Genomic DNA, 114,835 nt, shown 5'->3' with positions numbered 1-114,835 from the left:
CCCTGATAGTCGTTGGGTTTTTCGACTACCTCATATGTGTAAGTTTTGGGGTCTTAATAAGGGTATCCCTGATGGTCTATTCTTGCGACCACCTTATGCGTTCTGTTTTTGGGATTACATAGTTATATCTAGGTATTTTTTGGCTGTCACCTATGTATAGAGAAAAGAGTTATTGTAGCTGTTGGTTAGGATGTTAGGAGAAGGATAGGTAAGGAGGAGTGGAGTAGGATTTTAATTTCACCACCTACCCCCCTGTACTTTTCATACTGGTTTTTGTAACATATTAAGGTTGGTGTTTTTTATTTTATTCTTGTTATTTGTTAAGTTTTATCAGCCAGTGGATTTGTTTTGATTATAATTGTTTGGATTTGTCCTTAGTTTGTTTTAGTTTATCAGGTCCCTGAACGGTCGTGTTAGTCTGTGAACCCACCAGATCTATCGACCGTCCCAGTTCCTAATTAATTGTATTTAAATTTTTGTATAAAGTTCGGTTTTTTAATGAAAGTAATTCCTTAGTTTGTTCTAGTTTATCAGGTCCCTGAACGGTCGTGTTAGTCTGTGAACCCACCAGATCTATCCGACCGTCCCAGTTCCTAATTAATTGTATTTAAATTTCTGTATAAAGCCCGGGTTCCCCCTGTTTTTAAATATTTTTTTTTTTTTTTTTTTTTTGTTGTTGTTTGTTTTTTTGTTTTTTTATTTTTTTTTTTTTTTTATTTTTTTTTTTTTTTTTCTCTTCTTTTTTTTTTTTTTTTTTAAAAAGAAAACCCGAGCCTTATACAAAAATTCTTTTCTTAGTTTGTTTTAGTTTATCAGGTCCCTGAACGGTCGTGTTAGGCTGTGAACCCACCAGACCTATCCGGCCGTCCCAGTTCCTAATTAATTATATTTAAATTTTTGTATAAATTTCAGTTTTTTTAAGGAAAGTAATGATATTGTTGTATGTGGTGTTTAAGTTGGGGTTTGTGCTATTGAGGAATTCTGGATATGTACTCGTCGATCCTATTTTATTCTGTTCAGTTTTGAAAATTTCCCTTTCTTTCCGTAATTTATAACATATGTTAAAGATATGGTGCAGGTCTTCAGGCTCCCGACAGTAGTAACAATTTGGGTTGTGAGGTTTTGGTCCTATGTGTTTTCCGTAGCTGTTGGCCAACTTGGTTTTTCCTGTATAAATTCTATTTATTACTTTTTGATCTTTCCCTTTAAGTAAAGGCGGTTTTCTATTTCTAGTGGTTTCTTTGAGTGTGATATGTAGTTTTTTGCCTGTCTTGCTATTGTCCCAATATTCCTGCCATTTCTGATTTATCATGACTGTGATTAGGCTGTAGATTTCACTAACACTGTAAGCCAGTGGTACGTGGTTTAGCTCGCTCAGTTTTAGTTTAGCTAAGTCATCTGCTAGATTGTTTCCTAGTATGTTTATGTGGGATGGGACCCATAGGAATTCTACTTGTTGTTTATTGCTTTTTAGTTTCTTTAGTATTAAGTTGGTTTTATTTAGGAAATTTTCTCTGCTGTTGGTGCTGTTATTTAGAATGGTTGTAAGGACGCTTAGTGAGTCGCTTATTATTACTGTTTGGGGTGGGTTGTTTTTCTCCACCCATTCTAGTGCTTGTAGTATTGCCCAGAATTCTGCTGTGTAGATTGAACAGTGGTCCGGTAGTCGGTGACCAACTTGTATTTTAAGTTTGGGGATTACGTATGCAGCTGCTGTTTTTGCGGGTTTAGTGGTTTTTGAACCATCTGTGTATATTTGTAGATGGTTTGCATATTTAGTTGCTAAAATTTCTGATGTTATAGTGTGCAGCTGCAGTTCTTGATTTAATTTATTACCATGTTTGGTGATAGAGGTATTGATGTTTGGATCTTCGTTATACCAAGGTTCAGGGTCGAAGTTATTGTATATTTCTTTTTGGTTTATGTCTATGGGAAGTAGTTTTGCTAATTCGTGCACTATTTTTCCTGTTGGTACGTGGTGCTTTTGGGTGTTGCTAAAGGAGATGTTGCATTTCTCTATTGCTAATAAGGTGGGGTGAGTGTTTGATTGTGTTCGTAATCGGGCTGCATATCTCAGTATTAATTTGAACAACTAATACTGTGGGTTCTTATACGAAAAGCGCGAACGTGAAGGAAAACATCCCCCTAAAACATAAAATGGATCTTACCTAGATGATGACCAAACATCGCGCGGACGTGAAGGAAAACATCCCCCTACTTTCTCATTTCATATAATATAACCCTAACTATACTCTCCACATTTGCTAAAAAACCCATAATCTACTATTCACACAAACATACCTGAGCTCTTACAAACACACAAACACACAAACACATACACTTCCACTATTAATAAAGAGTTAGTGTTTATTTTCACACAACCTACACAAATTGGCAAATTAATAGTTATTTCTTTTCTAGAGTATTGGGTAGCCCTGAAAAGGACTGTTTTTTTTAAACTCCAGATGCACCTATCTAATGGTTGCACCTTCCTGGCCTGGCGCCGCACACGCATCTTCTTCCCCAGTCTTCTTTCACCTTTCTTCTGGGGAGCGCAGAGGGAGGATGATTCGCTTCAGCACCCCAATCCTCTGTTTCAGGAATATTAAACGACATCATCTCTTCTCTTTTCTTTTCCTCCTCTTCCCTCTGTCTTCTCTCCTCTTCTTCCTTCTTTATTCTTGCTTCTTCTACGATAGCCTCCGCTGATAGTTCGTTTACTATGCGCCTGGCATATTCCAGGTGCATCTGGAGTTCTAACAGTTTCACTATTCTGCTAGTCATTCTTCTGGCTGTGTTGATCAATCAACAAGGGTAGCTGGACTGCCGAACGAGTTTCAATTTATACTGAAAGCGCGGACGTGAAGGAAAACATCCCCCTAAAAACATAAAATTCATCTTACCTAGATCATGACCAAAAAAACAACAACAACGCGCGGACCTAAAAGAAACACTCGCTCACTTTTTTATGCTACCCATCACTTCAATAGACTATCCACATACTCAAAGCAATCCAATCTAACCCCAAATATACACCTCAAGCAGCCCAAAAAAAACAAACATCATTTTAATCTACTATCCACACCAACCTACTTTATCACTTACAAACACAATCACACAAACACATACCCTCACATTTTTTAAGAAAGAGTTAGTGTTTATTTTCACACTACTCTACCTACACAAATTGGCAAATTAATAGTTATTTCTTTTCTAGAGTATTGGGTAGCCCTGAAAAGGGCTGTTTTTTGTTTTGCTATGGCATTCTTTTTTTAGTTTCTAAGAATGCGATGTCCTCTGAGGATAGACTTTCTGGCAATAGGTCTGCTTCTTCGGAAAGAGAAGAAGAATTCTTTGGTGTCGATACGACAATCGACAAAGCCTCTGTCAGCTTCAGGTTGTTGCTGCTGCTGCTGTTGTTGTTGTTGCTGCTGTTGCTGCTGTCTCTGAAGTCTGTATTTCTCTGTCCATTCTTCTTTCTCCTTGTTCATTTCTTCTCTGAAGAGCTCTTCTATCAGGTCTTCAGTGATTTTTAACATTCTCACATTCTCTATTTCTTCTGGCTTCGGTATCAGACTGTGTCTGACCCTATGCAAATTCACGTAGGCTTCGTTGAGCTTAGCTAGTTTGGAGCACATCTTCTTAGGAGGATGAGTCGACAATGGATGGCTAGACTGGGAACAACCCGGTTCTTAAAGTTAAAGCGCGGACGTGAAGGAAAACATCCCCCACACGGTTTTCTAACCGCAACGTTCATGAGAGGGATAGTAAGAAATGAAAGAGCATCAATCCAACATTCTTATAGCTAAACAAACCACAAAGGCATTTTTTTTTCAAAACACAACATTTTTTATTCAAAAATCACTTAACACTAAACAACAACATTTTTAACAATAATCCAACATGATAACATCAAACAATTTTTTTCAAATCACAAACATTCTTTTCTTCAATGGACAATCTACTTTGAACAGGGCTGACAACGTTGTGAATGAAATTGTGATTTCCACTGTTGGAAATCATTAGGCCATTGATGGACACTACGTTTCCTAGCTTGAGACAAAAGATAAGCATAATGGTCACAAAACCATCGATCTACTTTCACATCGTTTCTAGCAGAAGAACGAGGATCGAAATGAGTCACTAAATGTTCTAAGGAATAGCCCAGGCTGCGATGATGCAGAAAATACACACAATATTGTCCACACACTAAGGAATCTGTGCCTTGTAATTTCACATTATTGAATCGGGTGGTCTGAGCATTTCTTCTCATAAAGTCGATGATATCGTCTTCCAAAGGGGGCAATCCATACGAATCGAAATATTCCACACATCCTTCTTGAGGAAAGTAGACGGCTACCCAGTGGGTTCCTGGGAGATGACTGTCGTCCGTGTTGATCACGTAAGCTTGATGGTCTTTAGGTTTGCGATGAGGGAGTTCATCTTTAGCACAGACGACGGGATTCCAAGAAGACGTATACGAACTGTGGTTCAAAAGGTAATAAAGTTCCCAGGTATCCATTGTTTTGTGTTTTTTCTTCACAGGTAATAATAAGTTGTCAATTCGATCCTGACTTTTTGCTTGAAAATGTCTGACGAATAAACGGTTATTCGTTCTGTTTCCTCACTCTGATTCAGGAGAGCTTCGATACGATGGATCTCTTGAGTGGTTAATGGTGGACAAGAATGTTCACGCAAGTCTTTATACCACTGGTGCAACACGTCTTTGTTCGAGATGAGACTCCAAGCTTCGTCCAGATACTCGTCCAATTTTTCTTCTTGACTTAACATTAGGCATTTATCGTGTTGAATTTGACTGGGATGATCGTTTTGACATCCATAGCAATTTTTCTTGATCAATTCCGTCATTTTGTCGACCAAGTGTTTGGCAAAACAGGAGACTAAATGGGCTTCTTGTTCTGGCCATCTTGACTTCATCATGACAACTTCTTCGTCTTTGTCTTGGGATTCTTCTTTTTCCATGGTCTCCTCACATTCCATCTTTAAAGTTTCTCCACTAGGCAAAGAGGGATAACAGTCTTCCATAGCTTCTAATAATCTAGAATGACTTCTCTCAAACTGTTGATTTCTATGGTATTATCGAATTCTGCATACAGGATGACGTTCACTGTCGCTGGTAGTTTATCTGCAAACTGAAGTTCCACACGAATCTGGCCTGATTTTATAGGGTGGAAATGTCCCTCGTCGCTGCCTTGGTCTGGAGTGAAATCGAAAGCCCACAAAGCATAGCCTCCTGCCTAATCCTCGTACGTAATGCCGTGACTGGTGTTGGTTCCTAACTGGCCGGTGGCTTCGTACAGGGACAAGTACGATCTCAAGTAATTCATCTTCTTGTTACTAAAGTCAGTTTCGAAAGGTCGGGTACACAAGGTCTTGCCATCACGACTGACTTCGACTTTCTTCACGTTGAAGTGTTGCAAGTTGAAAGGATTTTCTTTGAAGGCTCCGTTGAAGGCTGAATTCGTGACCATACCAAGGATCAAACGTTTGGGTAACTGTCCTTGGAACAGATGATCTTCGGTTATGGATTGCAGTCCAGCAGAAATGGTGAACGTTTTCACTTCCACACGTCGGATGGGATACTTGGCAGTCGTTCTGCTCAACGTTTGACTGATGTCGTTACCCACTTTGGGTAACACTTCCACGCGTCGTACGTAGAGTTTGGCCTCTAAAATTTTGCTTTTAGGAATGCCAGTCTTATCAGGATCAGCCAACAAATGGAAAGCGGTACTGTTGCGATTCAGTCTCAAGCGAACATTCACCCCGTTCAGCAAATATTTCTCTTGCAACCACATGTCCAAATGCAAACGATCCATCAGTTCTAAACTCTTGTTCTCTAAGATTTTGCTTTCTCTTTGCTCAAAGCCGGAATTGCTTCCATCTGTTGCGTCGAACTTGCCCGCTTCGTCAGGTTCCCACAGCACACAGGCATTGAGATGAGTATCCTTGGCATCTATTCCGTACGTCAAGAGATTTTCCAGGTAGGCGCGGTAAGGGTATGTATCCATGCTGCTGCTGACTAGTTTGTTATTCAAGTACAAATCCACTGAGCTGAACAAGGAATGCATGAAATTGTTGACGGGAGCTATATTCTCAGTGTCTTCTACTCCAGCACCATCCTTATCTAGAACTTGGACTTTCAAGTACAAGTAACTGCTATTCAGATCGATGTAATCTTCGGGCTGTCCTTTGATTTCAAACTCGATGGGAGCGGAATCGATCAGTGAGGAGATGGGATTAAATTCCACCCACTGAAATTCTTGCATGGTCATCATGGTGGGGGGCATGGCAAACAGATCCAGTTCCGTCTTGGAACAAGCGCAAGACTCTCGGTGCATCATTTTTTGTTGTTGCTGTGTTTCAATAATCGAAAACGTCTAAGTCTCGAACGGTTCTTCTTTTCTTGGCCTTTCTCGCTTGAAGTCTGGTGAAAGGGTGTTTTCTTCTTCGTCGTCTCTTTCTGCCTTGTCCTTGCTGAATGCCTGACTCGGTAGCGTGCAGGGCATTTATAGGTGTGTCTCGTTGGCCTAAAATGTCTTTGCCCGTTTGCAGCAAGACATTTTTGCCTGCCCTCATGAAGGCTTCTTTAGGGTTTTGTTTGTCGATGATGACATTTTGGAGAAATTCTTTGCCTTGTGTCAGTGCCGCATCTTTCAAGACGTGCAATCCTCGTGTCACCATCGGTTTCAACACCGGGGCCACCGAACGAAAGGCCGATTTTAACATGTCTCCTAAACCGTGTCCTCGCTGTCGAGCCACCCCTTGGTACACTGGATACATGACTTACTTACGAGTCGTGAGAGAACCGTTTTCGAAAATGGAGTTTCACCGTGACTTTTCCTTTGGTGAATGGAATATTTTGTCCCAAATCTCCTTTTATAGTAATGTTGACCGTGTCCAAATACGACTTACTGACCGGCAAATAGTGAGGATGGACAAATTCGCGGTGGACGTGATAAGTGTTTCCACCTTCCTCGTCAGCGTTTGTGGCAGAATCCACTTTGAAAGGAATGACACGCAGTAACGGTACGGAGGTGTGTCCCACCACGTTGTACACCACCACATCGGAGTACACAAAGATCAAATTCAGTCCTTGGTTCAGTTCTACCGGGGTACGAAAATACCTGGCAAAAGAATCGTTGTCGTAAATGCCTGATGATTCGCCTTTTTGTTCTACTTCCTTCCTCATCTCCATGTCACCGCCCAACATGTCAAACAATTCAGGACAAAATACAATGGTTACGATTTTAGGCCGTTCAAATTTCATCAAGAAGCGACGAGCTACTTTGTGGTACTCCATGGTGACACTTTTGTTCTTGACATTCTTAAAAGCTTCCCCAAACACGCCATTAAACCTGGAGGCTATGGCGCTGACCAAATGATGACCACTGAAATAATAGCCTGGGAGAATGGACAAGTTGTAGGTCCACGTTTTAAGTTTGTCATCATAGGTTCTATTGGTAGATGTGCCAATTTTATCCAACTCCACTTGCAATTGTTGGTCATGAACTTCCACCTTAAACGAATTTTGCTGGGCAATGATATTTTGGACTTGGGTTGGGTGAATCATTTCCACTAAAGCCACTTCCCAATGGGCTTCGTGATCTAAGGGGATGGCTTGAGGTAATTTGGCCGTGTAACAGCACAACGTGTTGTGGGGAAACACCTCCATGGAACTGTCACTGGGTAAAGTTAAGTAAAATTGGTTTTGGTGACTCATAATTCTAGAGTTCTGTGGCTGTCCGAGGGGATATTACTGGACGTCAGAGGCGTGTCTCCGCCCAAAATGGGGTTCTGGTCGTGGTTGTTGTTGGAGTGGTGACTGGCACTGGCACTGGACACAAGGTTCCCGTTCGAGGAGAATTTCAGGGAGGGATTGGGAAGTAGGTAACCGATGCAACTGCTCAATAAAATGGTCCACAATTGTTTGTCTCCTTGTTGCAAACTCAAATTGGCAATGGCTGCCCCGATGACACAATACACCACGAAGATTTGGCAGAAAAAGACGATTTGCGTTTTAGGCACACGTTCTCCACACCACACCCACAAGGGTTGTTTTTGTAAATCTTGCACAGAAGAACTAGGAGAAGAAGGACTGGTCGACGTAGCTGCGTCTGATGTGTGAAAGGGCATGATGGTCACTTCTTCTTTTTATAGTCGATGACTTGCGAAGCGTCGATCCAAGAATCGAAACTGGGTGGATATCCTTTCCAACGTACTTTGACTTCTTTGACACGTCGTTTGCCCACTTTACGGGTTCTGCGTTCGAGAATGCTTTCGATGTCGTACACGTCGTCTTCTTTTTTGGTGACACGTTGTAACTCGGGCAAATAAAACGTTCCTTTGAGTACTTCTCCGTTCATGTCTTCCAATTTATAGACGGCAGGATGACGGCCATGTACTCGTCCAGTGACGCGAAACAGTTCGGTCGTCCAGTTAGGTAAGTAACCTTTGTCGAAAGTGCGTTTGGTTTTGCCAATGCGCACCCAATCTCCTACGGTCAACTCTCCACTTTTCTTGGGGACAACCCTCGTCGGGGACGTACCGAACAGGCGCTCGAACACCAGCACTTCGTTGTCGGGAGTCACGTCTTGCGGGGCACGTCCGATGCTTCGATGGTAAGATTGGTTGTACGCTTGCACCAGGTGCGGTAAGATGTCGATGTACTTCAGAGTGTGGTGATGCGTAAAATATTTCCACATGCGTTCTTTCAAAGTGCGTTGAAAACGTTCCACGATGCTGGCTTTGGTTTCGGGATTCTCGGTGGTAAAAAAATGAATGTCACGTTTCTTTAATTCTTTTTGGAAAGCTTGGTTCAGAAATTCGGTGCCTTTGTCCGTTTGCCATCGAAGAGGGCGACGACCGCTTTGTTTCAACACCCGTTGCAGAGCTCGCACTAACTCGCTGCTGGATTTGGAAGTCAAGGGTACGACCCAGGCAAATTTGGAAAAGACGTCGATGACACAAAACAAATATTTGTAACCACGATTGTAGCTGGCCAAATGAGAGACATCGGCTAAATCGGCTTGCCATTGATGATCGATGCCTTCCACTCGGGTGCGACTTCTGGCAAACTTGCGTCGAATGGGTTTGTGTAAAGTGTAGGTAGCTTGTTCTTGTAACCATCGTTGCACTTGAGGTAAACGGAGACTTTTCAGTCGCGTTTTGGCAGCACGATACACGTTTTGAACTCCTGCGTAACCTGCAGGATGGGAGGGATCGTAGTAAATGCTAGCTAAGACTTTTTCCATTTTTTGTGTTGATTGGTGTCTTAATAAGGCACCCACTCTTGGAAGAGGCTACTCTTTTTCTCTTGGGGTATTTTCTTGGATTGCAAGGCTTTGCGTGTGCGGCCAGCAATAGGTGTCGAAGAGGAGGAGGATGTCTGAGCAGGGGATATCGGCTCTTGTTTCACTTCTGTCTTCGCTTCTGTCTTCACTTTCTTTTTCTCTTGTGAGGAAGAAGGGGTGGCCATCATCTTTTTAATCCATCCAATTCTGGAGGTAGGTGGTGTTGTTAACTTGCGTACTTTTTCTGGTGGAGTTTGAAACCCTTCTTCTTCTTCTTCTTCTTTTCCTTTTTCTGTCTTGGTCACGGGTACTGGTGGTACTGGTACTGGTGATGGTGTTGGACTTTTCATCAAGGTCTTAAAATCTTTCAGAGTGGGTAAAGCTGTTTCGTCTAAAGCTTTCTGGTGAAAGAGTTGCAGTCGTTGCAAGAGTTGACCGTACTTTTGCGATTTTTCTGTTTCGGACAAATCTTGGCGATCCAGCAAGGATTGCAATTCGTGTTGTAACTGGGACATCTCGCTCAAATTGGGATTGGGAGGTAAATGCGGGGTGCGTTGTTCTTGCCACCGATGGTATTCCATCCATCGTTTGTAAGGCACTAAAGCTAGTTTTCGTCCTTCCATGGGGTTGTCAGGGGTGAATTCTGAGATCTTGGGACTTCCGAAGGCCTTTTTATCTTGCTCCCATCAGTCCTCCCAACATGGTTCCCAAGACTCCTTTCAGTATGGGGCCTAACAAGAGAGGTAAAATGCCTCCACGTTGGACCAACATCTTCTTTTTTTGACGAATGGGAATTTTCTTTTGAACCATTTTCCGAAGAACGTGACGATGTTTGCCTAAGCATTGTTTCTGGTGTTTGGACAAAGGGATCGTGCCTTTCAAAACGTTCAAACAACATTCGCACACGGTATCGATGACCTCTTTGGAGGCCGTTTGAATGAGTTTTTTTCGTAGGGGTGGAGAAGCTTTGGACAGGACAGATAACAGGTCCCCATGTTTGGCTAAACGTGGTGGTAGTCCTTTTCTTTTCTTTCCTTGGGGTTTTCTGGAGGGTGACATCTTTGAGTCTTTAGGAGCACCTAAAAACACTGATACCCTACTCGGTCACAGGCCTTTTTTATACTGGAACGCGTCGCCACTGATTGTCTTTACGTCGTATCAGTTTGAGGACAGGCATGACACGTCGTGCAGGGGTACGTAACGGACTAAATCGAGCCAGTTCTTGCTTGGACAAATCCAGTAAACTTTGTAACATGCCCGATCTTTCATGGACTTTGATTTTGGGAGAAGGTACTTTGTGAGCAGCAGCCACTGCCGCTAAATTGGAAGGTCCTGCCACTGGGGAAGTTCTTTTGGGGGTCATCAACGGAGAAGTTCTTGGTGTAATCAACGTCTCCAAGTACTCTTCAGTTCCTGGTGACATCAACGGAGAAGTGGACAAACGTGAGGCTGCCGGAGACGCTGTGGCAGGTCGTGGCTTGCGAGTGTAAGGTTGCGTCCTGGCCGAAGTGCCTCTCTTGCGACTAGTTTTCTTCTGTGGACTTTTCTTTTTTTTGAGGACTTTTTCTCTGTTTCTTTTTCTGGGGGCTTCTTTTCTTTTTCCGGGGTGATGGTGGTGGTGTCTGGTAAGAGGAGGGTCCCGCCACTGGAGAAGTTCTTCTTGGGGACTTGGTCTTTTTCTTTTTCTTCTTCTTGGGACTTCGTTGGACTTTTGTCTTAGGGATAACTTTGGGGGCATTAGGATCCCATCTTAAGAGTGAGCGAATGATGACCCCTCCTAGAGTACCGCTCCCTCCAGGTTTCAAAATGATTTGTTTTTTGGTTTGAGTGTCGATGCGGGGATCGGCCAGTTGGACCAAAGCGACTTTGTTTCGATCGAAAAAGCGTTGGGTTTGATGAGGAATCTGAATGATTCCTTGGAGTAATTGACGTGCCGTCACCGTGAACCATCGTAAGACTTCTTTGAGACTAGCTTCTAAGACACGAGCTCGTGTTTGTGGATCTTTTTCTCGACTGATGCCATACAAGGCACGAATCAATTTGACGGGAAGATGCGACTGAAGGGACGTCATGTTCACACTGTGTGAGACAGACGAAAAAGGGTCTGAGGTTTTTATAGATTTTTTCATGGGGAGTGAAATGAAGTCGAGGACGGAGACGTGTACAGGACAGGCCCTCCGTCTTGGCACCAGTGGTGAAACAAGTGGGTACGAAATCGCAAATCCTCGGGGGTCGTAGGTTTCAAATCGACGAGTAAATAGGCGTGTGGCGTTTGAGTGGCATCGTCGTACGCCTGAGTCAGCCAAGGCGTTCCTAACTGTTTGGCTAAGACTTGCACTTGCGATTTATCTCGAGGGCTTTTAAACAAGACCACGTAATGCGCATTGAGACTGATGGTGCGATGGGCTTTACTTTGTTGAAACAAATTTTGGGTGATGTAAACGACACTGGCATTACGGTGATGCCCTTTGCGCGTAAACCACAATTTAATTTCTTCTTCGTCTTCTCCTAACATGTCGTCGAAAATGACCAAATGGGTTAGACGGGAGTCAGAGACGATGCCGTCGTCTTCTTTAGGAATGCCTTCCACGAACACGATGGAATCGCCTTGACTTTCACGCAAGAGGTTGTACGCCGATTGCCACTCTTTGTAACACCACACGATCCGTTGAGGGGGCCGATCGATCAAATGATGTTTATGTTCGATCAAACGTTTGACGAATTCGGTTTTGCCTGAACCGCTAGGTCCAGCAATGAGCATGTTAAAGGGATGGCGAAGATACAAAGCCTCCCAACTGGCACGATCTAAGTGTTCGTCGATGACTTTGACAGTAGAGGAAGAGGGAGCAGAGACAGCAGAGGTACCCATGGTATGAGAAATGTCACTTGTGACACGAAAAACAAACAAGACAAGAGTTTATATACTTTTTCAGAACACGTTTATTGAATGTTTCAAATATGAACACGAAAGACAAAAATACATACAACCCAAATAGTGATGTACAGGAATATAAAACACAGCAAAGCGATCAAAGTGGAATATAAACAAGTGTCTGTACAACATGTTTTGGGTAACCAAGATGTCCTAGGGACAGTGTGTAATGTTCTTACAGTCTCTACATGAGGTATTGTCACACAAGTGTCCTCCCGGAATGACCTTTCAGGAATGTCCATGACAGTCCTGTCCTGAAGCGAGTGGTTGTTCTCGGTGACGGGTTCTTCTGGCACCGTCACTAACACAGGTTGAAAAGTAACTTTTTTCCTTGAACAACTCTTGTGCATACTGGGCCACTTCTTGGGTCCAAGCCTCAAAACCCCCCTTTTTCCAGTCACGAACATCTGTCCAATGGGGATGTAAGTCACAAGCTACACGCACATCGTCATACACGTCTTGGGTAGCTAAAAGTTGACGAATCTTTTTTTCCCGTAGAGGTCGAGAAGTATCCAGATGAAACCGCAAGGCTTTGAGCAAAAGGAGTTTTTCGTGACCATTTAAGGCCATGGAAGTGGTAAGTACTGATCGTAAAGAGTCCACAAAGAATCGGCTGGTAAACGAAATCCCAGAAAACAAGTCACTAAGACACACACCACTTGTCGTCCCAAATTGAATGGATACAGTTCTTGTAATAATCGATGGTAATGATCCACGGTTTGAATATGGTCATTGAGTTCCTTCCACGGAATCTGTTGGATGACATACGACATAAGTCGTGGCATAGCTGCCTGTTTTTATAGTCTCTTTGTTTCGAAAAGAATACACGTACTTTCTAGCCAGTGATGTTCGTTTTCCAGTTGGGAATGTAAATCTTGCATACTGTAACCGAAACGTCAGAGTTCGATTAGAAGTTTCCTCTTCCGCTAAGTAGATTCCACGTAACAAATGTTGGTAATCCTTTACCTCGTCTTCCTCAATGGGTTGCTCTAGGTGAATCTCGAAGTAACCAAAATGATCAACACGTGAATCATCGGGGGCCTGGAAGTATTGAACAAGGTCTGACCACTGAAACAATTTCTGACGAATCAGTTCTCTTATACCCTTCAGGTACCAGTGGTTAAAGATCTGGTGACGTAACGGATGCAATTGTTCTTTACGTTTCACTTGTATTTTCACCAGCTCTCGGTAAATGCGTTCTCTCAACTCCACAGGCAAGCCCAAAATGTACTCTTGTAAAGTATCCATAAGTATATACACTGTTTTTGGAATCGTTGGGTGGTAGCCAATAGCCTCGTTTAACTTTGTGCCTAATGTAATATCCACTCATAATCAGTCTTCTTGTACTTTGGAACAGAGCATAATTTAAAAACGGATGAATCACTTTGAGTTTACGTTTCACTTGTATTTTGACCAGCTCTCGGTAAATGCGTTCTCTCAACTCCACAGGCAAAGCACGAATGTTCTCTTGTAAAGTATCCATGAATAGGTCATACTAAATCCTCTTTGGTCTGACACAAGAAATGTACTCTTTGCACAAACATGGTTTCACTTCAGTGTCGAATTTAAATCGTTGAGTCACTAATCTACACATTACAATTCGTTCAGAAGTTTCCTCTTTCACCAAGTTGACATTGTGTTTAAGATGTTGGTAATTCGTTAACTCTTCCTCTGGAATTCGATGCAGTACGTTTACAATGATGTAACTACAATCGTCCATACCAAACCAATCCTTTTTAAAACTAGAGGATCGTTGATCAATGTCTGTCCAATGGAACACTTTCAATTGAATCAGTCCTTGTATAGCCTTCAGGTACCAGTGGTTCAAACACCGGTGACGTAACGGATGCAATTGTTCTTTACGTTTCACTTGTATTTTGACCAGCTCTCGGTAAATGCGTTCTCTCAACTCCACAGGCAAAGCACGAATGTTCTCTTGTAAAGTATCCATGAACAAATTATTATGGTAAGAAGTTACTTCAATGTCTCGGTCCCACTAAAGGTAAGTAATGACAATTCGGTGACCATCGAGCATGTTCTACGTAGGCCGAATCTTGCGGTTCCCAGTGGTGAAGTGACACACCGCAACTGAAGCACTTGACTTTATCTCCTTCGCCCAAGTAGAAAAATCCGGCTCTGGCTAATTCTTCGGGGGTCGGTCCTCCCAGATACTTTGGCCATTTTCCTTTGAACGATTGAAGACGATTTTCAAAGTCGCAGTATTCCGACAAACGCACAGGAAACGAATATTCGTTTTTCACAGGTTCGTTTCGATGAGGGTTGAGTGAAATGGGCAGGAGTTTGCTCAGGGCTGGATGACATCCGTAGGGAGGTAAACGTGAAGGTCGACATTCCCCTTTAAAACGAAACCCAGTAAAATGTCCAAGAGGACGAGCAGCATCGCTTTCGCATCCCACAGGTTTGACACGCACAGCATCACTTTCCATGACAGGGGTAGGGGTACTAAAGTTCCCATGATGCTTTACGGCATCGCTCAGGTCACAAGGTACAGCATCGGTCCCATCGCAAGGCTCACAATCGCACTCGTCTGCAAACTCCGTTACGCAATTACAATGGTAACCACATGGACAATCGCAGTTTCCTTCCGGACATTTTCCGTCGCAATGTCTGGGTCTTATCCATCCAGTATTAGTCACACTAGAGAAAGATACAGCTTTTTTACAATCCCCAAACTGGAACGATGTCTCTTTCAAAGTATTCATCTTGTTCGCTCGGTCTTGGTAGTCACAATGAACTATCGATCTTGCCTAGGGTTCCTTTTTTATATACAGACCAATACCGACGTGACCGTACGGTAAGGTGAAATGATTGGGAAGTCGAACTCGCTTCTGGTACACGATTTGATAGACTTTTTCCAGGGGTCGACTGACGATGTGGTGAGTGGGTAAACGTACAATCTTGTTCGGTTGGTGAGTGGTCACTTTAAAGTTTCCATCCTCTCCCGATTGCAAGGCTTCTTTCAATACCCCAAAGTTGACCACTCGACTGGTACGATAATTCAGAGTCAGTCCTTTCACTTTGCACGTCGTGTGCACTTCTCCTTGTTTGTCCCGGTATTCGTAGCCGTAATTTTTGGGACCGCCACTGACGAAACTTAGAATCTTGTCGTCGGGATGCTCGTCTGTCCAGGCTCCTAAACGGTCTCCTTCGATGTTAGGGTGATGTTGAATCGGGTGATGGATGTAAATGCAACTGTCCGTGTCAAAGTACAGGACGCGTTCCCCTAACAGTTCTAAAGCTTCGTACAATTTTAAGCGAGCATGGGCTGTCACGTAAGCCGCAATGATGACATTTCCAAAAGGGTCGTCTTGTACAAAGTCCAGATCTTCTTCGTAATTGACCAAGATCAAATTCTCTCGAACGACGTCCACGTGTTTCATGTATTTGGTTTTGTCGTGAATCATCTGGAAGTAGCGGGAAGGTTCTGTCAAATATTCCGTCTTCGGTAAACACGGTCGTTGTGCCATTTTACCCCACAAGCAATTTAACATCACTTTGGCAAACGATCGCCTGCCTTCGTTTTTCTCGATGTGGTCTAAAGTGATGCCTTCTTGTTCGTAGTATTTCTCTTTGAATTGTATTTGGTCTTCGGGAGTGTGACACCAGGAAGGATAGCCGCTGGCTTCTTGCTTCAGTTTCAAAAAGGCATCCACGTAGTCTGCGAAAATGCCTTTCTGACTGGAATCACCCTTGCGGTACTGTTGTGTCTTGGGAAAGTGGCAAATTTCGTACACTTCTAACAGTTGGTATCCCATGTCCAGAGCTTTGAACAATTCTACGCTGACCCAGGTTCCCGTCAAGGCCCGTTCTTCCTGGGTGTGCTGACAAGGTTGGTCTTGGTTGCACGTTTCGGCACAAGTACGGCACAAGGGAAACATCAGTTTGCCTTGACAATGGTGAGGTAAGACGGGATGGTGTAGGTTCGTGGGAGGCAAAACTTTGCACTTGATCAAGCCTTCGTATTGTCGAATGTTGACCAGGTCGATGTGTTCCGTCAGCAATTGCGGGTGCCCTACAGGAAAGCGACAATATTTGCACACGTAGGGATACAGCGAACACACATCCAAGTATTTGATTTCTTCTCCTTTCTCTTCGTCGGCTTGGTACAGCAAACAGGTGGCATTGGTCCTTCCTCCGTACAAACTATCCCTCGGGTTCAGCGGGTCCATGAACTGGTAACTTTCCACGAGGCGTTTAAACTCGGGATCGGTTCTCATACGGTGATCGTACTCGTGTTCCCACATTTCCACCACTTGGTATCCTTCCTGTTCTAACTTTAGGCGTCGCTGACAAGTGTCCTGGTACAAGTCTTCCATGGTTCGTTGCAAAAACTGATTTTTAGTGCCACGGTCAGGGTAACAGACGGGACATCCGTGAAATAAGCAACCGTTAAACTCGTACACGATCTTGGGGTTTTCTAAGTCCCAGCCATCGACCGAATACGTTCCGATGGTCTTTTCGCCCCCTCCGTTGCGGGCATGCTGAATCCACTTGTCTTCCTTGTCGCACAAGTAATGTAACCAACGTAGGGCTTTGACCGAGTATTGACGTTTGACAACGTGGGTCGTTTGAGGACTGATGACAGCCACGGTCTTTTCAGGCATGAATCGTTGTCGATACACTAAGGAACACGCTTTGGCAATGGTGCAAGCTTCTTTCAAAGGATCGACCCCTCCGTGTTCCATGAACAGTTCTCGAAATTTTCCACAGCAACGTCGTAAAATGTCCACGTCGGAACGACAATACTTCAGCATTTCTTCCTGAAAGTCGAAAGGGTCCGAGGCGTGAATCTGGTACCAAGCGTAGAAAGCTTCTCGTTGTTCGGTACGCATGTTGTCGGGGTCGTAATAGTGATCCTCAGGTAAATGGGGTAGAACGGCGTGTTGATTGGCTTCCGTATTGAAAAAGTGTGGAAAGTACCCTTTAGCCATTTCTGTCATTCCAAACGTTTTAGGCATTCGACTCAAAGGCATGGCCAAATAGCTCATCGAATCTTTAAACTGTACTTGTCCCACTTGCATGAAAATGATTTTGGCTCCGTTCAACGTCACTTTAGGACGCTCGGTGCCTTGTTCCGTATAGTATCTGAGAAGAAACTGTCCATCGTATCCGGAGAAATTGTGAGCCATCACTGTGGCATGGCGATGACAATCTCCGTAACGTTCGATGTCCTCTTGGCTCCACGTCTTGTCGACGGGGTCTAAGACCCATTGGGCAAAATCGGCTAACGTGTTTGGTCCCCGAAAGATTTTTTCACGTCCTCCGGGAATCTTGCTACAGTGAGGGCAATGACTGAAGATAGGTTCTTGAATGCACTTCTCGCACGCTCGATGAGCCACGCAGAAATTAGGAATGTGAATGCCGGTCTCTTGCATGCATTCGAAATCGAAAAAGATGAAATTGCCTTTCTTCTTGTGACCGTCCTCTTTCTCTGGTGGGGGTTGGTATTTTTGCACGTAACATTCGTGTTCCAAGTCCACGATGTGGTGACAAATGTGACATTTTTTCTTTCCTGAACATACGTGTGCCTTGGTATTATTGGTACGTATGCCTTGTCCACACGTAGGGCACAATCTCAGGAGTTGACAACGGCATTTCTTCTGTGAACCTTGCGTCTTCAAATGTTGTTGGTAACAGGTAGGGCTGACAAACGTGCGCAGACAAGTGGAACAAGGCACTGGTTCTTCGCTCAGACAGGGTGGAGAGGCCAAACATCCTGAGCATTTCCATCCACAATGTTTGTGTTGCTCTCGATTATTATAACCATAGTCACATTTCTCACAATAATAAGCATATCCCAGGAATCCAGTGATACTGGTAATGGTATCGAAATGGTCATCGTGATGATAAAGGTGAATGTATTTTCCGTCCTTAAAATCTTGGCCTCGAAACAACAGAGGTCCGCGCACTTCTTGAGGGTGCACTTTCAAGGTGTAGCGTGGAGCTAGGGCATCTTGCAATTTTTGCATCTCAGGAATGCCACAGGGTGTGTCTTTGGGCAGTCCGGCTTGTTGCAACAGGAGTTCTGCTTCGTTTCGTTGTTTGGCTCGGTCGGAACGTTGAATAGTGTCCCAGGTTCTTTTCCATTCTACCGTGTCGTTCTTGTTGGCATAGGTTCGTCCCACCACGATGGCACGGGCTAAACACATCTGGTCATGAGGGTTGTTAATTCGGACGAGACTCTTTTTGGTGTTGCGAAGGTCGTCCACCAATAACATCTTTTTGCGTCCTGTCCCTTGAGGAGGAGAGACGTGGGTCATGTCCAGTGTGGCTTTACCATCGGTGATGTCAAACTGATCATTAGATTGTTGTACGTGTTGAATCTTGTCCATGACTTTGGAAGCAGTTAATTCTGCAGGGGTGCTAAACTCGATCCAAACAGGGGATTTCAAACCGTCGTGTTGTATGGAAAGTCTCAAGCGATCGTCTTCTTTGGGTTGACATTGTCGCTTGAGTGCAGTGAGCAAAGAATCCCACACCTCAGTGATGAACACTTCTGCTTTCTCTAACGGCACTTCAGCCTTGAAATCTTTAAACTTCACCGTGTATTTGTAAGCCGTGGTTCTAAATTTTCTAGAGGAGCGCTTTTCCGTCTCTCGAATGGAATAGTACTTTTCAGGGTTGACTAAGGGAGGTGAACTTGGTTTAGAGGGTTCGGATTCTGGTTCACTCATGTCCTCTTCAAAATCACTGGCATGAATTTGTGCCAAGATTTCAGCCCTGGTACGAGGCGATAGATCACGTTTCTGCCTCTTACTTCTTTCTTCTTCTTTCTTCTCGAATGAATGGGATCGTTTCATCTTGAAAGCAAAAAGTCAAATGACTCAAGTTCAAACACCATAAACTACTTTATAGTCATAGCAGACCAGCGTATATAAAAGGGTGTGTGTCTTGTCCTTTCACTACTCATTTCACTCTCAAGCCGAGCACAACGATGGAAGAGACTAACCAAATGGAACGTTTCGTCAGAGCTTTGCGAGGGGTCATTAGAAAATTCTCTTCAGACCAGCCTACGGACTACTCTCCTTCCTTTAGAGATAAAAGTCAAGATACTTGCTATATCTGTCAGAAGAAAGGGCATTGGTCTTCAGAGTGTCCAGACCGTCAAAAAAGAAAAAAAACAGGGGATAAAAAAGACAAAAGTCAAGATACCTGTTATTATTGTAAAGAAAAAGGACATTGGTCTCCAGATTGCCCAAAAAAGAAACAAGAGGAGTCAGAAGAAAAGAGGAATTCTTCAGAAGAAGAGAGGGATTCTTCAGAGGAAGAGAGGGATTCTTCTGAGGAAGAAAGAAGACAGGTGAAGAAAAAGAAACAGGAGAAAAAAAGAAGAAGGGAAGAAAGCGAGGAGGAAGAAGAAGAGGAAAAGAGTGTGACGGTGAAGAAATTCAAAAAACAGAGAGACTAAACAAGGAGAAAAGAAGAAATCAATGAACTTTTTATTAAAGTGTTGTGTTGTGAATTGTGAATTGGATTGTAAAAAATGGAGAAAAGAATAAATGAATGATATAAGGTAAGAGTCTTTGAGTTTTGATTTTAAAATAAGAAGCTACACTCACGCACTCATACATAGACACGTAATATAAGGGTAAAATGGGTGAGTTTTTTTGAGTTATTGGCAAATTGAAATTGTATTTCTTTTCGAGAAATGTGGGTGGCCCTGAAAAGGGCCTTTTTTTCTTTATGGTGCAGGGGTAAGTTTAAGCAATCAATTTTAACTGCCTTAAGCCTTTGCCACGGCCAAGGCCTACTTCTGGACTGCGTAATGATGATAATGATTGGGTTGAAATCACTAAGGGTGGTACGGTAGGCTTAGTCACAGGGTTGACATGTTTGGCTCGGGAAGGTCGTATTCTCTTCGGTCGTGATAAAGAAGTCTGATACATTTGTTTCAGACTTCTTAACTCCGCTAAAATGTCCAACAGTACCGTGACCGTTTGATTTTCACCCTCTTGTTTCTTTGCTGCTACTTCTTCTTGCTGTTGTTTTTTTCTTACCTCTTCTTCTTGTTGCTGTTGCTGTAGGAGAAAAGCCTGTTCCGCTTCCTTTTGTCGTTGTATAAATTTCTCCAATTCTTCTTTCTGTCTCTGTCTAAAATTCTCCACTTGCGGTAATGAAGAAGGTAACGAAGGTTCCGGAACAAATTCTTGCGAGGAGAGAAAATCCACAAAATCCCAATTCACCTCTTCTGAAAGTAAGTCCGGGTTCCCTTGGGCGGTCTCCCCTGCTGGTGCACCCCACTGGATCGTTTTCTGAGTTTCCGTCATGTTGAATCACTATCGCATAGATTGACTGCACACAAGCGCTAGCGAATCTATATTGACTACGTGACGTCACAGACTGCTCTCTTCGGATTGGATGCGGGCTGACTGAATTCTGTAACGCGTGTTCGGATTGGTGAATGAACTCAATCCGTTTCAATCCTTTCTGTCCCTATAAATAAGCGCAGTTCACTGCATTGATTCACCTATTCTCGGAGCCTCAACATGTGGACCGACGTTGAATCTTCAACCCTTGTGTCAACAATGATGTTCAGGACGGACATGCTCATGTATGTCCGATCCAAGTGGACCGTTGTCTACAGGACCAACAGCAGTCTGTGGATAAGAAGAGTCTATATAGAGAGACAAGGTTGCCTCAAGAGGACTCTGATGTATGGCCCTGCTGTAAGACGAAGTTTGAGGAAAAGAAGATGTCGCAAATGCCCTTTATGTTAAGGGCATATTAACATAAACCAAAGGCCCTTTTCAGGGCCAGCCATATTTCTCGAAAAGAGATAGCCTTTGAATTGCCTACCCCTTTTTTTAAAAATTTTTTTTAAAATTTAAAAATCCCATGTTAAATTCCCCTTGTCCCTAAACAAGCCCAAACTCTATTCCCCATGTTAAATTCCCCTTGTCCGTAAAGTAACCCACGATTTTTTGCCATGTTAATTCCCCTTGTCCGTAATCTGACCCACGATTTTTCGCCATGTTAAATTTCCATTGTCCGTAATCTGACCCAGGGGTCCCTGTAATGCTAATTCCCATTGTCCGTAAAGTGCCCCCTTTCACTACTGTTATTCTATCACTGACCATATGTTTGCAATACATGATCACATAGAATATTTAAAATTGTAAAAAAAAATACACACACAAACAAATTATATTGTATATTTGTTGACTTTCATAAAGCTTCGATAATATATGGAGAATGGGAATTTGGAGAAGATGAAGTCTTAGTAACGACGTTTCGAGGAAACACTTAACTGTTATAAACAATATGTTAAACGACATTAAATCAAGTGCAAATGTCAAGGGCAATGATTCTATTTTTTTATTCTTGCATGTTCGCCAGGGTGTACATCTAGTACCATTAATGTTTACTATCTATTTAAATGTGGGGCATCCAACCTTTTTTGCCAGGGGCCAAAAGAGAAAAAAAGCTGAATGTCGCGGACCGTATGAGCAAGAACAATTCCTTTTCACTAATTATGCATATTTATTAAATATGAATAGTTTCAAAGGACTGAATACAAGGATGTGGGCCGCACAATGTGATGGACTGGGTCGCATGCAAGGTTTCGAGCTGCGGGTTTGATACGTCTTATCTAACTGAGCATGAAAAATATCTTGAATAGAAACATTGCAAGGGCATAAAATAAATGGTTTTAGATGATGAAATCTTTCGATCGTTCAGAGTAGTGTTACTTCTTTGTGCTGGTACTGAAGTTCTCATCGAAAAGAACCCCAGTGATCCCCAGTCTTTGATCCATGATTCTAGTACTATTCGATAGTACCATTGTGCCTATTCTACTATAGGGGTCGTGAATTGTAGCTCTGAAACGTGCAAAATAGTTGTTAAAATGAATAAAGAATTTCTAAGATGGGCTTCAAAATGTGAAAAGAGCACTCCGTTATATATTCTTTACGGAGAAACTTGAAAACAATTGAACAGCATAAATATTGGTCCAGGTTAATTGAGGGAAAACAGGAAAAAATATGCGAAAGCCATATATATGATTATGTCAAACAATATAAAATCATATAATAATAGTTAATGATGGATCGATTGCGTCAAATCTATTTTCGTAGAATTTGGATTCGGTTATATTTTGTATTCGCAATCTTCCCCTGATAAACAATGGCACATCAACAGCACATAAAACATACTAACAGACAGATATTCAGACATGGAACACGAATAAAATAGACTTAGTAAGGGAGACAACTATGGACTTGTTAAAACAAGCGTTCAGATTGCAGATTATTTGATAAAAATAATTTAACCTCATTTCCGTGTAATTATTTACTTTAGATTTAGAATCACGGTTTGCAAACTAGCAGATGGTCAAATATTCCAAGGAACGAAGGACTGTGTTGCAACAAAAATGATTTAGGTGATGATTTTCATTTACATATTTAGTTGTCCTTTTTGACAGAAAACTCTACCTTAAATATGAATATCACGGATTATTACTTTTTAAAGATTTGTTTAAATCAAAAGAGATTGAGCTTTTAAAATTGTGCAAATATTTAAGTGTTATCGTTTGGAAATGAATTGATAGTGGCAAGTACATGTATATTTTTGACTGAGTTGAATTCCACCTGTATGTCAAGCGAATAATTATAATCAACATGTATTAATATTGTTTAATATGTTATTATTGTTTTGTCTTGTGGTTTTAGCCATTTGTCATGTTATGATATGTTATACATGACATAACAAACCCCTGCATGGGTAAATTAGCTATACTGAAAAAGACGAGACCATTTTGCCCAAATTTGCTTTCGCGAGTCGATTCGAAACATGGCGGCCCAAAATGTCCGTTGAATACAAAAATTCAGAAGGCGGGGGTTTAAAACAATTCCCACGATTGCAGCCAAGCAGTAAAAGAGAATACTGCACAATAATTTCATGGTCTTATTTGAACCAATCAGAATCACATAAAGTGATATGTATGTTCACATGCTATAATGTTAAAAATATGAACCTGCACACACTTTAAGCAAAATAAAAAGTAAATCACTGCCCATTGAAGAATCAGGTTTTTTTTTTCTTTTTTTTTCTGAAGTGAAAAGAGAACTAGGCGTTGAAGCAATAATACATAATTCAATAACCGATAATATTTAAAAGTACATTTTATTTGTTATAAATTACAATTCCAAGAACAACTGTCCTTCCAGTCAACAGAATAATCGACACGGACAAAATCATTTATCAACGCTGGATATCAAGCATTTTTCGGTATTCTGTTTGTAAGAGATGTGAGTTAATTTACTCCTGTATGCTGACATTTAGACCATGTTTATCCTGACATTTAGACCATGTTTATCCTGAGGTGAGGTGCAATATCAATATCGCGTGGTAGCAGAGATGTGAAGGAGACTGTCTGTCTTTCAAATGGTTGAATGGTGTTTCCCTGCATACATTTGGTATGTTCATGTTGGACAGCGTGTTAGACTTTCTCGGTTTTTCCACATTTTTTATAGTCGACAGCTTTTTCTCACTATCTGTTCAACTACCCATCGTTCATAATAATAGTTTTTTTAAAAAAAAAACAAAATTATAAAAAAAAATGCTGTTGCAGAAGGCGGAGCAAGACGAATCCCCTGTTGCAGCCAATATGTAACACGATGACTACGCTTATTCGGATCAGTCAGATTAAAAGAAAGTGATTTTTCACGTGCTGACATATGAAAAATATAAATCCGCAAATTCTTTATGCAAAGTGGCCAACTATATGATAAAGAATAATATATAATACCCGATCATACCTATTGAAAATATCCATGTATGTCGCCATTATTGTATATATTTTTTTAATGGAATCCACCCCCACCCCCCACCCCCCGATTGTTGCAGTTGATCTACCCTGGTGCATTCCAAAATAATTTTAAAAATGCAATATAATACGATATTTCTTTCTTTCTTGTTTTTTGTTGTTGTTTGTTTGGTTTTTTGGGTTGTTTTTTTTTTTTAGTTTTGAGTTGTGAGTTTTGAGTTTTCAGTTCTAGTCTTTGACTAGTTGTAGGTTATTTAGTTAAATACCAACCAACATGCAACCTATGGGAAATAATTCCTTAAAGACTTGCAGTTTTATTTATGAGGCAGTTATTTCCCTTGGAGCATGCCGTTTTGTAGATCTAGTTTTTGAACCAGGAAAAAGAATGCATGGCAGACATTCAATTTTTAGTTCATTTATAAGACTCAAGATTTTTAATTTTTTTATAACAACATATACGTATCGTTTAGAGTGCAAATTTTAAAAAATACAAAATTTCTCGACTGAGTTTTCCGATCCCAGCGTTCTGTGCTATCTTTACCGATTTTGTGTACGTAATATGCCGAAGAACGAAGGTATCGACCAATCAATAAGCGTCAACTAGCAAGACAAGATGGCGACGAATTCTTTGCTATAGAAGTTCTTCCTAGTTTTCCTTTTCTGGCGTTGATATGAAGGTTATAAGACGATTAACAGCTTTATTAATGTATTAGAGATAATCTAGATACAAAATGGAACTTTTATGAACGGAATGTATCTCAAAAATGGAGAATTTATTCTTTCATTGCTCGTGCATGAAATGGCAGGTTGGTGCATGCAGGCACCAATGCGTCGAACGTTAGACAAATTATTGTCCGCTGATGCAGGTGCATTTTTTATTTAAGAAATTTGTGATTAGCTTCTAAAGACTTTCTCTTGTTTTATAGCATTAATTGTTTTACAGCCAAATGCTAAGAATAAAATGTATGGCACAACAACCTTGTAGACCTGTCATGTAACTTGGCACTCTTGTTTATACTGACAGCTGCCCCGTTGGCGTCGGTACGCATGTATGTGTTACGGCTTCCTTATAGTACTAGTATGAACCCCAGCACCAGATCTACACCACCACCCAAGAATCTTCCAGAACAGGATTAATTCATTTGCTAAAATTTGGGCAGTATACAACTTCCGACTGATCTTTACAGCTGTTTCCCAAGGTCAGATCCTCTTTGGAAATCTTTATCAGCTGTAGTAGCAGAGGTATTTGGCATTGTACCTCTAAAGTGGAAGTTCTCAATCTAAAGATCGAAGAACATCTTGGAGATAAATGGCATGTAAACTGAATTTACCAGTGCCCAGGAAGCGTAAAGAACTGACGATTTTATTTTCAAATATGGTGGGATGGTTGGGATTTTTTTAAATGAGGATATTTATTTTAAAAAATGCAATCAGTTTGATTTCTGAAATTTATTTTCCCCATAAAATAGTTCATAAACCATCCATGAAACAGTGGTTTCTTTAGGTACCGGGGTCCAGGTTTTTTCCCTGGCAACTTTGCTTTTAGCACCTGCCTGTATTCAATAAATTAATAAATGTTTTTGAAGTAAAAAGATATGTAAAAATGTCTCCAGTTTTTGTGGAAAAGCAGTGTTCATGTAAACTTAATGGTCATGCAGATGAAAGCAGATTGATGGTTGTGTTCCTTGACTTGGCATCAAGATGTGGTATAGTGTTGGACCAAGAAATTTTAAGTCAGAGGATAAACCAGCATTGCCAAGATCTGATGATAAATCAGATGGAGAAAATTAATATGAACTTTGAATCCTCCAAGTCTTGATTTGTGAAATTCACAGAGTCTTGTTGTTTGAAATGTGGTTGTCAATGTTTAGAGCTGATGTTAATGAATAAAAAATGTTGAATTAGAAACGGGACTAACTTGTATTGAATTTTCACACAGGCAGTGAATTTTAGGCAGGATCAGTAAAACAAAATTTATTAATGTGATTCTTTTTGAGTTAGTGAAAAAAATATAATTTCAAGCCCTGTTACTAGGTAAAGCAAGCAGACAACATTTGAAATTTACAATTTTCAGTGCCATTGCAGTTGCCTTAGCTTTTATATTTGATATTTGAATTTAGTTCAGTTTAATTTTTTGTGTAACATAACTAATTTATTTTTCTGCAGCTTTTAATATACAGTTGCTAATTTTTGATCAAGAATGGTCAAATGATAATTGATTTAAATTTCTTTTTAATATGTAGCCACTCTTCTGATTTTAAACGTTGTGTGGCCCTGATTTATGTAATTATTGCTTTCTTTAATCCATTAGAAAATAATGTTCTGTAGTAAATTTCTGGATAGTTTAAAATGCTACCTTAGAACTCATCTTTTCATATTGAATATTTTAGTACAGCAGAGAGGAGGGCAGCTAATGCAAGTTTTATTTGTAGTAATTTTAGTTACCCAAACTTCACTATTTTAATTGCCTGAACCTGTAACTTTTTATCACATAACAGAGATTAAATTTTTTTAAAAATCAGTACTAAGCATGCCCCATTTTTCACATCTGAACCAGAAACTTTACATTGGAAACTGTGACATCAACTAACTAGAGCAGTGTGAAAAATATTACAAAACGTATTTTTCCCACCACTGTTGAAAACATTTTCTTGTTTTGAACTTAGTTACACCAATAGTGTTTACAAAGTAAAACTGGAAGATATATTTTATGGTATTAAAAAAAGAGAAGGAAAATCTATAGATTTTAGAATTAAAATTTACTTTATTTATTTACAGGAAATCACTAATGAAGATTGACAAAATCCACTGTGACAAAGTTGTACAAAAAACAAGTTTATTACACATATAGGTAAGTGTTACAAGCATGAATGTAAGCTTGAAATTAAAAGTTCACATCATTGCTGATAGGTGCTCCTATCCATCATATAAAAGCTGAACATGGGTATGGGGATCCACAAACTTAGTGGATTCTTTTTTTAGTCTTTTGTGTAGTATGTAAATTAAGTCCATTGATTTTTGACACGGTAAACATTCTCCTGCCACTTCATGGAAAATATTATGTTCTATTTATTTATTTTTGATTGCTGGAAATTATGTTGGGTTTTGGGAGTAAAAATTGCGTTTTTAGCATCACCTGCCATGTTATGGCAGGTCAACATCTTGAAAATAAATTTCCACATTTCCTTCGCACGATCGAAGCTTTTTCAGGTAAAATAGATTTTTTTGAAAAGCTTGATGGGTTCATCATTCAGAATACAGGAGGGGCCTGATCTGAAATTAGAGAGTCCCTGGATGTTGGGTTGTTGGATTTCTTGTGCACTGGATAAAATATTCAGATAATAATTGATGCTAGAGTAATTTTATGTAATTTGTTCCCCATCCCCCTCCAAAAGTTGCACAAATTATACCATTTGGCTTTCAGCTTCATAAGCTGTGGACCTTAACTGTTTTGAAATTGGTGTAATAATATATGTGCCCTGAATTAATGCATTTCAGCCTGACACAGGGTGGGAAAAAGATCACCAATGTAACTAATAAATAGTTGGAGCTAATGTATTGATGTGGTAGAATGTTTACAGATTGTTGTTATTGTTGTTGTAGGGTTTAACGCCATTTTTCAGCACACGATAGGCTATACATGGCGGCCAGTATTAATCATGGAGGAAGAACCCAGGAAAACTCCAGAAAGAACCACTGACCCACGAGAAGCTACTGGCAAGCTTTCTCACATACCCACTTTAGCTGAATCCGAGACTTGAACCCACGCAGCGGTGAGATGGCAGTGATTGATAACGGAGAGCGCTTTAGACCGCTCGTTTACAGATTGTGATGTGAAAGTGTACGAATATGTACTGATACGTTGATAAATAGTTAACCACTGTTTATGATTATCAGTTTAAGCATTATTGTATTAAATTGTTGGAAATCACCAGTAATTATGTGTTTTGCCTTGAAAATGTAATTATCTGAAATTAAAATGTGGTACCAGAATGACAGCAGTCAAATTAATGTTTGGTTGAATGCTTGCTTTGAGTAAGCTCGTTTACATTGTGGCTTCACTGAGTGTACATAAAAGATTTTAACTTGCTTCGAATGGAGTATCAGTGCTCAAAGAAATTTTTTCTAAACACAGGCCCAAGACTGGTGACTCAAATAAACTCACAAGCCCTGACTGAAATTCCACAAGCTTGGACTAGTTTCCAGATGCACAAAATTTCCCCATTTTTTAAATATTGTCATGTTGCAATAGCTACAATTTGAATATAAATTCAAAGGGGTTTGAAGGTAATGCAAGTGTCATTAGTGTTCATCACTACGCTGGCTTGCTTCACAGAGTAAAACTCTGTCAACCAGAAGTCCTAAAATTTATTTTTATGAGCTTTGCTGATAGCCAACCTCAATCGGCATAAAAATGAATTATACTTGGACACTATTCTGGTAACTGAAATGGTCATGCTTTGCATTCTGTATATGCATCAGAAATGCACTTCAATGAAACGTTGCTGCCATTCACAAATTTGTCAAAAATATAATACATATGGCTTACTCATTTTAATTCAAGGCAATAATATGTAATAACTTGTCTTCTTGGTCAAGCATCTAGGATCTCTCTGATTTAGCTATAATGGGTTGTTCCACTTCCTGATCCTACCTATGCAAATTAGCACAATGGGCTCACCCACTGCATCCTTCAATATCTCATCAGCTATTGTCGGCCAGTTTAGTGATATGTTAAATGGTTATTGATACCTGACCTCTTTGCCTTAAACTGCTGCTATTTAAACTGCCAAGGGATGGTTTTACATCAGTTCCAGTCATGACTGTTCACAATTTATACATGCTACATGTAACAGGCATATATTAAAAGTGGTGGGGTTTCTTTGTTTGGTTTTTGTTGTTGAAGATTACTGAAAATTGTGTTTTCTTGAAGCACGACCATGTCAGGGGGTTTGGGAGTACAAAATTGTAATCTTAGCATGATATGCCATGCTTCAATCTGATCAAAATCAGATCTCAATTTCATGTAGGACAGTGGTGATCTGATTTAGATTACGCAATGTTATGGTAGGTATGTCAACATCTTGAAAATAAATTTACACATTTCATCAGCACAATCAAAGTTTCCTCAGGCAAATTAAATATTTTTTCGACAAGCTTGATGGGTACCTCACTTAGGCTACGGGATGAGCCCAATTTAAAATTAGAGGGGCCCTGAGCATTGGGCTATCAGATTTTTTTAGCACTGAAGAAAATTAATTAACACATTTTTTACCTTTACAAGAACTGCGTTCATAATGGACAGAGGGGCCCAGAGCAGCCAAGTGATCTAAATCACTCACCATTACGGATCCCTTGCCATCTCACCTCTGTCTGAGTAGGTTTAGGTTAGAGTCTCGGGCTTGGCCAATGTGGACATGTGAGAAAACTTGCCGGTAGCTTCGCGTGGGTCAGTGGTCCTTTTCGGGTTCTTCCTCCAACATTTATTCTGGCTGCCATGTATAGCCTATCTTGTGCTGAAAAATGGCATTGAACCCTATGACAACAAAATACACCTCTCCCTCAATAACTTGCGCACATCGGGGTCCAAAAAACATCGACTACACTATAAGTGAGGCATGAGTTATCGAGGGACCTATAAAAAAAAAGAAGCAAAAACCAATAAAGGGATCGAAGTAAAGGCAAAAGGGAGTGTGTGCATTGGCAAGTTATAGTGTTGAATACTCAATTTATAATCGTGCTGAGAGTAACTGTGAATAAATATCTCCTCATAACGGTGTACTTTGTTTATTTTTCCTCATAGAGCAACATAAATTTCAGGATAAATTACAGTATATTGAGGAGATCATCAAAAACATTATTCCACATGGTTTCTGTTCGTATTACACGTGTACCACTTCACACATTGTGTACTACATCACTAATTTGTGTGTTGAATTGGATACATTCAAGTTTTATTGTTTGATCCAAATTAGACGCGTTTTTTAAATACAAAAGATCGACACTTTTTGAGAAACATTGTCGATCGAATGAATGAATGATAGATCGATAGATTTGATTGTGGTAGAAGTAAAATGAAAAAAAATCTCAAGGGTTTATCATTACCAACATGAATTTAATGGGTCTGCAAATTTAAAACAACGTAAATTTGAACACGATAATACCACCATGTCTGCCAATTCTGTGCATCGGGTAATTCTGCACAACGATATGTCATTTCTTTAAACATTGGATCACGTGTTATTTTGGGTCAAAAATACATTTTGAATGAAGAAAGAACGATCGCAATTTAATTAAGAAAAGTTATATTCATGAAGTGTACAAAAATATCTGGCATTTCGACTCGAAATGCATATGAAAATGTGATTCTAAATGTCAACATGAAAACCCACTCCATGACCTTCTTGAACTGGTAACCCAGAAAATCCGATTTACTATGTAACTTTTAGAATCATCCAAATAAATACATTATATAAAAGATGTAAATATGTACCTTAAAACAAAACTGCATTTTAATCCAAGTTTCCATTTTTGCAAGAAGTTCTCCCACACGTACAAAATCGTATGCTACCCAACGTGTCATCTTGCTGCTAGAATATAAATTCTCAAGAAATTCACTGGCGTATAGTCTGTTTCTAAATTCTTTAGTAATTTTTCCCCATCAGCAAGACGTTGTAAACACATTACATCCTATTCATTGACACTTGCACATAAATTTTTTTTTATAAAATGTTGAACTTTACCTTTTTACAAGATCGGTTTTGTTTGCTTAATATATCTTGCCATTTATTGGCATTATTATGTTGAATTTTGTAAAACTAGCTATAAACCTGACCTAATTACTCGACTGAAATGTTGACAGAAACAGTTCAAAGTAATGCATTTAATTTCTATTGCCCGATAGATTAATACAATTGCTGTCTGGCATTTCTGCACATTTAAGGTTTGCGTCTCCAATATTGAAGCAAAACGCATACCGAATTCGACTGATTGATGAAAATAAAATAAGCCTCACTTACACTTACCATTTGAAAAGAAGCAGTTGTCACCAGAATATTCTGTTCAAAATAATATTAATTTTGGACAGAGGGGATACCACCCCCGTGATTTTCTGACTCGCGATATGTCAGCCTATTCTGCGCACAGCATTGAAAAGATGTAATATTTATTAGTCGTTTGCTGTTTGTGACATGCTTGACAAATATAATTTCACATTTTGAAAAAAATCAGTTAATTTTTTTGTGTTACTCATTGATTTCTCTTCCGCCGAGCAAAATCCCGCAGATTTCTCAACTGTATGATCAACATTTTGGGTCTCCAGCCACTGTATGGCATTTCTAAAAGAGTTGATTGCTTCCTGTGCAGATGGGGGAGGTGGTGCAACATCTGCGTCTGCATCACTATCAGTACTGTGACCACAAGAACTTATGCTCAGATTTGCGTGCCTTTGAACTTTTTCTTTGTACCTCCCTTGCTTGATTTGATACAAAAGACATATTCAAAGTGATAAAACAACACAGGTCTCTTTTACGTTATTTTTTAATGCAACAAACACTTCCCCAAGTTGTTGATCAAAACAAAGCTGGCATCTAATTAGGTTCTCACAGAAGTACTCATGGGTTTTGATGTGACAGTTGATCGACTCTTTCATGCTTTCATAGAACAGAATATGTTGTGATTATAATGTTTACACTGAAACAGAATTTAAGGATTAGAATGTGACTTTCACAAAGCAAGATGTTTAATTGGTGTTTATTTCATTCTTTGTTGCCACCTGTTGGCATTTACCAGAAGTTTTCATTGATCGCTATATCACCATACTGTTCATTTACAGTGTATTGACAACTATTTATCATAACAAAAACTTACATAATATATGATATCTTATTTAGAACTTGCAAATTTCACAATATGGATTCTATCTTTACGGGCATTAATCACCATTTTCGATGATAAAACGAGCGATGGTTCAAGGTTTAATTTACCAATTTTTGTAATTTTTTCATGTTGAGCATATTTTAAAGATATTTAAAATATATTTTCTTTGCCAAAATAACGGGAGCCACGCCGGACACTGCATTATAAGCAGGATCGCGAGTTATTGAGGGAGTGGTGTAATAGCATTGCAAATCAACACCCTGACAGTATAGTTTGTTCCATACAGCATCATGAATTTTATCTTATATGTAACTCAGTAAGTTGTCATAATTCATTCCACAATGAGTATTTAAAATGATTTAGTTCCAGCTACATTTATTGATGCTAATCTGAAAATTTACAGATAGATAAAAGTCATGATGTAGAACAAACTCTAGTGTAATCCCATTCCAATATTGTCACTCTCTGTCACCAACTTAATTCATACACAAATTAACAACTTTGGTTCAGAGCTCACTTACAAAGTAAATATTTACGTGTTTCCATGCACCCCATAAAATGCTTTGTTTTAGTTGTGTGATGTGAGTGAAAGCCATCAACTCCAGCTTGGCTAGATCACATAACTTAGAGTCTGCTAAAAATAGAATTCCACTCATATGGTATAACGGTACCAATTGCGCAAGTCCAGGTGGGCGGAGCTTAAGGTGTATGGAACATTGTATTCAGAATTAAAGAACAAAACTAGCTGTGATTGGTGCATTATGTAAGACTTGTACTTTCTGTTTGGCTTTAAAAAAAGTTGAGCCTCTTGGCAACATGTGAGTTTGTGTTAATTTCTATCTAGATCATATTTTGTATTTTTTATGATTTTTTTAAAATATGGTACACATGACTGAAAATGTGCTTGTTGTGACTAGATAACTCTTACCCCTGTCTAGTTCCAGTAGAGTTATCTCTCTTAAATGCAATGGAGTACCTGGTTATGTCATTGTCAAATTGACAATCTAGCATTGTTCTATATGACAGCGTGTGACATGCATGCCAAAGTAGGACAGAAAGTATATTTATTTCACAGAACATTAGCATTGAGGTATATGGAAAAACAATTGGTACCGTGATACCATATAAATTTGAGAATATTCTTGAATGGATGACTGTTGTGTAAGAATAGCATATGAGTTGATGTTTATAGTGACTGTATATTACCCATTTTGTAGAAAACAGGTTTCTTCTGTTTGTACTTTGCCTCACAGATTAATTATATTGATAGTTGGTTAGATAGTGGACCAGTCTATACTTTTAAAGTAAATGGTGCCAGATGTTATGCAAAAGGCTTTACCTTGTGAGTTGTGGATGTTATCTGATGGAAAATGTTAGAGCAGATGGATTTTTTTCAAACTTAAAAACATGTCAGATCAAAAAAAAAAAGGATATATTAATACCACTTGACAAACTTCAAAAGAATTTGAGAGGAATGTACTACAGCAGAAATAAATCCATATGTATGTATACTCCCAAACTACACTTTTTACCACTTATAGCATTAATATGCTTGTACCTCGCAGGGTGGGTGGGTGGCATGTATGAAATGGAGATACTTTGTTAGTAACAGGAAACCCACACAGCATTCTAAGTGATCATTTTTGGGATTGTAAGTAATTACTGACACTTTTTTGGTTTATTTTTCATTTTTATTGTTGTATGGGTAATAAAAAAGCATTAAAATTTACATGTTTAAAACATAATCAATTTACTGCAAAAAATGTTTTCCTTTTGGTACATTTTTATAAATGGCTAAGAATTCAGTCCATGTTATTAAAATTATGAGCATGCACTTTTTCATTTCCCTTTCTATCCTTTTGAAAGTTAGAGAGATCCGAATTTATGCCAGGGAATATGCTGGTGACTCCCAAGTTGTGTGAGTGAAGAGTCAAGGACTCCTCATCCTGAAATTTTGTTGAGAACCCCATTTTACATTTGGGATGTGTCCCACCCGTAGCAGATACTGTATTATTATATGCTGGCTTTTAAGTAGGACCTAACACCATACTACAAAGACCCAGATCAGTCATTGCCCAGTGTGTGGGTAGATCTGGGTCTGCATGTCTTGTTTGGAATTATAAATAAAACAAACATCTTAGAACCAGATTTGCTGGCGTATTATGTGGTGGCCAATCAAGGTCTGTGTTGTTTGTAGTTAACCCAACTTGTAAGTGAATATATATATATATATACATATATATATATATATATATATATATATATATATATATATATATATATATATATATATGTATATATATATATATATATATATATATATATATATATATATATATATATATATATATATTGGTATCTTACTTTCTTTTAATAGAACACGTGTGTATATAGCAGGAGTAGTCATCATTATTATGATAATATCACATAATTTGATACATACCTCTGTAAATGTACATTTGATTTTCATTATGCTTCTGTTAATGATGTTTTTAATTGAAATCTCCAAGTCATTTATCCACCACCGTATCAGTATTCAATATAATAAATCATTGGTGCAATTTTCTGGCAAGGGCTACTACATTGTACATGTATGTTCTGTATTGGATAATTTGCTTCCTATGATAATATCGCTATTGATTAGTCTAATCTTTTCTGTTTTTATCAGCTTTCTATTTAGTTTGCATCAGCTACATGTATATTTACCATGAATTTCCTGGGTGACCTCAGATAACTACATGTCTCTTTAAAGCCCACTGCAACAGCAGAAGGGGACTGTTTTGCTGCTGTCTGTCTTTCCCAAATCTAAGTTCAGTAATAAAACAAAGAAAAGTTGACCGTTGAACTTCGAACAATGACATTTTGTGTGATCATCAGTAGATGACCGGTTTAGATTTGTTTTTTAAGCATTTTTTATTTTATTTTTGGGGACTTTACCATCTTGTGCAAAACTCTTAAGAGTATTAAACAAGAACCACGTGAAATAGACAGTGATATTTGATAGTCACATTTGTATTCATATATAGATTGCCTGATTAGATTTTCATGCTGTTGTATAAATTTGTAAACAAAATGTGAATATTTTCTACATCCAGCACCAGCTTCAATTATGTATGTCCATCCATCTGTTCCCCAATTTAATACTGCATAATAACCTCATGACTCCATCTAGTATTGTTTCCGGACAATGTAAAAAGCTTGCATTTCTGGTAATGGAAGAAGCCATCGGTTTTGTGGTCACAGATAAGGTTACTCCAACAGAAAGTAAAAAAAATGGTTTTCATGAAGGAAGATTATTACTTGGACAAAACGTTATGCATGGCTTGCATTTGGGATAAGGAAGAAGCCTATTGATTTGAGGGTCAAAAGGTCAGTGTTAAAGCTGTCAGTGTGTAACCAGGTAATCGGGTACCTGCCTGTTGATAATAACCTGTGTAATAATATTGGCAACCGGGTACCAGTTGAAAATGAAAACAAAAAAATACAAAAACATCTTTCAAGAAAACAGTTTTTTTAATGATAAACCATGTGTCACTGTCATTTTATTTTGATGCATACATATGTCATCTACATTGTCTAAATTGAGAAAAAGATGGCACCCAATATAAAGATAAATGGGCTTTATTGATGGATTTATCTGATTTGTAGCAAGACTTTTAACTGCAGATCCAGGTAATAGTAAAAATAAACATGTTTTTGGTATAGTTTTCTCTGTGTGTGATTTGGATTTTTAATGTAGCTTTAACAATTTTTCAGTCATATCGTTACGATGTCTGTAGTGTGGCAGTTTATAGTGGTCTAGCAATGTGGCATCATGCCGCAGACACATTATCCTGAAACAGGGCCGACCAGTCCTAACACTAACTTCTTAATGCTGAGCGCCAAGCGAGGCAGCTGTTAGTACCATTTTTAGAAGTCTTTGGTATGACTCTGCCGTGGATCGAACCCACGACCTCCTGCATCCAAGGTGTATAGTTTTCTGTAATTATTGCTTATATGCTCTTATTCTCAGATTATGACAATCTCCTGCATAAACCATGACTTGTAAGTACCTGCATAGAAGGTTATTGAATGCATGATGGATATATATGTACTCCGGTGGCCTAAGTAGTCAGGACATCTGCCTCGGATGTTTGATGTGGCAGGTCTAAACCACAGCCAAGTCATACCAAAGACTTAAAGAAATGGTACAAGCAGCTGCCTACCTTGGCGCTCAGCATTAAGAGGTTAGTGTTAGAACTGGTTTGCCTTGTGTCAGGATAATGTGACTGGATGGGACATGATGTTACAGGTCTGCAGCATGATGACCCAATTTTAGACATCACTATAAACTGCCACAGTGCAGACATCATAACGATATGACTGAATTTTTGAAAAAAAGCTACATTAAAAATCCAAATCACAGACACACACACACTGCGCTGGCCTAGTGGTTAGAGCATCTGCCTCGGATGGGGAAGTAGTGGGTTCGATTCCCAGCTGAGTCATACCAAAGACTTAAAAATGGCACTTACAGCTGCCTCGCTTGGTGCTCAGCATTAAGAGGTTAGTGTTAGGACTGGTCGACCTGGTGTCAGGATAATGTGACTGGGTGTGACACCATGCTACATGTCTGCAGCATGATGCCCCAGTGCTAGGCATCACTATAAACTGTCACACTGCAGACATTGTAGCGATATGACTGAAAAATTGTTAAAGCTACAATAAAAATTTCACATACACATGTATGCATGTATACCATTCCTGATACTCTTTGTTTCATTCTGCAATGGGCTGGGCATACATTTTTTACAAACATAAAATTATTTCATATCTGATTCCTAGTGTTTATTTGCAACAAATATGAACTTGAAGAATGACTGCATAGTAGGCTGAAAAGGTTTAGGTTAATTCACCTTCATGTATTTTACCTGTTTACAACTACATTTTGGGCATATTTTATATGAAAAAAGCAAAATATACGCATTGTGTATCAGTACTATAATTCTTTGTCAAAAAATAAAAGAAATATCTAGTGTTTATGCATTAATAGTTGAGGCCCAGATTGGCCCTGTAAATCACTGGTCATTGATTGCTGCATTACTGGTCACTGATTACTGATCATGCTTTCTCACCATAAGTTCTAGTTTTGGGTTGAGCCAGTGTGCATAAATTTGTCAACAGCTTCCTATGGATCCATGGGTCTTGTGGGGGTTTCCTGATTTTTTTCCTCCACCAGTTATATTGGCTGCCTTGAAAACTGATCATGTGCTGTAACCCACAACTACAACAGTACTGATTGATCCCGTTTCGTGTTCTGGCATACACTGGAAACATCTATTATACTTTTGAATTTGTTCCTCTTGTGTGGAACCATGACACCACAATGATGCTGTATGAGAGCTAAACAGAAGTATTGTCTGCAGTCAGAAAAGCGTTACGATATAGATTCAGAAAATCAAAATGTATCTGGACCCGTTTGATCCGTAGAGCCAGAGAAAATTAAGGATGTATGTTTATGAGATATTGAAGCATTTCAATTTTCTGAAACATGTTGGTACTTAGCTAAGTATCCAAGCAATCGAAATGCACTTAAAAATGTATAGGTGTGCATTTTTCTTATTTGATATATATCACCAAGTAAAGATCATGGGAAAAATATGTCTTAACATATCTCTATCTGGCCTGCCATGACTTGGCAGTTGAGGAAACTACTAGATTCTTCATCAGTTAAAACTAACATAATTAGATCATTGTCTTTTTTCAGTGATCCTTAAAATGGTTATTTAAAAACTATTAAGCAGCAGCACAAAGCAGGAACTTATAATAATACACATTTACTTTGTCAGCAAACACTGTGCATAACCGATAATGTAGAAATGTGTGGACCATGACAACTTGCGATAATTTGTGTAGTGGCCCCCCTTGGGAAAATTACTGTCCACCCCCTGATGCAGAAGAAAAGTATGGGAAATGTATCTTCTTCTTGGGGCCCCGAGTGGCCTAAAGCGCTCTCCGTTATGGATCACTGCCATCTCATCTCTGTCTGCATGGGTTCGAGTCTCGGATTCAGCTGATGTGGATATATAAGAAAGCTTGCCAGTAGCTTCTCCAGTGTCGGTGGTTCTTTCCTGAGTTTTCCTGGGTTCTTCCTCCACCATTAATACAGGCCGCCATGTATAGCCTATCGTGTGCTGAAAAATGGCATTAAAACCTACAACAACAACCTTCTTTTTATTGTCCATTAAAAAAACAAATGTTTACAACTTCATCATATTTGCATAATTCCAAAAGTGCTAAGTTATTTACACCTGACCTACATCTCCCAGAATGCACAGCACTATGATACACTTTGGTAACAAGTACTATCATATTGATGAAATCATAAACACAAGGATCGCAACATTTCAAGCTACACTGTAAGTATTAATTTTTACAAAAGAAGACATAGTTAACTTTTATGATATTTACAAATACAAGCTTGAATGTACTGTTCATATTGGTACATTGGTATTCTTTGTATAGAAATAAGATGAGGCCCGATTTAGATTTTTTTCTTTGTTTTTTTAATTAGTTTTTTATTATTAAGCAGCACAGAAATGTCCCACTTTGTATCACTTGCATAATTGTGGCTATGCTTATGGTAGTCATGGTACTTCTTTCTTACCAAGTTATAAATAATCAATACAGGAAATTGTCAGTAATGATCTGGTATTGATACATGTTTCTCCAGTACAGTCACTTCTGCCAGTAGCATACAGTGCTAAACTTCGTTGATCAGTCTGATCTGGCCACTTTTCATTTACTTTCTCAGTTGATTGCTCCAGAGCTGCAGGAATCTTTTCAATCTTTGATCATGAACCTTTAATACGCCTTCTGTTCTTGCAGGATGAAGTTGATCAGGACTTGATTTTAGTATTGACTTGAAATCGACTACTCCGGCTAAGTTATAACAATTGGTAATGTTATTACATGTTAAAACAGGGAAGTGTAAGATACAAAAACGGGATGATTATTGTGATAAATCTTGGAAATCCAGACCATGCAGAACTGATTAATTTGAAAGGAGGATTCTGTCGATCATGTTGATGGACAAAAATGACTCTTTTTTTGCAGAGAATTACATTTTTTTATTTCCTTTTACTTAACTGATTAATTTCAGTGTAACATAATAACTGTTTGTACAATCTTATCAGTAACTCATAAGGAAATGAATGTTGGAGAGTCACTGACAGGAAATTTGCTGGTACAGTGTGGGCCATGTATGGTATTTACATTGATTTATTTTTCAAGAAGAATTGTATTGTAGTTTTCTCAGATACACATATAGCTCCAATCCTGCACACTATTTGCTTGGAAATATCTGAAGTGAGTCAGTTTTAACAAGACTGATGTGGTTTTAGACACTGTTGTTAGGCATACAAAACAATGGAAGGAAGTTGATGTTAAAATTTGTTACTTTTCTAGCAGAATTAAAAGGCAGGCTCAACAAAAAGGGTTTTTCTTCTCTTATCAGTGTTTATTGTTGAACAGTGTAAGTCACATGTATGAAGCCACTGAGTATTCAAGTAATTGATGTTTGCATTAACAAAATGTCCACTCTCACAAGGAATTTAAACAAAAGGTACTTATATTTTCGAATGTCAATTTGTTTTGCATTGGTGACTGTTGCAGTATTTGGTTCTATGTGTTGTATGATTGTAATTTTATCTTTTTGATGCTAACAGGTCATGGATCCTAAAGGAGACAGGTTGCGGAAGATAGCAGCAGGATTGATAAATATCCAGTTGCCAACAGGACCCAATCAGGTCAGTTTAAATATGTCACTTTTAGGAAACTCTTTCCCTCCTAGTGCTTGTGAATGCTTAATGTTTAGTAGGAGTGCCATCACCATTAAAGATGGAGCCTTCAGATCATGGTATATGTTTACGAGCAGTTACCAGACTTGCCAACCCTACTGGAAAGATCGGGAGAATCACGATTTATGGACCTATCTCACGATACCCTGAGTTATAAAAAAATATCCCAATTTTTCAACTCCCAGAGGAGGAAAAAAGATATTTTTTTAAAATACAAAAACATCATTTTCCATTTCCTTGTTTCTGGTTTTTCTGAGATTGTCTTACAGTGTGAATCTCTTTATCCAACCCCATCAACAAATCTCAGCATCATACCAGATAAGTTTTTCAGCAAGCAGCAAAAAAGAAGAAAAGGAAGTAACTGATGACTTTCCACAGCCAAGAAAAAGAAATAGGATCAGAAATATAGGAGTGTTTGGGAGAAGCAGTTTGCTTTCATTCATCCATCGACTCACAGGGCCTATAATGCATTCTGCCACTGATGATTGGTTCTTTCCAAATTCAGTTCTGCATCAAAATTGTAGATTTGGTAAAGCTTAAACTCTCTATGCAGATCATCAGTGTCGATTCATTCCATTTAGTTGGAGAAAAAGCCAGGTCCTTAAACAATACTGCAGACTGTTTCGACACATCTGCAACACTTGCATGAATAAGTAAGTCATCCTTTAGTGGGATGCTTTCAGGGGGAAAAAAAGGATGGATCTGGCCAACAGTCGTTTCCAGCCCTTGGGAGAGTAATGCTATGAATACTTTCAATACTGCACAGCAACAGCAATGCTGAGAGAGTATTCTCAATGGTGAGAAAAAAAAACAGAACTGGCCAAAGAGCCAGCAAATCTGCAACATACAATGGACTGAAATAACAAAAGTAAACATCTTTATCATGATATATACACCTTACTCTTGGGTTAGTGTTAGGACTGGTCAGCCTGGTGTCAGTATAATGTGACTGGGTTGGGCATCATGCTACATGTCTGCAGCATGATGCCCCAGTGCTAGACATCACTATAAACTGCCACACTGCAGACATCGTAGCGATATGACTGAAAAATTGTTAAAGATACATTAAAAATCCAAATCACCCACCCACCCACACCTTACTCTTGTACCTCCTGATTTTTTTCCCTGCCTCCTGATTTTTAATGGTGATCTGGGGGCAAACTCTTGATTTGATTTTTTCTATGTTGGCCAGTCTGAGTTACAAATTACTTGAGGTCATAAATCGGAATTATAACCGCCCAGTTGATATTGGCAATGAAAATCATAGCCTTGTGCTTTATTTAATAATATTTTAATAATGTAACAAGGAATTAGAACATTTTGTATTTGGATCAAACTATAATATTATTGAAATCAAAATTACTTGAAATGATATTGTCTCTCCATCCGTACATCCATCAGTCCATTACTTTATCCCCTAAATCACTTGGTGGAAAATTCAGCAAACTTGATACATAGGAAGGAGATCTTAGGCCAGCTAAACTTAAATTGTGATTATGGACGCTTTAGGAAAAGATGCTGTGACATCGTGTTGCATCCAGGGATCACCCAGAGATATGTCAACACTCAATAGAACAGAGAGTACACATGACCATGACATTACTAAACTATTGAAGGATAAGTTGACAGTAATCACAATATAATTACAATTTAATTTTGCTATCATCATCATTATCATTGTCATAACCATCATTATTATAATGATGTTGCTGAAGCATAATAAAAGTAATGTCAGGGACAGACCATTTTCTTTTCTGAGGGCTTTATGTTTTGTGGAAAAAATTTAACCCTCAAATAGCTAGAGGAAAAGTACTCTTACACTGATTTATAACAAATCTAACTCAGTCATATTATATTTTAATTTTTTATTCTTCTTCAAATAGCGGAAAAACACTTTCTTTGTCTGATCCTTAAATAGTCGTTCCGTAACTCTTGTTAATTAGAATTGAAATTTAATGTACACATATTCCTCTATGGAGGTTAATATATGGAAATTAAATAGAAACTGTATAAATATAATGTCATTCTTTTCAACTTAGCATTTGGGCTGGTGATTTAGAAAGGGTTGTATTAAGACTTTTAAGTTTTGTATGTAAGCTTTCTGGCTTCACGGGTTAAGGGTTCAGACAGGAGTTCAAGGAGATACATTTTCAATCCTAAAATAAAGCTGGCATCAGGCAATAAATCTCCAAGTTGAACTGGCATGTGGCTACATGATTTTTTTAATCCCCATTTTCATAACGTCTGCTGCAGATGACACCATTGTGCAAAACGATGTGAAAAAGCACATCTTGCAAAAAGTACATAAATATTGGAATAATGAAGAGCACCCAGCAGATTTCGGGTCTTGAGTACTTTAAGCCACCTACTCAAGTCCTGTAAGCTACCAATTCTGAAGTATTGTTTGTGAGTTTTCTTGTTGAATATAAACTTGCCTTTCACATTTGGAAATCAGCAACAGTGACAACGAAAGAGTATTTCCCATAGCTTAAGTGCCTCCTTAGGTGCTGAATTTGGAACAATTTTAGTCACAAAGATTAAACAGCAGACGAGAAACCTTAACTGTTTTGAAAACAAAAGCCTGATTGAGGAAGTTCAAGTCTGCCATAGCATCATATCATGACAAATTGCATGAAGTTTGTGTGTATCAGTAAATTTGTACTTGTAATCAGTGTAAATAATATGTTTTTATTTTGGGATTTTCATATAATGCAGTACTTACTAACAAAGTGGAAGGAGCTAGTGTCATGGTATAATTTTTTCACTAATTGTGACTGTGGAGGATTGGTAGCTCTGAATACCATTTCAGCAACAAGTGATCATTACTTCGATTTTATATTTGACAATCAAAATTAATTTTAAGAGTCATGTACAGCATATTTTGTACATTTAGAAAACTTGTGTGCAGACTTTACAAGAGGTGCACCTTGTTGAGCTTCTCTTGAACATTGTAAATGTATCATATTGTTTAAACAGGAAAAGTAATCCTAAGTTATGGACATTAAACTTCCAGATAACAGCAGCTTCTGTTTTAAAACACAAACAACAAAAAAGAAAATGCTTGAATATGAACCATGTGTTTAGTCCTTAAGCAGTAATGGCCCAGTTAAGAGGCTGAATGAACATGTTCACAACTATGAATTAGTTGTACATTTAGAAAACTTGTGTGCAGACTTTACAAGAGGTGCACCTTGTTGAGCTTCTCTTGAACATTGTAAATGTATCATATTGTTTAAACAGGAAAAGTAATCCTAAGTTATGGACATTAAACTTCCAGATAACAGCAGCTTCTGTTTTAAAACACAAACAACAAAAAAGAAAATACTTGAATATGAACCATGTGTTTAGTCCTTAAGCAGTAATGGCCCAGTTAAGAGGCTGAATGAACATGTTCACAACTATGAATTAGTTCAATTCTGAATGTATGTGTACTGGAAGGGTCTAGCCATTTAATTTTATGGGGCTCAATTATTATTACTGACTAGTACTTTTTATTCTTTCATTCATTACAACATAAGTTGTTGTTTTTTTCAAGCAAAGCAAGAAATGGCATAGTATCCTTTTTCACTACAAATCAGAATAAGACAAGTTTTCAAATATATCCCACCACCCCTTTTTTGGAAGTTTAAATGGTCTCTATAATAAAGAATTGACTTAACGCCACTTTGTCAAACATGCTGATCAATTAACCAACCAGTGAGCATAAATAAGACTCATGTCCAGACATTGCTTTCGTCCGCCATTTTCCTTCAGAAAGCTGCTTGTGGCAATAATGAATTGATTATGACAAGTATTTACAATTTTTGCAATGATTTGTTGATTTCTCGATCAATATGGATGAAAAGAAATCATTGGGAGACCTTGTAATTCTGACGGTCAATATCCAGATCGTCTGGATGGAGCAATTTGATTTATTCCTTTCCCCGAAACAAAGACAGTCCCATGTACGATCAGCTGAATATGGAAACAATTGGTGGCAATTACAACATGTTTGCATAAAAGTATGTAGAGAAGCATGTCTTGTTGATGGCTGGAAGCAAGAAAAATGTATTTGTAAAATATATGTAAAAATGTTTTGAGAATATGGGTGGAAAAGCTCATAACTTTTGGGCTTTGATGTATATTATTTTTCTTGTATAGGGATCGCTGAACCCCTGACTGGATCATTCTCAAATTTGAAAATGTACACTTTAATGATGGCTTGTCCCAAAAATAACGATTTATCATCTCGATCTTTCAGACACTTAAGTGACACATTCTTTGTCATTGGGTTGAAGGAGGGGTGGGGATATAAAATGTAATAGTAAAGAAATACAAAAACGTTGGTTTCAGATAATTATTTTCCGATATATTAAGCATGCATTTACTTGTTTATAACAACAGACATCATTGATCAAAATTCCATCTAACAAACACAGTAGAACTTTAAAATTATTTTGTACAACAGAATACTTCTAAACAGTAATTATTTACGATTTTTTATTATTAAATTTTTTATTCATTACTTCCAAGGCAGCATAAACATAAGCCAGATAAAGTTAACAAGGATAAGATTATATACTAAATACATTATCATCTTTTGGAGCAAATTTCCTTTTACATCAATAAGTTCTTAAGCAGCTTCAAAATTTATTTTTATTATTTACTGAAATAAAACACTTAGGTTATTACTTTACAACTTGTACTACAAATATAAATATTGTCTACTGCAGTATAATTTATGCAACATTGTAGGCTTAAGAATAATACAAATCATTTTTAATAAACATATCACATAAAACTGAAACATATTTCTCTGCCAATTACTGCATGTTTGTTGGAGGTTGACAGGTGGTCACGTCACATGATTTAGTAGGCGGAGCAATCTATCATCTCACGTAAGGTCAGTTGGCTTAAGCACATGTTCAGCAGAAATCAGAACAATACCCATTGGAAATACTCTATAAAATGTTATCAGAAGAAGTAAATTTCAGCTTGGGAAAGGTACATTTCTGTCACATGAATGACCTTGACGTATTGCACTTAATACATGTAGCTGAAATCACAGTCTGGTCATTAACAATGAAAGTTATACTGCTCGACGTTTAAAAAACCAAAGAATGAAGACCACCCATGGAAAGGCTGATTTACAATCGGATATAATTTCAAGAATCAGGTGATCTTATTTTCTATCAAATATATTGCAGCAATAAAAAAATGAAATCAAAGAGTCATGCATATTCTGGACATTTAGAGAAGGGTGATCAACTTCTTTTGCAATATGTTTATACTTTTACTTCATTTAAAGAAATCTGAACAAATATACACTGTCTTTATGAGAGCATGCCATTTTGATCTTCTCTTGAACACTGTAAATTTATCTTGCTGTTTAAGCATGGAAAGTAATTCTCTAAGGTTTGGACAATTAAATTCCAGTTGACAGCCACTTTTTTTTCTTTTAAAAAAAAAATCCCACAAAAAGAAGAGTAAATTCTGAATTTACAAACAACATAATGACCCAGTCACGAGGCTGAATATACATGTCCAATTTTAACTACGCATGTTCTGGAAGGGATGGACATTTAGTTTATGGGGCTCTATTTTTCTTTCTGATGGGGCTATATTTTGTTCTTTCATTCATCACAAAATAAATTTATTTCAGATAAGGAATGGCATTGTGTCCTTTTTATAATACAGTTTAGAGCAAGAGAAATGTTTTCAAGCATGCACCTTATCAGTACAAACTTAAGTGGTCTCTCCCTAAGAAGACTAGACTTCAATGGATGTTCTGCAGATTTAAAGCAGGGCATATTTTCAATACTGTCATCACAGAAGCCTGCACATAGATTTCACCTCTAAACATGTTTTGGCCTACAACCCTAAAACTTAATTGCTTACCATACATGTTTGTTCCCCCCCCCCCCCCAAAGCATTTAACCAATTTGAGGTAAATGTAGAGACCAAATTGATATTACTGCTACTGATTGGTATTTTATTTGTGTTAAGTTGTTACATCATGCTTGAGAAATGGGCATTTAACATTTATCATTTTATTGAGAGAGAATAATTCCATGTATTCGTCTTAATCTATTTAGTTGCAAAGCAGAATACCAAATATAAAAAATCAGCCAATTACTATTGAAAGAAATGGGTTTGTCAGTTTTACTTTTTTGTCTCAGTAGCCAAACACTCTAGTAGTCACAAACAGCAAACTGCATTGATATAATTTAACATCTTAGATCTGTATTTTGATTAGGTTATTGTCACATCATTTCCTTATAACTAATTTCTATCATGATAAAAAAAATTATTTGTGTATTTTCCCTTGCAAGAAGGAACAAATATTAGGACACATCGATACAACCACACAGAATGCCTTAAATTTGTTGAACATGTAAGATTTGACAATGATCCACATTATTATTCATTTCAACAATATATTGAGGTCATATTAATTAGGAACAAGTACCAAACTTCCACTGTTAATGTCAGGACTATAATTCAGCTGTGAAGTCCAGTGTGCCAAGTCAACTGGCTTCCTGTTCAAAACACACCTTTCCCAGGCTGAAAATGACATCTAAAGCTAAAATTTTATGACTTTATTTCGGCAGAACATCCGCTCAAGCCAAGTCTTTATTAGGGAGAGACCATTTACATTCTAAAGGTTATTTATTTGAAACAAATTTTGTTTATGATGATTGCAAGACTAAATATATACCCCAATTGGAAAGAACAATATAGCCCCAGAAATTAAATGACCATTCCCTTACAGTATAAATCTAGTCAGAATTGAAGTAAAGTTCATAGTTGATTACATGTATGTATAGTCTCGAGACTAGGTCATTACTTTATAAAGATTTGACACATGGTTCTCGCTTTTTTTAACTGAAGTGGCTGTTATCAGGAATATAAATGTATATACCTCAGAGGATTGCTTTTCATGTTTAAACAGTAGAATAACCTTATACTGTTCAGGAGGAGCTCATCAAGTTTTTGTCATATCAGTGCACATGTTCAGATTTTCTTGAAATAAATTTAAAGCCTAAACTTATTGCAAAAGTTGTCAGTCAGCCTTTTCTTAAGTATTTGTACTGTTTTTGAGGCAGCGTGACTGTTAATATCATCTAAAATTTGATTTCATATTCTTATGTTACGTGTTTAGGCTCTAATAACCAGTATCAAAGAAAAAGTGAAAACAACAAGCTTTGTAAAATTTAGCAAATAGTTATTTTGCCCTGGAAAAACAATGTAAAAATGAGGAAAAGGACTTATGGTTTTAAGAATCAAATCCAAAAATAATCCAAGAAAAATCCAAGAATTAAATTTTAGAAGTCTTACTAATGAAATTTGAGTTCGAGTCCAAAAGAAAATCCAAAAATGGATGGTGATGACACATGCTATAGCTAGTATTGTGCTGTTGTGTCAACAGTTCTTTGTTGTTCCACAGACAATAATATTCCAGTGTTTGAATTCTGAATAAAATTTGATGAAATGTCTTTGTTCAAGAATTTTGTATGAGCACTCAAATATTTCCAGGAAATAGAATTAATCTTTTAGAATCCAAATAATTTGAATAAAAATTAAAATGTAACTCCAAACTGGTCACAACAAAATGAACACCTTGACATCAAGTGTTTTTAAGCCCAAACTGACTAAATTCTCTGTAAACATCGGTATTAAACATGACTTCTGCACAATTCCAGTAAAACCAGAATTTCAGAATTGAGGCTGTTTACATCTAAAGTTACGTATTCACAGTATGACCTTGACAGAAACCAATCATTTTACTCAATAAGATAAAAATAGAAATTTGTTTACTTGATTCATTGGTTTCTGAATCAAGGTCGGGAACTAGGTCAGCTTAAGGATACAGAGTTCTGTATTTAGGTGTTTTCAACAGAACTGTCTGATCAAACTAATTTCTAGAAGATATTAAATTCCAGTAAAGAAAATTACATTCTTTTAACATGTACTAAAGTAAAAAAATTTTAAAACTTACAGACAATTAAATTAAATCAAATATATATGACCATATCTACATGTATTACATCATCTTCATTAGAGCAAGGAAATGTTTATTATCATCTGATAACAGTGTAAATAAATTGGCACCTCTCTCTTTCTCACTTCATGAACTTATAAGGAGCATGCTTGTATGGGCCATACACAGTAAACATTACCCATTTGATAGAGGCCATGTCCATTCCATGGTGGTCATTGATGACTCTGTGAGAAAGCATGGTGTGTGGAGCAATTCTCAGCACGCCATTGTGGCATTTCTGTCAGGACATGTGGAGAGACGCATGGAGCAGTTTTTTCTTAATCCTCTCCACCACTACCATGATGTGTGGGTTTCCAAAAATACATGTGATCTGTACTGTAACTGTCATTTCCAAGGTTATACAAACCCTGTGATTTCTGTCCATCTAGCTTCAGAGACAATAACAGTTTCTGAAGAAATATTTATGAATAATGATTTGAGATAAAATACTTACTCTTTATATTACTTTGATTTTGATAAATTCTGCATAATAATTATTGTTTAGAGAGGCTACAGGAGACTACTAAAGCTTCACTGAAACTGTCTGTGTAAAATGTTGATTACATTTTTGTTGGATGTATCTGCGACCTTAAACAAAGTAAGAATCTTGAAATTTGGTGATGATATATCATGAGAACCATACCCTCATAAAAAAGATAGGTCACTTCCCTTCAAACTAGTCAACCTCATGCATCATACTAGTACCACGCTATTACAACAAAAGAATGGCACTGTAACCAAATATGTTTTTTAAAGTCTGTGTATTATTCCTTGGTTCATAAAATTGGTGAAGATATGCATCTAAATGAGTCCTACACTCGTCACAAAAGTAGATCACTATGACCACTACTTTATGTTTCACTGAATTTTCATTAACTTTGTATGTTTTATTTCATCATAGTTATGTAGAATCATTAACTAGATGATTGTATAGATCTCTATTAGTACAACGTAAAGATAATGAAGGTCACTGTGACCTACATGTACCATTTTATTGGTTTAGTTTTTAAGTTTTTGTATTTAGGTCATGACAGCAGAATTTTTTGGCAGATTGTTTTGAGATGGTATATACATACTGACCTCTTTAGTATCATGAAACTTGGCATTATACAATCATTGCAGAAGTAGGCCAAATTTGACACACATTTTTTCTCTCACTAACTTGTTCAAACTTTGATGTTCATTTCTCAGGCACTGTTCAAGCTAGCATCGTGAAACTGATGTTGATATGCATGTCTTTTAACACAACACCCTTAAAAAAAAGGAAGCTCATAATGACCTGTTTCACGGCTTTGCTAAATTTTTGACATTAGGTCAGGACCACATAGGTGTTTGGCATACTATCCCCATAAAAACATGAGGGTATGCATCTTGACCTTATTGCAGAAAAGAAGTCTCTGTGGTCCTATTTTATGCTTGCATGACAACAAATTAAATGTCATTTGTTAGATGCTGGAGTCGTGAAAGTTGAAAGCTGGATGCATCTCCAACAAGTAAATCATTATAGTGAAAGAAGGTCACTGAGATCTGCATTAATGACTTTAAAAAGTATATTGTGATAGGTTTGCCTGCTTTTTGTTAACTGTGCATTGAACTGAGTGAATATACGAATTGGAGGAGTTTATGGACTGAGTGCATTTCACAGGAGGCCTCAGTTTTAATGCCTAATCAAGGTAATTATTGATTGTGGTCATGCTGACTCTCACTCTAGGGTTAATCAAATTTTGTAGCTTTTAACCCAGTAAAACCTGGCTTCTAGGGCTGATAATAGCTTTTGAAGCAGATTTTAATGAAAATGATTTTTGAAAAAGGAAAAGAAAAATGACATGAATCTGGTTTTCTTCAACTGTTATTATACCTCTACATTGATATTGAGCAAAAGAATATTCTTTTTTTGTTTGATGTTTTCTATGTCTAGCCATTTGGGCCAGCATTTCATTTGTCAAAACCTCTTTTGTATGAATTTATTTTCTGGATGATATGTAATGTTTATGATGGCTAACAGAGACGCTAAAAACTAGAGAGTTGAGCTTTGTAAATTTTAATTAAACACTGGCTTTTGGTAATAACCAACAGTCCATTTCAGAACTCCAGGTCTTTAGTACTTTGATTGTTAGATTTTGCATCTTTCTCCGTTATTTTGGAGGTTTATGGTAATGGTACTTAAAACTTTCAGAGCAAGTTCAATATTTACTGTGCTTCCTGTTTGATATATCTGTGGTCAATAACATCACGCATGCTGAAGGTTAATATCAGGATTGCATGTGTGGTTGTTATGTTTCAGGGTCCAGTTATAATACCCAGGGGATCTGTAGGCAAGGGAGTCGGAGCTGCCAATGCCGCAGGAAAGGTGGTATCTGCCCCTATTGATATTACCATCAAACCCCCATCAGGTAAGCACCTCACCATTCATATGAAGATATTTTTATATCACAGTTGCACAGATATTTTGCAAAGCTGTACCATGAAAATATATTAGGGGTTTGAATACTTAATCCAGAGAAATTACTGTTTGTCTTCAGAAATGATGTATTGATAAATCTTCTGACTTGTCCAGGAGCATTCTTTACTTTCCTTCCAACCTCAGTACAAACTATTATTCCAGCGTAAAACTTAAGATTTCAGTATGTAATATATTACAAGTTTGACTGCACTAGAGTGAAACCAAGTTTCATCAAAATCTTACTAAAGTATAGTTTCAACAGTGGTTTAACAAAAATCAGCCAAACAGATGGAAGGTTGCCTCGTAAATTTGCATAGGTATTTTGAGATTAAGAAACTGGTATATAAGGTTTTATTTGAATCTTTCATGTTGTTCTTTGGGTGCTGTCAGAATTCCTGTAGTCCAGATCAAAAGAGGATGGTATTCCATATGTTAGCTCCGAAAAAGGAGCCAGACTAGGGTCATGTTCTTTTCATTTCTGGTCCTCCAGTACTAATTGGAGGAGGGAATAATTGGCTTGGACTGGGGACTACAACAATTTATCACTTGCAAACAGTTCTTTATCATCAAGATATATATATGTGGAGAAAAATATATTTTTTTATTATGAGTGAGGTAGAGACATTAATGAGATGATCATACATGTTTGTCTGAGGTTTTTACTACTTGAAAAAAATATATATTTGACCCAGTACAATTTTAATCAGCACAAATATTGACAAGATGTTGGAAGAATTTTACATGTGCATATTTTATGAAGTGATCTTGCATTGAGTTGGTCATTTTTTTTTAACCATGGTTGAAAGTATCCTTATGATAGGATTTTGATCATATCTGATAAATAGGCATATGTCATCAAGGTATGATTGTGGGTGAAATTCGTGCATATTAATGATGTAATATCGTATTTAATTGGCTGTACTTGTCAGAACTTGCAACTCTATTTCTAATCAGATTTTGATCAAACTTGTTAAACATTCTGATTGAATCAAGATATACGATGAGTGTGATTTTGAACAAGACTTGTGAATATTATTATTGATACAGGGCCTCCCTTGGAAATATTTTTCTTTTTGCCAAGAAATTCACCAAATTTTAATATTTGGAGCCACTTTTCAGCCAAAGGAGCCATGATGCAGGGAATTAAATATATGTATAATATATTGGCTCCATTTTTAATCTATATAAACATGGCCATAAAACAGCTTTTACATGTTTTTATTACATTTCAGAGCACAAGAATAATTATTAATAAATATAACAATACCATTATATCCACGTGAAGTTCAGTATATAGCATATGAAAAGCAAGAATGAATTAGAACATTTCTTTGTAACTGATTCTACAAAATACTGCTTAGTCTTTTGAACAATGTCACTGACACTTCATCAGTACCCGCCTCATTTTTTCCCCAGACCATTTCTTAAATGTCTTCCTGAAATCAAAATTCTCAACACTGAGCCCATCAATAAAAATTCACATTAAATTTTTCAGAGTAGATATACCCATAGAATTTCTTAAGTTTGTTTTGATCACAGTCTGCAGTAGAAATAGGAACAATAAGTAACCTGGTAGCTGCCTCAGATGCAGAGCTACATTAGCCATATTCTTTGTGCTTTATACAGACTTGTTTTATAAAGTAAATTTTTCATTGATATGTGACTCTGGCCCTTTACAGTCATTGACTGGCATCCTTATCGTGCACAACCCCCGGCCCATGGGCCAGATCCAGTCCATGAATGTGTTCTGTCTGGCCCTCAGGGCAAATTAAAACAACACAGAAATCTGGCCCATGAACAATAATTATATTAAAGAAATTAATGTTTGCAGCCCTCAAGTGATCTTAGAAAATGCAATCTGGCCCTTGGCCGAAAAAGGTTGTGCATCCCTGTTATAGCAGCATCCTGTGTTACTCTTAAGCTCAGACCACAAAAATGTGCTATCTAAGTAAATAATCCCTATCACACTAAGCAGTCCTAAGTGCCTCTCAGACTCACATTTTGCAAATTCATAAATTAACAACACATGCAAATGACAAAATCATTTTGCCGACCTGTTGAACAATATTCCCTGGTCATTCCTTATTTCCTGCTAATCACACTTAATTGCTTCTCAGAACCAACTGACAGCTTGCTGGCAGTTAGCTGCAATCTTGTTCAAATAACATCTTATTCATTATCTACCAACATGATCCACTGACTGCCGCAGATAGTGAAAACAGCTATTAAGTGGCCTGAGTCGCTTATATCATTGAAAAATCAAAAATTAACTTTATACAAATTCGTAGCCAGCAACTTTTGCCAGTTAATAAAAAATAGTGCCACTTTCAAAATTCTTTTGCATTTGTCGCCAAATGCGAAGTCTAGTGGAGGCCCTGCTGATATAGTCTTGTATCTGATTGTCTTATCTTACTACCAGTCTGGAGACCAAAATTCCAATCAAATTTTGCTCCATTTTGGTAAGTAAGCTTGTGTTAGAATTTTATTAGTCTTAATAACGTGAGATCTGAGAATATTAGCGAGATACCCTGCATCTGACTGGTTGAGCTTGTTACCTCGCTACATCTCAAGTCTACATTCTTATCCAATTTCTATTAAACTAAGTAAATGAGTTTGTATATTCTGGATCTTGCAACATGATATAGAAGTTTGTTAGATAATTTTTAAAGGTTTTAATCTTGCTATACTGTATAAAACATTGCCTGTAATGGTCAGCTTTCAAGTTACGTAAACAGGTGTCATGCCCATCTGGACCTCTTGTTTTGGTTAATATTCCGTAAGTAAAGTTTCCAGGATCAAATTTATTTCAGACTGCATAGGTATCTTCACTTGGGCAGAGACATTTCCATATTAATTGAGGGTCAAGGTCAGTGAAAATAGATTTGCTCGTTTGGGCTCCATATGGCATGTCCATTTTCTCAAGTTTCCCCACACCCGTTTTTTAAAATAAACTTTATAGTTGCATCATAGTTGAAGAAGAGCAGTGCCCCATTGATAGTGATTGATAGATCAAAGGTCCAAGTCATTGGGTGTGAAATTGCAAAATTATGTTAATTTTTCATTTTTAATAGTTGTGGTCAGTTGGGGATCAGCCATTTTTCTGAAGGCTATTTTACTTTTATATAAAAGATTAAATTATACATTGTAGCATTGTTTTGAAGTTCGTATGCTTTTCCATGTAAAAATTATTAATCCAAAGGTAATTCTTATTTTAATTTCAGGAAATAAGCTAGATGGTGTCAACATGGTAAAAACCATTGAAATCCCAGTTTTACCTCCAGAAAAGGTAAAAATAACATGTCGGGCATTTTAAGATTGGTGTCATTATTTAATGACTTGCAGCTGTATGATGTCAGAATGCAGTACTGTTGTAGAATATTTGTAAGTAGTGTTCTTACAAATATTCTACAGCTCAATTTTTAGATTGCGTAACTGTCATTAAATGACAGTGAAAATGAAAAAAAGCTTGACATTGTATTTACCCTTACTGTTTTGCATTGTTTTCCTTTCTCCAGCAAAAGAAGCTGCTTTTGGATCTATATCTAGTTATCATTAAAAAGCAAGGCACTAAAATATGTCTGGTGAAGCCGTTTTTATTGATCTGTTGACTCTTGTTGTGGTGGATTTAAGGGGCAGTAAGGAAGGCATGAGGGGTAGAAGTTAGTGCGCTGTGATGGTAAAGGGGGAACCACTCTTGCTACTATACCTTGAGAACTTAGTCCATCCATATGTTACAATCTGTTGTCTTTTAGAGCAGAAATGCCTCAGTTACTATGATACACTGGAGCAGAATACAGAGAAAGCTACTTTGCCAAAAAAGTCTGATCTATTTGTGTAGTGGTGGTGTTTTACAGTAAACACAAATGAGTTTGACCAAGCTAAATATGCTTTGTGCGTGGTGATTTTGAGTGTTTTCATTGGCATAGGAGGGATAGTGGCTAATTACAGTAATACTTATAGCATGCCTAGCACTGTGTATTACCTTGCATGTTTCACTGGTTTCTGAAAGGAATCACAGCAGTTAGTAACTCAGCCTGATGTTTTTCTGTGACAGTCTAACACACTCCACACCAGAGTTAGCACAAGTCTGACTACACCTGTTACACCTAATATTAAACAGCGTAATTCAAGGGAAGATATATTAGTGGAAAATGGTAGTATAATTTGTGTACAGTGCAGTACATTATAAAATATGGGGAAAATATTGAGTGATGGAACAGTAGATGGCATTTCTTGTATTAAATAAAACAAATTAGCTCAATTAAAACAAATTCCCAAAGTTTTCAAAGATGCTAAATGAATCAGAAATCTTGCCAGGACTCAAAATTTGCAGTAAATTGCTTGCCCAAGGTAGTAAATTTAGTATCAGGCTGTGCAATTGTATTACCCCAGAGTATAATTAGCTGAGATATTGCTTGTGTTTGTCTGTCCATAAACATCTGTTATTATCCCAGTATGAAGCTATGGGTAATTATATCCATTTTTTAGTCCATCTATCCACATATTCAATATTCATTTCTATGTTGAATGACATTGATGTGACAAAATTACCTCTGCTGCGTCACAAATTCAACCCACCTGGAAAGAGAAAAATTTCATCTTTTCCATCAATATATCATATAGTACAAAAGAACTGTCACCACTGCTATACGGGTTATCCATATATCAGCTGTTCACTCCCAATTAGGGGTGCAGTGGTATACCAGTATATTATGGTTCGCTGATGTAGCACAATATTTACAAGGTCTTGTGTTTCATCCAACAAATCTCTGTATACCACGCAATTTTTCTTATATAATTCAAGAACCATGTTTCCTTTTTTTCCTAATGCATGCTTAGCACGAGATTGCAAGAGAATGTAAACTGAGATGCACAGTACCAATATTCAGGCAAAGTTTAAATGGGGGATTGCAAACCAAGACCAGGGATGTTTTTCCAGTTATAAATAATAAGTAGACTTCACTTTGCCTCAGATATTCATGTCCTGTTCGTCATGACATTAAATGAACAGTATTTAAAAATGAACAGTATTCAGGATTCCATGGTCATAAATGTATCAAATCCTCTAAAATAATGTATTATCATCTCCAATACCTGGAATGTACAACAACAAAATGATCAGCATCTGCTGTTAGGATGGATATTTTAGCTTCAAAGAATAAAATTAGAGCAAAACATGTAAACAAATAGTGGCTGCATCTGATGTTTTCTGTGTGAATAAATGGTCAGTCGGATCAAAGGGTTTATGTCACTTTAACTTCCTTTTCTTGTCTCCAGCTACTGATGAACATTGACTAATTTGTCAAGTTATTTGACAGGCGAGTAAACCTGAATTTTAATTTTCAGATTTATTTTTTTACATGGATTTGAAATTATTCCTAACAAAAAAGTAAAAAATGCAGTTTGGAAATCTTAAAAGATTTTTCCACCATGTACACATATTGCTAGATCTAGAAACATGAAACTTGTTGAGGAGATGCAAGTTCAGGACTCAAATTTAATGGTAGTTGGCTACCTGAGGTTGTTAAATTTCATGTCTTACTAGTACTATTCATAATTTCAGTAGCCCAACAGAGGTCTTGGAAATGATTAATTACGCATATTTGGATGCAAATTTTTTATCAGGGACACTGAAAATCACTTACACAGGAGTCCTCTATGCGCATGCAATAACTGGATGGCAGATTCAAAGGCTTGCCAGTCCTACTGAGTGGGAAATTATGTTGATCAATTGATCATTTTACCTATGCTGATATTTAGAATGAGAAAAGTCGGTGGCTTTAAGACCCCCAGACCTACATGTTGTTACTGTAAGAGTACATTGGAAGAACATGACACTAATAGCTGGGTGGCAAGTTCAGTGACTTTGACTAGCTTTTGCAAATCATGAACTTGATTATTGCTTTCATCAGAAAAGGGTGAAGCAGTTCCATCACAAGTTAATTCTGAGCTAAAGCTTTGAACTGTTAAATATTGTATGACCTAATTTTACACCTTGTCTGACTAATATTCTGTTTATATGCAGGGCTCTTTTCAGCATTAATTTGAAAGACCACTATATACTATCATAGATGCGAATGCAAGTACTTGGTATAATTTCAGATTATTGGGGTCTCCGATGTGTGAAAGCACTTGATAAAAATGAATGCTCAAGAGATCTGATTTTGTTATGTCTGTTAATCTGTGCAACATATTAGTCTTTTTTAGTTACTTTTGTAAAGGATTATGTCATCATTTCCAAATGTATTATATTTTGTTTTATTGTCTTGAAATTTATAAATGTTAATACAAATATCAGGGGCAGTTACAACTTAAGTGCAGACAAATTAATGTTGATAATACTTAAGTCCTTCACTCTAGCAAAATATTTTTGGTTCTGTATGAATTATTTGTTGTAATGAACAAAGTATTATTGGAAGAAACCTATAATGGGGAGTTAGGGGGAAAATAATTTCAGCCCCTTTTTATTGGGGTTCATTAAAGCAAGAAACGAACCAGCTTTGACTCGTACAGCAATTAATTTCTTGAAACTGTAAAACATAGCTAGAAAATTCCACTTGTCTGCTTGTATTTTTGACTGGTAGCTGAAGAATGGCAAGTCACTTATTTCAGGATGCTCATTATATTTTGCATATACAGTATTATGTACAGTGTAGGACAAGTAAAATTGATGTGAGATGAGTACAAGTTTCAAGTCATTTACCCCTTCAGGATAGGGAGCCCACTGAATAATTCAGTTCACAATATCTTCGAGATGCTATTAAAAATAGGTACCATTTGTACTTATTTGAACCTGGTATTTGTGACCTTTCGAGTAATGTTATTTTATGAATTTCCAGCCCGAGCAGAAGAAGAAACCTCCGGTAACGCCTAGCCCACTGGAGAAGAAGCCAGATGAGCTGGAGTGTCGAACTTGTAGGATGACTTTTGCTAAGCAGCAGCAATATGATTCTCATCTTCAATCGGTTGATCACCAGCAGGTATTAAGATTTTCCTCTGAACTGTTGCCACAAAGCATTTTGGCAAAATCTGTGAAAAAGAGAAAAAGCAGAAGATATACATAATTTGTTATCTCTTGTGGGGTCACCTGGTGGATGCTAAATTGTTCAACTTCACCACCATAATCTATTTCTGTTATTCATTAGTAATTAAGGGGAATTCTTTTCTAGGTCTTTCAACTTTCTGCATATTGAGTGGTCATGATAAAACCATCACAGTTCTTGTGCTGATGACTGTAGTCTAATATGTAGTGGATTCCAGATTTAGTACCTGCAGATACTATGAAAGATGTTGGAAAATGTATGATGTATTTTTAGGGAGCACTTCCTTTCCAAATGTTGCCTCAGAACAGTTAACACTGTATATTTACAGTTGTATCTTTTAATTTAGCTCTAATCTCTCAGTTTATTAATTTAAAAGTAAAAGAATAATCAAAATGATATTTATCAGTGTCAGTAGTGGACATTAAGATTAGTTATTTAGGAAATATATTTTGATGAAGTGACTATGGGAAGCACATGCAAAGACGTGGCAGTCCTTATGAGATGAGATGGGATGCACTTCTAATAAACATAGAATAGGGAAAAAAAAGGATGAACAAGAGGAAGAACTTGTGTACCTAGAGCATATAGCACTTTTAAATACAACATTTAAGCCTCTGGTAATGTTTTATGTTGGCACTCTTCTGCTTTGGTCTGATAATCACTACTGATATCTGGCCATATCTTTTTTTATAAAAGAGGATTTCCTACTATGTTGGCAAGGCCAAAAAATCTTTAACAAAACTTTTCTTTAAAGAAGCAGTCTTTTATTTCTTAATTGTCTGCTAATCCAAGTATACTAAAAGTTTTAATTCTTTTATTCAGTTCCAGTTTTGCAGCTGTTGTATCATTCAGACCCATAATATGATAATTATGTCCATTACTTTTTTCTCAGATATAATGAAAGAAATGGAATAAAAGGTTTTAGTTAGTATTAGCAATTTTAGCTTATTGTAATTATGTACATGCTTACCAACTCATTCATTCAACATAAAAATGTGTCTTAAATCAAATGCATTTGAAGAGCAAAAAATATGCTTTCTTGATTTTTTTCATTTGATACATCTATCCTTCTAAAGAAAAGTGAAGTTGAAATACACAATTAACTAACACTCTGACAAATAAGACTCACAGAATCAAACAAAATACACAGGAAATATTTGATGCAAGCCAAGTATATGCAAACAAAGAAAGCTCGCTAAAATTGAGTGAAGAATCATCCTTGGAATATTGCAGACTTTAAGAAATGGTGGTTTTGCAGGCGTATGCAAAGCAATTTAGCCAAGAAACCAAAATGTTAAATAATTTAAAATGTACTATTTTATCTGATCTTGTTGCCATGTCCAAAAGTTTAAGAGTAAGTCTTTACATTTCAAATATTTTTGATGAGAAATTCAAAGTGTCTTTGTCAGTACCTGTGTATACTTGGTCAAGTTCAGCCTTTAAACCATTATTAAATCATTCGTTTTGCACATAAGGTCAGTTTCTCTAACTTGAGGTCGATGACAGTATTTAGACAATAGCTTTAAATATGTGCAATGAAATTTCCTTAAACCAGAAAGTCTGGACTAAACATTTGGGCTATTTTATAGAGGTAGTCAGCATATTTTAAAGAGGTAGCCTGCACAAAGTGGTGTGGTTGGTATTAGAACACTGATTGATTCTAAAATTGTTTACCAGTCTGTGGAGGAAACTGTGTTTCAGAGGGCTGGTTTATGGTTTTCATAGTATTACAACAGTCTAATTGGTTATGAAATATTTGTCCAGACATATCTGCAAAGGAAGCAGAGTTTCAGGGGGTTGGTTTTGAGTTTAGTTAGGATCAGAAGTTTAATTGGTTCTGAAATACATTGTCAGTCTGCAGAGGAGGTGGGGTGTCAGAGGGCTGGTTTAGGAAATACTTGGCCAGTCTGCATATTAAGATGATGGGTTTCAGAGGACTGGCTTATGGTTTGGCTAGCTTGAGAATGGTCTAATTGGTTTTAAAATGAACATCGTCAGTCTTCAGTGGAATCAGTTTCAGATGGGTGGTTTATGGTTTGGATAGCTTGAGAATGGTCTAATTGATTTTAAAATAAACATCGTCAGTCTACAGTGGAGTCTGTTTGAGATGGCTGGTTTAAGGTTTGATTAGTATACGAACAGTCTGAGTGGATCTGAAATAATTGGCCACTTTGCAGACGAAGTGATATTTCAGAGGGCAGGCATATGGTTTAGTTAGCATTGGAAAAGTCTGATTGGTTTGGACATATTTGTCCTGTCTGTAGAATAAGTGATGTTTCAGAGGGTCTGGATTACGGAAGTTTCATTGTATGAATTATAGACACAAGATAAAGATAGAAGTCTAATTTCTTTGAGTCAGTGTTATGTGACTAATTTGGCTGAATGTATTTTTAGTACAACATTGTAAAATATTCTTCCTATTTCTGTACAGAATTTTTTTATGCAATCCTGTTAAGTGGATTTTTTTGTACATTGGACTTGTAATGCAGCAGAGATTTGAAAATCTTTGACAACAATCTATTGGACCAATGCATGTATTATTATTCTAATTAAAGAGTTGTCTCTTAGGGTATCAAGTAATGATAGATAACCTTGGGCATCAAATAAAGATAGATAACCTTGGGCATCAAGTAATGATAGATAACCTTGGGCATCAAGTAAAGATAGATAACCTTGCGCATCAAGTAAAGATAGATAACCTTGGGCATAAAGTAATGACAAATAACTTCAGACATCAAATAAAGATAGATAATCTTGGGTATCAAGTAAAGATAGATAACCTCGGGCATAAAGTGTTGATAGATAGCCTCAGACATCAGATAAAGATAAATAACCTTGGGCATCGAGTAGTGATAGATAACCTCGGGCATAAAGTGTGGATAGATAACCTCATACATCAACTAAAGATAAATAACCTTGGGCATCAACTAATGATAGATAACCTTGGGCATCAAGTAGTGATAGATACCCTCGGGAATAAAGTAATGATATAACCTCAGACATCAAATAAAGATAACCTTGGGCATCAAGTAATGATAGATAACCTTGGGTATAAAATAATGACAGATAACCTCAGACATCAAATAAGATAGATAACCTTGGGTATCAAGTAAAGATAGATAACCTCAGGTATAAAGTATTGATAGATAACCTCAGACATCAGATAAAGATAAATTACCTTGGGCATCAACTAATGATAGATAACTTTGGGCATCAACTAATGATAGATAACCTTGGGCATCAGGTAGTGATATATAACCTCGGGTATAAAGTGTTGATAGATAATATTAGACATCAGATAAAGATAAATAATCTTGGGCATCAGCTAATGATAGATAACCTTATGCATCAAGTAGTGATAGATAACCTCGGGTATAAAGTGTTGATAAATAACATCAGATAAAGATAAATAATCTTGGGCATCAACTAATGGTATATAACCTTGGGCATCAACTAATGATAGATAACCTTGGGCATCAAGTAGTAATAGATGACCTTGAGCATAAAGTAATGATAGATAACCTTGAGCATAAACTAATGACATAATCTTGGGGATCAAGTAACAGTACATAACCTCAGGCATAAAGTAATGACAGATAGCCTCATCAGATTAAAATCTTTAGTGTAAGATCTATTTTTGATTGAGACAAGACAAAGGGATTAAGATACGAATGATATAAAAATAATAACAAAGATTCAGAGAAACTGACTTTTTACAACTAATCTTCATAGTTTCATTGCACAGAAAATAGCATTGAGGTCTGTTGGCTTGAATAAGGTAATTTGAATTTTAATTGTTTTCTGACTTTTCATTATTTCAGTTGAACTAGTTTTGGAATTAATTTTGGACAAAATTTGTGCGGTGTAAGTGCCCACAAATAAAGCTTGTAATGTTAAGATATATATTGTTCAATTAATAATAGAAAAAACTTGTACATGTGTAGACATTCTTATATGTTGTATGTATAAAATGTATAAAGAAATAATCCATTCACTAGTAGAAAAACTAATACCTGTGTAGAAATTCTTATTGTATATGTAAAGAAATAATTCAGGAAGTTTAAGAGCTATATAAATCAATGCTATTTCTTTTGGTTTTTGTTGCACCCTATCATGCTAACACACGTTGTATTTCCATCATTTTTGTCGAGCCTGCCTTGGCAAAAACTCGTCACAGTGATTATCCATGTATATGTCCATCTGTACGTTCATCCACCCTCTAGATTAACGCCGGTGTACAAGTGGCTTAGTTCAAACTCAGTTTTTACTTTCATGTGAAACAGAAGGTAGGCTCGACAAAAGGGGTCTCATATTTAGTATCATATATCATCTAGAAACATTTAGATGGTTTTAATGGCTAACAAAACTCATGTTGTTTAATGTTATGCAGTGATACCAATCTCTCATCATTGAACTTTCTAATTATTCATATAACAAATGTGTATCAAATGGAAACTATTCATGTGGAAAGTCTAATGAATAAAAGTAAATTGGCATTTTCAGAATAGTTTAAATTGATAAAAGTTATTCTGTGACTGAATGAGGCATTAATTATTATGAAATGATGTAAAATCTGTTTGCACGGATGAAATTAGAAGGGACTGTTCATTGTACTTGCCCTAAGCATTATTCTGTTTTGAAAAATCTCAGATATGTAGAGTGTTTAAAATATGTTACTGAAAATTCTATTCTTCCTCAATAGAAAGACTTAAACCCAGTTTAGGTTGGTAATAAAATGCTTATTCTTTTATTTTTGGGAATATGTGCTTATGACTAAATATGAGCCTTGAATCGGGAATATATGAAAATGAGAATTTCTGAAAAGGGGTTATTCCTCTTTCTGGATAGATAGTCACTTACATATCAGTAATAACCACTCAATCATTCCTTGCTTCTGTACCAAATGAAATTTCCTCAGTTTATCTATAGAATGCTCAAGTTAGAAATCCAAGCATGTTGCTTAATAACCATTTGAAAGCTAAGAAATATTTCAACCTTTGCAACTGCTTAATTTTATCAGGTTTTGTTGGAATGACGCAGGTAAGACAAGTGCTTGACAATTGTTATCAGATATTCTTTTATAAGTCATTGCAAATATCATCACATTTATCATTGCCTTAGTTTTGTTCTCTTCATACCCATTAATATTTCCATTTTATGAAAGAAAATCACTGAATTATTATTAGAATAAATTTCCCGCATTCACTGTAATAGTAAATTTATTTAAAGGATGAGCATTACTGCACAAAACATTAATGGCAGCTTCTTTTAGAAAGTGTTGATGGAATGTGATTTCAGAAATATATGCAGCAATTTGTTTTTAGAAATTGCGTTTGTACGATTTAATAATAGCTTTTGTTTAAAGGCCACAGTCATTATCTCTGTCTGAGTGCAAATGAGACTTTTAAACTGACTTGACATCTTTCTCTTAATCATTCTTGGTTTACAGTGTTACAGTCATCTTACATTTTGTTTTAATAGTACAAACTCATTTAATAAAACCTTGTTGCAAGAGAGAAAAATAGTAATGTACTGTAATATTAAATGTGAACAACAGATGTTTCTATTATAAAGCAACTTCCGATACAAAAACAATATTTCAGTTTGTTCAAATCTTAGACATGAAAATTCCACAATACAGTTCCTCATTCTATGCAAAGTCAGATCCCACATATTAATACTCACTGTAGTTTTGCCTAGACAATGAACCAATGTAACAAGCTTATTTGTACAAAAGTGTCACTTCATGTTCTCTAAGCATGTCTAAACTTTTGACTTCCATTGTTGGGATTTGCTTAAAATTTATATTGTGTGACTTAGCACCAAGACCTTATGTTCTTTTGATGAGTGTATAAATGAATGTTTTGTTAGAAAGTACCCCTCTGATTTTGAATGAACAAAATTGTTCAAATTCTTTGATGTCGAGCTGTTGGGTCATACAAGGTGAGGTGTGGGATCAATTTTAGGGGAGAAAAAAAAATTGTGCAGCTTTTTTTCCACACAAGTCAGCTAACTTGACATTATTCAGCCAATCCAGTGTTATCATTGACCTATTTCCCCGCCACTGTTTCCAATTCTGTACCACCTTCCTTGTTGCTTTTTTGGTGATTTAACCAGGATGGTGGCCTTTCCCCTGTTGATTCCATAATTTTGGCAATACCGTAAAACTGCAGATAAAACCAGTGCATTAATTCATAAAGCAGAATTTCAAAAAACAAATTACTGTCCTTTTTTTAAATTTGATCATGATGTATTCAGAATTCAGTTTTAAGAGTTTCAAAATAATTGATGACATCCGTCACCTTCACATTTTTTTATCACAAGGAACAGATCTTTCAGACATGAACTTATTGTAACTAGCACATTTTGTTTTAACATTATCTTATTATTTACATAACATCTTGTACATAATACCCCTTAATTCATTCCTGAGTTTTGTATAACTTTGCAAGAAAAACACTTAAAACATTTATGGGAATTTTTAAAGTTATAGTTGGTATGTGAACGGCTCCGAAGCTCTTCCAGTTTTAACTCAAAGCCAAGATTATGAAAATTATGGAGATTGGCCATCTTCGTTTATTTATCTTTACCGCATGTTCATTGGTGTGACGTAGTGATAGTTTCATTCAGGATGACATGGCATTAATATTTCAACAAGTATACAATAACAGAAATAACTTTACTATTATTGTCTTACTACTTCATATATTGTTTTGTTTAACCTTTATTTCATCATTTTCCCAACACTCTTCGCTCTGTCTCTTTCTTTGCCCAGTGGCTGTATAATGTTAGACATAATGTACATTATGTTTCAGCTGCATCTTTTGAATTTCTTACAGATGTCACATTTTTTTCCCCACCCATGTTACACTACTCTCAGTCTGTGCATGACCATATATTTGAATATTGCAGCCAATCTCTTCCAATCTAACATTTGCGGAGATGAAGCAAAATCATATATAGACACTAACTGTTTTTTTAATCATGTATTTGGTGTTGTTCGGGAATTTAGAAGTTGATGGTGTTCATTTTTGTTTCTGAAATGTTTCAGGACTTCAATCAAAGATGACTTTCTCAGAAGAGCAAACTTATCATTGGCAATACAATTGTAAATTTTTTTTTGAAGTTGAATTTTTAATTACAACTTTTAAGATATTTACTAATGAACAGCTTTTCAGCCGCAAAACTACCTTTCCAAAATTTTAAACATTTTATGAAACATGAGTATTGAATAACCAAAAAGAATGCTGATAATTAAGACATATTATCCACCTGTCAGATTTATTAAAAATTGTTTTGCGGGTTTTCAGTAAAACCAGAATCTGGTTGAGATTTTGCAGTTTGTAGACAAGTCGCCTCAAGTTTCAAATGCTTAAAGAGAAAAAGAAATTTGTGATTGCTCAAAGGAGAATTTTTTTTCAAGTGCTGAGAAGAAGAAAACAAAACATTACTCCGAATGTTTGAAATTAAGTAAGTAGGATAATCAGATGATTTCAACAATTAAAGTCCTGAAATGTTGAGAGAATCTCTTGTGAGGAGATACTGTTAGCACAACAGCCACCACTGTTACTACTACCACACTACTCATCAAGGTAAACTGGCTAGTAGCTTTGCTGTACGTGCTTGTAGACTATTGAGTATTTGCTGCATGTTTACCAGTAGAGGCATTAAGGTAAATGTCTCAACTCTGGTATGGCTATGGGATGAGTATTTCACATTTCATGCCAGTTATTTACCATATGTAAACAGGTATTCCTTGGTTCTTGTGTCTTTTCTGTAATGGTAGATTTTCTGATCTTAGGGTGCTAGCAGTGGTTTAATACCACTTCAGTACAGATGCTGTGTTATAACCTAAAGCATTAAGCAAATTGAGTAGATTCAGGTTCACATGGTGGCTTAGTTGACAATGAAAAATAACAGAGAAGTCATCGAGTCTAAAGGTAATTAATAATCATAAACACTGGTCCTTGCAGTGTCCAAGGGCAGTGAGGATATAGCCCAGAGGGAATGTTTATAATCAATCAAATTACTGATAATGAATATCAAGCAATGAAAGAGGTTTTTCAGAATAGTTAAACACGCACCATTTCAGATACCTTTGAATAACGAATCAGTTTACATACAAGATATGCAAACACACCTGATTTGTTGCTTCACTTAAAAAGAAGAAAGCACAGTGAACTTTAAGATGAAATTTCTGCCCAAAAGTCAGGCCATTCAGTCTGAGTTATCCAGATTGTGTGTATCAGATAAAGATTGATATAAACAGGTCATTAAGTGTGTTTTGGTTCATTGTAGAGGTTCCATAATATAATATTCAAGTAGACTAAACTGGTTGATAAAATACATTATGATTTTTTTATCTAATGGTTTATGAGGGCAGCCAGACTTTCATCACCTTGAATATGGTTAATTGTGTTTTATTTTATATGCCACTTTTGATTTCAGCAGGGGCTCTTGACTTGGTCATGTCTGTCAGTATATATGTCCATCTGTCTGTCCAGAGAAGTTTGTTCACAAGATTGTGCAAAAGCCACTCCACCTAGACGGATAAAAATGTTTGATGGCAAATGTGATCCATATGTAGATGACCTGACGAGATTTTCAGGCCATTTCAGTCGCTTTTCAATGTTTTACACACAATAAAACTATTTGTGCTTGGACTTCTTTTAATGAAAACCTTATTAGCACTATTAAGCAAATCAGTTTATGGTAGACTTGTCAAATTTGATGGTATTTTGTTCAGCATATAAAGATAACCTGATTAGATTTTCATGCAATTATTGCAATTTTTGGGTACATTTTGGATCTGTTTTGACATGGAGATTTTGATAAACGGTGGAAGCATATGTTTAGCAAATAGACATGGAGTATTTTTAAGGACTGTAAATACAGTTGTTTGATAGTCATATGACTGGAAATTTATTTCTATACAGATTACACTTTCACATGTTGATGGACATATCTTGTCAAAATTCATACTCAAGAATTGACCTGTGGGTTGGTACACTTTGTAAAAGACGATGAAATCAAGACTGCTTTATTCCAATGCACGGAATTAATGGCTGATAAATAAATCACTTATAAAAGTAAGGGATGTTCACATAATATCATTGACAAAATATCACATTATTTCTATAATTAAACATTAATAGATCTGTCTGTGTGTGTAACATGAAGGACAAACAAGACGTGTGAAATATTGTACACTGATATATAAACCTTGTTAGAATCTTTCAGAATGTCATCTATTCAGGCAGTCATCAACATTTACACCATCTGAATTATCTTTTTGTTGCACCTGCCATGACATTGGATTGATTTTCACAGTGATCACTTTGGTGTTATGTGCACGTCTGTATATCTGGCCACACACTAGATTAACCTCAATCTTGAAGTTATGTAGTCAGTTTATAAAGTTCATTTGTCCATAGGGTCATGTTATTTGGTATATGGATATATCTTGATGTGTACAGAACCACTTGACCAAAATCTGAAGGTGGGCTCGACACATAGGTTTGGCCAGCTTATACTTGTCAAATAATTTTTGCACGAATACAATTTTAGTGCAAAAAATAACTTTAAAAAAATTAATTTGTTAAAATTTTATAAATTTTATGCTTCCTAAAATTGTTTATTTACAATACTTTCTAACTTTGAAATAAATTAAGTCGTGGCTTTATGTACGTCAAGGAACATTTACCTGTTGCTGTGATATTTTATAAGTAATGGCTGGATAGAAGGGAAAGGAGTACATTTCCTTCATTCTTTGTTTCTTTTTTTTAAAGTTTCAGTGCAAGCTGATGTATTCAAAATATTTTGTTTCTTTGGAATGAAATTTATTTTCAGTTTTATGTCGAGTGTCATTTAATTGGTATGTAGAATCATTTTGGTAAAGGTCATCATAATCTTATTGTCTCATTGCACATAGCATATTATGTATATTTTGATGGAATATATATAAATTTATTGATAAATATCCTTCTGTCTTTTACTGCAGAAACGTAAATTTATCTATTTCTTATTTCATATAAGAAAGGGTCATTTTGCCTGAGGAAATAAATTAGTTGATTTTATGTTTTAAACATTTTTTATGAAGATTACTATCAATCATATCAAATAAAATTGATGATTATGTGTTCAATTTTTTTCTCCATTAATTCAGCATAATTGGAACTGTGCAGTATTTCTCCATATTGCATTGCATCATACTGAACACGTGCTCTACACACAGCAAGTTCACGGTGCAATGTGCATGTCAATATTTGGTTGTATTTTTGTTTGTGGCTTTTTTGCATATGGAAGTGTATTCCCCTGGAATTAACAGAAATGATACTAGTTTGCTTTGAGTAGTGTTTCCTTCTCATTATTTAATAAATAATTATTTGGAAAGATTCATCTGTTTCAATTGATAAAATACCTGTTTTTATATGCTGCAATTTTAAATAATCCCCTAGCATGCCAGTGATGACATTGGAATATTATGCCCCAAATGGTTTTACTGTTGGTGACATGCATGAGCCTCAGATTGAGGTATCTATTGTAAAATATTAGTGCAAGATGTACCTCTTTTTTTTCTTTCTCCATGCATGTTGTAGAGCAACTAAATGGGTTCATGTTAGAATCATCCTCGATATTAAAGAATGAGTATATAATACATTACTACATTTGAATGGAAAATATGAATTCCATTAGGGAGTGGGGGGTAGGGGAAGCAATACTGTACTTCCAACATCATGCAGTTTTGCCAAAAAGGAACTTGTTCATATTTTCCCATGCAAATATAGTTACCTATATGCACTTAAAATAACTCATTCTGAGATTAAATCCTAACATATCACTACTCAAGTGAACGCTGCAAATAATTAAAATGGAAATCATGTACATAACTGACAGCCTGATTGTTATAAATCGTATCTTAGTTGTATTTTAATCAGAAGTAACCACTGATGCTGGTCAGTGAAACTTGTTTATAGCAAAGTCAATTTTGAGATGTACAAAAGTGATTAATTTCTACCTCATTGGTATTGTAATCGATGTATTTTTTTCTTTGACATGAATATAATAAAATTTGTTTCCAAAAACAAATGTCACCATTTGCTTTTGGTTTGCTATAAACAGGTCCCAGTGTACATTTGATTGGCATAATGGTATATACTTTTAAATTGTCTCAATGCTTGAGTAAACTGCCCTCTGAATATCTAATCGCTGCACTACCATTAATATACTGCTTTCATATAACCCTTGGTTTCACAGTACCCTGCTAATGTTTCTTAAATAACCTTGTGTTGCCTCTTTTTTTTCTCATTGTAGGAGAAAGTGTGTTTAATTTAATAGGTTCTTACTTTATTTATATATTTTGTCACCGTGTTTCCATCACTTTTTTCTGTCTGAAGTTAAGTTTGACAAATTTGAAATCGGCTTGTGTTTGTTAATCCTTTCATTTTCATAGATCATCATATTGTCCACAGGTTGCAATATGAAGCTGTCTGCTGAATATAATTATCCAAAGAAGAAAGAGTGTTTCATTTCTCATATGAGGAAATGTGCTATGGTTAAATTTTGTTCAAAGGTTTACACATTGCCAGTAGAATTGTTTCAGTACATTGGGTCACATTTGGTGGATACATTGCACCATGCTAATGTTTCCTTACCATATACCACATATACTTGGCAAGTCCAGTCCGACTGCAAGTCACATAGACCTAGATTTGCTTTAGCATAATGCTCCATCAGGTCTGAGTTTATGCAGTTTGTTAGGAGTAATCAGAACAAACAACAGAGATTCTGATCTGCCAGCGCATTATGCAGTGATAAATTGGGGTCTGTATTGTTTGCAGTTGGAATGGAATAATGAGTGTATAAGGTATTCAAAATTCTAACTATACAAGAAAACAGAAAAATGTTAAGCTGTTTCAGGGTGTCATAGCGTAGTGTTATTGTGATTTCCAGATATAGAGAGAGAGGTAGATTAAGTATACAGAACTTGTTTATTATGATGCTACTCATAGGGATTTGTACAGATACTGGCATGTATTGAAAACACCTTATAATCAAGTACATGATACATATAATGTTGCAACTGCTTAATAAAATAGAATCCTTGCCTTATAAAAGGAAGCTTGTTATAATGGAGGCTTATAGGCAGAGAGTGTTGTAATTTTTGCATACATTTCAAGACACTGGTATACTTTTTTTATGCAAAGGCAGCAGCAGCGTTGATGTTATGGTGTCATGTTGGTTTTTTTAAAGCCACCTATCTTCACTGTCTGAATCGTACAGGTATTACAGTTTTGTCTAAAATTTGTTCCCAAAGATGTTACAAGTTTGTGTTCCATGCATAAGCAGCAAGTTGTATGATGATAATGCCATAGAGAGGCAAGATACTGCATAGTACAGACCATTTGGCATGCATCCACTTTCCTTTTCCATAAACCTGTTTTTAATGTTACCCTGTTGTGGGGACAGTTTGTTGTTGTTAATAATTATGTATCATGCGGTGAGATTAATATGAAGTTATTTGTGGTCAACATTTTTGTTTAATAACTCTAGAACATGTTATATCAGGGGTGACAATTCAGATTTGTACCTTCTAGCTCAGTAAGGATAATGCGGTGAAAAATGTCCATTTTGTCATTATTGTACTCTATTGATTGTAACAAATGGGCAACTTAACCTGAAATTTTACTTGCCCAACAATGAACTTTTTTTTTTTTAATGTGTGTAGGCTAGTTGGGTTATGGAATTGTCATCTCCTGTATATTGACGCAGGCAAAAGCAATGTTGGGACTTGGCAGGTTTGTAATAGAGTGGTTCTTTAACAACATAGTGCCAATTTCTTTCCAAGGACACAAAATATGGCAAGTATCAAGGTGGAAATTAGGCTTCTACAAGATTCAGCTGATGTTCTTCTTGGAAATGACAAATGTTCAGTATGAAATTGAGACCCATGTCCTTAAGCCTTTGTGTTACCTCTCTTATCATTTTTACCATTATTGGACTTGGTGAAATGCACTTCATGAAAACTCCTTGTGAAGTTTCAGAATATTGTGAATTCACTTATTTTTTAAGGGCATCAATTTTCATTAATTTAAAAAAAAATGAATTTGTCAGTATGTAAATTATTAAAGATGGATTCCTGGTATTTTTGTTTTACAGTGGATTACTTTTTGTTTTATTTTGTTTTTAACTTTCTGTTTTGTAGCAACAATAATATTCTTAAAAATTGGTGGACCCTACAAAAATAGTGAATTCACGTTATTGTAGACAGATGTGTAAACTGCTTGACATGCAGCATATTCACTAACACTTATAACAAAGAGAGAAAAAACATGCAGCCATGTTTCTAGTACATTTTTTGTGTTGTAATATATAGATCAGTTGAAATTTCTTGGTAAGGCTTTATGCTGTGAAAAAGTACAGCAATTTTTTTCTGCACAGAAAACATCTTTCTTATAATTTAAATGGTTGACGGGGCTTCAACAGTATCATGACACTGGTCCCCCTGATGAAAGGCCACCCCTTTTATAAGACTGCCACCTTGACTGAGAACAAAATGTAATTTAACTACTTTGTTCTCAGTATGAAATACCACCATATTTTACAAAACCATTTTTTTTACTGCAGGATTGGTGGCCTTATAAGAGGGGAAGCAGTGTGCTGTAAATGAAAATTGTATTGAAATAGGATCTTCTTTTTACTTCTTGATACTTGCAACCATTTGAAAGGGTTTGCCTATATTTTGCTTTACTGGACCAATGTCTGAGTATTTATTTTCAAAAAGTCTTGACATTTCCTGTTTGGACTTATGTTTATGTTTCCTGTTTATGAATGTAATAACACATCTTAACATTTTGCATTATAAAAACTTAAAAACAGAAATCGGGGCATTATATATTGCAGATTCCTTTGTGGGTATAAAGTACCACATTAGAAGCGAAGCAGTACATTTTCGATCACTGATAAAGATCATTTGTAAAACTTTATTTCTGTGTAGTGATGCTGATTGACAAGTATCAAATAATATATCTACCATCTTTCTCTTTGATATTGGCCTGCATCCACTTTTGCCCCCTCCCACCCCCCACCCACCCCCCAATTGACTTATTTCTTGAATTATAGAAATATGATTACACCCAGTAAAGTTTATGTAAGGGGTAGAGGGGTAATTAAGGCTAGTGTCTTAATCATGTACTATAATAAAATAATTTGCAGGAAACATTAAAAAGAACAAAAATTGTCATTTTTTACAAGGGCACTTACATAATGTTTAACATTTCTATTAAGTGTTCAAAATGTCTGCAATTAAGTATATTTAATATTGTAATTGTTATCATTCATTCCTAAATCCAGTATCTGCAAGTCATCTTTAAGTGCCGAGTATTAAATCTTTTATTTCAAAATTCATTGAATGAAATGTGGCATTTTAAAGCAGCTTGTGTTTCAGAAATATACATATCCAAGATAAGTGCAAAGTAATGGTATCTTTTTTTTTCTTGTTGAAGCCCTGTTTGATCCCTTTTTTTGTCATGTCACAAGACCTGTATGCTTAATGTTTCTTTGTTTTTAGTCGGGTGATTGGACATTGTGTTAGCTGTCATTTAGGTCGTCTCCTAATCTGTGAGATATTTTGAATCTGAATCAAAAGTCAATTTTCCAGGTACATTCCTCTTTTTATATTCCTTACTATAGTTCACTCTGCTGAACATCTTGAATATCTGCATTTGTTTCTCATTGACTTTTCACTTCAGCTAAAATTACCAAATTAATTTCTTGCACGAATGATTTAAACATAATTCATGCTGACATACAGTGCAGCACCATTCATTCAATACATGCTGAAAAAGACTGGTCTATGTACATGTAATCTGCCATGTTCATCCCGAGTTCAAGAAGAGTTCATTTTTGATACTGCAGACAAATCAAAGGGAGACAACTACATTTTGGCCAAATAGAACCAAGTAGGAAAGATGATCACTATTTAATAAACAAAATGACTCTTCCACAGGTCATGGCAACATTTAAAATTTTTATGTAAACAGTCCACCCTGTTTTAACATATATTTAATGAGATGTGTTAAGCTCTGTGTCGATTTGAATGGTGTTGAAATATTTTGTGCACAAAACAAATTAGTTTTACATTTAATGACACTAATCTGAAAATTCACTGAGCAACAGATGTTGCATCATTCAGATTGTTGTACAGAACAAATTATAAATGCTTTGAAGATGTACAGAAAATATGTATTTGTTTATTGAAAAGTTTCTCCTTCCATTAAGATGTTATCTTCAGTTTGTAAACCATTACAAAATTAGATTAAAGGTCTTTCAGCCTGCTTTTCTGATTGAGATGATCCATTTTGATATTTAAGTCTTGATTTGATTGTCTGGGCTTTTTATCAAATATTACATATTTACAGCATTTCTTTTTGCATGCTACAACAGATGCAAAGATAATATATCAGTAGTAACTGAACATGCATTTTACACTTAAAAGAGGATGAAATATGCTATACTGCCAAATTTGACACATCACAATATTCGCATTGGATACTGACTTTTAAATTTTGATGTAAGTGATCCTTTGTACTGCAGGAGCTGTGGTGGATTAATGATTAATGTGTTAGCCTTGCAGCTGAAAGAGTGTGGATTAGAATCCTACTGTTTGATCAGCCTGGGTTCAGCTACCATGCTGTGTCTTTGTGCAAGGCACTTTACCCCAGTTGACTTGGCACTAAATAACCAATTTTTGTTGCTGTGCCAAAAAACACCTAACCAAACAAATCTGTCATATTGCATTTCATTCATTAGTAGTTGAAAGGGGGTGGGTGGGTGGTTGAGAACTGTGATTATGAACTATTCGAGGTTTAGTAGAAAAAATTTGCCACCTAAGCATAAATTGTCTTTAAATAAGATCCTAATATTTAATTTCATCTTTACACAATGTGTGGGCTAGTGTAGATTTTTCAGTGTAGAAATGGATATGTGAAACTCATGATTATTAAATTGATCTAATACAGTTTTGCTCTCTAGATCTTTCAAGTAATTATTTGAATGTACCATGGAATATTGTCTTGGATTTAGTTTGGGATTTTGCTTGTGAATATCAAGAAAATATGTCATGTTGCACCCATGCCAGTGTCCTTAACCTCATTCCAGTGTCTTTAAGTTTCCAGCAGTGTTTAGCTTACCTGACCAAAAGGCCAAGTGAACTTGTATGGTCCTGCATTCAGCATGTGTGGTGTGCATCATATAGCATGTCTTGACCATAATCTGTCAGCATATAATATCTTAAAACTTCTCAAAAAGCACTGAACCATTTTCAAGTACATTTAGCAGAGAGCATCTTTGGATGAACGGCTTATTAGTTCGTACAAATGATGCCAATCTATCAAATGCAGCCATCATTATTAGAATTGGAAAACCTTCAAACATCTTTTCTCCAAATTTGCTTAATTTGCTTAGCAGATATTATACTTGCTTGGCAAGCATCTGGCTATGACTGGCTTTCTAACATCAACAAATGATGACAATCTGCTGGCAAATATGATCATGATTCCCTTCTCAAAAATTACTGTACAGACTTGGACCAAATTGGACAGAAAGCATTCTGGCATGGAACCCATGCAATTTTATACAGATGGTGCCATTTCACAATAAATTGCTTATCAAAATGCCTTTAAATGACTTTGTCTCACAAATCTAGATCGAAATTCACCAAATTTGACTTTAAGCATCATGATTTGAAGGACTTCTAATTTTTTTTAAATACAAATAATGTTGGTCTGCTATAATATATGGTTGTGGTTACTAAAAATAGAAAAACTTTCAAACAGATTCTCAAAAACTGCTCAACGGAATTTACCAATTGTGACAAAGCATTCTGGTATAAAGTCTTTTTGGTACTGGACAAGTAAAGGTAATGTGTGCCATACAGTATGGATGAAGATACAAAATATTGAGAAACCTTGAAACAATTGTCTGCATAACATACGCAATTGTCAGTATTGAAGATATTTTGTCAGAAACCAACCGTCTGATCCAGATTTCTTATCCAACTGCTCTTGTGTTTGGCTGTTAGGCATATATCAACCAGGTGAGTAATCTCAGGTTCACATGGGCCTCTTGTTCATATTTCATTTCTTTTGCATGTTATCATCCTTCAATATAAGGTCCTGAGCCCTGTTAAAATAACCCATATTCCCGTCATGACATATTGAGAGATATGAAAATCAAAATCGGAGATCTTGCCATGATAACCTAACTGAAAGAAGACTTTGATAATCTATTTATTGTGGGTGTCAGAAAGTGGCATATATAATAATAAATTACTTGTATATCACTGGAAGGAGGTGGGCTCTTCTGTACTGTTTTGCATGCTTTTATTGATTACCAACATCAGTGTAATTCATTGTAGTGAGTTGGACAGTGTTCAATTTTGGAAGTGCCAAGGAGATATTTGCTTTGGGTTTTCTGCCTAACAAATACATTTGTGTGATTCTAGATGAAAAATTAAGACTTGCTTATTTCCTGATTAATGGTAACACTATGTAGATTGTAGAGCACAGCACACCCCTCTTGGCATTTCATTTTATTGATGAACACTGCTACTGATATAGCCAATATAGATTTGTTTTAAATGATGTATTAATAGCCATATTCTTTAATTTTTAATCCTAAAATTATTTACTTATTACTTTAAGAATATGTGTGTATTACTCTGTTACCTATAGATAAAAAAAGGAAAATTATGAGCTCTTTATTAACTGCTTCATGATAGTATTTTATTTCAAATCTGTGTATGCTTTAAATATTGAAAATTCAACATGTCAGACATACAAAATTTGCAAAATAATTTGCAAGGTATCGGTTGTTAGGCAATCATTTTGTCATTTCTTAAATTAGGTTACAATGCATTTGTGTCATAAATATGTGTTCCCTTTTAATCAGCTGACAAAATTGAAATAATTTGTAATCTGAATAGTAGCTTGCAGAATTATTAAAGTGCTGATTGTAGTAAATAAAGTTGATTTGTAAAAATGGCTAAATTCATATTCCTTAATAATAAAATAAAATACTTTTTCATCCAGTTTATCCCATGTCAGTTATATATGCCTTTAGTCAGTAAATGTTTTTTTGATTTTTTTTTTAATTCAGATGGACTCCTGGTAATACTGCCATACTGCACTTTGTTTATTTTGCATTTCCAATGCACTAACAGTCCCATGAAATTATTTTACCAGTTATACACTAACCTCTGTCCAATGGAAATTCCTGATACTTTCTACCAAGTGTCTATTCGTTGCTTGGACATTGACATATATGCTATGTGGCAATCTGTAAAGAGGGAGTACGCTTTTGAAACCTAGTCATCCTTATGGCAGACAGAATTTCTGAAGTTAAAGTCTTTGAAAGCTTTTGTTTAAATGATCATCCTAGAAGTTTCTCAATAATTTTAGAAGTTTCTTTGTTTATGAAAAGCATTAAATGATTTTATTCCTGCTGGGATTTTATAAAATTCTTGAAATGATGCCTATGTTGAGTACATAATTGTTTTCATCCATTCAGACCACAGTAAACTATGGATGTAAATATTGTAATTACATGTTTACATCCAAAGACCATTATAACAAATGACTGAAACCTGAATGTATATACAGTTGTTATGAAAATAGGTACATATTTTGTAAGTGGATTGTACTGTATCTGCTTTAAAGAAAATATACTTACTTTACGACCAGACAACTTATTTCTTTCTAAAATAGTAGTGGTTCTCCATAATTGTAGCCTTATTTTTAGTAGTTCTATATCTGATTGGATCTGGGTATAACATGCTGCTTAATGGTACCTAGCAGTTTTAGATGTTTATTCTAAAAATGTCACTTGTGATTATTATGGCTTGACCATACCTCTCAAGGGTGCATCTTGTACTACCCATATCCAGCTGTCATATGTAAAGTTTTCATACATTTCCTTTTATTAACTTGTGCAGGACTTAATGAATTAAAACTGCTTAGTACCTTTGAAGGACTTTATAGATTTTAAACTAAATGAATTCGAGGCCTTTCATGAATAAGACTTTGGTCAGGTTCTATTTTGGTCATTTTGTTGGAAAATTGTGCAGAGTTTTGGCATGTTTGAACTTTATGCTCTATAACTTTGGATAGACTTCATTGATTGAAACCAAAGTGGATGTGAGGTTTTGACATAAAGAAAACCCTGCTCAGGTTTGATTATCTCCTCGTTCCAGCAAAATTTTATAGAGTTATGGCTCCTATTTGACTTCGAAATTTACTCTTTAATTGCACCATGATGGTCAAGGAGTCTGTGTCTTCGGAAACATTTCTAGCTCTTTACATTCTTATAACTATCTTGATCCAGATCTGTATACACATGAAGAGCTGGAACACTCACTCGTACATTGTCCCTGTGTTTTGCATAACATTTTTTGTTCATCATGGATCATTCTGTGGTAAATAAAAGAGAAGAAATCTTAACGGTCATATTTTTCAGTGGATTGTGGGATAGGTGTCCTCAAGCATAATACATGTCAAGGAAGAACTTTAAAATTGTCAGTTTGTCTTTCTGTGAATTTCGGTCAAGTTTTCTAATGTTAAATATGTATGTTAACAAAATGTCATTGATAAAATGTTCATTTCATTTGTACTCTAGACATGTTGCCACATAGTGTAACAAATAAGCAAAACGAGTCTTCATTCCAACAGCTGAATCATATGCTGCACATAGATATTCATGATAGACCCTTGCTCCTTATAGTGGCTTGAATTGGCTGTATTGCCTGTTTTATGACCTCACACAATAAGTACTGTAATTTCTCACAAAAAGACGGTGGATTCCTTCCAGCTGGTACATAATGCAATTGCAGATGAGCTTTTGATTTTTCTAATGTAATTTTTTTTAAAATCTTGGATATAAAAACGGATATTAAGTATACCTTTCAGTGTTAATTTTAATACTGGGAATTTTTAAATTTGTATGGCTATCATTTTTAGTGTATGTGTCAAAGAGTAGTTTGATCAGTTTGGAGAAGGAGCCTGATTTTTTTCCACAGAAGAATCACAGTTCACTAGGTCTTTAATTCTGAGGTTTGTTGCATCTGTAAAGTTCTATAAAATTGGTTCCCAATGAAAAATAGTGAACTAGCTAGTTGATTTAATGATGTATATTAGTAATTATATTTGTGTTATTGTATCTTGCCAAAAAGGAACATAGGTATCTCACTTGGTCATCATATCATCCAGGTAAAAGTAAGGGTTATTGGATGACTCGGATTATCACTTTGGCAAGGGCAAAATCTGCAGTGTGTCATTCAGGAGATTTCCAAACTCTGGGACCAAAAGAGGGTACAGGTTCTAATTGGACCACACCTTATTTTGCTTGTATGATGTATCTCAGATCAAGACACCACTCAATTGCCTCAGCACTATATAATTTTTCATATGTTGAAGTACTGTTATGGATCAGTCAATCAATCAGTCTTGCATAATTGTATTCCTGCCTTCAACATTTGAAAGACAGTATGTAAAGTATATGAAATTGATAAAACTGCTAGATCTTTGTGCTTTGTGGAGAGGTGTAATTTAACCATCATTGTGTGTGTGTGTGTGTGTGTGTGTGTACATATATATATATACACACACACACACATACATCCTACATGTCTGAAAAGTGAGAAAGTATGGTGCTTATAAGAAAGCTTTCCTCTTGTCATAAATCTCTTATTTGATAAGTGATTCTCTTTGTTAATTATAAATGAGAAGGTGAATGTAAAACTCATCAGTTCAGACTTAAATTATTAAATTATGTCTTCCAGTTCATGATGTGGATCTGCATATGCAAGAGGAAAGTTTTCATTAACCACTTAATTGTATTTAGTCGTAGTGAAAAGAAAGGACAATGTGCATGTTTTCTTACTGCTCATATGGATGTACATGCAGCTTTCATTAGCAGTATGGTAATAGGAGTTTTTAGTGAATTATATGCACTTTTACATAACCACCTGCAATTTTTTTTTTTTTTTTTGTTGAGAAACTATGGTTTTTTGATTAGTATTTCTGTGGTTCTGTATATTTCTTGCCCCCTGTGTAAGTATTCAGCATTTGTTCTTGTTTTCACTATCAAATTACAGTTTTCCTCCTTGAGCCCTGTAGTTAATGCTTTTAATAAATATTTGTCAAGTTAGTAAAATTTGAAATGGTTTATGTGGAATTTGTTTCTTTTATGAAATTGTTTGTATGTGTGTGTTGTAAGAATTTTTTTGTAGCTTCCATTTTGAAAAAATAACTAAGAAAACTCCACCTATTAACTTCAAGCACATTAACTTTTAAACCAGTCTCTGGGTAATAATATAATTTGTGGTCATCTAAAAAAATGAAGTGAATTTAGTTTTCTGAAAAACACTGAATGAAGTTGGTGATGGAGCATTGAAGAATTCTGTAAGTGCATTGCATTATAAGGGATCAAATGCCTCCAGTTTGATCAAGAGCAAACCATGTCCTTTTAACATAAGCCTTGCTTTCTGTGGAGCAGAATCATTTACATAGGTCAAGTATAGTTAATCAAAACTGCATTGGAAATAGGACATATTGGGGAAAAAAATCATTTGAAACAAAAATTTTAAAAAAAGGCCATGTAACAGAGTCTGCATCATTAATTTAGGTTTGTTGTTACAGGAATTACTTAATAACCAAGTTTTTGCCATACCTGTAGGATTATACAATCATGTGATGTCATTTGTTTTCATGGGTACCTTACATACTTGGTTTTAAGTCCAGTCCAACTGTGCAGGCAGGATAGATTCTGATCTGGCAGATAAGGGTCTAGGTTGTTTGTTCTACAGATTAGTCCTTTACAAACTACTTAGACCCTGATTTTCTGGTGCATTATGCAATGTCAGATCAGGGTCCATACAGTTTGCAGTTGAAGTTGACCTATAATTGAGTATGTACATTATCAGTTTTCATGGTTTTCCTAAAAGTGACATTTCATTAGGACTTTTAGTAGTAGTCCTATTGTTTTCACAGTGGAAATGCTGTTCATTGGGTCCTTAAAGTTTGTAGCAACTACCAAATCCAGGAAAAGAGGTACCTTCAAAAAATAGTGAATTCACAGTACATATAGTTACTCATTAAAATGGTGTTCAAGGCGAGTAATAACAGTGCACTGTGATATAACGAAGCAATTTATTTTGGGGTTCATCATTATTCATAGTATCACTACTGTATTATGTAACAGGATGTGTGACCATAGTCGCCTTACAAGAGAGATGGTGTTATACTGACTTGCCTTGAAATGAGGTACAACTCTATTGCAAATTCATTTTTTTCTGTGGGTATAGGGTTTTAGTGTTCTGTGATAAAAAAAAATACATTTTTGTTGGTACTTTATTTTGTTGCTTTGGACAGGCATCTTTGCTTTTTTTATACAGAAGAATCACTGTACACTTTCTTAAATTTGGGTGTTGGAGAAACCATGAAATCCTGTAATTATGGTACTCTACCAAAAAAATATACCCACCAAAAAAAATGAATTCGAGGCAATTTAGGGTTGCTCACCATATTTCTTCTCTCTTCACATTATTTATAAGTTTCATTGAGAAGTCTCAAAAACAACAAATTCATTTATGTTTTCAAATTTTATGAACATTATGCAGTTTGTAACTATTTTAATATTTGTTTGCCAGTACAAATGCATTGTTTTGAAAAGATCAAACCTCTTATCCTACATAATATATGTTAAGGAGAGTATTCTCATCAGAAGAATGGATGTTACATGAAATGCTTTATTTATTGTTGGAAAACATTCTGTCATGACTATATTTTGTATTGATTGTTTTTACATTTGCTATGTTAAACCCACTTGTTTTTAGAGCAATTTCCAATGATTCTGTCTCTTATTTCGGATGATTTGTTTCTCAAGTATTTCTTAACGCATATATGCAATGTTGATAGTTAGTTCTTTGTTTCTCACCAGACAGTGGCTAAATTATTAAGAATACAGAGTATATTAAATAATGTCATGAGACTTTAAAATTCTACATTTGTGTGAATTCATTAATATCTTTGATGGATGCCTCATTGTTGGCAAATAATAAAACTTGTGTCAGATGTGTTGGGTTGAACACCCATGATACAAGAGGAAAACCTGACTGATGGTCTTCATTTTTAAAGACATTTTTTGGGGAGTGTTTTCAGTGTTGTTACATTCTGCATCCTCATTGCCAGCAGTTGCCATTTGTATCAGAAACCATCTCATCCAGTCATCACACTTCTGTATTTCTTTAAAACAAGATATTGAAAATAGCACATGACAGTAGCAATAGATTGAAACTAGCACATGACATGTACACTACATTGAAACTAGCACATGATACTGACAATGCATCAAAAGTAGCACGACACTGACAGCTCATTGGAACTAGCACAGAACACTGACAATACATTGAAACTAGCACATGACACTGACAATGCATCGAAAAAAGCATGACACTGACAGCTCATTGGAACTAGCACAGGACACTGACAATGCATCAAAAGTAGCATGAAACTGACAGCTCATTGGAACTAACACAGGACACTGACAATACATTGAAACAGCACATGACACTGACATGCATGTATGTAAATTAAATAGAATTGCTTTTTAAAAAAAATATGTAATAAATAAAATGTATATTGATTCTCTGTTTCAGGTTTCCGTTATCATTAATGTTGATACATGTTATTAAGATGTAATTTTGCCCCCTTTTTTATAATCTATCCACAGAATTACTTGGGACTGCTGCAAATTCGAGAAATAGATGAAATCCAACCATAATATATTGCAGTTTTCATTTGTAGACAACTAATGATCACATGATTGAACAGTTATAGCTTTTATTTTTGCTACATTAGTACATCAGATAAATTTGACATATAAATGCACAATTCATACTTGTCTAACCATCTTATAAGATTTTATCATCAAACATAAAAGTTAATTTATATTTTGTATCACTGCTTCCTCTCTGTATGTTGTAGCTTTTATATGACTGCAGTAGCGAGTCTTCCATTATTTCACCATATGCATCTTGTTTGTATTGCTGTTTAAAATGTGCAGTTTTACACGTTCAAATCTGTTGAGGTGTTTTGAACTAGGATAATCGTGTAATTAGGCTTTTACTTCATTCTAGACTAATGCATATGATCTTCCAGCCTTGCTGCCTCGTGTATTTATTTTTGCTAAGTATTCAGGGGTTTAAGTGAGAAATTAATTCCTTTGCACTAGGTTACTAAATAATTGACATTTGCTTTAGATCAGTGATACCATCAGAGGGTGCTTTCATTGTCAAAAAAGCCTAGAATATCTTCCCAGATGAGACAGAGCTTTCATTTGTAACAGGAGTGTAACCTTGATGAATGTCATCAAAGTCGGAATAAAATATATACAGGATAATATCGGACAATTTCTCATTGATGATGTTGGTAGATGTCAGGCTACTCATTTTTAATAATGTCTTTATTTTTTATATAATCCATTATCATAACATTCACCATTAATGTGAACTTCTGGTGTTAGATGTGAGACAGAAAGCAGTTAATGATCAAGCCACAATGTTCTTAAGCCAGAAACCTTGCTTTATGAAACATAGTTGCCATATTTCTCCAAGGATAATTCCATGCTCGAGACCATCCCTAACTTTTATATAATTTAGGAAAATGTTTTTGAAAGAAACCATTATCCATTCATAGTCCACCCCCATCTTATCTTCACATTAGAAAGGTTGCAACTCCTATGGTTTAACATTGGAGAAGTAGTGCAAGTTTGTCATTTACTCCCTCACATCTACATAAAGAAGATCAATTCATTAAATATGCAGATATCTGGCAGTAGACAGTACAGAACTAATAGAGCCAGATGGCATCATTGTTTATGTTGCATATGTTGTTAAATGTATTTGACAACATGCTATAAGACACACCATTTTCCTTCTGTCATGTTTTTCAACTTTTGTGTTGTGTTTTCAGGAATCAAACCAGGAAAACATAAATTTTGATCGTAACTGTTTTGAAGGTACCCATTCCTTCTCCTTGAGTCTTAACAGTGGCGTATTACTCCGTACATACTAGTACAGAATGTTTTATTATTTATTCATACTTCATGTGCCCATGACTGCCAGACAGAAAACTCGTCGTTGCCTATAAACTGAATATTACTAAATGATCATGTATGCTTAGTCTTTCCTCAGCAAAAATTCTTAATTCGAAAGCTGGTAGGTTTCATAAATGGTTTCACTATACCCAAGTCTACTCATATCTCCTACTGTTTTGTCATACAAAGCACTTTGGGAATTATTGTTTTCTTTTCTCCAAGAGTTCAAAAACTTTCATTAAGTATACAACAGCTTATGTCATATCTAGATATGTCAGTTGTTGGCCATGCGTCAAAAAAGAAATATCTACTTTAAAAAAAACCTTAAAATTGTGGAATAGAATTAAGTGGTGTTCATCACTTTGTCTAATCTGCAATGGTATTATGCCAGTATTAAGCAAATTTTATGAGGATCATTGAAAAGGTAGGGGGTTGGTGTTACTTGGTCTATTCAATCTGCATTAGTTCTGAAGGCATGATAACAAATAATGAATAATTAATCTCATGGAAATGGAATTCACAAGATTAATTCTAAAGTATTGTTTGCATCAAGAAAAGAAAAAATTTGTGGAGTGAAAAACAGGAATTAAGCATAATGGATTGTTTCTATAGGTCAAAATATCTATAGGGCAGACTGGTGAAATCAGAAGCAGATTATGTTTTGGGCACATGAAGTGTTTGCCTGCAGATTTATACCACCCTGCTTCTTGCTGTGTGTGTTGTTTGCTGTCCACCAGCTTGTTCAGATAGTTTCCATAAAGAAAGGACATACAGGTGGACAGACAGACAAGCAACATCTGTCTCAGTGTTTGTTTTGCTAGCCTGGACTGATGAAATAAAGTATGCAGCTAGATGTCAACAGAACAAAGAAGGGGTGTCACTTTTATAAAAATATTATTACATTTAAATAGAGCACAATTGGATCATATTGTACTTAATTATTTTACAGTTCTTGAAAAGATGTAATGAATTATTTATTCAGTGATATTTCATTCCAAAATCTGAATATTGGTTAAGTTTGTAATATAGGTTAAAATCATACCTTTCCTTCCAATTTAAGATGAAGCAATTCATGTGGATATTGTGAAGTATTATTTATCAATAGAATTAAGCAACAGTTATTTAAAGGCTGATCAATCTATTTCATGCATTTTCTTAATATGAACTGTATGTTTTTGTCTGTATTGGCCATGGGAAGTAGGATATTGTGTGAAGTGAAGTGTCATCCAATATTTAGCTTATGCTCAGGAAAGTAATAGCTTGTGAATAATAAATGTATACTTGCTTATGAGTCAAGTCCAACTGCAAACTTGACAAACTAATGTCTGCCATAGCATGATTTGCTGGCAGATATGGTCTATGCATTTTGTTATGATTAATCAACAGACCCTGATCAGGGGGTGCATGACATCATGGCAAGGCCAGGTGTCTTTTGCAGTTGAACTCAACTTATAAGAGAGTATAACAGTAAATATTATCTGTATGAATCAATAGGAATTGATATTATTATTTGATCTGGAAGCTTCAAGAGAAGTTTCAGTAATTTTGAAAGTGGTACAAAAGACATCTTTTCCTGAGTGCCTTATGAAATCATTTATGTGTTGACACCAGTTTTGAAATTGTGAATAATTAATGTTGATGATATGCATAGGCATGCATGCTGATGTGTCTGGTATTTGTAAGTAAATACTTTTTGTCTTATTTGGAAATTGCCTTTCTATGTGAAATTTTTTAATTACCTTTGGAAATAGCTCCAGACTACAAAAATTTACCAAAAGAGGGAATGTTTTCATTTTTCTTACTAATAAATGTATATTATTTGGAGCATTCTTTTAATTCAAAGTATTTATCAATATATTAGTTATCAATCAGTTCTGAGATTATATCCGGTCAGTCCAGGCTAGTACACTTATTTTAATTGGGATTGGTGCAAGGGCTGTTACATATTCATAGATACTGTGCCTCTATTGGGCAAGAAGACAACCTGTATTTGGCAAGAGACCTAATACATTTGTTATTTTTGTTCTTATTTTTGTTATAATTATTAACTCGCAGTGTGTGTTTCTTTCATGGCCACCATGTACATTTTTAATCTTTTCATTCTCACATTCTGTATGCCCCTGGCTGGCTTCTGATGTACTAGACTTGTATTCATGTATCTTAGAGACAATTACACCACCGGATAGGCTTCTCTCACAATGTTGATATAATTATCACACTAATGCATGCTTGATCTATTTTTCCTGTTTCGTAGATGGACCTGATACAACAAATCAGACTGCTTCATGCCTTTGTTTTGTTTTTTCAGGCCATAAAGGCAGCTGCTGTTGAGGAGAAAAGTCTTGGAAGCAGTCCAACTGGGAACAAAACAGATGCAAAAGATGATGCAAAGTAAGCAAGTAGGGTTGTCATTATAACAAGGCTCTTGAACAGTTGATTTTGGTTATTGTATGCAAATAAATTGCTTGCAAACGCAAGAAACATTTAGTGCATTCAAAATACACAAAATATTTTGACTGTTTAGTCTCCTGTCTTCAGCATATCTTTAAGATATCATGCACACACAGTAGTCTACATGGAAATTCATTTTTCTGTACTAGGCATCCTGTAGGTTCAGTGTGTGGAATAGATCTGATACATTCACCAGCATTTTGTAAGAGATGATCAGTGGAGGCAGAAGTAACATTGGCTTGGTGGTTTGCCTGACTCCAGTTGAAAGGGTGTAGGTTAGAATACTGCCATCAGCTCAACCCAGGTCAGCTTCTGGTGTGTCCTTGGGCAAGGCACTTTACTCCAATTGCTTTGGCACTAAATAACCTTTTTTTATAGCTCTGCAGTAAAGCACCAAAGCCAATTGACATAATTGTTGTAATTTGTTCCTTTGCTGCAAATATTCAATCTGAAACAAATTCTGGGCATTTTATTTTCTTAGTGACAGATCAAATCAAAAATGGTTGGAACACAATAACAAATAGCACTAATAAAGTGTACCTGGTAAAAACTTTGTCACGAGCCATCTCTTTGATTGATAGATGCATGTTGAACATTTTGGTGACCAGGACTAAAAATGATGAGTTAACTTTTTTAGGCGTTTATATAATATCCCATTGACATGGATGAAATGCAGTTCCAAACCACGGAGTGAAATATGCAGTTCATAAAATTCTGATCTTGGCCCTATTGTTCCTGGATGGTTTACTGGACTGCAGTGTTGAAAGGGTTAAATTCCTGAAAGAATTCATTAATTATTATGTCACTGAAGGTTAACATTATACCTAGTACTGAAAGGTAACATAATATATAAATAGGTGTTTAATTTCCTTGCATTACTTTATTTTCTTCTTTTTAAATGTTCACATCCTATTGTGTGGATGCATACTGTAGTATTTTCAATGTCCATCCATCACATCTCGTGTCTGTGCAGCTCAGTAACTTAAAGGGCTGAATGAATTTAGACAAAATGTGGGATGAAGTTTCATGCCAAGAAGTTCAAGATCCAGTTTGATTTTCACCAATTTTTGGTAATCATTTGGCTTAGATGTTTGCACTTTCATTACAAATTCAGTTCTGCGTAACTTCTGAAGCAGCATTGTCTGTATTTTTCATAGTTTTATTGCTGGATGAAATCTGCACATTCTGTTTGTCTCACTTAAGTGTTAGTCATTTAAGAAATTTTCAGTAACATTGAACATAAAATGAGTTTCAAGTGAATTTATACACACAGACTTTTATGAGTAATCAATTACTTCGGTCTCTTCTGGTATTTTCAAAATATGCAAATAGTTAAACAAAATGGCAGAAAACGAATGAACAAAAGTACGTTGGCAAAAATTAGGGTTATTTATTTCAGTTAAGATATGACTTAACTTAAGGGTGATTAGATAAAGTATGATTTGTTTTTATGATGGATTTGGTAGTGATGCACATATATGAAAGTAACTAGTTCATGTGAAAACAAAGAGCTTTGCTAATGTGGCATTTTTTGTCTTATTAGCACTAATCTTCTTCAATATAGTTTACATGGTTACAGAGAAAACTTTTGCAAAACCTCTGTTTTACATTATTACAAATTAATGCATTTAATTTCAGCAAAAGTACAAGACCAATAAATAGTGACATGGCAACTCTAAGGATTAAATGGATTGTTCCAGTGATGAATGGTTGAAACCAGATTTACTATTGCTGTTTATTTGTGGTGATTGTTTGAATTTTGTCCAGCCTAGCATGATTGAAGCTTGACTGCAGTTACTTACATGTCTGTTTGTCCCTCCATACATCAGTCCATACTGTAGATTACTTTCAGTGTTAAAGCATTTTATGTAGTTAGTTTCTCAAGTACATTGGTCACAGAGTCCTCATTTGGCATGTGGATACACAGATGTGTACGATACAAGTTTAGCAAAAGCTCAGAGCATGCAGGCCATGGCCTTGTCATCTATTAATGTTGATAATTTTATTGAGCTTGGTTCGTTTTAAATTCGAAAGTTTGCCCTTTCATCACAAATTATATATCTAATAATGAACTTCTTAAGTACTTGATGGATTTAAACCAACAGTGGTTGTTATATTTAGGAGATCTATGAAAAATTTGATATTTACTCATTTCAGTAAATAATTGAGTTTAGACTTCTGTTTGACCTAGAGGTCTGCCCTTGCATTTTTCTAATTTTGTTTGTTGTGCTTCATAACGTTTAAGATTTCTATTTCTGGTTACTGTTGCTAACTTTTGTGGAAATTCATAGATCTAAAAAAATTGATTATTAGACTTTCTGTGAAAAAGATGTAGGTCATGTTCACTTTTCACACATATCCTTCCACATTTAAGAGAATTACAGCCCATTTATGATCTAGCATTTATTTTGTGCAGAACTCAATAATGTTTGAAGAATTTCATCAGTTGCAATCAGGCTTTATACTGTGCTTCATACTAAAAGAAATTTTATTTTAGTTTCATTATTCTGTCACAATTTGACACTGCAAACGACATTCTTTTCACTGAGAAATTGAGATCACATCATGAGAAACGATCTCATTCATTAGCATGGATGGTCCTGGCTTTTAAAAAGCTGTCGCCAAAAAAATCGCCAACCTCAATATTTTGTCGCCAATTTTCAAAAGTGTTTCCAGAACAAGTAGTGTACATTTTTTCAAGTGTTAATTTAGTCTATTAATGTAACAGGCAATGAAAATTACAAAAGATGGGTTAGCTAATACTCTAATTACAACAAGCATTAACAAAATGTTACAAAGTGTTACATGAAGATCCATCGCGATTTTAGGGCTGCCCACTTGTTGAATGTAGTTTCAAAGTCTAAATTTTCACATCTGTACATGCTGATTCTCATTAAATTCTCAAGAGATGAGATGCAGATTTTATTTCTGATGTCAGTTTTTATGAGGTTCATCTTACTGAATCCACGTTCACAGTCTACAGTGCTGACAGGTGACACCAGTAGTCTCTCAGCAGCCCCCCCCCCTTATGGCTAGCTTCACAAAACTTGTAGTGAATTGCTTCCTAAATCCCAAGAATGATCACTGAATGCTGTATAAATTTTCTTGACAAGCAAAATAGGATCTCCATTCCCACGAATGAAACTTACATGAGTCAACACCTGGCAATATTGGACCGTATATATAAGCATAAATTCACACCCAATTTAGGGATTCTTTCACTCTTGTATTTTGAGAAATAAATAATTATTATTAATTATGCAAAACTGTTTTTTTTTTTTTTATAGCTGTTTCTTGTTGCGGAATTTAAGTCTGCAGCGGTAACATGGATTGATGGCAAAAGGAAAAGATCAATGAGTAAAATGCTGTACTGGCGACAGATATAATTGTGATTGAGATTTTTTCCATTTGCTTTGTATTTATACACAGTAGTCGGTACTTCAAAGGTTATCAGTTTTCTATGAATTTTCAGCAAAACTACTGTATTGGTATATGTAAAAAAAAAAAAAAAAAAAGATTAGCCATTCAATTAATTGTATCTGTTCTATTCGCATCTTCAGAAGTCGGTCAGTTGTAGGTATAGTTTGGTAGCATGATTGACTGTATCACAGCATACAGTACTCAGCCCAGATGTCAGCATAAGCAGATTATGATGTAACAATGCACTGTAAAGATGGGGTTGTCAATACGAACAAAGGATCGTTTGTGTAACAGATTGATTCCAATGCATTGCTTAGTCAAGTTTGTGGCTTCCTTTCGTTCTCCCTTTTAATTTCTCCAGTCCAAATCCATGATTGTATGTACAAATTAAATAACCCAAAAGTATGTCGCCAAAAAAATCGCCAGATGGGATATTTTTGTCGCCAATAAGGAAAAAAAATCGCAATTTGCGACATTGGCGAAGCCCAGGACGATCCCTGCATTAGACTATAGTGGTGGTGATGGGGTCATCTATGATATCTAGACACATTTCCACTTTAAATTCTGGATTGTGAGTGAACATTCTTATTCATGTTATGTTTTTCATATTTGATTTGTCATGCCACATGTCTGTGGCATGATGCCCCAGTGCTAGACTGCACTATAAACTGCCACATTGCAGACATCGTAGCGATATGAATGAATTTTTTTTAAAGCTGCGTTAAAAATCCAAAATCGCATCACATCACATATTTGATTTGAATGTACACCGTTTGCCAAAGATCTGTCCCTGTGTTAAAGGGACATATAAAACCAACTGCCTTTTGCGTGTAGTCTGTATTAGTGAGACCACCACTCATGAACATTTCAAAAAGCATATATCCCTCTTTTTGAGACATTAGTGTTGATGTTGTAAAAGATCCATTACGTTCTGTTTGAGTTAAAAGGTTAAATCAGCAATCACTTTGACATTTGCAAGTCCTTAAGTAGAACATTTTTAGGCTTGGGTTTGTTTCGCATTTTATGCCACGGCAACACTAAACATGTACCCATTTGGTCATTAGGAGGTTATTCTAACCACTGAGCAGCAGTGGCTTGGATTACACAACATCAAGAAGTTTTTTCAACAAAAAGGTAGTCTCCTGTTCAATTTTCTTTATCCTCTCCTCTTTGTATTTTTCTCTGCTAAGATATTAATATATTTAACCAAAGACAAAAAAGAAAACAGTATAACATGGTTCTCTGGTTTATTGTGCAGTCTGTTGTGTAAATTCAGTTGAAAATTATAAAACGTTTTGAATTAATAATGCATCATTTGGGGGGGGTAAGATCAATGTAATTTTGATGCAACATTCCATTGTTTTGTATCATGTATTACCTCATTTTATTTTATTTTAGTGCTGATGGTTCCAAACCTGGTCCTGTGTCCTTCTCCATCAAGAAGACAGGACCTAAGGTTACAAACACAGCTCCGTTCAGCTCTATGGAAGAGGCAAGTAGGAACAAAGAACAGCCTAGAAACACCACAACAAAAGCGAAATCTCCAACCAATGGAAACAACAACACCATTATTAGTGCCAGCATTGATAAAGCTGTCAATAAACCGATACTACCCGATACAGCTACTGTAGAAAAGGGTTGTGGAGAACATGAGCAAAAGGATCTCACAAAGTTTGTGAAGGTCAAAGGCAAAGATGATTCTGTTACACTGGACTGGCCAAAAGAGATGATTCAGTATACAAAAACTGAACCAGTCCTGCCCTTTAGCTGTAATCCATTATGTTTTGATTTCTCACAGCTCTCATCAAAGCCTAAGAAAGATGTGACAGCAGTTACTTCAAAGGAAGACGAAAAAGAAAAAGAAATGGAACAGGAGAAAGAGCAAAAGCAAGATTCCAAAGATAAACAAGATTCAAATGATATTGCAGAGAAAAAGATTGAAGACACTGATGCCAGCAAAGAAGACAGGCCAAAAGATGAAGCAGAGGAAAGAAAGGAGACAGAAGAGATTGGTGAAGAAAAAGGATCCAAAAAAAGCCACAAGAAAAAGAAGAAAAAGAAACATAAGAAGCACAAGACTGAGGACAAAGTGGGTGAGGTCAAAGAAGGGGATGAAGGACAACATAGTAAGAAAAAGAAGAAAAAGAGAAAGAAAGTAAAACAAGATGGTGTAGGCGAGGATGGCAAAACTGAAAAAGAGGAAGGATTAGAAAAGATCAAAAAGCATAAAAAAAGAAAAAAGAAAAAGTCTCATCATTCACACAGCAAGGGCTCTGAAAATGAGGAACAGTCAGAGAAACACAATGAATCTGATGCAGACAAAAATACCTTGACAGATGAAAAGCCGAAGAAAAGGAAAAAATCAAAAAGGTCAAAGAAGAAAAAGAGGAAGCACAGACATAGTGAGAGTGTAGTTGAAGGTAAGGAAGATGACAAAAAATTAAGTGCTGAAAAAGAAAAGAGTAAGAAGAACAAGGATGAAACATTAGGAACAGCAGACAATGTCACAAATAGTTCAGCTGATGAGTCCAATACAGAGAAAAATAAGGAAGAGGGGAAGAACAAGAAAAAGAAAAGGAGGCACAGGAAAAAGGGTGACAAGAATTCTTCAGAGAGTGAGGCAGAGATCAACAAAACTGCTGACAGTAACACAAAATCAGAAAACAGTATTATTGGTTCTAAGAGAAAGTTTCCATCTGGCGATTCAGAGTCAGAGGGTGAGAAAATTGTTGCAGCCAAGTTACAGGCTTTGAATCGCACAAAGAAAACCACCAATGCAGTGTTGCAGAAGATAAAAAAGGAGCCAATGGAAACCAAAGAGGGCATTTCTGACAAGCAGGTTGTTACTCCAAATGCTAGGAAAAGGCTGAGCAGTGAATCTGGCATCAATGATATAGCCCCATCTACTGTTAAAAAGTTGAAAACATTAACACCCAAAGATTTGTCAGGAACAAAAGACATAACTATGCCAGTGATCAAGTCAGATAATACGTGGAGTAAGCTTGAGGGAATTTATGAAGGAAAGAAACTTGATGACAATTCTAAGAGCAAATGGGAAACAAGCGACAGTGACATAGAAAATACAGTTGCTGAACCTGTGAAGGAGAAGATAAAGAAAAAAATAACTGGCACTACAGTTACACCAAGCATAAATCCTCCACAGAAACCAGTTGTCAAAACAGAACCAGATAATCCAGTTAAGAAAGTCCCAGAGATGAGCTTATCTCAAAGGTCAGTAAAGTCCAATGCATCAGCGGGTAGTGTGAAAAATACTCCTGCTATGAACAATGTATGCTCTGACCAACAGTCTCATTTGCAAAAGAAACCCTCTGAAAGCAAAAGTAGAGATTCTTGTCGGAGCAGTAGGTCATCATCACGCAGTAGTCATCATGGTAAGAGAAGTTCATATTCCCATGACAGTTATCATAGTTACAGTAGATCTCGTAGTAGTGGTCATCGTTCATACAGCTCTTCATCCTACAGTGACAGGCACTCCAGCCGATCTTACTCTAGGTCAAGGTCATACTCAAGGTCAAGTCATTCAAGATCTTATACACGCTCTAGGTCCAGGAGAAGAGCGCGATACTCAAGATCTTCTAGCTACTCGGATTACAGCAGGTCAAGGTCATATTCCTCAAGCAGGTCAAGGTCCAGATCAAGAAGACGGTCACGAAGGAGGCATAATTCTTATTCAAGAAGCAGAAGCAGATCATATAGTAGTTATTCCAGTAGATCAAGGAGTAGGAGTCACTCTTACAGAAGTTCAAGGTCACGATCAAGAAGGAGAAAAGAATCTAAGTCAGGGTCACGGTCACTGTCTACTGCAAAGGTAGATCAAAGTCCCAAAGCAGAGAAAGAGAACTCGTCAAAGAACTCAAATGATGATTCCAAAAGTGATAGTGATCCACTAAACATTCCTCTCCCTGACATCAAAGATGATGATGATGCAAGAACAGAGCAGAGACTGAAAAATTTAAAGGGAAAAAAGCCCAAAGTTGATGTTGGAAAGACTGTGACAAACTCAAAACCTGCAGATATTCCACTTCCATTTGGTGATTCAAGTGGAAAGGGTAGTGAGAATGTGGTTGCTACTTTGCCAAGCATCCCACCACCTCCACCTCCTCCTGAAAGTGCAGGAACAGGATTAATAGGAGGGCAGCAATTAGGAGGATTCATTGGTCCACTTATGCCAAATATGCCTCCCCCACCTCCTCCACCACAAGGACAAGTTGAAGATGCAAGACCCCCACCCCAGGGTTTCCCACCACCTAGGCCAGGCCCTAGGGGATATCCACATCCTCATGGAATGAGACCACCACAATTTGATCCAAGAATGCGAGGACCCCCACCCCCATATATGCAGAACAGGCCTCCTGGCAGATTTCCACCAAACCGATTCAATGGACCACCACCTGGGCCAGGTGGACCCAACCATGGTCCTCCTGGTCCACCCTATCAGAGAATGCCTTTTGGGTATAATGAACATCCATTATCTGATGAACACGGACAGCAAGAGCAGCAGCATCAACAGCAGAAACAACAGCAGCAGCAGAAACCGCAGCTACCATTTAAGGAAGAACCAAAGAAGGAGCAAACTCCTCCCCCTCTACCTCCCCCCAAATCACCATCTCCTCGACCTCCACCTCCTCCAAAGAAGAGAAAGGAGGAGCCTGAACAGAACCCAGGAATTGTCATCCCCCCAGAGCAGGTTGAACAATACAAGAAACTACAGGAGCAAGCACAAAAGCATGCAAGGAAGCAGATTAGAAAACAACAGAAGAAAGAACGAGGAGAGCCAGAATCGGATTCTTCATCTTCAGAGGAAGAGCCAGAACCTTTACTGGAGGATCCACAGCAGATCACTGAAGAACAGCTAATGGAAGAGATCCAGCCAACCATTATTGCAATGCCAATATCTCATGGCCAGCAGACTATTATGATTGCACAGCCACAGCCATCAGCCAGTCCTGTAGGATTTCATCCCCATATTGTAACATCAGGAGGTCAACAGTTCCTTATTCCTCAAACTGTATCATTTTTATCACCTACAGGTATGCCTGTTCAAGCAGGCGCTCCGGTCTTCGCTATCCCAAACAGTGCAGGAATGATGACCACTACTATGGCTGCTGCAGCAGGAGCACAGCCTGCACATCTCCCAGTCCAGCAGTTTCATATTCAATCACATCCAGGAGGTTTTGTTAACATTGGTGGGGGACATGCAATATATAGCCATCCATCAGGACACCAGGTCATAGGTCAGCAGTTCATTCCAACATCTGCTGTTGCTCAATTTCATGCAGCCCAGTTGCAGCAGGCTCAGTTGCAGCATGCAGCCCAAATACAACAAGCACAGATACAACAGGTTCAGCTACAGCAGGCTCAGATACAACAAGCACAGATACAGCAGGTTCAGCTGCAGCAAGCTCTTGCAGGACAGCAGCCTGGACCAATAATTGTAGGAAATCAACTGTTTGTACCCCGCTTCATCCGCCCAGCCATGTGACAAAAGGAGCAAACAGTAAGGAGTTTGTTACAAGTAAAGTGAAAACAATGACAGTCCTAAGCTGGGTTTATGTGCAGAATTTTCAGAAGGCTTGATGATTCATATCCTTCATCTTAAAGATTTGTCAAGGTCAGAGAATGACACAGTCTTTCTAGGCAGATTTCTGCAACTTTAGCCTAACCTGGATCTGTTTTGCTGGATCAGAGCGACTGTTGAGTTTATTCATCTTCCGGGAAAAGGTCCAAATTTAGTAAGTGAGCATCCTGATTATTGTCATCCCTGATTATCATCTGGAATTATGACATACATCTTTCATGAAGAACAAAAAAACGTGATGCATATCTCATGGTCATCATTAATATATTCCTGATGTGATGAATTTAAATCACTTTTTAGTTGAAGTATTCTGTGAAAAGGATGATTGTCAGATGACCTGTTGACTCCCATAGGATTCAATTCAATTTGTTGCTTAATTGAATTTTGTAAGTTCCAACAGAGAAACCTGTATTGGATTATCCTGCATGTTTGCTGTGCCTAGGAGAAGAAGGTGATGTGTAGGATCCTCTGTCGACTGAAATTACAGCAACTTAAGGTCATAGTCCTTAACTTGATCAAGATCAAGGTCAGAATCAAGGAGACGGTCATGAAGTTGGCATAATAATCATTCAAGAAGCAGGAATGCATTATATTTTAGCTATCCAGCAAGACACTCAAGTCATCGCAAGTCTGCATGCAGTTCCATCTTTACTGTGTCATAGTCGTTAATGGAAGACTTTGCAGTGCATTGTGATATCTTTTTAACTGAAGATGATTAATGGTCTAAGTAATGAAAAAGATTGACCATACATGAAGATTTTATATCAGTTTATTTTACTTTCCACAAATTTCTGAAATTCTGATGCTGGAAAATTACATTGGAAAATCACTAGATCGTAGAAATTGACCAAGCAAACTTTTACAACATATTAAATTCACAAACATTTATTTTGTGTGTGGTATTAGACACGAAAACATTTTGATTGAATTTTGACAGACATTTATCAACTTGCTTGCCCATTAGAAAGCATGTTTCATAGCAATACATTGTAACTCCACACAGTGAGACAACCCAAAAAGTTAAATATCAGTCAGTATATATTAAGTAATCCACATATTTTGTAATGTATGAAATTTCATATTTGTTGTATACATGATTCAGAAGTATATACAATTAGTGTACCAACTTTGATTTTGACTTTAAATAGTGAATCAATCTGTCAAGTTGTTGATACTGATTATGTTTCATATGGTGGAAAACATTGTAATGACATTGAATTTTGACAGTATTTCTCTTGTGATGTTGACATCACTAGACCATGTTTTATTCTTAGACCTAGATCAATATTTATGTCGGAATCCATTTTTTGTTGTTGTTGTTATATGGTTATAAACATTAGAAAGACAGCACAGCCTTATTCGGCTATAAACAGAAACTGGATCTTTCCTATACAGCATCTAATGACCAAGTCTTCAGACATCTTGATTACACAATTTGAACAAAGATACTTTTTCAATTTTGTTTTCAGTACATGATATGTCATCTATATTTCAATACAAACCAAGTCTTTCGTATCATGTTTGTATCGAGATCCTGTTGGTCATTGTGGTATTTTGACAAAATACAGGATACATAGTTGTGTCGTGGTTACTGATTATCAAAATTCCATTTTAAGTGAAGTATCAGTTTTGGACCCTCCCAAGCCATTAGACTTGGCTGACATTACTTTTGGATGCATATTGTCAGCTGATTTGGTCATGATGTGTTTTAGTCACTGGTACTTAGTTTACTGCCAGATTTAATTGATATGAAATATCAGAAATAGAATGATGTATTGATGTAGCAAACATGGCAATATATTGATACAACTTTAGGCTCATGATAATAATACACATCTTGGCTGCTCAAGGAATGCTGTATTTACTTGAGTATAATCTACTGTCCGGAGCCCTATCAGTTCAGGCATTCAGGTCATGACCAGTAGGGTACAAGATTGATTTGCACCAATTGGTCAGCATAGATTGGCTAATATGGTGGTGATGTGTCCCTGGGCAAGGTACTTGATTTGTCATGGCTTGATATAACCTTAATGTCTTGAAGTGCTGTCAGCAACAAAATATTAGTTTATAATATGCCAATAATTTACATTCACTATCAACTACGTAGAAGCAGATCTTCTGCCCCATAATGTGCCAACAAATTGGGGATACACACTTTCCTCTAATTGTTATTTCAGGTAAAGTTTAGAAACCATTAAGTAGGCTGCTGGCTTTTTATGTCACAGCTGATCCTATTTGTGTTTATTAGACTGTAGGCTCGAGTCTCAGGTGGCCAATTAGTAGCCTTTACAGATCACTGACGTCTCATCTCGGTGTCTGTTCAAGTCTCAGGCATGGCCAACATGGGTATATGAGAAGGCTTGCCGGTAGCATTCCCTAGGTTGATGGTTCTTCTTGGGGTTTTCCCAGGTTCTTCCTTCCACTGGCTGCCATGTATAGCCCATCATGTGCTGAAAAATTGACATTAAACACACATGAAGAAGACTAGGCTCATTATGATAACAGCAAGCTCCATATCTGTATTTTAATATACTGCCGGTTCATTATTTCACAGCAGATTTGGATATCTATTTTTCACAGTTGTACATTATGCGTGACAAATTCATTAGGCTCTTCATTAATATGTGCTCTGGATTTTGTCCATTTACATTACACTAGTGTTAAACAGTGTTATGATTATATAATTATGCATGTTAACCAGCATCACATAATTTACACAGCACATTTAATTCACTTGTGCTGTATGAAGAAAAAGGTGCTTCCCTGGTAATAAAAAGTTACTTCTGCTTTAGTAACATGTACTTTAGTTGGAATGTATGGTTGCAATGTAAGATGTAAAAAGGGAATCAAGTTAGTGGAGTTTTTAGCTGATGTGTAGATATTTTGTGTATATACATGGTAGGTATTATATATGTCTGTTAAATCGAATCCAATTATAATTGGTTAAAACTGTGATTTTCAAATCAGTAGTGATACACAGTATGGTTGAATGGATGTTTTTGCCCTCTTTTTGTACTGATCATTTGCATAATTTTTCCCAAATTCATTTGTAAAGAAAATGTGTAGTGTGTGTGTTGGTGGTACACATGGAGCATGCTTTATTGGAGTTCCTTACCTGCATGCAATTTGTATTGGAATAAGTAATACTACTATAAGTTTGTTTATGAATATCTGTGGTTGGAAGTTATTTCTTAATCACTAAAGTAGATAATTAGAAAAATCATTTAAACAGGCTATGCAGTTCATGGAGAAGCAACTTAAATGACAGCATAATTTTTTGCTCAGGTGGTCATAGATTAAAAGAGCTTTTGGGATGGCTTGTTGTCTGTCATGTAAGCCATCATTCTTCAGTCAGTATTAACAAGTTTTTTTATTGTCACTCCTCCCAAACTAGTTGGAGGAATGACATGAAACTTTACACACATGTTCTTTCTTTTCAAGGTCTAGTTGGTTCTAAATGAAAATATGCTGCCCAGACATCCATTATGACCGTCTTTGCAGTCATCTTGAAACATTTGTTGTTGCTTCTCCTCCAGAATTGGATGGTAATATCAGCATGGGTTTTCTCTGAAAGACTTTGTATGATGTCATGTCTGAATGAAAATGTTGCCAATCTGACATCCAATATGGCAACCATCTTGAAAACCTTTTTTCATCACCTCTTGAATGTAGTGTCATATCGATATGGGGTTTTCACAAAATGATTTCTAATGTCCAGTTGGACCTAAATAACAGTGGTGCCAATCTGGGATTAAAAATGGCCACTGTAGCAGCCATCTTGAAAATCTGAACACTATATATAAGATGGTGTCAACAGTTAGAAATGAAAACAAATGGTCTTGATTTCCAGTAGAGTGCCTGTCCCATCAATAGACTTGCAAAATTAGTCTTATTGTGTGAAATTTGTTCATGAGAGATGGGATTTCATTCATCCAAGTATTATACAGTTTTTGATGGAGAAAGTGTATTGACTTCAGTCATTTGTATAAAAATGCATAAAGCTGATAATAACATCTCATTATGCACCTGTTTCATCAAGTTAAGGTAAATAATTAAAAAAATTTTAGCTCACCTTGCTGTAAGTCCAAGTGAACGTATTTTGTGATCCTGTGTCCATCATGCATTCATGAACCATTGTTATTTTCAACTTCTTAAAAGCCACTCAACCATTTTCAGCCAAATTTGGGGGAGAGATTCTTGCATGAAGAGCTTTCAAGTTTATACAGGTTACCTTTAAATGACTTCTTTGATTTAGAAAAACAACAACATCCAACCGAATTTGACCAAGCTTGATGGAATATCTACATGGCATAAAAAACATTAAGATTTATACATATAATGTTGATCCTTCATAAAATATGGTTGTCTGTACTAATGGTAAAGAAAATACTGCTCAGTAGTAAAACCAGTTTGAATATGTTGTAGTACCCATGTACCTGTCTGCAAATGTTGCCTACTTATAATGGCTATTTTCTACAGATCAGTTGATAAGCATTTGAAGATTGGTTTGATACATTCAAACCTTTCTATAAAGGCCACCTAAGTGACTTGCAGAAAGTTACTTTTATGAGCAGGTGGCCCTTATATGCAGGTAAGTATGTGAAATGGGTAATTTTATAATCCAGAGTAAACATCTCTGTATCTACCAGTTACTTGGGGGAAAATCGAGAGATGAAAACAAAATATTAATTAGAATGTAATAAGTGTAAGTATGGCTGACTTGTATATTCAGTATGTCTGACTTGTATTTATGGCCGACTTGCATGCACAGAACTGACAAATCCTACTTCTCTATATTCATCAGTGTAGAGACGAAGAATTTTTCATCTCTGGGTATTCAAGGATGCAGTAGAACAGAGGTTCATACAATTTTTAATGCAAAATTTTTAAAATATTCTCAGATGTTACTAAAATTTACAAGCATGCCTCTTGTCTCATAATACTTTGTACAGAATTTTTATGTTTTTGTTCGAAAAATTAGCTGATGTGCATATTTATAACTGTTTAAATAATATTAATTTATTTGAAAGAAATCATTTAGTGACAATTGATTATGCTGTCCAATAATTAATGGTGTCTTAACCTTCACAAAATGCTTGCTGTTGGTGGAAAGAGAATGTAGTGCTCACTTTCTTGTACATTGCTGTAACTATATGTACATGTGAAAACATGGGCTTAACTAAGAACAACACAGACCCAGATTTTTCATTTGCATAATCTGCCAGCAGACCAGACTGTATGTTATTCATTCATTCATTAAAATTTTAAGCAAACAAGTTATCAGTGCCTTATGTGGTGGCAGATCTGAGTCTGTGTTGTTTGAAGTCACTCACATGCTCAACACAGATACATTAAAATGTTTGTACATTCTTTGTGAGTGAATGAGTCATCAGATCACAAAAGAGTGATCCTTGGTGCCTTTTTTGTTAACGATTTTTGTAAAAGTACCATGGAATGATGACACTTGTTAAAAATTTGATTAAAATTATGTCAGAAACGCTACTGTCAAATTTCTTGTTTGCTTTTTGTAACCAACCTTGATACATAAGAGAGAGAAATGATGGGAAAAGGGATGTTTTCACACTTAAGGGAAAAGGATTATTATTACACAAAATGGGAAAAGTTGTATTGTCTCACTAAAAGACAAAAAGATAGTTATAGAAAGAAACAGGGCCTGGAAGCCCAGAGTGAAATGGAACCATGTCTTGGTGACACTGGGTACATTTAGGCATTCTCTCTCACAAACTCGATCACACTTCTACTCACTCTCTATCTCTATCTCTCTCTCTCTCTCTCTCTCTCTCATAAAAATGTTATTGTTAGAGAGCAGCACATTGCCTCTTGTACAAAGTCAACATTTATTGCAGTCATAGTTGCATAACTAATGGTAGTGTGACTATGAACAATATACAGTATTGCATAAATGTATCATCAAAAATGTACAGTTAATTAGTCACTGATCAGTCCAACAATGGGGCAAATCAATATGTTGTAGTTTATGAGAAAGACAGATCTCCAAACTAGGATCTAACAATCTTCAGATCTATGGAAACTTTTAGAAAAATAATTTTGGCCAAAAGTGGTTTATTGCAGGTGCTAGTTAACTAATAAGCAATGGAACAATTATGGCTATTACAAGGAAGAATCTGTTGAATATGCACTCTTGCCAGTTTCCTGTTCGTCTCTCTCCAGCATAATTTTGGTTTGGTTTAATCTAAATATAATTCCTTGGAATGCCTTAGGCATTATGTCAAGTGCTTTTTGTTTATGGTACTATCAGAACACCATATTGATATATGTGGCATTAATGACACTTGGTTATTGCAGGAGCAGCATGTGTTCTTAGATTCTTTTGATGCTATTTGTTTACTAACACTGTCAACCAGGATACGGTTTGGCCATTACATAGAATCCATGAAATGGGAAGTGTGGCATGAAAATGTGATGCTGACTTGTCTTGAATGTAATCGACGTCAAGGTGCTACTTTACAAAAGTGAATGCGGTGGTAATTGTGTATCTTCAGGAATTTCATGGAGTTGTTCATGTACAAATCCACGTTAAGGAGCAGCTGAATCTAGTCTGTAGATTTCAGGTCTACCCGTAGATCTTACCATGCTAGAAATTGTATGTGTCGTAATACTCTAAATAGGATCAGTTGCTCTCTTTTTACCACCTTCAAGTTCACCGTGTTCATATAAATATCTGACAGCAACTTTACCTAATACTGGTTGTTTTGAACATTCATGTTGTTGTATTTGTATGTGTTGTTTTGTAATAGCATTAATAGGTATCATAGCCATCGCAAGGGTCATCGTTGATAAATTCGTTCAAAAGCAGAAGAAACTTAAGTTCCTGTTTATGTTGATAACGGCTCAGCTTCCTTAAATCTACATGCAACATCACCGACAGTCGACGTTTATTTATGTACGTGATTAACGTCTACCACTTTTAATAGTATCGTGTGGTAAAAACAAAATATCTGCTTGATGAACGTCATTAGGAGTGCTGACATCAAAATGTGCATGCGTAACTTTGTTAGGTGGTGATAGCTAAATTTGCCATATTGCCTATCGTGCTAACCAGTTTGCAGCAACATAACGTGTAGCATTTGCTGCATCAGCGAGTTTACTAATCGCTGCTCTACCCGTCCAATATCCTTTTGGGTTATAATAAATCGATTCTATTTTTTTAATAATCGGTTGAGTAATTACTAGCTCTATCTACTAGATGACCTTTCATCGCCGATCTTATTAACCAGTTAGCTAATGATTCTCTGAAAGATTTATTTTTTATGGAATTTAACGAATGAATCAACTTCACATCTGCAATATGTCGTTGTTGCAGATCTAGATTTATATAAGCTGCATCATGAACGTGACATGCTTGATCAATAGCATTTATTAGATATTCTCCAGGTCTTGGTTGATCTCGCTTATCAAGTCGGGTTCCTGGACCACAAAAATGTTATCCTGGAAGATGTTTTTCTCCTGGGTATTCAGCCCCGGGAGTTCCTGGTAATTTTCCTAATGAATTATCGATATCACCACCTGTTTTCATATGAGACGAAATACATTTATATTTATTTGTACAACATTTCACACATTTGCCCGTAAGTGCACCCTTTTTATTTTGTTTTTATTAGTGTTATTAATCCACTTGTGGGGGTGGATGCTCTACATCTAACACAATATAAATTCATATTATTTATTAAATTTGTATAACATGGATGTCATTGATTTCTCAGCGACACGAAAGTAAGAGCCAGTCAAGCATCATCCAGCACTACCAAATTCGATCAGAGCAACTATCATAGGTCCATATGGGTCTGGTAAGACGCAATTACTACTTAATCTGATAATGAGATGGCTCAGATGTGATAGATTGTATTTAGTGGCTCCGTCAGTTGATGATCAGAGATGTTACGATGTACTTAAAGATTTTAATAACAATGCAAGATTGTTGGACGAAGATGGTAATGATATTATTGATTTTATTACCGATATTGATGAAGCCCCATCTGTAGATGACCTTGATGGATTTATTAATAATCTCGTGGTATACGATGATGTAATGCTGGACAAACAAACAAATCTAGCTATAATATTTTCTCGAGGCAGACATAAAAAATACTGATGTGATTTATGTTACTCAGCGATATACACAAATACCTAAGGTGAGCAGAGATAACTGCAATATTTTAGTTGTGTTTAATGGAGTCGATACACATACTTTGCGAACTATTCATTAGACTTGGCGTAGTGGTGATATGGATTGATTAAGTTCAACAATTTCTTTTCAAAAGCACAATCTGCTCCACAAGGATTTATAACAATACATTTACATGATCCTCAATCACGATACCGTATAGGTATAAAATGTTTGGTTGAGAGACTGATATAATAATGATTTGAGTACTCGCACATTTAAAGCAGCATAGTGGGTGCGACCACAAATAAGTGTCCCGACAGGTAAACACAAATTTTGAAAAACAAACGACAAAGATAAAGTAACCCAATTAGAGAAACTCTCGGTACGTTAGAGGTTTTAGTTTGACGCTACTGACCTTTCATTTTTTTTTTTTTTTTTTTTTGGTATGATGTTTTATGTTCATAAATAAACTTTAAAGCAAGTGGTCTGTTCACCCTCTCTGCTGCTCGACCCTATTCTCAGTTTCGTATAAGACTAGTGTTTGAGTGGCCTCGCGTGCTTATCGCATTCTGAAAACTAGACTTAAGTTGGAAAGTCAATTGTGGACAAGAAGTCAGTTCAAAGTATGGTGTTACAGAACTGTTCCCGACGCAAAGAACAGGCAACAAGTTCAATGTTTGTTTTAAAAATTGATGTATGCATACATATATAGTATAGTATAGTAGAGTATAGTATAGTATATTATAGTATAGTATAGGATATTATAGTGTAGTATAGTGTATTGTAGTGTAGTGTAATGTATTGTAGTGTAGTATAGTATAGTATAGTATAAATTTATGTATATTTTGACATGTTTCCTTCACAGGAATGTAATTCTTTCAATCGTTTCAATGATTATTGAATCTTGTTTTGTTGTTTATCAAAGATCTCTTTGCATAAGATACTTGTTACACAGACTCAGCCACATATACCGGCCACCTGAATGTTACCGTTAGCAGAAGAATTTGCCAAGCTTGGTCATTGAATAAGCCACATTCTCATACGTACCATGATGACTCTATGTTCCCGGATGGTAAACAAAATAAGTGCAGACAGAAGCATATATATGCTATAGATGTCACTGGTGCACTCTGTTATGCGCCTCTTCAATCCGCTCATTTACTATCAAGTTTTGGATATTATCTGTACTCCGACCATCTCGGCAGACACGTATGTGTGTTATAGGAGCTTAAAAATTAAATCTAACAAATTTAATCCTTTACTTTATATTGTTGTAATGATTTGATAAGATCAATGTAATAAATGTCTCGATTGTAATTTAATCTAAGCATAATTCATCATGTGATTTTGCAAAACGTAAGAGTGCTCAAGCTCATTGGAGCACTTCCCTTGAACAATCTTTTGTTTCGGAGGTGCGTACATTTTGCACTTCTCAAGCTTCTCAATTTCAGAAGCAAAGTTATCTTGTATGTAATCCACAATCTCATGATGCCTAATGGAAATGATTGTTTGTGAATAATACCGGAGCTTGTGAAGTTTGGTCCCTGTTGCAGAGCAGTCACGATTTTATATATTTCAGAGCAATCTATGTTTCTCTAATGCATAATTGGAAAGGACTTAAAGGCACTTTCTTAGACAAGTTCCATATCTTATTTTTCTGTGAAAACAATGACAGGCAAAGATAAACCTTATTTAGTTTGTCTAGTTTTGAAACGATGTCCTGCATGCATAAATAACAAATGGAATTTGCTCTCCATAGACACTGCATTATGTGCCCTTACCCCCCCCCCCCCCCCCCCCCCATGAAATGAGCTCCAACGCTGGATGAACATTCAGCTTGTTTTCTTTACATTTCTAATCGACCTCAACTGAACAAAAGTGATGAAGTCTATGGACCAAACCACATAATGGAACACAAAAATCTGTTTTAGTCAAGCAACGTCCTTATTTTGCACATATACAGCTACGACAACTCCTTAACACGTACAATGCCTTATAAAAAGACCTTGTATATCCTAGATATTTAAAAGTACTTTTAATAAATTTTGGCACTAAAAATTCTGAAGTACAGTTAGCAGTACTTTGTTTATGAATGCACACATGACGTAGGGCCTAGCTGAATACTCTATCACATAAATTACATCAAAATAAAATAAAATTCATTTACCAATACAAAAATATAAAGTCTTTATAATATAGCTAGGAAACCCAGTGAAAACAACTTGGGAAATTATTTTTCTTTAAAAATCTAATACTATACAAATACGAAACTGTAACGTGCCAACTTATCGATCGGTTCTGGTGTCATTCTACATTGCCTTCTTCAATCGAATTCATGACTATTAATTGAGTCCAAGGCATGAGTAAGTTTTGACAAATATCAACTCAATTTGGGTTTCATTTTCAGAATCTAAAATGTTCTACTAGCTATTTTGTTCTTCCCTTTTCCATCAAATATTTAAGTTTACTGATGTAGGACTCCTTTTTTTATCATAATCTATCTATTAGGGTTTACCTCTTGCAAAATTTCTTAGAAAGAATAATATATTGCATCCCCTGTTTTGATTTAACGTTTTATGCCATGCCTGTTTTGTTTTCTTTTAAGTATATATTAATCTCTATATCTTATAGTATCCTTGAGTGTTTGTTTCATTCGCTTATGTGTCATGTTTGTCCACCTGCCACTGGCCATCTATATGAGTAACATATGGAAATACATTTACCACATGCACGTGCAATGTGTATGAAAACTGTCCAAATAGCAATTCTACAAATTTGTTTTACTTTATTTTATTTTCGTCCTGTTTAATTTATTCCCACACCGACAACTGATAAATATTTTGCAAGCATCTAGACGTTCAGGATCGTAGCAAAATTTTACTTGCCAGTCAAGTAAAAAGAAATAATAGAAAATACTTCATGCTTGATATACTTTAGTTTGATTTTACAACAAGCCTACAGGACAATCGTCTAAAATATATGCTTTTGCTTTCAACAATTTCCGAAGTTTCCTTAATCTTTTCAAACGTGCTATATCAGATTTATGTCACATTTTGCCTTGGTTGATTACTTTATAGCTATTATATATTGATTCATTGTAAAAGGTTTCAAATCAAATTTGTATTTTATAAACGTATCTCTGTTTTCGTTGTGCCATTATGCATACACATAACAAAAATAACGAAATCTTTAAATTTTATCCAATAACTGTTTGTTTATTTACATGTAAAAAAATACGTAATTTATTCATTTTTATATTACTTTATTAGCCCTTTATTTGCCAGGGTTTTTTATTCTTATTTCAGTGTTAGCATCATTGAAAGTAATCTGTAATCTGCATTTTATTCTAAAACAATGAGGTATATTTTCTGGATATTTAACACCAGCAAATGAACTCTCGTAAATGTAATTCTTTTGATTTCTATTTTCTTGACAGGGCTTAATCCCGTTCAAATTTATAAATCAGCAAGTCACTGTAACAAGAGGCCGACACAATTGCTTTCACGTTCAAATAGTAAAATATTTCTATCACCTCTTTCAAGACTTCAGAGCTCAATGAAATATATATATATATATATATATATATATATATATATATATATATATATATGCATGCGTCGTTATTAATTATTTATACGTAGTTATTTTTGTGTTTGCAACGCCGAGTTTGCCGTTTCTGTGGACTTGCGCATCGGCTCAGCTCAAGGCTTAACAGCTGCTCTGGGCAAACACGTTTCTTGTAAAATATTAGCTCGTAGTCTAACTGCGCTGATGAATATAGATTTTTTACTTTAGTCTTGTTATATCCTAATGCGACTATGCTAGAGTGTTGCACCATTGCAGTAGAAAAATTTGATATTTATAACTTACTGCGTTGTACTGGACAATGCGAACGAGTTTTTCTAAATAATACTGCACGCCTTGGGAGTGAAATGTTAGTCCGAAATAACGAGTTAATATTTTCCCATACAAATGCAGTAACCTTTTTATTATATACTCATTTCGTTTTCCTACCTAAGGCTTAAAAATAAAAGAATACACTACAAGAAGAGAAGTAACTAAATTTATGATGGATAAGAAATTAAAGGCACAGTTGTAGATTCATCAACACACAGTAACCAAAGTAATGCGCATATAGCACCCCAATGCGACCTTTGAATTTCGTCGTGTTCTCGACATTAGCTTATAAATTCTCATTTTGGTCTACTTAAGATTGAAATTTAGAGTCATATTCTGAATGAATGCACATTGAAATAACTTTGCCAGTTGGTCTGGAATGGATGGAGTTTTTATTCTCTTGATGCAACACAATTATGTTTTTCTGTTTGTGATAGACTAGATTTATTGGGTCAATTCCATATAATGTACATGTAATTTGAGCAGTGGAGGGGTCAGTGTTGGGGATCAACTTCATCTGTGTTTCTGTTCTGTCGCTGATTGATCGGAGTAAAGCTATGTGGAAAAATATGGATTTTTTAAAATTAAAATTAGAAAACGATGCTACGGAATGTTATCAAAAAGATGCACGGAATGTTATCAAAAAGATGCTGTGGAATATCAAATTCAATGTTTTGAGTGCTGTAAGGAGGCGATGATATCTGCTAGAAATGAAGTTGAAATTACAGTCAAATTTCGCGGTGTGTATCAAGCTTTGGAACATATGACATGTGTCGCGTAATTTGGATTTGCAGAACTAAGTAAGTACATTTTGAGGAAATTCAAGATGCAGAAATGTAAGTATATTGTTGTCATTCTTATTACCGGCTAAAGAAGACATGTGTTTCTGTCATGTCACTTGCATGCTCTTTGTTGGGGTGACCCAGTCTTCCTACCTGTGTACACCACCTGGCTTCTATCGCCAGCCTAACATTGTATCAAAAACGTTAACCGGAAATTCGCAACGCAGCGGTTGCGTGAAAGTCCATTTCATCAGCAGAAATTAGACTTCGTCGTCTTGGCTTATTGGCTATAATGCTCTTCGATTTCTACCCAAATCCTTCTGTTCCAATTTTTCTCGAATTTACTGTTTTGACTGGCCCGTACAATGGTACATATCTAACAAATATGCAATAGCCCTTGGCCTCAATATGCTTTCTATGCTAGTGCTATAGATTCGAGAGACAACTGGTCATAGTCTGAACCATTCTATTTGTGAACAGTTACGAACATTTCTCGTGAATAACTGTTGAAATGATCAGAATGGTATTTTTTATGCTGCGTCTCTCACGTTTATTATGGACGTTGCGAATATCGCGTTTATTCGTTTGCTTATTTGAAAGTTTCATTTGTGACTCAGTGGTCGTTAACTTTATTATCTCTACTTTCAAATGTACGAAACAGCTTGTTTAGTTTATTCACAAACAAACAAATAAATCGAAAGCTAAACAGTTTGCTACATGAGAGTACATTGTTTGTTTTCAATCAAAGTGGTTCCCAATAAACAATACTATTTTTAGATGCACGTGTCGTGCAATATGAAGCGTTGCAATATGGAAGGAAAAAAATACTGCATGATTCTGACAATGTAAAGTTAACGGAGAATAAAATTAACATATGATAAGTTTGTTCATTTTATTCTTGTTGTATTCCCTTATACGAATGTGCTATTGTGGAAAAACGTAATACTACGCTGAAATTTAATATACGAAATAAATAGATGGGAAACAAAGATCGCCAATCAGCCTTTAAGGACACATGTCTCCTAATTATTTAATTATAAATAATTATTAGGACTTGAAAGACCATAAAATGTTTATGCCACATAAAGCTTGCCTTCTCAGGAGACCGATATACTATGTGCACCACTCTTTACAATAACTAAACAGAGAATACTATTATCCTGCTTCGGTAGGTGGATTTTCGTCTGAGCTACAATCGTTATGCTTCGAAATGGCGATGACACTTTCATTTGAACTAATAAATCTCACCTTTCGATTTACATGCTCCTTAGGAAAGTGAATGCACAGCTTATTAAGGTCAAGAGGAAAAGTAAACTTTAGAGCAATCACACATGCACATATTTTTTATGTGCATGAATGTATATACGTGGAAATACTAATGCAAGTATGTACGTATGGATGCAGGTAGGAAAAAAATAGGAATGACAAAATTAAAAAAATTAAATAGTTTTGGATAAAGTTATGCAGATTTATTTGTAGGAGGACATATTTGTAAAGGGTTGTAGGCTACAACTCTGCATCGCGGCTAGTGGGGACCTGCAATAAAAACATGAGGAGAGCTATGGAAGTAACTCTATTTAATGTTTCAATTGTTCAATAACCCTCGTCATCAAAGCATGCGTACATATGAAAAAATATTTGCATTAAAACTTTTCTTAACATGTCCCTTAATAATCTGACTGATTTGTTAATCTATATATCGGGTACCGCTGGAAATACCCATTTGTCTTTCCGCTTGATTAGAATGAATAATATGTACCCTAATGTTATATTAAGTCTAAAGTGAAGATGTTTTTATTGAGAGAAAGAAAATATTCTAATATAATTTTACGTACGTAATCGATGTGTGATCAACAAAAACAACATTTCTAAAACCAGATGATTCTGGACAATAAAAATGAAATTTCCCAATGCTGTTTTCGTATCCAGAACGAATATTTAGGGAGACAAAATCGAATCTTCGTTATTTGCGGCTATCGATTATTTATGATACATATCAGATGATCTTTGATATTTCAATTTCCTGTTCCGCTTAATGTTTGTTGCGACATAGTTATTTAGTAAATGTGCGATGCAGTGTTTAATATGCATGATCATATTTTCCTAGGTTACCGATTTTCATCATTTAAACTATAAATAATATATGAATTAAAACATCTGTACTCTACTTAATTAGCCAGAGAGTAAATCGCACTTCAATTATCGAGCCTTACCAAGCATGTCAAGGCACAGAGAGCAATAATAATTTTGTGTCTGGAGACTGGGTGTGGAACAGTGCTGGATACAGAGTTACAATATCTCTGTTATTATGATTATCTTTTGTTTCCATTGAAAACATTCTCTCTTTGGATTGTACTCGACATACATTATCGATCTTTGTCTCCATCGAAAACATCTCTCTTTGGATTGCAATCAACATACATAATCGATTATTTGTCGAATTCGAAAGCTTATATGATTGTAAGGTACGAATTGAATCAAATACAATATAAGTGTATTTATAGTGATATTTGACCAACAGAAAACCATGAATAGAGAACACAAGAGAGAGAGAGTTAACTGGGTTTTGCTTATATTTTCATTTGCTTCATTCAATAATAAAACGAACGAATACACACAAATACAATATATATATATATATATATATATATATATATATATGGGGTGACAAAATCGAGTCTTCATTAATTTATGTGAGTATATGTGTGTGTGTGTGTGTGTGTCCGCTATTTCCTCGATAAGAGTTGGAATAGAAATCTTTTAAAAAAATTCTATGAAAGGACTAGACGATTAATAATTATTGATGTTTCAATTACAACTTTGCTGTAATAGATAGATAGATAGATACTCAGAGGGTGTCAAAAATCTTTGAACACGGGCAAGCGGTTAATCAGTGAGTTAGCACTTGTTATATTTGGCCTATGTGTGTTAAAGGAAGCCGCATCAACTGCAATATACACGCAGATAATAATACTAGCTGCTTTACTTACACCATGACTCACCGACGGATGGGGGAATGACTAATGGACTCGATGCACTCTCCTGCATGTCGTGAGAGGCGACTAATGGACGCTGGAGCCATGGTGGCTTATTTATTAACGTGCTGGACTTGCTACCGAAACGGTGCGTTTTCGAATCCTGTAATCAAGTCGTCTTGAGTCGCTACCGCCGTCCATCTTTGGGCAAGACACTTTACTTTACTTGCCTTGGCACTAACCAATCTACATATTGTACTGTGCGGTAAAAAAATATAATTAAATTGCCATTTATCTAAGCATATATATTCTTGACGACAAGGAAGGATGTAATTCCGGGTGGCCGAGTAGTCTAAAGCGCTCGACTTTACGAAACACTGCTATCTCATCTCTGTCTGCTTTGGTTCGGGTCACGCGGTATATGAGAAAGCTGCCAATAGATTCTTACCAGGGTTTTCCCGGTTTCTTTCCCCACCAGTTATACTGGCCGCCATATATAGCCTATCTTGTGCTGAGAAATGGCGTTACACCAACAACATGATAAGGAGGGAAAACATGCTTTAATGTACTAATATAACACTTTTGTCACCAGACCTTTCAAGCATGACTTAATCTTTTTGAGATTGTCATTAAGCAATTATTTATGGAAAGTGGAGAGCCGCTTATAGCATGGTATATTTTAGGCTGAAGACTATAAGCGTACAATGTATACTGTATTTTAAATGGGTACAATCCTGAATTTTAAGATACTGGTTAGTGTACGGCAGAGAGAGAAAGAAAGAGAGCGAGAGCGTGTGATTTGGATTTTTAACGTAGTTTTTAAAACAGTTTCAGTCATATCGCTACGATGTCTGTAGTGTGGCAGTTTACAGTGATGTCTAGCACTGGGGCATCATGCCAAAAGTGCAATTTTGATGAACTCTATATACTTACATCGTACCTCCGTGATGTTTAGAAGGAAAAATGTCTAAATGCTTTTTGACCGAATGACCATAAATAGCACACACACACACACACACCTCTAAAGATACACAATAATATTAGGCCATATTTCCAACTAAAACCTACAACCCAACGGTATAACACTGAGGAGAATAAATAAGAGGACCGTTTCATAAGGAGCATGTTTTCAGGCAGGTGAAATGTCGGCCCAGTTCTCTGTAAAAAATGTGAGTAAACAATATTTTGTCACGTCTTTCATCTATTTCTGAGATGAAAAGCCAGACGATGCTAAACTCATGTGTGAGTCAGTGGCTGCGGCGGAGTCCAGACAGTGATGAATTTTTTAGAAAAAGAAAAAAGTGAAGCTTTTAATTCATACAAGGCGAGAAAACTTCACGGGACCAAAGTTGGTAACGGCAACCACTCTAGAACTAATCTGCAAGTATCAGTTCTTCAGGAAACATACTGACACTACATTTCCAATATCAGTATTCATACATGTTACTCACACTACATTACTAATATCAGTACTTGAGATAACGTATTACCACTACATTACTAATATCAGTACTTTATACAAAGTACAAGGACTACATTAGTAATATCAGTATTTCATACAATTTACTAACACTACATTACTAATATCAGTACTTTTACAACGTACAACGACTACATTAGTAATATCAGTATTTCAGACAACATATTAACACTACATTACTAATATCAGTACTTCATACAACTAACTAACAATATATTGCTAATAAGAGTACTTCAGGATGAACACTTCCGGAAACATATTACCACTAGATTACTGATATACGTACTTCAGGAAATGTACTACCACTATAATACTAATATCAGTACTTCAGACGATGTACTAACACTACATTACTAATACCAGTATTTCAGAACATATATTACAACTATAGTTCTAATACTACTTCAGAAAATGTACTACCTGTACATTGCTAAGATAAATCATGGAAATAAATGTAATGCTTTCATTTGTTTTAAATGCATAACGATATAGTTGAGAAGTTTCGACATCTGATGCTAAGAAGTCTCGTAAGGAATAAAAGAATATTCGTTGTACTGTGGTCATTTGCTTTAAAAAATATAAGGAATTAAGTTTGATACCTCAGTGTTTCAAGAAATAGTGAGTATGAACTACTTCTTATAAGCGTCTATGCATATCGCTGTTATAATGAATATTATCGCACGTTGTTTCATGTCTATGACAAGTCAAGGGTATTTCGTCCTAGAGAAAGTCCGTCTGTAATTTAACATAAAAGGGAACACTTACACAAGAATAATTACACTTACACAAACAAGAACAAAAAGCAAACAGCTCTAATGTGTATTTTCCCAACGCAGACAGAATTTCTGTCTCAGAAAGTTATTATTATTGTTTCGCTACTACAATCATTTCCAGTATAACGTGATGCCAATAAATCGTGTGCCAATTTTTTATGGCAGGGGTGTTCATGGGCTTGCATATATTTATGAACAAAAATATTATATTAGATTACAGTAGTGTTTATATATATATATATATATATATATATATATATATATATATATATATATATATATATATATATATATATATATATATGTGTGTGTGTGTGTGTGTGTGTGTGTGTGTGTGTGTTATTATATAAGCTTTTTAATATTTGTCCAAATTGCATTTTCTTAGCTACTCAAGCTATTGTCCAAATTGTATAGATATATTGCTTCTCGCGCCAAATACCTACAATCTGGCATCGCAGCTTATTTATGTCATTACATTCCAAATTAGGTTTTCTTTACTACAAAATCACAGGAAAAAAAAACATAATATAGAATGTAATGACCCTTATGAGATGTGATGTGAGATCGAACGTAAACAACATAGTTGGGTTGGAAACATTGGAAAGACCTCATGGGTAGCAGACTATAGACAAAATATTATATTATAATGTTTTGGTTGTGTTTTAATTCAAGATGAATATTCCTGACAGACAAATATGTAATTAATTGCTTCCTAAATTAGCGAAATTCTTCGAAACTTCTGCCATTAAAATTGCTTGCAACCGTTTTATGTCTGGGGCTTTGGCTTTTTGTTCATATCTCACCTTCTTAAACATGGATAGTAAACGAGATAATAAAAATCCAAGACAGAGGAAAAAGGATATATTCCACACCCTTTTCGCGAGATAAACGTCTCTAAATACTGCAGAGGGAACAATAGGCTGTGTGACACCATTTATGTGCCTGATGTGTTTCACGTTTCATGACACTGAAACTGTATCTTGTTGCAATCAACTGTGTTGAATTAACTGATAGCATATTTTTAAATATAATTAATGGAACATTTTATATAACATGTCGTTGACTAATGGAATCACATACATCGATCAATGTGTCATTCTGTTGTTGCCATTTTATGAAACACATGTATACGATATATTTAATGTGCTTTCATCTCATAGACAGTAACAATAACACATGTCATTGTTATATAATTTCATTTGTGCTATTTATCTTTTCATAACATGGCATAGGATTGATCGATATCAGAGTATAAAGCCTTCATTCCTTTAACAAACAACTTATACAGCATAATATCTGGCATTCAGTTAAAATATGGAAGAAGCAAATATGTAAATATATGTATGTACACATTGATGTGTGTATACTTGGACGTCTCAGCCTATACAGGTTTATGAGTCCATCGACATCCTTGCCTGGCATCATCGTTTATTTTACGATTTTTTTGCGTAAGAAAATTGCCCCACAAACTCCTTCACATATACCAGCCACCTGAGCGTTACTGTTAACGGAGGGGCCCCGAGTGGCCGAGTGGTCTAAAGCGCTCACCGTTCCGGATCACTGCCATCTCACCTCTGTCTGCGTGGGTTCGAGTCCAAGGCTCGGTCAGCGTGGGTACGTGGGAAAGCCTGCCAGTAGCTTCTCGTGGGTCGGTGGTTCTTCCCTGGGTTTTCCAGGGTTCTTCCTCCACCAGTTATACTGGCCGCCATGTATAGCCTATCTTGTGCTGAAAAATGGCGTTAAACCCTAGATCAACAACAACAACAACAACTGTTAGCGGAAGAACATCCCAAGATTGGTCACTGAATAAGCCTCGTTATCATTCTTGCCATACTAACCGTATGTTTCCCGATGGAAGCGTAGATGTTGCTGACAACTTTTGTGGACGGTAGTGACGGATATTTGTGGTGTTATACTATCATGGCAAACGCTGAGAGAAATGCCTGACAGTATCCTGCAAAGTGACAGGTTAGTACAACAATAAAGTCAAACAGTTTAGCATAATTCTAAATATAAGGAACATATTATCGACGTATCTCCCTCAATTCATTTTTGCAAACGCAGTCTAGAATTTTCAGCACACTTTAACCAAAATAAATTTAATATTGGGGTTATTGCGGACAAGGTTATAAGTATGTTTTCTCTTGCTTCTTTATTTCGTTAGTTTTTAAAATATGCCCATATAGTAGATATATGTAGATTTGGCATAGTTTGTTTTAGTTTTAACTCTTAATTCATTTTTTTAGAAATTGTATTTCATAACAATAAATGATGTAAAGACTATTACAATTTACTTTTAAGAAAGAATGTTAAACAACCTAGTGAAAGTAAAGGGAATGAAATGTTCAATTCGAATATGGATATATGTCCTGACATATATGCTAAAGTTACAAGAAACTCAAAACTACAATGGTTTCAATTTCGAGTTACTCATAGAAATGTACCAGTTAATTCTATTATGTATAAAATAAAATTATCCAGTACTGAAAAAGGTAATTTTTGTAAAAATTCCCCAGAAGCAATACCGCATTTGTTTTGGGAATGTGATGTGATAGTCAGGCTGTGGAATGATATGTCCCTTTGGATTCAGAATAAAGTAAATATAAATAATTTGCCAAGTGTTATACTCGGAGATACAAGGTGAGATATACTATATGAACAACCCTTTTATTTTTGCTTTCTTCTATCCAAATGCTACATCTATATATGTAAAATGAAAGGGGGGATATATATATATATATATATATATATATATATATATATATATATATATATATATATATATATATATATATATATATATATATAAGATGATTTCAAAGTCTTTCTTAAAGACCACTATAATTTGAAATAATATATTGCTAACATTTGGTACAATGGGAACCAGTATTCAACATTAACTAATAATGA

The 114,835-nt window shown here is 36.0% G+C and overlaps 1 protein-coding gene across 3 annotated transcripts; it reads left to right on the top strand.

Annotated features, from left to right (window-relative positions):
* Positions 1–24,584: 24,584 nt before the first annotated feature.
* LOC149791448 (uncharacterized) lies at positions 24,585–99,371 on the top strand. Of its 3 annotated transcripts, XM_089969985.1 has the most exons (8): positions 24,585–24,705; positions 26,807–26,879; positions 39,613–39,693; positions 50,049–50,157; positions 53,429–53,493; positions 57,047–57,187; positions 84,708–84,790; positions 89,669–99,371. In XM_089969985.1, the coding sequence occupies exons 3-8, from the start codon at positions 39,616–39,618 to the stop codon at positions 93,771–93,773; spliced, it is 4,581 nt and encodes a 1,526-aa protein (XP_089826111.1). In that variant the 5' UTR covers positions 24,585–24,705; positions 26,807–26,879; positions 39,613–39,615; the 3' UTR covers positions 93,774–99,371. The 3 variants fall into 3 exon arrangements, with proteins under 3 accessions (XP_089826111.1, XP_089826112.1, XP_089826113.1); XM_089969986.1 differs by lacking the exons at positions 24,585–24,705; positions 26,807–26,879; positions 39,613–39,693; positions 50,049–50,157 and adding exons at positions 62,271–62,290; positions 75,407–75,417; XM_089969987.1 differs by lacking the exons at positions 24,585–24,705; positions 26,807–26,879; positions 39,613–39,693; ... (1 more) ...; positions 53,429–53,493; positions 57,047–57,187 and adding an exon at positions 62,271–62,290.
* The last annotated feature ends 15,464 nt before the right edge of the window (positions 99,372–114,835 follow it).

This window comes from Sinohyriopsis cumingii, chromosome 9 (genome assembly GCF_028554795.1).
Source record: "Sinohyriopsis cumingii isolate HCF-2022 chromosome 9, ASM2855479v2, whole genome shotgun sequence".
NCBI lineage: Eukaryota > Metazoa > Mollusca > Bivalvia > Unionida > Unionidae > Sinohyriopsis > Sinohyriopsis cumingii.
The sequence above is the reverse complement of the archived record's forward strand: the minus strand, read 5'-3'. Positions and strand labels throughout refer to the sequence as shown.

Coding starts and splice junctions, on each gene's coding strand:
- LOC149791448 (XM_089969985.1), top strand. CDS start 39,616: ATGGATCCTAAAGGAGACAGGTTGCGGAAGATAGCAGCAGGATTGATA. Junction 53,494..57,046: donor CAGTTTTACCTCCAGAAAAG/GTAAAAATAACA, acceptor ATGAATTTCCAG/CCCGAGCAGAAGAAGAAACC. Junction 57,188..84,707: donor AATCGGTTGATCACCAGCAG/GTATTAAGATTT, acceptor TTGTTTTTTCAG/GCCATAAAGGCAGCTGCTGT.